The sequence below is a fragment of the Lithobates pipiens genome, unplaced genomic scaffold (assembly GCF_037356315.1).
Source record: "Lithobates pipiens isolate NorthernLeopardFrog02 unplaced genomic scaffold, aLitPip1_a1.2 Scaffold_13, whole genome shotgun sequence".
NCBI classification, from domain to species: domain Eukaryota; kingdom Metazoa; phylum Chordata; class Amphibia; order Anura; family Ranidae; genus Lithobates; species Lithobates pipiens.
In genome coordinates, this window is record NW_027507718.1 from 250,734,780 (window position 1) to 250,844,540 (window position 109,761).

Consider the following 109,761-nt stretch of genomic DNA (forward strand, 5'->3'; position numbering starts at 1 on the left):
CTCTATAGTCCGTGTAACGGCTCCCCTAATATAAAGGGGGTTAACGCCGTTTGCGATGTTCCCTCTCCGAGACACACATCCAATCGGTACCAATATCCACAGTTAAACTACCCTTTCCTATAGGAGCCGATCCCTCTGGCAAAAAGACGAGACGCACTCTGTCTCTGCTGTAGTAGGAATGACTTTATTAAAAACCAACATTGTATTTTTATACACACTTCAAGGCACATGCTTTAACATGAACAAGAGCCCAGCTCCACCCACACATCCCAAGACGTCTGCTATGCTTCAAACGATCCCACCCAATACACATCTTTTCACAAAGGGTTAGCAGCCAGTCTGTCTGGCACTTTACAATACACACAAGGACAGACTTAAATGAACAATAGAAATGCAAAACAACTTAATTCCTCACAACAATGACACTTAACCCCCACATACAGTATACATCCAATCTATATACAATGTATTATACAGCCTTGAATATGGCTATCACAGACCATATCGGGGGTTTCTTTTATTCACCCTGTGTCCAAAGTGACCCCACTGTCACAGTCCGGTAATGCCAGCCCTCCACAGCGGATAGGAAGCATCAAGGTGGATCTAGCCAACCGGGGCATCCCCCCTTTCCAAATAAAAGAGCCCACGCATTTGTCGATCTCCGCAAAGAAGGAATTGGGTATCCAGATAGGGCTGTGACGAAAAACATACAAAAACTTGGGGAGGAAGATCATCTTCAGCAAATTTATACGTCCCATCAGGTTCAGAGGGAGGGAGGCCCAAGCAGCACACCGGGTCCGAAGCTGAGCCAGAACCGGCTGCAGATTCAGCTCCCCAAAGCTCGCCAACTCCCTCCCAACCTGGATACCCAAATACCGGAACTGGTCGACCCAACGAAGAGGGATATTAGAACCGCTGTCCCTGGCCTGCAGGTCGAGCGGGAATATGTTAGATTTTGACCAGTTGATCCGTATGCCTGAAAACCTCCCAAAAGTGTCAAAAATCTCCAGGGCCGCCGATAAGGAGTCATCCGCATCCTGGAGATACAACAGGGCATCGTCTGCGTACAACGAAATTTTTTCCTCCAGCGCGCCCACCCGCAGTCCCCGCACCCTCTCCGAGGCCCTAATCATAGCCGCCAAGGGCTCAATTGCAAGTGCAAACAGGGCCGGGGAGAGGGGGCAGCCCTGCCTCGTGCCCCTCTGTAACGGGAAGGACCCCGACAGTTTATCATTGGTCCGTACACGAGCCCGAGGCTCCCGATAGAGTATCCGCAACCACCGATGGAATCTTGGCCCAAACCCAAAACGGCCCAGGATCTCCCATAGGAAGACCCACTCCACCGAGTCAAACGCCTTTTCGGCGTCAAGTGAGGCGATGACCCGTTTCCCACTGTTACTGTGTGCCGTGGACATATTAAGAAAAAGGCGGCGGAGGTTGATGTCGGTCCCCTTACCAGGCATAAACCCAGTTTGATCTGAATGGACCACCTCCTCCAGAACCGCGGACAACCTGTTGGCCAGAATTTTTGCCAACACCTTGACATCCACGTTCAAGAGTGAGATTGGACGGTAGGAGGAGCAGTCCTCAGGATCCTTGCCCGGTTTGGGGACCAACACCACCACCGCCTCATACATAGATGCCGGCAGAGCCTCCAAGCGGAAGCAACTAGCATACAGGGACACCAACCGTGGGGCCAATAAATCAAGATAGTGAGCATAAAATTCCTTAGGCAGGCCATCTGCCCCAGGGGTCTTCCCTACCCGCAACTGTGCTAGAGCAGCCTGGACCTCCTCCAGAGAAACATCCTTCTCCAGAGCCGCACAGGCCTGCACACCGAGGGTCGGCAGAGGAATGCCCTCCAGGTATGCGGCCAGCTCCTGGGAGCTATAGTCCACCCTGGTCGAGTACAGGTGTTGGTAGAATTGAGAAAATCTAAGATTAATAGCATCCGGGGATCGCAGCAGCGTCCCATCCAAATCCCGCACCCCAGTAATGTGAGTAACTGCGTATTGTCCTTTAGCCAGCCATGCCATCAAGCGACCGCTCTTATCCCCGTACTCAAAGATTTTATGGGCTGTGGTCAAGAGCGACTTCTGCATCCCCTCCACCCGATACATAGACAACTGGTGCAATGCAAATTGCCACTCACCATACGCCAGCTGGCCGGGGGAAGCCACATACTCCTCCTCCTTCTCCCTAGCCACTCTCTCCAACTCATCCAAAGTGCGGGAGGCCTGCCTACGAGCGGCCGATATCCGGGCGATATACTCCCCCTAGTCCAGGCCTTAAAGGCATCCCACTTAACCAAGGGGGACACGGCTGCCTCATTTTCCAACCAGAAGTGACATATGCCTTCCTGTACTGCCTCCTGGACCCCCTCATCCTCCACCCAATACCTGGACAGCCTCCATAACCGCTCCCCCGGCTGGCCATAGGACAGCCTAAGGAGCAACGGAGAATAATCCGAGATCCCCCTAGACAGGACATCTACCTCCAGCACCCGCCGGAGCATGGAGCTAGAGGCAAACATCATATCAATGCGAGAAAGTGTGCGGAAGGTATTGGAGTGACATGTATACTGCCTGGACTCAGGGTTGTAATAACGCCAAACGTCAGTCAAGGCAAAACTCTCAGCCCAGGCAGCCAGTCCAGGCATCCACCTAGACACCGCCCCCAATCTATCCCGATCTGAGGTGAGAGTCAAGTTGAAATCCCCCATCACCAGAACATCCTCCACCCCATAGGATGCCACCCACTGCATCAGCTCACGAAGTAAGGCGACATCCACCAGGGGGGGGGGAGATATAGTCCCACAACAACACAGGGGTTGTTGGCCAGTAGAGCATGTAAAATCACATATCTACCCGCGGGATCAGTCCTGACACCCAACAGCCGGAAAGGTAGCTGCTTGTGTATCAGGACACTGACCCCCCTGGAGTACGTGGAGTACGTGGAGTGGTAGTGTGACCCCACCCAGGCCCTCTTCAAACCCAAAATCCGGGAGGCCAGCAGATGGTTCTCCTGCAATACACAAATCTGCGGGGAGTACTTCTTGAGAAAATTAAAGACTAATGTCCTCTTTTTGGCAGAATTCAACCCCCGCACATTCCAGGAAATCAACGAGACCTGAGTCATGGTGCCAATGGGAGAATATAGGGCAAACAGGGTCGAGCAGGGGCAGCGTCAGGCAGCGCCAGCGCACCCCCCGAGGGGGAGACACCAACCCACCAACACCCCCCCTCCCCCACCCCGCAGTCCACCATGTGAAACATATGAGCTTGCAGCAAAGGAACATAAAAACTGTGCAAAAACAAATAAACATAAACTGTATTAACTAATGCCCACAGAGTGAGCAAACCTTGGTCGGCAACGGCCAACCTCCCCCCCTTCCCACCCCTCAGATCCCACCCGAGGTAAGTCTGCATCATTCCCATTAGAACTGGCCCGGAGGCAACCAATACACTGGAGGCGTGTTCAAACCCAAGAGGCAGCAATACTCGTCCCCTATGCTGAAACAGCAATTAGAGTCCTACTAACAGTGCTACCCGCATGTGTTTTCAAAGCAGCATGAGAACCAAGAGATGCTACCATAACAGGAAAGTCCGATGTGGAAAAATTCACCTGGACTAAGCCAGGGGCTCAGTCTTAAAGTACCTTGTGCCCAGTAGGTGGAGATGTAAGGACCAGTCCCGGTACGGAGAAGGGCAGCCCCAGCCAACACAAATACAGTCACAATCCTCCGCTCAGAGGGGATGGAGGGGGGGGAGGGAAAGAAGGAACACCCCCCACCATCACGGGCAGCAGAATCAGACCCCCGCAGTGCCCCGGACCCCGACCCGGTACCACCAACACAGGAGACCAAGGCCGGAGGCCGGGTCGAGTCCCCCCACCCCCCCCACCCAAGCGGCCAAACCAAATTACTGAGCGGACTGTCCACCGAAGCAACCACCCCACCAAAGTCAATCCCGCACATCCACACCAAAGCCAGGAGGTCCATCCACTACTCACAGGCGACAAGGCACGTTGGTGCCAGCAGTAGGTAGATCCTCATCCTCGAGGGGGGATAGTTTCAAGCCACGCCGCAGCGTCCCTGGGAGAAGTAAAGAATCTCGTAGTCTCCCCATCGATCACTCGGAGCTTGGCCGGGAAGAGTACGCTGTACTTGATACCCTTCGCCCGTAGAGCCACCTTCACCGCATCAAACGAACGTCGGAGCTTCTGCGTCTCCAGGGAGAAATCCGGGAATAACATCAGGCGGTTATTCTGGTAGGTCAGGTCTCCCGCAGCTCTAGCCGCCCGGAGCAACTCATCCCGGTCTCTAAAATTCAGGAGGCGCAGGATAAAAGTACGAGGGGGAGACCCCTGCGGACCGGGCTGCGGCGGCAGTCTATGAGCCCTCTCCACCGTAAAGTAGGGGGACAGGTGCGCTGCAGGGAGCAAGGAACGGAGCAGCTCCTCCGCAAAGACAACAGGATTCCGGCCCTCCGCACCCTCCGCCAGGCCCACGATGCGCACATTATTCCGACGACACCTGTTCTCAGAGTCCTCAGCTCTGTGCTCCAGCAATTTAACACGGGCCTGCAGGGAGCGGAGTGCGATCGTGTTTTGCCCCGCCGCGTCTTCCACCTGACCCACACGAATTTCGACCTCCGACACTCGAGTGCGTACTTTGTCTAACTCCTGCCGAAGGAGGCCCACGTCCATCTGCACCTCCTCGATCTTGTTGGTCAGGGCCGCCTGGCAAGATGTAACCGCCGACTGTCATGCAGCAATCGCCGCCATAACTTCAGGGATCTCCGGGGCCGATACCGCGGGCTCCTCCCTCGGGTCCGTCTGGGACGCCATGTTGCAGCGCGGCAGCCCTTCCCGAGGCCCAGAGGGGATCGGGCTGGTCTCCGGAGGGATTTCCGGGGGAAATTTAAGTTTCTTACCCCCTTTACCACGACCAGGGAGTCTGGAAGGCATTCACTAACCTCCACATGCAAAAAGTCAGCAGTCCACACGGTATTTAAGGCAGCAGGATGATAAGGGTAGCAGAGCTCTCAGGCACACGTCTGCTCACTCCGCCATCTTGGACACGCCCCACCCTTCCTCTTTCTTAGGTCCTTATAAAAGGGGTTGTTCATCTGCCACAGGCAAGGCAGCTCCTTGAGCATATCAATGATTAGCCCCAGAAAATGTGGTTCCTTGAAGGGATCCATATTCTCTGCAAGACACAACACAAGACAAACCCTAATGTCAGGCTAAACTCTTCTAATATTGTCCCAATGTAAGCCTCAATCTAGAAGCAGTATAGGCTGGTGATGTACCAAGTTAAAATTGTACCTTTGTTCGAACGATCGGTGCTTCGGTTCCTACTTCCTCTGCTCACAGATCGTACGTACGACGCACGCGTGTTGCGTTTTATATACAGTGTGCATGCGTGAAACTCCGCCTGCCCCTGACGTTCTTTCTATTCTATTCCCTGCCCCTTCTCTTTCGGTGCAGTGGGGGCAGCACATGGCGGAGACACAGCAGGTGCGCACTAATTATACCAGTAACGAGGAGGAGGAGGACGAGGAAAGCCTGGAGCCAGAATCATCCCGATCCCGGAGGAGAAGATTTAAGACCTCAAATATGTCTTTTGGAGAGATATTGGATATGGTGGACATATTGTAGAGGAACGACTATGATGGGAAGTATGGACCTTACCCAAACCCAAATGTGAGAAAGGCCAAGATCATGACTAAAGTTGTGAAGAGTCTTCAGAAGAATTTTGGGGTACGACAATCCAAGGATCAACTTAGGAAACACTGGTCAGACCTGAAACTGAGGGAGTACGATCAGTACAGAGGGATCAAGCAAATTCTTCAAAAAAAGTAGTTGTCGTGTGTTCATATTATTATTATTGCTTGCATACTGTTCCATGTGCTTTGATTTAATGTTGTACAGTTTAAAATGGCCACTTTCATGTTCATGGGTTCAATCGTTCGTAATAAACATTGTTCGTTTGCCCACTTCAAAGACGATGTTTTGGCAAGTTGCACTTAACTACATTTGTTCAGGCCTATTTCTAGTCAAAGGAAGTTTGTTGTCTAGAGGGGTTTGTAATAGAATGAAATACAAACTTGATTCAGTGTAAAGGAGAGGACACTCAGTAGCTGTTTACACGTCCGGACTGGATGTTCTCCAGTGGATACTATCTGTCAAACTTGCACAAAACAGGTAAGTACTCCAGCTTTAGAAAGTGTCAAAAAATGTGTTCAGCTTTGAACTCTGCCATAAAACACAATTGTATGACACTTCCAAGCAATGTTTCATATTCCTATTTCTGCCCTCAAATATCAGTGTGCTAAGTATTCCTTTTTTACATTCTCATAGAGGAGAGAAGACTCGGGACATCTGAGGACACCAGGGACCCCACACCTCCCAAAGAAGGGGAAATACCAACACCAGAAGCAGAGGAGGAGGAGGAAGTAGAGGTTGTTAAAATTGGCGATATTGGCACCACAAGAGGTGAGTGTCTGAGACCACAGCTTCAGGTAAGGTAATCAATGTATGCCTGCATATTTATAATACACATTTTTTTTTTTTTTAGGTGATGTGGAAATTGTGGTCGAAGAATCGCATTTTACCAGTGAAAGTGCCCAGATCATCATCGGGGAGATAATGGGGTGCAATCGCGATTTAGATAATATCAAGAAAAACATCAATGACGTTCAACAAAAAATGAAGAACATCATTGATGTTTTAAGGAGAATCTGTAACACCCAAAACTAGCTAGCATCCATTTTCATTTTTAAAAAACTGTTTTATATTTTTAGAAAAGCCAAATTTGGAAGATGCACACAGTGTGTCAGCATGTGCTTTCTCCCATCATGGGGAATCTATGTACGCATTTTGTGGGTGCAACCCCTTCCTTGCTACTAAAGTGGCTGAGGTGAAGGGGTTGCACCCCCAAAACACGTACATTGATCCCCCATGATGGGAGATAGAACATGTTGACATTAGTCATGGAAAGTGCCCAGTTTGATTCACAATTTGTGTGCATCTTCTAAATTTTGGCTTTTACAGGGGTGACACCCCATGTGATGAAGGCAATATCAACACAGTCTGTACATACTCATGTCTGATATTGTCTTCACTTTTGTAAGTTGAACTTTGTAAGTTCCTCAGTTCTGTATGTTATGCTTTGATACATGCCTGTTTCCACAAAAATTGCAAGTTATATTAATGTTACCAAAAATAATGTTATATACACCAAATATTTTGGTTTGTTTTAATACCCTTTTATAAACGCACATGTGAATGTGCTTTGAGTAAAAAGTTTAGTTATGAACAATGTGTGGCTTCCTTTTTCAATGCGCAAAAGCAGTATTTGTAGTAAAGTTGTTGTTTTCTGTGGCAATGGGTGTTATTTACTGAAGGCAAATCTACTTTGCACTCCAAGTGCAGTTTCAGTTGCACTTTTGCAGTGCACTTGTAGTGCATAGTGGATTTGCCTTTAGTAAATAACACCCACAGTGCTTTTTAATTTTCCCCAATCACGCCATTTTCATGACTCCACACATTTCTGTCATAGTGCCGAGAAAGAGCAATATTTTTGTCAGTAAAGCACTACATACATTAACAACAAAAACAAAGGGGGGGGGGGGGTGTAGCAGACCCACAACATAATGATATTATCTGAAGAAGAGACTGTCTCCTCATCTCGCACAGAAATTGGGTTTGCACTGTTGAAGAAAAAGGCCCAAAAACAAAACAACAAAAAAGCTAGGAGACACCTAAAACAAACCCAAGTAGTAAATGAAAACAAATATTATTGCAGTTTGAAAGAGAAATTTATTTAAAAAAATGCTTCTCAGACATTGTCTGGCATATCATTGGCCCCCCTACCTTCAAAGTACTCCATATATCTGTTTCTGACCTCACGGGCACTTGGGGGGGGGGGGGGGCAGGCCAGCTTCAAGGGCCGTCAGGTTGGCATGTTTAGGTAAGTCTGCATCAGGCCCAACTGAGGCCACATAGTTCGGTGAGTATTTCTTCAAAAAATTGTGCAGAATGCAACACGAAAGCACAATATGATTGAGTTTATATTCCGCCATGTGTATTAGAGTCAAAAATAGGCGCAATCAGATGGCCATTATCCCGAAAGTGTTCTCCACTACTTTTCTAGAAAACAAGTAGCCTCACAACATTTAATATTAGAGTAATACTCTTATCCTTTACCATCATCCGTAAATATATAGAATAAGGGTCTGGAGGTCTGGTCCCCAGCCAGAACTACCAGAAAGAGGGAGGAGTTAGCGGACTATCACAGTATGCGTTAAAAATAAGGTAGAAATGATTATGTATACAATTATATAAAAAATATACATCAATTTATTTATACAATAAAATCAATTAACAATACAAAACTTCATACAAGTGTTGAAGTATTTCGACTAGTTTCGCTATGGCCCCTTTCACATGGGGCGGATCAGTAATGATCCACCCCGTGATGATCCGCTCGCTCAGCGGGGATCACTCCGTTGTCCGCTGAGCCGGCGGCAGACAGGGCGGTCTCCACACACTGTGCAGGGACCGCCCTGTCAGCTCTCCGCTCTCCTCTATGGGGGATCGGATGAGCACGGACTGTCTATCCGTGTTCATCCGATCCGCTCTGCAGACGGATAGAAAAATAGGATTTTCCTCCATCTGCAGCATCAAACTGTTGCGGAGGCGGACAATAGCGGGTGTCTGCGGATGTTCATCCGCAGACACCCGCTGTCCCATAGGGATGCATGTATGTCCGTATTTCATCCGCAAATGGATGGATGAAATACGGACATAATGTCCGCATGTGTGAAAGGGGCCTATGTCTTAGCTTCTTCAGGAATTACATACATCTGAAAAAAATATAAACAAATAATAACGTGGAAAAACATACATTAATCGAATAACAGAAAAGAAAAATTAAATAAAAAGGGGAAAACATAACAATATTGGTGAACCACAAGTTCTTACCCCACTTTAACCACTTGACCACTGGGCACTTAAACCCCCTTAATAACCAGACCAATTTTCAGCTTTTGGTGCTCTCACATTTTAAATGACAATTATTTAGTCATACAACACTGTAACTATTTGAAATTTTTGTCCTTTTTTTCACACAAATAGAGCTTTCTTTTGGTTGTATTTAATCACCACTGGGTTTTTTATTTTTTGTGCTATAAAAGAAAAAAAAATTTTTCTTTGTTTCTGTTATAAAATTTAGCAAATTAGTAATTTTTCTTCATATATTTTGGCCAAAATTTACACCACTACATATCTTTGGTAAAAATAACCCAAATCGGTGTATGTTATTTGGTCTTTGTGCAAGTTATATAGTCCACAAGCTATGGTGCCAATCTCTGAAAATTGATCACACCTGAAGTACTGACAGCCTATCTAATTTCTTGAGACCCTAGCCAGGAAAGTACAAATACCCCCCAAATGACCCATTTTTGGAAAGTAGACATTCCAAGGTATTTCGTAAGAGGCATGGTGAGTTTTTTGAAGTTGTAATTTTTTCCCACAATTCTTTGAAAAGTTAGGATTTTCTTTTCTTTTTTTCACAAAATTTTTATATTAGCAGGTTTTTTCTCACACACAGCATATGCATTCCACAAATTACACCCCAAAACACATTGTACTACTGCTCCTGAGTATGGCGATACCACATGTGTGAGACTTTTACATAGCGTGGCCACATACAGAGGCCCAACATGCAGGGAGCGCCATCAGGCGTTCATGGAGCGTAAATTACACATATCATTTCTTGACTACCTCTTACATTTTTGAAGGCCCTGGAGAACCAGAACAATGGGAGCGCCCCAAAAATGACCCAATTTTGGAAAGAAAACAACCCAATGTATAATCTATGAGCAAGTCCTAGTTGCAATCTCGGAACACCCAAGAGGATAGCATGTGATCGGTCAAAATTGATCAATGCATTAAAATGTTTGTTCACCAATGCCAGAAGTCTGCCAAGCAAAATAGGTAAGTTGGAAGCTCTGGTGCATAAGGAGAGCTATGATGTAATCAGTATTGCTGAAACATGGCTTCATTCCTCACATGACTGGGCTATTAATATTCCTGGCTATTAGGGGTGCAACAAATCGTCACCAATCCGTGATCCAATGGGGTCACCCCACTTGGATCGGCACACGCCGCGATCCGCGGAGTACTCCGCGGTCACGGCCTTAGGAAAGGCCGCGGCTTCAGCCTAGCTCCGAAGCGGCGGCCATCTTTCTACACCCAGGCAGTTTACAATGTGATCGATCCGTCAAATGATGCCGGTTCCTCTCTCCCCTCTCTGTACTGATCTATACAGTGGAGGGGGAGAGATCGGATGGATGCAGCGCTGTGGGCTGCATCTGTAGTGCCCACAGCGCTGCTCTTTGACAGCCTACTCTGCAATACCCTGCCAATACCCAGCAATACCCTGCCAATACTCTGCCATACCCTGCCAATACTCTGCAATACCCTGCCAATACTCTGCTATACCCTGCCAATACCCTGACAATACTCTGCCATACCCTGCCAATGCTCTGCCAATACTCTTCCAATACCCTGACAATACTCTGCCATACCCTGTCATACCCTGCCAATACTCTGCCATACCGGCCAATACTCTACCATACCCTGCCAATACTCTGCCATACCCTGTCATACCCTGCTAATACTCTGCCATACCCTGCCAATACTCTGCCATACCCTGCCAATACTCTGCCATACCCAGCCATACCCTGCCATACCCAGCTATACTCTGCCATACCCAGTCATACTCTGCCATACCCAGCCATGCTCTGCCATGCCCAGCCATGCTCTGCCATACCCAGCTATGCTCTGCCATACCCAGCCATGCTCTGCCATACCCAGCCATGCTCAGCAATACCCAGCCATGCTCAGCCGTACCCAGCCATGCTCAGCCAATATTACAGTGGGGGAGATTGTGGATATTACATTGGGGACTATATGGCGGTGGAATTTTCACAGGTGCAAATTCAATTATTATTTGCTGATCCAAAAAATGATCCGATCCGTGACTCTGATCTGAGGAACGATCCGAGCCATGAGTTTTTTGATCCGTTGCACCCCTACTGGCTATGCACTCTTTTGGAAAGACAGATCAAAAAGGAAAGGTGGAGGGGTATGTCTGTATGTGAGAAGTGATCTCAAAGCGAGTGAGAAAGAGGACCTGGTGGATGGAGAGTGTGATGAGTCTGAAGCATTATGGGTGGAACTGCATACAGATGTGCGTAGTTCAAAGTTAATCATTGGAGTTTGTTATAGACCACCCAATGTTAATGAGGAGGTGGAGACTCAGCTCCTTGCACAGATAGCAAGGGCTGCAAGAGCTGGGACAGTGATAATAATGGGGGATTTTAACTACCCAGAAATTGACTGGCATAATGGCACTGCTGGGACAGTTAAAGGGCAAAACTTTTTAAAGCTATTACAGGACAATTTTATGCTCCAGTTTATTGAGGCCCCAACTAGGAATGATGCTCTGTTGGACCTGACCAAACCATAGACCACCAGAGCGTATTACTAATGTTCAGATAAAGGAACACCTGGGTAGCAGTGACCATAACATGATTTCATTTGATGTTAGCTGTAAGCAAAAATCACATACGGGAAAGATAAAAACACTTAATTTCAAGAGAGCAAATTTTCCAAGGAGGAGGGCTGCTCTCCAGGACCTAGACTGGGAGAGAATATTGGCATCAATGGGCACAGAACAGAAATGGGAATTCTTCAAAAAGACTGTTTGTCATCTCACTGCAAAAAATAAAACCTATGTGGCTCACGGCCAAAGTTAAAAAAGCTATAAACTATAAGAAAAGAGCTTTTAAACAATAAAAAAATTAAGGAATGCTAGTGTCATTTAAATGTTACAAAGAATATAACAGAATATGTAAAAAGGAAATCAAGGATGCAAACATTCAAAATGAAAGACAGATTGCAAAAGATAGTAGGACAAACCCCAAAAAATTCTTCAAATATATTCATAGTAAAAAGGTCAAGTCTGAGCATGTAGGCCCTTTACAAAATAATCTGTTGTTGGTGACTGGGGACAAAGAGAAGGCTAATTTATTAAATACTTTCTTCAGCTCTGTGTGTACAAAGTAGCATGGGGAAGCTCATGTCCATAATGGGGGTGGTAGTGACACAGCCCTAAATCCACAATGGCTCAAAAGTGATATGGTCCAGAAATATTTGGACAGAATAAAGGTGGATAAAGCACCTGGACCCGATGGCATCCACCCACAGATCCTAAAAGAATTGAGCTCTGTAATTTCAAAGCCATTGTATCTAATTTTTAGGGACTCATTAATGTCAGGAATAGTACCACTGGATTGGTGCAGGGCCAATGTGGTGCTTATATTTAAAAAGGGAACAAAGTCTTTACCAAGTAACTATAGACCTGTTAGTTTAACTTCTATAGTTGGGAAGATACTGGAGAGATTAATAAAAGACAACATAGACAAGTTCTTGCAGGAAAAAAATATTTGAAGCAACAGACAGCATGGATTCACGAAAGACAGGGGGTCAGACAAACCTGAGTTCTTTTTATGAAGAGGTAATAAAACCTTGGACAGAGGGGTGGCGGTGGATGTGGTATACTTGGATTTTGCAAAAGCGTTTGATACAGTTCCACACACACGGCTCATGTGTAAGGTAAAGTCTACAGGTTTGGAAATATAATTTTGTAAATGGATAGAAAACTGTCTAAAAGAATTAATTAAGAGAGTAGTGGTTAATGATTCTTACTCTGAATGGTCTAAGGTTATCAGTAGTGTACCCCAAGGTTCAGTGCTGGGACCCTTACTCTTTAACATCTTTATAAATGATATTGGGTCTGGGATCAAAAGTAACATTTCTGTCTTTGCAGATGACACCAAGCTATGCAGTGGAATAACGTCCTTACAGGATGTCTCCAATTTACAAGCTGACCTCAATGCTAATGCTAATTGGGCGACTATGTGGCAGATGAGGTTTAATGTTGAGAAGTGTAAAGTTATGCACTTGGGGGCTAAGAATATGCATGCATCATACACTTTAGGGGAGTACAACTGGGGGGATCCATAGTGGAGAAGGATCTGGGGGTTTTGGTAGATGATAAGCTCAATAATAACATGCAATGCCAAGCTGCGGTTTCTAAAGCAAGTAAAGTCCTTTGTTGTATTAAGAGAGGTATGGACTCCAGAGAGAGAGATATAATTTTGCCCCTGTTCAAATCATTAGTAAGATCTCATCTGGAATATGCAGTTCAGTTTTGGGCACCAGTTCTCAAAAAGGATATCGGGGAACTAGAGAAAGTGCAGAGAAGGGCAACCAAACTGATAAGAAGCATGGAGGAGCTCAGCTATGAGGAAAGATTAGAGGAACTGAATTTATTCACTCTTGATAAGAGGAGATTAAGGGGGGATATGATCAACATATACAAATATATAAGGGGTCCATATAGTGAACTTGGTGTTGAGTAATGCCGCGTACACACATAGCAGACTATCGAGTCTGGCGGACTGGGCGCCGGACTGTCCATTGGACTCTCCAAACAAGCTACCTGTCCACACACGGTACTTTTGCGGCGGACTAAGTACGGCGTACTAAGTCCGCCGTACTTTTGAAATGAACGGACTCGCCCACACACACACGGAGGAAAGTCCGCTCATTTTGAGCGCGGCTCCAGGTAGCCGGGACCAGCGAAGTAAGCGTCGCTGGCCCCGTCACCTGGTATGGACTTAAAGGGGAATCCCTACGCCAAAAAAACGGCGTGGGGGTCCCCCCTAGGTCCATATCAGACCCTTATCCGAGCACACTACCCGGCTGGCCAGGAAAGAGGGTGGGGACGAGCGAGCGGCCCCCCTCCTGTGCCCTCAACATGGGGGGTGCCTTGCGCGGCCCCCCACCCCAAAGCACCTTGTCCCAAGAGGATGCTGGGACTGTGACATCATAATGGGCGGGGACATCATCCGGCGATGTCCTGTCCGCGTGTCCTGTCATAGTGACCGGAGAGGGGGACAAGACCCCCGAAGAGGGGGACAAGACCCCTGAAGTCGGAAGAAGGGGGCGGAGGCGGCGAAGAAAAAGAGCTAGTAAAAGAGCTAGCAGAAGATAGCGGAGGAGTCCGGCGAGAAGACCCCCGAAGACGGAAGAAGACCCCCGGAGCTGTGCAATAAACTATTTTAACCCTTGTGTGTTGTGTTTTTTTTTACTTTTTTTCACAGATGAATGGGTAGGGGTACCCCATACTCATTCACATAGGGTGGGGGGCCGGGATCCAGGGGCCCCCTTATTAAAGGGGGCTCACGGATTCCGATAAGCCCCCCGCCCGCAGACCCCGACAACCAACGGCCAGGGTTGTCGGGAAGAGGCCCTTGTCCTCATCAACATGGGGACAAGGTGCTTTGGGGTGGGGGGAGGCTGCAGTGCGCCCCCCTGCCCCAAAGCACCCACCCCACCATGTTGAGGGCATGCTCAGGAGGGGGGCGCTCGCTTGTCCCCACCCCATTTCCTGGCCGGCCGGGTAGCGTGCTCGGATAAGTGTCTGATATGGACCTGGGGGGGACCCCCATGCCGATTTTTCGGCGTAGGGATTCCCCTTTAAGTCCATACCAGGTGACGGGGCCAGCGACGCCTCAAAATTAGCAGACTTTTCTCCGGGCAGGAAAAGTCCGTTCATTTCAAAAGTATGGCAGACTGGCACACACAGGGCCGTACTGTCCGCCGAAATGCGAGTCCGCTGGAGCCTACACACGGTGGATTGTTGGGCGAACTTTTCCACCGGATTGTTTGATCGTGTGTACGCGGCATTATTCACTTTACAGTCAGCAAAGAGGACAAGGGGGCACTCTTTACCTCTAGAGGAAAAGCAATTTCATCTCCAAATATGGAAAGGTTTCTTCATAGTAAGAGCTGTGAAAATGTGGAATAGACTCCCTAAAGAGGTAGTTCTGGCTAGCTCAGTAGATTGCTTTAAGAAAGGCCAGGATTATTTCCTAAGTGTACATAATATAACTGGGTACTAACATTTATAGGTAAAGTTGATCCGGGGAAAATCCGATTGCCTCTCGGGGATCAGGAAGGAATTTTTTCCCCTGCTTTAGCAAATTGGATCCTGCTCTGCTGGAGTTTTTTGCCTTCCTCTGGATCAACTGTGGGTATAGAATTGGGTATATGGGATTGTATGATATTATTATTATTATTTTATTTTTATTTTTTTGTGGTTGAACTAGATGGACTTGTGTCTTTTTTCAAACTGACTAACTATGTAACTATGTAACTATATCAAGTCTTTTGAACATGTCATTTTTTTCTACAAGTTTTTGGAAAATGTGTAAAGAAAATGAGAACCCTTTTTTTTTACACAACGTTGTCTATTTACACAATATTTCTAACACATAACAGGTACATACCAAAAATTACACCCCAAAATAGATTCTCCTACTCCTCCTGAGTATGGCGATACCACATGTGTGAGACTTTTCCACAGCGTGGCCACATAGAGAGGACCAATATACAGGGAGCACCATCAGGTGTTCTAGGGACATAAGTTTCAAATCTAATTTGACTACCTATTACACTTTTGTGAGGCACTGTAGTGGCATGGATGTAGCATCGATGAGCATGAATGAGGATGGATGAGCCATGGATGGGGATGGCTGAGCATGAATGAGTATGGCTGTGTACGGCTGAGTATGGCTGAGTATAGATGGGATGGCTGGGTATGGCTGAGTATGGCTGGGTATTACTGAGCACGATTGAGTATAGCTGGGTATGGCTGAGAAAAGCTGGGTATGGCTGGGTACGGCTGGGCACGGCTGGGTACGGCTGGGCACGGCTGGGTATAACTGAGTACGATTGAGTATGGCTGGGTATAGCTGGGTATAACTGAGTACGATTGAGTATGGCTGGGTATGACTGAGTACGATTGAGTATGGCAGGGTATGGCTGAGTACGGCTGGGTATGGCTGGGTCCAGCTGGGTATGGCTGTCTATGGCTGAGTATGGCTGACTATGGCTGAGTATGACTGGGTACAGCTAATTATGGATGGGAGTGGATGGGATGGCTGAGCATGGATGGATGAATGGATTAGTATTGCTGAGGATGGATGGATGGATGGATGAGTATGCTGAGTATGGATGAGGATGGATGGATGAGTATGCTGAGTATGGATGGGTGAGCATGGATGGGTATGCAGAGTATGGATGACGGGTATGCAGAATATGGATGATGGGTATGCAGAGTATGGGTGGATGGGTATGCAGAGTATGGATGATGGGTATGCAGAGTATGGATGGTGGGTATGCAGAGTATGGATGGGTAAGCAGAGTATAGATGGATGGGTATGCAGAGTATGGATGATGGGTATGCAGAGTATGGATATACGGGGACAGCAAAGCCAACCGACAGTGAAAAACGGGGTCCGTCATCCAGAGATTATTCCTGAAATCATCAGGATTATTCTCCCGGATCTCACAAAGCAAAGGCATGTACGAGAATTGGTCACACTGGTGCAACCAATTCTTGCTCCATGAACTCCTCCTTGCCCTGTTCATGGACTGGGCTTGTGTCAAAGCTAAAAGCCCAACACCAAGCCCCTGCACAGCACGAACTCTACGACGAGTATGTACACGAAACATGGCTTCAAAATGGTTGGCTGGTCAGAACAGACTAACAGAACGCACCGATAAACAGCAAGGCCTGAAAGAACGAACTGAAAACCAGAAACGAGCAGACAATAAGCACTGAAAATCAAAGCGTACTATATGAGTATAGGCCGCAATGACAAACAAATGCAAACTGACTACAAGCACTGATAAGCAGATACGCACCGACAAGCACAAAGCGAATCGTCTCTAACCAAATTTCTACTAACAAGCAATAAACCCGAGATCAGCAGAAGGAGCCCAAAGGGTGCCGCACGTGGTGCTGAACTTCCCTTTTATAGTCCCGTCGTACGCGGTTTACATCACCCCTTTTTTGACGATAAGAAATTCCGCCAATTTTTTCTGAGTGCCAAAGTGACCGGCTAGCTTGTGGTCGTGGCAGAGCTCCAAAATTGCCACCCTCACATCCTCCGGAACCAGAATTTTGTCCTTGTACCAGAACATGCCATCTTGCGACCTTACATCATTTACAACTAGTGGGGTCCAACGCACAGGGGCTTGTTTAATTCGGGACAGGAGGTTCCCCTGGAGTAACAAGAAATTTCCAGCAGGAAGCATGGTATCCGGGAGCAAAGTATCTTCAGAATTATGAAACATGTGGGAAAGAGCATCCGGTTTGATATTTTTGGAGCCAGGTCTGTACGTAATGTGAAAGTGAAATCTGGAGAAGAACAGGGCCCATCTTGCCTGCCATGGTTTCAATCTTTTTGCCGTTCTCAGATACTCCAGGTTCTTGTGGTCAGTATAAACCAGGATTGGATGTGCAGCACCCTCTAGCAAGTAACGCCACTCCTCCAAAGCTGCCTTTATAGCCAGTAGCTCCCGGTCTCCCACGTCGTAATTCTTCTCCGCTGCAGAGAGCTTGCGTGAGTAGAAGGCCACTGGGTAGAGGAGGGCCTTGGCACCTTGCCGCTGGGAAAGCACTGCTCCCACCACAATTTCCAAAGCATCCACCTCAAGGACAAAGGACAAGACAGGGTTCGGGTGCTTCAGAATGGTAGCGGAAGTAAATAGCTCTTTCGGTTTTTCGAAAGCGGCTTGGGCCTTTGAGGACCAACAGAAATGGTTCCCCTGCTTGGTGAAGCCACTAATGAATTTCTGGTAAAAATTGGCGAAGCCAATAAAACGCTGGACTCCTTTTTTATTGGTAGGAGTGGGCCAGTCCAGGATAGCGGACACCTTCTGGGGATCCATTTTGATACTGTCAACAGAGATAACCAGGCCAAGAAACGGTATACACTGGAGCTCAAATTCATACATTTCCAACTTGGCATAGAGTCTATGCTGCCTAAGGCATGTCAGCACATTTCGGACATGCCTGCGATGGTCTGTGACTGAAGAGGAAAATATTAGAATGTCATCCAGGTATACTATGACGTACAAGTCCAGAAGATCACAGAAGATATAATTTATGAAATGTTGGAATGTTGCGGGTGCATTGCATAGACCGAAGGGCATGACGAGATATTCAAAGTGCCCGAATCGCGTGCGGAAGGCAGTCTTCCATTCGTCCCCCTCACGAATGCGGATCAAGTTGTAGGCACCACGGATGTCTAACTTGGTGAACACGACAGCGGATCCCAATCTTTGGAAGAGTTCGGGCACTAGGGGCAACGGGTAGCGATTCTTGATGGTGATTTTATTTAGCTCCCGATAGTAGATACAGGGCCGTAGAGAGTGGTCCTTCTTTTTGACAAAAAAGATGCCGGCTCCAGCCTGAGAAGTAGACAGGCGAATAAAGCCTTTCTTGAGATTTTCATCAATATAACCCATTAGGTTTTCCAGCTCTTGCTCAGTTAATGGGAACATTCTCCCGATTGGAACTTCGGTTCCTGGTAGAAGCTCTATCGGGCAGTCGTAGGACCTATGCGGGGGTAAAGTTTCTGCCCCTTTCTTGTTAAATACGTCCATAAAATCCTGATAAGGTGCAGGAATCGCTTGTAGTAACTCAGGGTCGGTGTCCAGGCAAAGGAGCTGAGTAGATGTGGAAGGGACTTCATGCAAGCAGTGCTGCAGACAGTATCCGGAAAGGAACTCAATCCTCCCTGTGGCCCAGTCGATGTTAGGGTTGTGGGCCTGTAACTAGGGTATTCCCAAGATAATGGGAAAAAGAGGTGATGAAATGGTGTCCAAGCTTAAGAGTTCACGGTGGTTAGGACCCATGGTGGCCAGTAAGGGGATGGTTTCCTGAGTGACAGGACCAGAACTGAGGATGGAGCCATCAGCAAGGTGCACCGCCAGGCTTTGAGTTTTCGGTCGGGGGGTAATGCGGTGGTTGGCAGCAAATGTCAGATCAATAAAACAGCTACAGGCACTGGAGTCAATTATGGCTGGAACTGGGATATCCTTGTCGGGAAGCTGTAGGACGACAGAGAGGGCAAGGTGAGAAGTAGACTTAGGCAAGGTAGATGCATGCTTGGAAGGAATCGGAAAGGACTTACGTGTCTTGTTGGGACAAGATCTCACGTAGTGACCTGGTTCAACACAGTACATGCAAAGGTTACAGGCTCTTCGGCGTTGCCATTCTTCTGAAGTGAGGGACGGATGAGACCCAGCTGCATAGGTTCCGGGAAGTCAAGTCCCGGAGCCAGAGGAGCAAGAGCGGTCGGCCGAAAAGAGCTGGAAGCACTAGGGACCTTGAGGAGGACTCAAGTAGGCCGAAACTGGCTGGAGGACTTCTCAAAACGACGTTCCCTGAGGCGTCGACCAATTTGGATGGAGAGATTTATGAGCTCCTCCAGGGACTGAGGAATACCAACCCGTGCCAGCTCGTCCTTGAGCGAATCGGATAATCCCATGCGGAACTGGTAACTCAAGGCCACTTCATTAAATTCAGTGTCAGAGCTCCACCACATAGTCTTCTACCGCCCTGCGCCCCTGCTGCAAGGCGTGCAAGGCGGCCTCCGCAGTTGCTTTTAACTGGGGATCCTCATAGAGCTGGGTCATAGCAGCAAAGAAGGTATCCAAGTTATCAAGGGAGGTCGACTTGTGTTCCAAGAAGTGGTGTGCCCAGGTCTGAGGTTCTTCGGACAAAAGCGAAATTACAAAGCCCACTTTAGTCGCTTCCAAGGAGAAGGTGCGGGGTTGTAAAGTAAAGTTCACAAACGTTGCGGAAGGACTGGAACTTACTGCGGTCTCCAGAGAATCTCTCGGGGGTAGGTACCCTGGGCTCAGGAGGTAGCATTACTACAGAGGGTGCTGATGCTGGTCTGGCAGTGGAAACACCTGGTTGATGTGTGGGAGAAGACAGAACCTGGATTTGACCTTCCAGTCTGGTGTAGCCTTCTTGCAGGCTCTTCACGGCTTGTGTGGGACCTGCCAGGTGTCTGCACAATTCCTCCATGGGGGAGACTCCCTGCTCGGGCTCAGACATGGCTGTCCGATACTGTCAGACTTTACGTACCTGACAGGTGAGCCCGAGATAGCAGGGGTGGGTCTCCCTTAAGGGTCTGGTTCGCGGCCCCTGGTAGTATGAATAGGAGGCACAGGAGCACAGATGAGTATGAGAGCCTGGCGGGTTGGATGCAGGAGAAGAGGTCCAACGGCCTGGTGCAGATGGATAGGTAGTCTCCAGACAGCTGGATGCAGGCAGCAGATGCAGAACAGGAGCTGGTAAAGCAGGCCCGGTCACAGGCTCGGTTGGCAGCAGGCGGGTGGTGCAGTGCAAAGGGTAAGGCAAGTTCAAAGTCCGGGTCACAAGCAGGGTTGGCAACAGGCGGGCAGCGCAGTACAGAGGAGAAGGCAGATTCGTGGGTCACAGACAGGCCAAGGTCAAGGGCAGGCAGCAGGCAGGACGATCCAAGTGGCAAGCCGGGTAAACAGGAGGTCAGGAATTCCAAGCAAGCTCACGGGTACTAAGATACTGGGAGCTGCAGATCAGACAGCACCGAGCACACTGCGGGGGAACCTAAATAGGCCGTTTGGCGCCAAGCGTCATGCGCACACGCCGACGCACACCGGTGCACAAGCGCACACACTACAGTTTTGGGCAAAAACTACATTTCAATACATAGTGCATACTCATTAGGAGTACCGGCGCTACACACTCCCCTCGGTCATTGAGACTATGTCCTCGTCGTCTCGCTAAGAAGAAAAACGTCCTATCTTATCCTTCGCATCTCTATATTTGTCAATAAAATTGCTCAAAAAATCCTGCTCTTTAAGCGGATTCATTTTTTCTGAAAGACAATACACAAGACCAAAACACTAATGTCAGTCCAAACTCTTATTATTATCTTATCCCAATATAGGGCACACACACACACACAACACACACAACACATGCACACAACACACGCATACAACGCATACACACACACACACACACACACACACACAAAAAACACACAACACACACACACACAGATAATAAAAAACACCAATGTCAGTCTAAACTCTCATTATCTCATCCCAATATAGGCCTCAATCTTGAAGCAGTATAGGCCACTGTGATGGGCCAAGTTCAAATCTTACCTTCGTTTAGAACGCTCGCTACTCCCGTTTATACATACGACAGCGTACTAGCTTTATATACACTGCGCATGTGTCAAGCTCCGCCTGCGTCACCCGAGTCGCCCACCTCTGATGTTCTTTATGACGAATATTCCCTTCTCTCTTCGGTGTGCAATGGGAGTATATATTGAAAAATGGTGGAGACCTATTCTGCAACTAGCGCGGAGGAAAGCCCTGAGCCCCAAACATCCAGATCCAGGAGGAGATTGAAGACCACCAATATGGCCTTTGAGGAAATGGTGGAGATGGTGGACTTCTTGAGGAGGGAGGGCTATGATGGCAAAAATGGTCCGTACACCCGTCCCCCTTGCGGAAGGACCAAATAATGTCCTCAGTTGTGACCACTCTGGAGCAGCATTTTGGGGTACGGCGGTCTAAAGACCAATTGAAAAGGCGCTGGTCCGACCTTAAAATGAGGGAGCCGGATCAGTATCGAAGAATCAAGAAGGTGCTCAAAAAAAGTAAGTACTTGTCGTGTGTTCTTATTATGATGATTAACTTGCATGCTGCTCCATGTGCTTTTCTTTACTGTTGTACAGTTTGCAATGGCTACTTTCATGTTCGTGGGCACATCGTCTGCGGGTAATTGATCGTAAACATTGTTAGTAAATATTGTTCGTAAATATTGTTCTTTTGACAATAAATATGATGTATTTAGCTGGTACAGGGTTATACCTACATTTTGGTCGTGATAATTTGTCTTATTAAAAGAAGTTTAGGATATTGTTGTGTAGATGTCTTTGAAACTAGAATGAATTGCAAACTTGATTCAGTGTAATGTAAGGAGAGAACACACAGCAGCTTACACATCTGGACTCAGGAGCACTAGTGTAGGACACCAGAGAACATTTTTTAGGGTAACCCACGCAGGTGCTCCAGGGGATACTTGGGATGTTTCCATCTGTGAAAATTAGCCAAAAAAAGGTAAGTATTGCAGTTTGTTTAAAAGGGAATTTGAATCATGTCTTCAACTTGGATCTCTTCGCAGACAATTGTACACCACTTCTAAGCAATGTTTCATATTCCTATTTCTGGTCTCAAATATCTGTGTGCTAATTATACCTTTTGTTTTATTCTCATAGGGGAGAAAAGACTCAGACAAAAGGATCCCAGTGATCCCCGACCTCACCAGCCTGAATGCCTAGTTAGCCCCTGCCTCCCTGAACATGTGGAGGAAGGAGAGGTGGAGGAAGTGGGCAAGATGTGCACCCGACCAAATGAGTGTCTGACACCCCAGCTTCAGGTAATCTATGTATGCCTGCATATTTCTAAATACATATTTTTTCATCAATTTTAGGTGATGTTCTGGTTGTGGAAGGGGAAGCGGCAGACCCATTTACAAACGACAGCGCATAAAGACTAATTGGGCCTATCATGGCCTGGAATGGGGATATTGATGAAATGTGCAATCGCCTGGACATCATGCAGCCAGAAATTAAGAACATGATCGATGTTTTGGGGAGAATCTAATCCCTTTTTCCCTAAAACGCAATTGATTGTGTTCTTCATTTCCTTTTTAGATGACAACATTGAGTTTTTTTTTTATATTTTTAAAATTTTAAAGTAAAATTTTGAAGATGCACACGGTGTGTCAACATGTGCTATCTGCCAACAGGGTATCTCAATATACACGTTTTGTGGGTGCAACTCTTTCCTCATAATGCTAGTAGCTGAAAGGAAGGAATTGCACCCACAAAACACATCCACTGATCCCCCATGATGGGAGATAGCACATGCTGACTTTACCCAATTGGACTCCCAATTTGTGTGCATCTTAAAAATGTGTATATACTCTGGTTTCTCTTCAGATCGAATAAATCTTTCGCCTTTTACTAAAAAAAAAAAAAAAAAAAAAAAAAAAAAATGTGTCTTTTACAGGGGTGACATCACCTTCAAGTTTTATACGTTGAACTTTGTAAGTCCCAGAGTTGTGTATGTTAATTTTTAAAACATGCCTGTTTCCAAAAAAAAAAAAAATATATATATATATATATATATATATATATAATGCTGAAAAAAATATATATATTGTGAAAACAACAACAAAAAAATATTATATTGAGTAAAAAAAAAGAAAATCCCCCAAAAATTTGTCAAAAAGAAAAAATAACGTAAACATTTTAAAAGACAACAATGTGTGGCTTCTTCTTTCAATACTCAATACCAGTTTTGTAATTCATTTTGTGTTTACAGTGACAATGGGGCTTATTTGCTCAAGGAAAATCCACTTGGCACTACAAGTTCACTAGGAGAGCCTAGGAGACAGCCAAAAAGAAACTCCAACTCCTGGACATACCCAAACTTTTTTGAGTGGAAAGGAGCGGGTATCTCAAGGAGTTGGAGGAAGGCATTTTCCACATTGAGGGTAGCCAACCTGTGGCACGGGAAGTCAGTTCCCCACAACCAGAGCAATAAGCACGCATGACCCTTAGAATATATGTTCATTTGGGTCAACATTATCCGGTAAGCTTACATCTATCAAGGTGGTGGTATCGTCACGAGGGTGGTGGCTTTGTTGAATTACAATTGGGCTGCTCCTTTAAAATCTTCTTCTTATATTTTGGACTCCATAAAGGACTGTTTGTTTTTTTGTCTTTTTAGTGCTATTTTCACATATGATATATTCACTTATTGAAGTATAAGTATTAATAAGCACAAATATTTATCTGTATTGATAAGAACCCTTGCGGGGTAGATTAATGTAAATTGCACGAGTATTTCACGTACACATCCAACCAATTTAATTTATTTCATATAGCGCTACACGCATATTTTTTACAGGGTCCAAAGAACAGGTGAAAGAGTTCATCTTCCTTACAATGATTTGCACCTCTTCCAATGACACCACTGCAAAACAATTTAATGGTTGGAACACACTGCAAGTTGGAGGGACAATTTGAACTAGAGGACCAGACAAAGCAGAACGAATGTGATCAATCTTGGATCTAAAGAAATCCATAAATCTATCACACCGCTCTTCTGAATTTACAGTGCATGGCGGACAATTAGGCCTAAGCAGTTGATTTATAGTTGTAAAAAGCTGCTTTGAATTTCCTGGATTATTTTGTATAACATTAGAATAAAACTGTGACCTTGCCTCCCTAAGGGATCGTGCATAGAGATATTGATGCTTCCGATAAATTTGTTTGTGGACAGTGAGGCCAGAGGCTCGAAAACGCAACTCAAGGACCCGCCCCACTGCCTTCATCTTATGAAGCTCATCTGGAAACCACGGAGCTGAACGAGTGAAGGTAACAGTTCTTGTGTTGAGTGGGGCATGAAGGTCCAACAGACTGCTATGTTGGCTATTATAGTAAGCCACTGCATCATCAACAGAGTAAAAATGCATAGAAAGATGCTTAAATGCTGTTTCCAGAAGTTCAGGATTTATATTTTTAAAATTTCTGAAACAAATGTTCTGCTTAGGCTTATAAAGACTAGACGAAAGTGTCAGATCCATAGAAATAACCTTACGGTCTGACACACCTAAGTCATACACCTGCAGATTATTAAGAAGTGCAGAGTTTGTAATGACTAAATCCAAAGTATGCCCCTAACATGTGTGGGGACATCAACGAGTTGGTTTAAATTAAAACAAGAAGAAATTCAGCTGCGGGATGGCATGAAGGGGTATCAACATGAATATTCATATCACCTAAAATAATAAAATTTGCAGAAGATGTACAAAAGGTTGTCAAAAGATTTGACATCTCGGCAATAAAGGATGGATTTCATTTCGGTGGTTGATAGACTAGAATAAACAGCACAGGTGAAGGCGATTTACATTTAAAAGCAAGGCATTCAAATGACACTAATTCAGGTAATGATTGCAAAGATAACTCCAAATGGCTACGATAAATAACTAACAGGCCTCCACCACGCCCTGTGCTGTCGGCTATTTGAAGGTAACTATACCCTTCGGGACAACTCTCATTTAAGGAAGAAAAAATATTTGGCTGATGCCAGGTCTCAGTAATAAACATAAAGTCCAAACATTTATCTAGAATGTGATCATGAATCAAACATGATTTGTTTGAGTAGATTGTACATTTAAAAGTTCAATTTTATAACTTGGCGATGCAACAAATCTTCGCACCGGACATAACAAATTAAAGTCCATCCCACGTTTCTCCTTCAGCTTACAAATCGATGTTGCCACAGAAACATCCAAACTACATGATCGATGGACACCAACACTCTGATGGCACATGCATGGAGTGACAGTTTGCGTTGCTGATCAAAGAGTCGGAATGGTAAAGTTTGTCTGTGAGCAAACAAACTTTCGGCGAGAACTTCTATGGATGTAACGTGGGCGGCAAATAAGTCCCAACTGTTTAACCACCGCAATACATGGTGGAGCAAAAAACCTGGTGTAGCTCATTAGCTGTTTAACTGAATAGCTCAGATATAATGATGGTAGCAACGGCAACATAATAGAAGCACAGGTTTGCTTGTAAATATATCTGTAATTTACAATAAACCAATATCCACAGCACTTAGTGCAAAGGACTATCAGTCCCTATTCATATTCCCTGATTTATAAAAAAGATGGCAATAAAAAGTCAGCTTCAATAAATTAAAGTCTATAAGCGATGCAAGAGACACACAGTCAGGGCTATTATAGCCCATACATCCGGTGACTGCAACATAATACAGGGGCTCATTTTCAGTTCATATCAAAATGCAATAAGTTTGCTGTAACCCTCCCAAATTCATTATCTCCTCAAAAGGCAGTTTGTGAAAAAATACAAAATATAGTGCAAAGCACTCTAAGTCCCCACACTGTCCATGCCACCTGCTTACCAAACAAGACTGTATGGCCAAAGAGTGGGTAAGGAGGTAACTTCGCTCTGCTGCTCATCCATTCGTCCGCTCAGCTGTTCAATCACTCAGCCGTTCAGACACTTGTCTGCTCGATTTCTCTGCCACTCAATTCCCCAATTGCTCCTCATCCCTCATTGTCCTTCCCCGCATCCAAAAAACTCCTTCGGCTGCTCAGCTGCTCAATTGTATGGGCACTCAGCCATGCGGCTGCTCAGCTGCTTGATTGTATGGGCACTCGGCTGTCCGATCGGTTAGCAGTTCGGGTGTTCGGCTACTTGGTTGCTCAGCTGATCGGCTGCTCGGTTATTCGGCTGCTCAGCTATTCGGCTGCTCGGCTGTTCGGCTATTCGAGTGCTCGGCTACTCAGCCGAATCGGCTGCTCGGCTGCTCTGCTATTCCGCTGATCAGCTGCTCGGCTCAGCTACTCGGCTATTCGGAAAGCTAACAGATGCTTACAGGTGCCCAAGCCCACTAGAAAGGCTGAGAGCCAGGGAGAATGGAGAAGAGCGGAGAAGCGGAGAAGCGGCGAACAGACAACGCCAGCGTCCTCTCCCTCCTCCTCCCACTAATGCATCATTGACCAGTGGCAGTACATTACAAATAACATACCATTGGCAATTAACCACTTGAAAAGACAATCCATCACAGTACATATACTGCTATGGGGTGGCAGCTACGGGGTGGCAGCTACAGGCGCACGTCACCGCCTGTTTCAGGGGTTTGGGCACATGCTCCCACCCACCTACTCCCTGTGATTTGACACAGCAGTAGACTGTCAGCAGATCCCAGCCAATCATTCATGGCCAGGACCTGCTGATCGGTTGTGTCAATACAGGGCTCTTTACAGAGGAAATTATCACTTTTTTCTTTTCCCTACCATCTTCGCCCTGGGCACCGAATGACTTTGTCCTGGCACTGCTCAGAATGCAGGGTTCAGGAATGTGTTACCCTCAGAATGCAGGGATCAGGAGTGCATTGTGTTCAGAATACAGGGATCGGGGGTGTGTTCAGCTCAGGATGCAGGGATCAGGAGTGCATTAGGCTCGGTATACAGGGATCAGAAGTGCGTTACGCTCAGTATACAGGGATCAGGAGTGCGTTACACTCAGTATACAGGGATCAGGAGTGCGTTACGCTCAGGATGCAGGGATCAGGAGTGTGTTACGCTCAGTATACAGGGCTCAGGAGTGCATTACGCTCAGTATACAGGGATCAGGAGTGCGTTACGCTCAGAATACAGGGATCAGGAGTGTGTTACGCTCAGAATACAGGGATCAGGAGTGCGTTGCTCTCAGTATACAGGGATCAGGAGTGTGTTACACTCAGAATGCAGGGATTGGGGGGGTGATGTGAAGGGTGGGAGAAGACACTGCTATGGGGGTGGCGAAGACTGGCAGCTAGCAGTAGGAGGCGAGTCAGCAGCACAGACCTGTTTCTGGTCTACCTGTCAGACTGTGATCGACGGGTTGCAGACCCCCGGATTAGAGGGTTAGTTAAATGTATGTGTTAGGATCAGTTTAAGCTATAGGTTAAATATTCAGAAGGATAAGTAAGGCGAAAGCTTATCTAAATCGACAAAAATCAAATATATTGCAGCTAACCAACCCTGAGATGTGGTGACTGCGTAGTTTATTCAACTTTACCCTTTATTTTCACATTGTAATCCTGCCAATGACATACTTCCTGCCCTTGGGTAACAACGCTCACTCCCTGTACTATATCTATGACAGAGCAGTGTTGTAACCTTAAAGCGGAGTTCCACCCAAAAGGGGAAACTCTGCTTGGTTTTGACAGGTACCAGCTCCCACTTCTGGGTAAGATTGCTACAGTGACCTCTAAGTATGTCCAGCCCCTCCTCTTTCCCCTGCTGCCTTCTGGGACATACACAGGTCCCAAAAGATGGCGGGACTATTCAAAAAGTGTAGCGCAACTCGCGCGTGTGCAGTAGGAAACCGGTTTCCCTTAGTGAAGATGCCGGGCCTGCATCCAAACCTGATTAAAGAATTGGCTCGGGGTGCTGACATCACTGGATCCCTGGACAGGTAAGTGTCCTTATATTAAAAGTCACCAGCTACAGTACTTGTATCCTGCTGAATTTAAATGTGTTATGCCCAGACTGGAGATCCTCTTTTTTAAATTTAATTCTAAGATGTGGTAGCTGGATTTGTTTTCTTTTTTTTTTTTTGTATTTTTTCCTTTTTTTTTTTACCTGGTGATCTTGACAGTAAATCTGTTGTTTTTAAACTCCCCTTAACAGACCAAGCTGTCCAGTAAAAGTTGCAGTTAAAGGGTTCAGACAAACCTAATAACATTAACAGTGGTGCATACAATGATCAGCTTTTATTTATTAATGCAAAACCTTTATCCCAAAAGGAAAAAAAAAAAATCTGCCATTGCAACTGACACTACTCTGCCCCAAGATTGACAATGCTGCTGTACTTGTGTTTTTATTGCGCCTCCATTTTGACAATTTGTATCAAAATTGGGCTATGTTGCCAAAAGAAAAGCAGGTAAATAGTAAGCTCCTATATGTCACATCTAGTAACTCAGCAGAGATAACAATAGGCAAAACTAACAATTCCAGTTTGAAAGGTGAGGTGACATAAAGGATACAACTCAATATGTATGTCATATGAGAGGACAGAAAATGATTTTGCTATTCAGGAAGAATAAAATACACTAAACACAATAGACACATGACTGTATTTTTCCATGATTCAATACTAAAGAAAATGTCACTATAAAAGCAGTAACACTAGTCACTAAAGTCTAAAACTAGACTTTCCACCTGGCTGTGGTTGCTGTATATTACATATTCAAATACCACCTTGGGCATCACAGAATAAGAGCAAAGATAAGACAGAATTAAGGATAAGGCAGCTACTTGATTCGCCGGCATTAAATCTAATACAATATTTCTGTTCTGAGCAGATACTAATGTGTTGAATTACCATCTGTCTTCCGTTATCTCAAGATATTGGGATTTTTATGCATTGTTAATGTATTGTTAACCACTTGCCGACCGCCTCACGCCGATGTACGTCGGCAGAATGGCACAGGCAGGCATAATCACATACATGTACGTGATTTGCCTCCCGCGGGTCGGGGGCCCGATCGGGCCCCCGCCCGGTGCCTGCGGCGGTCGGTTTTCGTTCGGGAGCGATCCCGGACGAGGGGACGGCCATTCATTCATGGCCACCCCCTCGCGATCGCTCCCGACGAATGGAAATCCCCGGTGACATCACTTCCTCTCCTGTAATGTAAACACAGGAGAGGAAGTGATGTATTCTCTCCTCCGTGTCGGTATTTTTCGTTCCGACACGGAGGAGAGCGGATCAGTGAGTTGCACCAACACATCCCACACACAGTAGAACATGCCAGGCACACTCACACCCCCCCTTTACCCCCCGATCACCCCCCCAATTACCCCTGCCCCCCAGTCACAGTGACACCAATGTCATTTTTTTTTTTTTTTTTTTTTTTTTTGCATTGGTGTCATTTGTGACTGTAATAACTGTTAGGGCAGTTAGGGTTAGCCCCCTTTAGTTCTAATGTACCCCCCTAACCCCCCCAATAAAGGTTTAACCCCGTGATCACCCCCCGTCGCCAGTGTCACTAAGGCTGGGTTCACATTGCAGCGGTTTATGAGAACGAATGTGATTCGCACCGCACTGCAGTGCAAATCACATCCGATCTCTGTGCGATTCGAGTTCAGCCATTCGCCGCACCCGCCGCACCCGCCACACCCGCCGCACCCGCCGAAAATTCGCACGGGACCCTTTTTTTGGCCCGCAGCAGAATCGGATCGCATGGGTGTTCACACCATGCGATCCGAGTTTGCAGATCGCACTGCGATATGCGAACTGATCTGGGGGTGTCAGTAACATTTCACTGACACTCCCAGCAGTTCGCATAGGGCAGTGTGAACTGCCGCCGGGAGGCATGCGATGCGGGAACCCGCCGCGGATTCGCGGCGTTTCCGCATCGCTCCAGTGTGAACCCAGCCTAATAAGCGATCATTTTTCTGATCGCCGTATTAGTGTCACAGGTGACGCTAGTTAGGCAGGTAGGTATTTAGGTTCGCCGCAGCTTTTTATAGCGCTAGGGACCCCCATATACTACCGCATAAAGCCCCCTGATTGCCCCCTAGTTAACCCTTTCACCAGTGATCACCATATAACTGTTACAGGTGACGCTGGTTGGTTAGTTATTTTTTTATAGTTTCAGGGCACCCGCCATTTATTACCTAATAAAGGTTTAACCCCCTGATCACCCGGCAGGTGTCATTTGTGACTAATAACTGTTAGGGCAGTTAGGGTTAGCCCCCTTTAGTTCTAAGGTACCCCCCTAACCCCCCCAATAAAGGTTTAACCCCGTGATCACCCCCCGTCGCCAGTGTCACTAAGGCTGGGTTCACATTGCAGCGGTTTATGAGAACGGATGTGATTCGCACCGCACTGCAGTGCAAATCACATCCGATCTCTGTGCGATTCGAGTTCAGCTATACAGATAGTATGGCTGAATTCGTGTCGCACCCGCCGCACCCGCCGCAAACTCGCACGGGACCCTTTTTTTGGTCCGCAGCAGAATCGGATCGCATGGGTGTTCACACCATGCGATCCAAGTTTGCAGATCGCACTGCGATATGCGAACTGATCTGGGGGTGTCATTAACATTTCACTGACACTCCCAGCAGTTCGCATAGGGCAGTGTGAACTGCCGCCGGGAGGCATGCAATGCGGGAACCCGCCGCGCATTCGTGGCGTTCCCGCATCGCTCCAGTGTGAACCCAGCCTAATAAGCGATCGTTTTTCTGATCGCTGTATTAGTGTCACAGGTGACGCTAGTTAGGCAGGTAGGTATTTAGGTTCGCCGCAGCTTTTTATAGCGCCAGGGACCCCCATATACTACCGCATAAAGCCCCCTGATTGCCCCCTAGTTAACCCTTTCACCAGTGATCACCATATAACTGTTACAGGTGACGCTGGTTGGTTAGTTATTTTTTTATAGTTTCAGGGCACCCGCCATTTATTACCTAGTCTCACTAGTGTACCCCTAAATTTAGGGGTGTCTACTTTCTAAAATGGGGTCATTTGGGGGGGGGGGGTTTGTGCCATCTTGGCATTTTATGGCCTTCAAAACTGTAACGCCCTTAGAAAGCCTGAAGGCGGTGCTTGGTTTTTGGGGCCCCGTACGCGGCTAGGCTCCCAAAAAGTCCCACATATGTGGTATCCCCGTACTCAGGAGAAGCAGCAGAATTTATTTTGGGGTGTCATTTCACATATGCCCATGGCATGCGTGAGCAATATATCATTTAGTGACAACTTTGTGAAAAAAAAAAAAAGTTTGTAATTTTCCCGCAACTTGTGGCAAAATATAAAATATTCCATGGACTCAACATGCCTCTCAGCAAATAGCTTGGGGTGTCTACTTTCTAAAATGGGGTCATTTGTGGGGGTTTTGTGCCATCTTGGCATTTTATGGCCTTCAAAACTGTAATAGGTAGTGAGAAGTGAACTCAAAAAATTACGCCCTTAGAAAGCCTGAAGGCGGTGCTTGGTTTTCGGGGCCCCGTACGCGGCTAGGCTCCCAAAAAGTCCCACATATGTGGTATCCCCGTACTCAGGAGAAGCAGCAGAATTTATTTTGGGGTGTCATTTCACATATGCCCATGGCATGCATGAGCAATATATCATTTAGTGACAACTTTGTGAAAAAAAAAAAAAAAAAAAAAAAAGTTTGTAATTTTCCCGCAACTTGTGGCAAAATATAAAATATTCCATGGACTCAACATGCCTCTCAGCAAATAGCTTGGGGTGTCTACTTTCTAAAATGGGGTCATTTGTGGGGGTTTTGTGCCATCTTGGCATTTTATGGCCTTCAAAACTGTAATAGGTAGTGAGAAGTGAACTCAAAAAATTACGCCCTTAGAAAGCCTGAAGGCGGTGCTTGGTTTTCGGGGCCCCGTACGCGGCTAGGCTCCCAAAAAGTCCCACATATGTGGTATCCCCGTACTCAGGAGAAGCAGCAGAATTTATTTTGGGGTGTCATTTCACATATGCCGATAGCATGCATCAGCAATATATCATTTAGTGACAACTTTGTGAAAAAAAAAAAAAAAAAAAAAAAGTTTGTAATTTTCCCGCAACTTGTGGCAAAATATAAAATATTCCATGGACTCAACATGCCTCTCAGCAAATAGCTTGGGGTGTCTACTTTCTAAAATGGGGTCATTTGTGGGGGTTTTGTGCCATCTTGGCATTTTATGGCCTTCAAAACTGTAATAGGTAGTGAGGCGTGAAATCAAAAATTTACGCCCTTAGAAAGCCTGAAGGCGGTGCTTGGTTTTCGGGGCCCTGTACGCGGCTAGGCTCCCAAAAAGTCCCACATATGTGGTATCCCCGTACTCAGGAGAAGCAGCAGAATTTATTTTGGGGTGTCATTTCACATACGCCCATAGCATGTGTGAGCAATATATCATTTAGTGACAACTTTGTGTAAAAAAAAAAAAAAAATTTTTTTTTTGTCATTATTCAATCGCTTGAGGCAAAAAAATAAAATATTCAATGGGCTCAACATGCCTCTTATCAATTTCCTTAGGGGGTCTACTTTCCAAAATGGGGTCATTTGGGGGGGTTTTGTACTGCCCTGTCATTTTAGCACCTCAAGAAATGAGATAGGCAGTCGTAAACTAAAAGCTGCGTAAATTCCAGAAAACGTACCTTAGTTTGTAGATGTGACAACTTTTGCGCAAACCAATAAATATACAATTATTGACTTTTTTTTTACCAAAGACATGTGGCTGAATACATTTTGGCCTAAATGTATGACTAAAATTGAGTTTATTGGATTTTTCTAATAACAAAAAGTAGAAAATATCATTTTTTTTCAAAATTTGCGGTCTTTTTACGTTTATATCGCAAAAAATAAAAATCGCAGAGGCAATCAAATACCATCAAAAGAAAGCTCTATTTGTGGGAAGAAAAGGACGCAAATTTTGTTTGGGTACAACATTGCATGACCGCGCAATTACCAGTTAAAGCAGCGCAGTGCCAAATTGTAAAAAGACCTCTGGTCATTTACCAGCAAAATGGTCCGGTCTGAAAGTGGTTAAAGTGTTACTAAACCCTGGAACCTGCATTCACAATATTTGGTCTCCCACAGTACACAGAACATGGAAATGCAATTATTTTAGTGAATATAAACTGCTAAATACCTTTTCTCATCAGCAGTATATAGCAGTCTTGTTATGTCTATCAGTTCCTGGTGAAGCTTGTGGGAGGAGTTTTCATACTGCCCTGAGCTGTCGTATGGGGCTGCAGGGCTCCTGACCCTCTGTCTGGACATGTTTGGACAGTGCTGATTGGCCCTGTGCTGATCACATGCCCTCTCCCAAGAAAAAAAACCTCTATAGCAATGTACATCAAACTGAGCACGTGCAGCCTGACTCCAAAGGCTCTGTCTTTTCCAGACTTGTCCGGGGGTACAGTGCAGGGAGGGGAGGATATGTGCATACAAGATCAAACAGTCTTTTTACACAATACAGAGGATTACCCCTTAGGTTCCATAGTGAGTATAACAAGCATGCTTTACTGTATATACAGACTGATTTTACTGTTGTGGGTTTAGCAACACTTTAGGGCAGGGGTTGACAAATTTGCTTGGAATCTAGGAGCCAGCTAAAAAAGTTAGGAGCCAGGTCCGTGACGGCGATCTGGACCTGTCCCTGGCCTGACATGGAGACGGGTGAGGGGAAGATAGCACCCCCAGCCCCCCACCTGTCTCCAAGTCATTGCCCATAGCTCTTAGAGGGACATTTTATTTATTTTATTTTTTTCAAATGACAAATTTTTTTTAAATTGCATTTTTGTGTAAATATGAGATGTGAGGTCTCTGACCCCAGATCTCATATACAAGAGGACCCGTCATGCGTTTTTCTATTACAAGGGATTTTTACATTCCTTGTAATAGTAATAAAAGTGACACACTTTTTTTTTTTTTAAAGAACAGTGAAAAAAATTAAAATAAAACGTTAAAATAATAAGAAAAAAAAATTATTTTAAACGCGCCCTGTCCCGCCAAGCTTGCGTGCAGAAGCGAACGCATATATGAAAGCGTTGTTCAAACCACACATGTGAGGTATTGCTGTGATCGGTAGAGTGAGAGCAATAATTCTAGCCCTAGACCTTCTCTGTAACTTAAAATGTGCAACCTGTAGAATTTTTTAAATGTCGTCTATGGAGATTTTAAAGGGTAAAAGTTTGTCGCCTTTCCATGAGCGGGCGCAATTTTGAAGCATGACATGTTGGGTATCGATATACTCGGCGTAACATTATCTTTCACAATATAAAAAAAACTTGGGCTAACTTTACTGTTGTCTTTTTTTTTTTTTTATTAAATTCTTTTTCCCAAAAAAAGTGTGCTTGTAAGTCCGCTGTGCAAATACGGTGTGACAGACAGTATTGCAACGACCACCATTTTATTCTCTAGGGTGTTAGAATAAAAAATATATACATAATGTTTAGGCTGGCAGGCAGGGAAGCTCCATTAGCATTGCTGGTTTGTAATTCCAACGGCCACCACAAGAGGGCGCCAGATTCCAGAATGAACCATAGGACCGCAGAAGGCCTCAAAGTCGGTGGCTCAATTACCGGCCGCCGGCAGCGCGGCCCGACGCGATCACGCCAGGGGGTCCACGGAGACAGGATACCCCCAGCTGTGCTGCCCCAGGCACCAGGTCGCTAATTCTAGTCGCAAATGCGACCTGGCGCCCGGGTTTTGTCGAGCCCTGCTTTAGGGTATTGTTTGAGGTGCATCTAAATTCAAAAAATGTATAAATCACAGCTTATCAGTCATCAGTAAGGTTATTAATTCCAGTTTTGCATACATTAGATAACAAGAAACCTGCATTTCTGAAAGATCAACATGTATTTTCTGCCACCGAACGGATGTCCCCCACCATGTTTTCTGGGCCCTGTTATCTAACCTTCAGGCCTGAATGGAAGAAGTCGTCAGGTAGAGAAGAAGGAAACAGTAAACATCCATTTGCTGATCTCCCCTAGCTAGTAATTACCCATGAGTGACAATGATTTTGCAACTGAGTCCATTTAGAAAGGCAAGTTTATATCCACAAGATGACATGTTTACATGGATTCGTTTCTTGCGGTAACTCATCCAAAGTGTTCGCCCAGACAGTGGTTGAAAGCCATAGCAGCACATTTGTAAAAATGTGAAAAGCTTGGAATTTTAAAAGCATAGACCTAACAGTACAGCTTCAAATATAAGCGGTTTTCATAGTAGATTTCATAGTAGAAAACCAATGATATAAGCAATCCTTAAAGTGTTACTAAACCCAGGACCCTGTATTCACTATATCTGGCCTCCCACAGTACACAGAACATGGAAATGCAATTGTTTTAGTAAATATAAACTGCTAAATAGCTTTTCTTATCAGCTGTTAGAGCAGTCTTGTGACTTCTATCATTGTCTGGTTAAAGGTTTTAGAAGGAGTTTTCATTCTGTTCTGACTGTCCTATCAGGCTGCGGGACCCTTGACTCTCTGGGCTGATTGGCTCTGTACTGATCACATGCACTCTCCCAAGAAAAAAGAAAAAATTATCTAGAAATACCCACCAAACTGAGCATGTTCAGCTTCTCCCCAGACTCTCTAATTAGGTAAATTAGGAGACCGCATAAGGCCTCGCACTTACAGGGGCCTCTCGGCCGCCTAATTTGCCTGTGCTCGATCACTAATGCGGATTGATCAACTGGCTTCAGGTGCCATCTGTAAAAGGCATGCAGGCAGCCATAGGGCACACCTGGCTGGCCGCAAGTTCATGTGGGGCCCTAAAGCAGCTGAGCTGCTCTTTCAGCCCACGCTGCTCACCTGGCCTCTGCACATCTGGCCGACTGCCTATTGGGGTCAGGAATCGGGCAAGGTGGCGGAAACTAACCAGCTGCCCTATGACTGTCTGTGAAGGGTAAGGAGGTGCTCTGGGGGATGCATCCCATCCCAGCGCCTGCTGCAGCCTGACCAACCACCCAGAGAGAAAGTGAATGCCTGGCCATGCACCCTCCTGTGTGCCTGGATAGGAGGAGCGGCGGGGTCAGTTGTATATGGAGGAATTGATCTTTCCATATTTCTAATGCAGCCACTGAGTGCCCGCTTCTTCTGCGGGCATTCATTGGCTGGAGAAAGAATATGGAAAGATCAATTCCTCCATATGTAGCTGTTCCCGCCGCTCCTCCTATCCAACTTCTTTTACTGCCCCTGTGCTCTCTGGTTCCTCCCAGTTCTCCCTGCCCATCTGCCCCCCCCGCTCCCTGGCTCCTCCCAGTGCTCTTTGGTCCCCTGTGCTCCCTGGCTCTCTCATTCTCCCCTCACTGATGTCCAGTCCCTCCCCACTGCTCCCCAGCTTCTCGCAGTTCTCTGTGCTGCCTGGCACCCCCACAGTGCTCTCCCCCCCCCACAGTGCTCTTTGGTCCTTCCTGGCTCCCTCCTTTCTCTCCCCCCAGTGCTCTCTGACCCCCTGTGCTCCCTGGCTCCCCCCAATAGTGCTCTCCAGCCCCCCAGAGCTCTCTGCTCCCTAGCCCCTCCCAGTTCTACCTGACCCCCCAGTGCTCTCTGCCCCCGTGCTTTCCAGTTCCCCCCAGTGCTCTCTACCCCCTCATGCTCCCTGGTTCCCCCTGTGCTTTCTACTCCACCCGTGCTCTCCAGCTCCCCCCAACAGTGCTCACCAGCCCCCACAGTGCTCACCAGTCCCCACAGTGCTCTTCAGCTCCTCCCGTGCTCTTTGCCCCCTTTTGCTTTCCAGCCCCCACTTTTATCCTTGGCTCCCTCCATGCTCTCAACCCCACTGTGCTATCCAGCTCCCCCCAGTGCTTTCCAACTCCCCCCACCCCCCTGTGCTCCCTGGCTACCCCCATGCACCCATGCTTTCTACCACACTGTGCTATCCAGCTCCTCCATTGCTCCCCCCCACCCTCCCTGTGCTCTTCTGCCCCTCCCCCAGTACTCTCTGGCCCCCGTGCTCTCCACCACACCCCTGTGCTCTCTGCCTCCACCAGGCTCTCTGCTCCCGCCAGTGCGCCCCCTAGTGCTCTCCAGCTCCCCCAGTGCTCTTCGCCCCCCGCTCTCCACTCCCTCAGTGCTCCTGCCCCCCACACTCTCAGCCCCCCTGCTGCTCTCAGCCTCACTCCCATGCTCTTCGCCACCCCTGTTCTCTTTTCTGGCCCTCTCCCCCCCCAGCAGCTCTGCTATGTTCCCCCCTCCTTTCCCTCCACTTGCTGCGGGGGGTCTCTCAGGCTGGAGAGTGGGGAAGGGACCGTTATCATGGGTTTCTCAGTCTATTTCAGTCTATTAAAAATTTCAGACATCAGCAGCCCCTTACATCAGAGTGTCCCATCAGCAGCCCCTTACATCAGAGTATCCCATCAGCACCCCCTTACATCAGAGTATCCCATCAGCACCCCCTTACATCAGAGTGTCCCATCAGCAGCCCCTTACATCAGAGTGTCCCATCAGCACCCCCTTACATCAGAGTGTCCCATCAGCACCCCCTTACATCAGAGTGTCCCATCAGCACTCCCTAACATCAGAGTGTCCCATCACCAGCCCCCTTACATCAGAGTGTCCCATCACCAGCCCCCTTACATCAGAGTGGCCCACTGAGCCATCGGCCCACCGGGAAACTCCCTGTAGTCCCGATGGCCAGTACATGCCTGCACAGGGCTATGGACTCCCTGTATGACAGTGCTGAAACATGGAATGAGACACATGCTTCTTGATACCTGGAAGCACCTGAAATGAATTTGCTTGCCAGTGCCAAAACTAAAAATGACTATACACAGTTTGTTCTATGCTGCAACCAATTGTGCAAAGACTGCACCTTGCAAAGTGGGTAAATAACCAGATTAGGGGATCAGTATATCCATTACCAGATATGTGATTGGTTGTAAAGTGGTATTCCTCTTTCTATTCATCTGTATCAATAACAGGCATGGAGTTTGTATGACATATACTGAGAAGTGGATGTGCATATTATTAAGGGGCAATTACAAAGGGGGTCTAACCACTCATTTCAAGTTTTGACAAGCAGGAAACTTGTTGGGAAAATGTCAGGAAAAGGAAATGTTACAGACTTGTGAAATCAGACACGTTTGTGTATTACTGAATAGGTGAGCAATCAAGTGTCAGGTCGATTGTCATCGTACAACATTTCTTTTGAATGAAAGAAGACCAAAAATTAGCATTTTTACAAAAGGAAGATGTTGTGCCTGTCTTCCCTAGCAGTTCTTTTATATGTTGATAAACCTATTCCCATGACTAATTTCCTCTTTTAGAAACTGGTAATAGCAATGAAACTACCTAAGGGGGTCTACTGCTCCCATGCTGATTGTCTTAATTGATTGTCTACACAAAATTAGTCTAGCCATTTAGTGATACTGGGTTGATTTACTAAAATTGGAGTGCAAAAGTGCTTCTAACCTCAGCTTGTTTAATTAAGCTTTGACAATAAAACCTGGAAGCTGATTGGTTTCTATGCAGAGCTTCGCCAGATTTTGGACGCTCCAGTTTTAGTAAATCAACCCGATACTTAGTAACAACATTTTTTTGCAGGTCTGTGTTCTTTTCATGTATGGCAAGTAGGTAAGCTAGAAAAAATATAAATGCATTTAGTGTGTTTAAGTTTGGGTTCACACTACTGCGAACATAGACATTGCATGTGATTCGCACCCGCACTGCTGTGCAGATCGTATGCCATGTCTGTGCAAAGCAAGTTCAGCCATACAGTTGTATGGCTGAACTCGCATTGGATTTGCATAAAAAAGGGTGCAGGGATTTTTTTTTCCCACACTGGAATCGGATCGCATGGGTGTTCAACAGATCTGATTCCTGTCTGAATACACAGTTCGCACTGCAATTTGTGAACCGATTTGGGGGTGTCTTTAACAATGTATTGACAGCGGTTCACAGAGGGCAGTGTGAGCTGCCTGCGGGAGAGATGCGATACGGGAACAGCCGGCGCTGTAATTGTGCTGGTTCCTGCATCGCTATAGTGTGAACCCAGGCTAAGGGTTAGAACTCTGTTATTACTCTTCTTTATTTCATTAGACATACATACTGTTGATGTGTCAATTGACCCAGCTGCTGACTCACTATCTGCAGTGGATTGCATTATCAGCAGTGCCTGGCAATCAGGAGAGCATGCCCCGTTTTAAGCAAGAATTCACACTGAAATCCCCCTTCACTATGCCACAACCAAATCTATTGTAGCGCAGTTGTGGTATATGATGGCTGTCCTGTCCTGTCTCATAGCCAAAACAAAAAGTGAGAGGAAATCCCTCCAAAGTCATGGAATCCCGGGGTGTCACCAGTCTCACCAGAACTGTGCCCATTGGAAGATGTCCCTTCTATTACTGTTCTGGTGTCACCCCAACATTTGGGATTTTCTTTTACTTTCACTTTCAGGGATAATGATAAACAGGACAAAATGAGAGGGAGAAGGCCTCATTCAAATTGGAAATGATATACATGCGGTTATATGCATTTTTTAGGACATTTGTAATTGTGTGTGATCATTTTAAATGGTATTATTCCAACTCTGCACTTATCTGTGTTTAGGTGCATTTTGATTTTGTTTAAAGCGGAATTCCAGTCATATTTTTGTTTATTAAAAGTCAACAGCTACAAAAAGTGTAGCTGCTGACTTTTAATAAACAGCCACTCACCTATCCCACGGTGCACTCACCCGCAATGTGTTCTCCCCATGTCCTCCTTCAGCGGCGCTGGCATCACTACTATGGGCACCCGGCTTTGACATCTTGCGGCTTCAAAGCCGAGTACCCACTGCACATGCACGAGTGGTGCTGCACTCTGTGACTGGTCCCAAAGCCTTCTACGAACTGTCATGAAGACTTCAGGAGGGAGAGCTTCCACTTCCGATCGCCTAGGTGAGTGGAACGGAAGTGGGAGCAGGTACCTGTCAAAATCGGGTACCTGCTCCCCTCCTCATCCCCAAAAGTTCTGTTTCATAAACAGGAGCTAGCAAGGAGGCCTTAAAGCGAAAAGTTCCACTTTTGGGTAGAACTGTTTTAATTGCGTTTAGAGAAAATAGAATTTTGTGCATCCAGGGACAAATTACTTACTCTGAACACGATGAAGTACATGTAAACACAGGAGAAAGTTATCTGGGAAGCTTAAAGTTTGTTGGTGATAACCAGCTCAATTCTACTGCGTTTAAATAAAATAAATGCAGGAGGCCTGTCTGAATGTAGCCTAATGAAAATACTTTTGTACTAATGTACAATTACTATGAAATTGATGGATTAGCTTTACTTAAGGTTACAATTATTTAAAAACAAAAAATTAAATTGGCTACGGCCGGCAATACACAGAGCAAATTTCTTTCCTGCAACTACGGGATACAATAAGCTTTCTGTGTCCCTTTATAAGTAAATGTATACAGAGATGAATGCTTTTGATGTAATTTCTTATGTCATTTTGCTCATTCTTATACTAAATGAAGCAAATAAGGAAGTACTTTCATATTTTGACTCCAACGAATTACTGTGTATTAGATCCAAGTGTGAATTCCTTTATAGTCTGTTACCTGCCATTGGAATCTCACTTGTTGATTTGGGCTTGTTGAACTAGTTTTGCTGACATCACTTGCTTGCTTAGACCTTGTCAAACTCTGAGCACCCAGGACTGTTCTCAGATCTTTGTCGAAATCATTCAGAGACCAAGTCACCTACTAGTAAGCAAGTCTGACAAGGAACATTCTCAAAGGTAAGCCTAGCCCAACCAGTGACATTGCTTCTAGCCATTTTACTTAAAGGATTGAAGGTTTGAAATATCCTCACAATTGTTATAAAGTTATAGACGTTTGTGCATATCTACTTTCTCTCTGTATAAATGATTATATATATATATATATATATATATATATATATATATATATATATATATATACAGTATTTATAAACGTCCCTTTCTGAAAAATGATTTGCTCATCAACCAATGCAGTTATGTACTTAGGTTTATGTAGGCTTATTCTTCCATATACAAAATGCATATGACATGTTTAATCAGATTTTTGTCTAAATGGAAAATAGGAAATTGATAGTTTCATTCTTTTAATGGCCTAGGTTAAATGTTTTCTACATGTTTACAATGTTTTATTTATGATTTTCAATCATATTTGTATGTGAAAGTCTCTAACAAATGGTTTGTAATTTTTTAGGTAGTTGAAAAGATTAGTACTGAGCTGGTGAATAGAAGTCATGTTAAAGAGCAGACAATTTTACATAGCATGGGGATCTGTTTTGTTATTTGTTTTATAGACCTGAATCATAGTGAAAAAGAATTATTTAAAATAAATTCTTGCCCAACAAAATAACAAACATACAGGTGGTGGCTGATAATATTCAATTGACTTGGTATTGTACCAGTCCTTGCCTTCGATTGAAATGATCTACATTCCTGTAGATAACTAAAATTATCTACAAATGAAATGTGTTTCTGCAAATAAAAAAAAAAGTTTGCATTGGGAAGGAAGACGTTTATGTCTATGCATTTAGAGGAGGAAGGGGGAGCATTTTGGTCTTCAAACAACAGTGAGTGGGCAGCAAAAGCCATTTGATTTGGCATAGCAAGAGTTGGTTCAGCCAGGAAGTGCTGGCCATAGTTTTGGAGGTACCCATGCATAAGAAGTTTTGTTGATCTGAGTGTAAACAGCTTGATTTATTATTATATTTCAAGTTATCTCAGCAAGTACACCTCCTGCAAGAGGGTACATTGGAAGGAGTTTGTCATTACAGATAGCACCTGGCTAGATCTTTGTATAGGATTGCAAACCCCACACAATAAAGTCAAGAGGCAGGGAAATATACTTCAAGCAGAAATATGAATTTAAATATGATCAATATTATATATTATATATACAGTACATCACAAATTATGTGTGAGGGAAATGAGATAAAAAAAAATATATTTTTATTTTCTTTCTCTAACATTCACTTTACAAAATGAAAATTCACTTTGCTAGGTGAGCAGTCTCTACTCCTTTAGTAAATCAACCCCATTGCATACAATAGCTTCCTGTAAAAATAAACCCAGTGACATTCAGTAGCTGGTTAAAATCTAATTTTGGACCCCAAATTCTGAAGCGTGGCTTTAATTTTTTATTTAAACACAATTTTAACATCCAGGGGTTCTTATGGCAGTCCTTCGGTGCACGGAGGCAGCCTATATATAACTCAAATGCCCCATAGGGACACTATCAGTACAGTATTGATAAAATAAATTTCATGTACCAAAGCATTACTTAGTCGAAGTTCAGTATCATCAATTTGCTAATCTAAGCATATGTCAGTTAAGGAACAATATGTAAAATATATTTAAGTATCACTTAAAAGGCTAAAGGGTTGGCGGTATCATGACCTACTCCATGTATGCTGCGCAAGATCGAAAATCTCCCTCCTCTTCCTTATCCCCCTCCTCCTTCTCCCCCTCCCCGTCCTCCTGAGTTTCCCCCCTTGCATACATTTTTTTGTATTTTTTTGTTTCACAAACCTGTTTATTTAGAAAAAATAAATTTGATGCCTGGATCAACCAAATATACTGTATACATTTAATACATTATAATAGTTCTAATTAATCATTTAATTCTGGGAGTTGCTCACCAGAAAAGTAGTCCTAGCGACCCTAAAATCACGTAAAACAAATCAGAGAGAAGAAAGTTCTCCCAAGAGGGACGATTAGGACACTGAGATTAATTAATAAATCTATTTAAGTATAAAAAACACACATACTAAAAATTTCATGAGACAGAGTATACCACAAGTGCACCTCACAGATATATTAAAAAAGACAACGTTGTCGTGTTAAAATAGGGGGACGCAGCTGCGCATGCACCACATGCTCACAAACACACACTCTCATATGTACCAACTAATCATCTTTAATAGATACCGTATATACTCGAGTATAGGCCGACCCGAATATAAGCCGAGGCCCCCAATTTACCCCCAAAAAAACTGGCAAACTTATTGACTCGTGTATAAGCCGAGGGTAAGACATGCCTGTCCATCCCTGTGTGTGTGTCCGTCCATCCCTGTGTGTCCGTCCATCCCTGTGTGTCCGTCCATCCCTGTGTGTCCGTCCATCCATCCCTGTGTGTGTGTGTCTCCATCCATCCATCCATCCCTGTGTGTGTGTGTGTGTGTGTGTGTGTGTGTGTGTGTGTGTGTGTGTGTGTGTGTGTGTGTGTGTGTGTGTCCAGCCTACCTGTGTCCTGAGCCTTTGTCCCGAGCCTCCGTCCCGTGCCGAGCCTCCTTGCCTCCGTGCCTCGCCGCCGTGCCTCGCCGCCATGCCTTGCCTCCGGTCCCGTCCCGTCCCGTCCCGTGCCGTGCCGTCCTGTGCCTTGCCTCCGTCCCGTGCCCTCTTCGTTCGTCGGCGGCCATTGTAAAATTCAAAAGCTGCGCCGCCGCCTTCGCCTGTGATAGGCGGAACACTGAATTTCCCAGCAGCCTGTGTTCCGCCTATCACAGACGTCGTATCATCCTCGTCCGTAGTACGAGGATGATACGAAGTCCGTGATAGGCGGAACACAGGCTGCTGGGAAATTCAGTGTTCCGCCTATCACAGGCGAAGGGGGAGCCGGAGGCGCGGCTTTTGAATCAGAATGGCCGCTGTCTGTCTGCTCGACACGCTGATCGAGCGGGCAGACAGCGATGACTCGAGTATAAGCCGAGGGGGGCACTTTCAGCCTCAAAAAAGAGGCTGAAAATCTCGGCTTATACTCGAGTATATACGGTACTTCAAAATCGATGATCATATGGCAAAAAAATAGGTGTTTTGTGGCAATTCAGCCACTTAATGAACAAGCAGGCAGTCCAGTAATCTGAAACCAGGTAATTAGAAACACAGTCCAGAGCAACTCCATGAAGAGTATAAGTCCCTTTTGTAAAGATTAAAGGTTAGACTGGTTGACAAGTCTGAGACACGGAGTGTGGATTGTAACTATGGATATAGTCAGGAAACAATCAAACGCAGACTCATATATTTATGAGATCGATGCATATACATCTCCACAGCAAAGCAAAGCAGGTAAGTAGGATGGGGAGGAGAAGCAGGAGCAAGGCGTCACACTTGGTTTAAATATATGTCAAAGTCCCCATGTTTTTTTTTAGCAGCCATGTGAAACAAAAAAATTTGTAAAAATTCCTTGATTTTATTATCCAAGACACAAGTTAAACATCATTGGGTGCAAAATATGTTTAAAATAAGAGCTCTGGTATACAAAGTGTGGAACAGTTTCAGGTACGATATACACAATACCCCAATGCATTTCAACCTTGGAAAAAATTATTACGGTCTTCTTCAGGAGGGTTCTTTTCACATTTCTGCAAGTATATCGAAAAAGACAAATTTTAACATTTCATTATATTGATTTAAATGAGTTGCTTTCCCTTTAAGCCCTTGTACACATGGTCGGACATTCTGACAACCAAATCCGTTGGATTTTGTGCGACGGATTTTGTCCGAAACTGTTGCATACACACGGTCAGACAAAGTTGTCGGAAAATCCGATTGTACATAACGTGATGACGTTATTTAGTTACGACGGGACTACGTTCAGGTTAGTAGCCAATAGCTTTGGTCTAGGAATTTGATCTGAGCATGCGTGGCACCTTGTCCGTCGGAGTAGGCTACACATGATCGGAGTATGTCCGATCGGAGCATTTTGTCGGAAAATTTTACGGACAAGTTGGAAAACTTGGTCCGTTGGATACTCAGACGGAAACAGTCCGATGGGGACCACACACAGTCAGATTATCCGATAAAATGGTCCGTTAGGACACATTCCGTCTGAATCTCCGACCGTGTGTACAAGGGCTAAGACAATCTGTAATATTTCCCCTTTCCACCAACAAATCTTTTCCACTTAAACCAGAAACTTTCCTTAAAAGCAAAAAACTTTTTCCTGCAGATCTTTCCCAGGGCTCACCACAGACACTGCCCACACCCCATTAGAGTAGGGGGGTGAAATAGCCCGTCCCCTGGATCCATGGACTTGCAAAAGGTGACAGTATAATTGCCCCCCCCCCCCCCCCCACACACACACACACACACACACACACACACACACACACACACACACACACACACACACACACACACACACACACACACACACACACACACACACACACACACAGTAGAGGGGACACCTTTTGTGGGAAAGCGGCTGCACCTAAAAATAATAATTAGAAAGCTATTCATTTATTTAAAATGACTGTATATGCATTACATACTAGAACAGACTTAAGAAATTAGCAATGGTGATATTATTCAACAGTATCTAAACTGATAAATTAAATATTGACTTTTATATTTGTCATTTGAATTACCTCTTATTGTAACTTGCTGTGCACGGCCTCTATGATAGTACTAGAGTGTCAGTCAATCTATATTGCAATAAAAGTATTTAATAAAAATAAAATAATGAACCAAAGAAGAGGAATGAAAAAAACCTCTGCTGTAGTGTCCTCTCTTATGCCGCGTACACACGATCAAACAATCCGGTGGAAAAGTCCGGCAAACTCAAGTCCGCCAAACAATCCCCCCGTGTGTAGCCTCCGGCATACTTTTTTGACCCAACAGTACGGCAGACTTAGAATTTCGTGTTGCACATGAATCTGCCCGCCGTACTCGCATTTCAGCGGACAATCCGGCCTTGTGTAGGCCAGTCCGCCGTACTTTTGAAATGAGCGGACTTTTCCCGCCTGGAGAAAAGTCCGCTCATTTCGAGCGGGTCTCCAGGTAGGCGGGGCCCGCGAAGGAGACGTCGCTGGCCCCGCCGCCTGGTATGGACTTAAAGGGGAACCCCCAACGCCGAAAAAAATCGGCGTGGGGGTCACCCCCAAGTCCACAACAGACCCTTGTCCGAGCACGCTACCCGGCCGGCCAGGAAAGGGGGGCGAGCGAGCGCCCCCCTCCCTCCTGAGCCGTACCAGGCCGCGTGCCCTCAACATGGGGGGTGCCTTGGGGAGGGGGGGGCTGCGCGGCACCACCCCAAAGCACCTTGTCCCCATGTTGATGAGGACAAGGGCCTCTTCCCGACAACCCTGGCCGTTGGTTGTCGGGGTCTGCAGGCGGGGGGCTTATCGGAATCCGGGAGCCCCCTTTAATAAGGGGGCCCCCGGATACCGGCCCCCCACCCTATGTGAATGAGTATGGGGTACAATGTACCCCTACCCATTCACCTGTAAAATAAAAGTACAAAAAAAAACTTTATACTTTACTTTATTGCACAGCTCCGGGGGTCTTCCGTCTTCGGGGGTCTTCTTGCCGGACTTCTCCGCTATCTTCTTGTAGCTCTTTTGCTAGCGGAGGAGTCCGGCTTTCTTCCTTGCTGCCGGCCTCTTCTCCCGACTTCGGGGGTCTTGTCCCCCTCTTCGGTTCTTCTGCCGGGCCACCGCGCCTTCTTATAGCTCTTTTACAGGCGGTGGCCCGGTCTTCTGTCGCCGCTGCCGCCTTCTGTTCTTCTTCTTCTTCTTCTTTTCCTTCTTCTCCTGGAGATGTTGACTCGACGCTCTCTCCGGCCACAATGCCAGGGACGTGCTGCGCGGCCACTTATATAGGGACAAGGGGCGGTGTCACATGGCTTTATGTCACATGGGTTGGTGTCACATGGTGACCCTTACGATGTCACAGTCCCCATGTGACATCAACCCATGTGACCAACCCATGTGACATAAAGCCATGTGACACCGCCCCTTGTCCCTATATAAGTGGCCGCGCAGCGCGTCCCTGGCATTGTGGCCGGAGAGATCGTCGAGTCAACATCTCCAGGAGAAGAAGGAGAAGAAGAAGAAGAACGGAAGGCGGCAGCGGCGACAGAAGACCAGGCCACCGCCTGTAAAAGACCGGCAGAAGAACCGAAGAGGGGGACAAGACCCCCGAAGTCGGGAGAAGAGGCCGGCGGCGAGGAAGAAAGCCGGACTCCTCCGCTAGCAAAAGAGCTACAAGAAGATAGCGGAGGAGTCCGGCGAGAAGACCCCCGAAGATGAAAGACCCCCGAAGCTGTGCAATAAAGTATTTTATCTCGTGTGTTGTGTTTTTTTTTGTACTTTTATTTTACAGGTGAATGGGTAGGGGTACATTGTACCCCATACTCATTCACATAGGGTGGGGGGCCGGTATCCGGGGGCCCCCTTATTAAAGGGGGCTCCCGGATTCCGATAAGCCCCCCGCCCGCAGACCCCGACAACCAACGGCCAGGGTTGTCGGGAAGAGGCCCTTGTCCTCATCAACATGGGGACAAGGTGCTTTGGGGTGGGGGGGCCGCGCGCCCCCCCCCTTCCCCAAGGCACCCCCCATGTTGAGGGCACGCGGCCTGGTACGGCTCAGGAGGGGGCGCTCGCTCGCCCCCCTTTCCTGGCCGGCCGGGTAGCGTGCTCGGACAAGGGTCTGTTGTGGACTTGGGGGGACCCCACGCCGATTTTTTTCGGCGTTGGGGGTTCCCCTTTAAGTCCATACCAGGCGGCAGGGCCAGCGACGTCTCCTTCGCGGGCCCCGCCTACCTGGAGACGTGCTCGAAATGAGCGGACTTTCCTCCGCGTGTGTGGGCGAGTCCGTTCATTTCGAAAGTACGGCGGACTCAGTACGGCGGACTTAGTACGCCGTATTAGTCCGCTGAAAAAGTGCCGTGTGTGGGCAAGTAGCCCGTTCGACGGACAGTTTGGCGGACGTCCGCCAGACTAAGTACGTCGGACAGACGGCTACGTGTGTACGCGGCTTTACCTTACCTAAGGCCCCATTCACACCTGAGCGTTTTGTAGCTTGAAGCCTGAAGCTACAAAACGCTGGAGGGGAAAAAAAATCTATTATTCTCAATGGAGATGGTTCACATCTCCACTCCAAGTCGCCTGAAGCCAAATGCCTGAAGCTCAAACAAGTTCTGGACCCTTTTTTGTCGCTCGAATCGGGCAGATTTGGGTGTTTTTCTTCGTTTTACATTGGTGACCTTTTGCCCTGCACATAATCACGGCAAAACGCGGTAAAAACCTCTGCAAAAACTGCCTCAAATCGTGGTAAAATTGTGCAATTTTCTGCCTGGAAACGCTATGCTCAGGTGTGAATGGGGCCTTACTGCATGTTTGCAACAATCAGCACACGCCAAGGATCAGCTGATTCAACCCGGCGTGTGCTCTATTTTATATGCTTACTTGATTGTTGATTGTATGCAGGTACCGTAATAATTTTTTCCAAGGTTGAAATGCATTGGGATATTGTGTATATCATATGGTCATATGAATTAAATGTTATGGAAATCTATTTGAATACAGTATAATCAATTTATAAAAGGAATTGCAAATTATGTATGTATCTTCCTCTACCTGAAACTGTTCTAAACATATTTTGCACCCAAGGAATTTTTACAAATTATTTTGTTTCTCATTGCTGCTAAAAAAAAACACGGGAAATTTACCTGACCTTCCAATTTCGGTGTGCGGGGTCAGCTCAGACTCCCCATGTGCCCCCCCTTTTCGCAAGTAAATATGTGTCAAAGACACTCTCACCATTTTTCCATTTTCTGGCCACTTTCCTCTACCTCTACCCACCAATAGTCCGGAGTATGATTCCACTGCGCAGGTTGTTTGCGGTTGTAGCAGTGTTAAACATTGTGCATGGACTAATGCTTGTAAAAACACTCCAAACAGGTTCCCTGTGTATTGAAAGTCCTGCCGTACACACTCCGCTACGTTCCGCTACTCAGTCCTTGCTCTTGCAGTCAGCTGACACTCCCCCAGGGAACGTCACGCTCGTTGACGCGTTTCGCTAGCCAATAGGATGTTAGCTTCCTCAGAGCTGCGAGGAGTCTGGGACCAGCTGTTTAAATAGTAATACAAATACAAGGTGCAATATCAATATTTGGATGTCAACCATCCTTCCTCCCATACATAACTTTCAGCAGAAAGCCTAATTGAGTGCACAGGCATTTCTAATTTAGCCGAACCAAAGAGAAAGAGAACAAGTATATGAAAGAGAGTGACTTGGCTTAAACCGAAGAGCATAGGAACAGAAGACAAGGAAAGGGAAGAGAACCAATTCAGAAAATTAGAAAAGTGCATTAATACTTTGTGCAGCTGTCCTTTTTCCTTTTGCATATTATAATATTTAGTTTTTTTCAGAAAAGTCTGTAGGCTGCACTCCGTTTGTTTACTTAGAAGTCTTCTGACCAGTCACGTGACATGTACGGTCCTCATGCTTCTTCAGCATTGCAATAAGCATGCCTCAATGATGCAGAGAGTATTGATAACTTTATGATGTCAATGATGTTCTCTGCATCCTTATGCTCTGAGTGCAAGGTGCCATGGTGGGTCCATGATGCCCTGTATTCCTGGAAGTAGGCTGAATGACCCCTGGGTGTCCATCAACCCAGAGAAGGTGTATGTGGAGGACTGCACCAGAGAAAAAGTGACTACTGCAGAAACTTATTTTATGTATAGAGATGGTGGGCTATTTGTTTTTGCAAAAAAAAATTGCACTTGGGCTTTAAAAGTAGTCATCACTTGGTTGCATCTGGTCTCAAGTGTATAGCTATAACTCTTGTTCCTATGAAACAATGTTCATTCTCATGGAACAGCTGTAAATAATTTACTTTCTGGCCTTACAGTACCCCTTAGAACATTGGGTACATAAAATGCATTTTATTGCTTTGTCTTTCTGTTTCGTTGTAATTATTAACTCGGTGTGATGCTCTCATCCCATTCAGAATGACAGACCATTAATAATCAAATTAAGCAGCTATATTCACTTTTTAGGTTGGGTTCACACTGGAGACTGTAGCAGTTCACAGCAGGAGTCCGGTGCATCTCCATTTACATTTATTTCAGGTCCGATTTCAGATAGAATTTTTTTTAAATGGACCAAAAGACACACAGGACTCCTGTGCAATGTGTGAACTGTACAATCTTCTGCTATGCGAATTGGATGCGGGGAAACCAGCATCCAATTCACAATAGTGTAAACCCAGCTTGAGACTTTTTTTTTCTTGATATTTGTAAGTAATAGAAAAAAAAATGGAGTTTATTAATTAGCTTGATATTGTACTTTTTTCCAATGTTAGGAGCTGTTATTTTGTTGAAATCTTTTTTTTTTAGTTTAGTGCTTGACTAACGTAATAATATAGTTTTGTCCTTTTTAGGTAATGTTCAAATGTATGCTAAATTACATACAAGAAATTGAAAAGCTATAAAAGAAAAATATATTAAGTGTATAAAAGAAGAATTATGCTGTCCACAAGCAGGTGAGCATAAAGCTGTGAATATTTAAAGTGTATCTAAACCCCAAATGTATAAAAAAAATGTAGATAGAGTAGCGAAGGTTTAGAACAAACCATAAGAGCAAATAAGAAAAGTTCAAGGCAGTGGCGGCTGGTGGTATATTTCTTGGGGGGGGGCGATATGCCCATCCGCCACCACCCCCCTGGCCGTCAGTGTAGTCTCCTGCACCCCCCTTCTGGTTGGTTGGTTGGTCCCCCCACTTACTCCATCTAGGTCCTCTGGGCGGCAGGCGGCGTCTCCTCCTTCCTTGGCTTCAACATGCCATGGCTTCTCCTGCATCTCCTCCCTCCTCCGCCTGAGTGCCCAATAGGATTGCCTCTTCTTTCGGCCAATCTGGAAATGGGTCTCACGACCAGCTTTCTGATTAGTTGGGAGGAGAATTTAGTGTGACAATAGCGAATATTTATTTACTATTGTCACGCAACTGGGTGGGCTCGGCGGGGGAATTCTCTGCACCCTGAGCCCACCCCTTTTTGAAGCCTATTAGAGCCTCTGGCTGTAAGCCTGTGCTTTAAAAAAACATCTCCCATTGGAATCCATGCGCCCAGCACCCCACATGTAGATTAGGAGACCAGAACCATGGATAGGGGGGACGGCCACTGGTTCAAGGGTATTTAAACAGAAGAATGCAAATGTAATATACTGTAGCTTAACAGTCATTTTTTCTATTCATTTGCACCTGGTAAACCTGCCAGTACACACATCATGTCCTAGGGAGACAACACTCTCTTACTCTGCTGTATTTATGGAGAAGCAGCATTGTTACTTTAGGATAGGGCTACAAATGCTTAGTAACATAGAAGGAAAGGAGTTCAGTGGCCCCAAGAGATAAATGGGAACAACGTATCTGACAGTAATGCACCACAGGAAATTATCAGCTGAAACAAACTCTGGAAGGATCAACAGGTATATTTTACATATCAAAAGGAACGTAAAGAGGTTAATCGTGAAGGTTTACATACCCTATTTTTGTTAGGGTTTACATACACTTTAAAGTGGAAGTCCAGTCAAATCCTAACTATACTTAGCTATAGCAGGTTTTGGCTGGACTTTTACTTTAAAGAGGAAGTAAAGGTAAAAAAAAAAACACACCCTGTAAGGCAAAGGCATAATGAGCTAGTATGCATAGCATACTAGCTCATTATGAATAACTTTCCTGAGAACAAAGCTCCCGAAGCGGTCCACCGTCTTCCTCTTCGCCGCTGCCATGTATCCCGGAGTGATTTCCGGGTCTCTCTGCTCCGGTGCTGTGAGTCGCATGCGCTCGGGAGCCGACACGAGAGGCATATCGCCGCAATCTGCGGCCTGCCCAGTGCCCCTGCGCATGCGCCGTAGACAGCGGTGGCTGTCTTTGGGTAAATATCTCCTAAACCGTATAGGTTTAGGAGATATTTCTTGGACCTACAGGTAAGCCTTAATCTAGGCTTACCTGTAGGTCAAAGTTGGTTGTAAGGGTTTACAACCACTTTAAGTATATGTTTTCTATTACAGGAAATATTCAGCGAAAACAAAGAACTAAGGACAGAACTAAGGTTATAGCAAGAATACACTGAGGCTGATTTACTAAAGGTCTTCTAGACACTATTTAACCACTTGCTTACTGGGCACTTAAACCCCCCTCAGTCCCAGACCAATTTTCAGCTTTCAGCGCTGATGCACTTTGAGTGACAATTGCGCGGTCATACAACACTGTACACAAATGAAATTTTTATCATTTTTTTCCCACAAATAGAGCTTTCTTTTGGTGGTATTTAGTTACAGCTCGGAGTTTTATTTTTTGCTAAACAAACAAAAAAAGATGCAAAAAAAAAAAAAAAAAAAATCATGTTTTAATAGTTTGTTATAAAATTTTGCAAACGGGTCATTTTTCTCCTTCATTGAAGTGCGCTGATTAGGCGGCACTGATAGGCTGCATTGGTGGGCACTGATGGGCTGCATTGGTGGGCACTGATGGGCTGCATTGGTGGGCACTGATGGGCTGCACTGGTGGGCACTGATAGGCATAGTTAAGGCGGCACTAATAGGCACAGATAAGGCGGCACCGATGGGCACAGATAAGGCGGCACTGATGGGCAAAGATGGGCACAGATAAGATGGCACGGATGGGTGGCACGGATAAGTGGCACGGATGGGTGGCACGGATGGGCACTGATAGGTACCACAGATAGATGGGACTGATGGGCACTGATAGGTGGCACTGATAGGTGGCTCTGATAGGTGGCACTGCTGGGCACTGATGGGCGGCACTGCTGGGCACTGATGGGCGGCACTGCTGGGCACTGATGGGCGGCACTGGGGTGCAGCACCTTTGAGGCAGATTGGGTGGCACTGTGGGTGGCACTGTGGGGTGGCACTGTGGGTGGCACTGTGGGTGGCACTGTGGGTGGCACTGTGGGCACTATGGGCACTGACAGGGGGCACTGACGGGGGGCGCTTACTTTTTCTTTTATTTTACTTCAGGATGGCACTGCGGGAGGCAGGTGGGCACAGGCAGGTGGCAGGTGGTCCCTTGTATTGATGGCCGTGATCGGGACTGATGTCCCGATCACGGCCGCCGGTGATCGGCTTTTTTTTTCTCTCCTCGCGCTGTCAGCGCGAGGAGGAATAATAGCCGATTACCGGCTCCGTTCTATCACATGATCAGCTGTCATTGGCTGACAGCTGATCACGTGATAAGGGGTCGGGATCGACCCCTTACACGGATCGGTGATCAGGCGAGTCTCACGGACTCGCCGATCACAGAGCGCGCCGCGCGCGCCCCTCAGGGGGCGCGCAGGCCGCTCGTAACCAGGACGACGTCAATAGACGTAGTCCTGAAAATGTAGGTCCGCGCTAATGCCGTCATTTGGCAATAGCGCGGATCTGAAGTGGTTAAAGAGGAAGTAAACCCCTTCAAACCACTTTGACCTACAGGTAAGCCTAGATTAAGGCTTACCTGTAGGTCCAAGCAATATCTCCTAAACCTATATGGTTTAGGAGATATTTGCCCGAAAATGGGCACCGCTGTCTACGGCGCATGCGCCGTAGACAGCGGCGCGCAGGCGCACTAAATGCGGCAAGTCCAAGAATGGATTTGCCTAATTTGTCGACTCCCGTGCGCATGCGCGGGAGTGACGTCATCGCAGCTTCGCCGAATGGCTGCGGCGGAGCTGCGAGACGCGACTCCCGTGCGCATGCGCGGGAGTGACGTCATCGCGGCTTCGCCGCTGTCATTGGTCGGAGCTGCGAGACGCCACCAGCAAGATGGATGCGGCGGACTACAGGGATCAGCGGCGACTTCGCTGGCTCCTGTGTCAGGTAAGTGACACATAATGAGCTACTATGCGATGCATAGTAGTCCATTATGCTTTGCCTTTGCAGGGAAAAAAAGAGGAAGTAAACCCATCAGGGTTTACTTCCTCTTTAATTAGTAACATGAATGTTCACTTTTCGAAATGTATTATATCTTGGAGAAAACAATGTTTTCTTTAATAAGTTTTTATCTCGCACGGTATTTGCACAGCAAATTTTTCTAACACGTTTTTTGCTTTAAAAAAAAAAACAAAGCAGTAAAGTTAGCCCAATTTTTTTGCATAATGTGAAATATGAAGATACGCCAAGTAAATAGATACCCAACATGTCACGCTTCAAAATTGCACGCGCTCGTGGAATGGCGCCAAACCTTGGTATTTAAAAATCCCCATAGGCGACGCTTTCAAATTTTTGGTTGATATTCTGTCTCTATCATTTAAAATACACCTGTCACATTTCCTTGTAAGTGGGCAAACTTACAAAATCTGCAGGGGATCAAATTATTATTTTATGTACATCTACTTCTGACAAATTCAAACTTTTTTGCTGTAATCAGCAAACTCATGATTGGATACAAAAGTCCTTCTCTACAATAAACTGACAGGGAACAATACCCAGGCTGTGTCTGCTTTCTAAAAAAATAAAAAGAGATTCTGAGGGGAATCACAATACTGCATTGCAGTAATGCACTATACAAAAATGTGTTTGTTAAGGTACAATTCATTTAAATAATATCCCAATGCCCCTGCACTGCAGCCTTCTACATGACGCAAGAACACACTATGGTGCATTGTGTGCTGCATTTCGAAGAAAGGTTAAGTATGGTTTTGGTCATGAATGGATGGGCTGCTTTAATGCAACACACAATAATACACAATGTAGCACACTTTAACACACTGTGCAAGTGTAAACCCAACTTAGCACTTTTCTCAACTTTTGTTTTGCACCAGAATTGCATTTAGTTGATTTAAACTGAAGGTTTGGTTGGGATTTCACGACTTTTCTGCAGCTTTTTTAGTAACACCTTTGCTCAAAGGAAAATAATAAAACAGCAGTTGTATTTCTATCAGTATAAACTACTAATCTCCATAAAATATAATTTTGCTAGTTGTGTTTTACCTTTCTATAACATATTTACTAATTCAGTGTTTTTAACATTGTTTTCATTTAGATCCCCTAAATCTGGTCTTCCAATGAAAGTATCTAAGCATCGCAACATCATAATAGCAGTTTCCATAATCATAGTTCTTTTGATAATTATTGCAGCTGTGGTTTCAGCTATTGTAATTACTGTTATTCGTGGTAAGTTCATGGCGTTAACTTTTATTTTAAAAATGTTTGTAAGCAGGGAAATGAATTAAGGGCATGTATGAGGATGTTGCTGGCAGTCACTGCCGTCTTGCTGAGCACTATTGCTGCTCGAGTGCATGTCAGCATTGAAAGTGACCACTCACTTCCTGTTTAGCTGTCAAACAAACTGGTCACATGACCACTGCTTACCTTGATGCTAAGGAAACCTTGCAGAGAACTGTCCTCTGCACTGGGCTTCTGCTTGCCATCTTGGGGGAGCCTGTGTCTGACTGAACACAAAGCTCTTCTGCTATTTGGGCAGCCATCTTTACCCAGAGAGGCTATACGTAGCCTCTGCTGGGTTGTTTTTGTGCACTCTGCAGTGTGGGAAGTTGAAATAGGGACACACACTTGGTGAGACAAATGCTGGTGAGGGAAAAGCTAAGTTCAGCATAGGAAAAGGTACCTGTGGATGGAGGTCCTCTTAGGCCGCGTACACACGCGCGGACTGTTCGCCCAACTTTGTCCGTCAAACAGTTTCGGCAAACAGTCCGCTCAAAATTAGCATGGACGGACATGGCCACACACGACGAACGAACAGTTTGCTGAAACCGTGCGCGATGACGTGAACGGCACGTACGACGGGACGAAAAATACGACGTCCTATACACTGCATTATAACTTTCGGCGTGAAAATCCTTTCTGAGCATGCGCGCAACTTTGTTTGACGAACAAGCCTACACACGAGCGGACTGTTCGCTGAAACAAGGTTTCAGCGGACAGTTTTACGGAATTTCCGAAAAACCTTGTCCGTCAAACTGTCCGCTGAAACTGTCCGCTGAAAGCCCACACACGAGCGGACTGTCCGCCCAAACACTGTTCAGCGGACAAAGTTGGGCGAACAGTCCGCGCGTGTGTACGCGGCCTTAGGGTTGGTCTTGTAATGCCTGAAAACAAACTGGTATGGGGAAGGACCTAAAACATTGCTCCTTGCACCCTGTGTTGCAAGTGAAATGTAAGCCAGGGAGGGCCTGTTTAAGGAAGCCAATCCTTGTTAGGGTTCACACACATTTTCATCTTCAAATACATTATACTTAAATTGGTTAAATATTATACTTAAAATGCATAAAACTCCAAAGGGACAGTAAAAATTATATCAAGCACAACATACCAAGTTAATAAAACAAGGAAACTGACAAACTTACTGTATGTTGATGATGGTTCTAAAGGCCTATGGCATAAAATATTAATAGGCAAACTTTGCTTTTTTTTTTATAGGTGCAAGCAGCAACTCAGGAACCAGCCTTGTGTATTATAGCGGTTCTTTTAGGATTTTAAATTTAAATTATACAGAAGATTATAAGAGAAGCAGTAGCCTTGAATTTCAGTCAATGGCTGTTCAAATTGAAGGATTTGTAAGTAGATTTTAATAGCTTTAGTGAAATGTGAAACTTTCCTTTCATATATGGGAAAAATAGGAGAACATATTTTCTGGGACATAGGGAGTGTTGAAGCACCACTGAAACAATTGCATGGACACTGTTAAACACTTGCTAAGCCATAGTTTATCTGTCAAAGTATCCTGTGCAAGTTTCTAGAGGTCACAAGATATGCATATCAGAATGCATATTATAATGTTAGCTAAGAATTCAAACACCTACTGTATATGTAGGACGGCCCCCTAGTGTATGGGTTGTGAAGTCAGTTTCCTGTTCAGCAGCTTTGCAAGGACAATGTGCCGAAGTACCGGCACATCCTATTGGTTTCCAGTACAGTCCCTCATCAGTTCTCTTTGCAGCCATTAAGTGTGGCTAGCAGCACTACACACTTTCTACAGATATCTCTTTACTTTGGTGATGCAATTAAAATTCGCTGACAACTACAACTGGGGCCAATGCAACACAGGTGCCCAGGTGTTTTAATCAGTATTCTGGGGAACCTACCCTGTCACCCCTTCCAAATAATCTGTGTAATTGATCACCGCCACTCATGTAACGACACCCCAAGTATGAAAGGAGTTAAAGCCATTTAGGCCATTCCATTTTCGAACACAAAGGCAGCTACCGAACACTCCAATCAGCCGAACAAGAAACTCATATGAATAATTCTTCCCCCCCAAGTACAAGACGAGGCTCTGTATGGAGGGTCAAACCGGAATCAGACTCTTGTATAAGAACCAGAATACAGTCTTATATACGGTAGAAAAGGAGGTCCCCCCTCCTGCTCATATTACTCTAACAATACAACTGTAACCAGAAACAGAATTAACATGAGCTAATTAACTAATCCCTTAATGCAGCCAATGTAACTCCGTGCCCTCCTGAGCATTGTATGATTAATCAGGATTTCACAACTCATATCTCCAAATCAGCTACTCACAGGATTCCCTGATCCTGCGTGTTGGTGAATCATTGTGAGGCATTCCTGCTGTGCCCAAAAGCCTGCAGCCCTCAAGCAATTGCATCCATGCTGTCTGCACTTACTTACATTCAGTATTACAGATGTAGCACCCTAGTGTTTAGGCAGCATTGCTCCTAAATATACTTGTCAGGTATAGCTACCTTGGCCCATTGTTAGGGATCAATTGATTTATTAAGTCTGTAATTGCTGCACTTCTATCTTTTGTCACTAGGTGTCCGGGCACTTGGTGGCATTAGATAAGACAAGGGCAATTCAAGGTCAGATTATGAGCTTCCTGAAGATTCCAACACGGCAAAACATATGTCAGAGTATAGGATCTGCCATTCCAGGTCTTGATCCTACATCCCATTTGGCTTTGCAATTAGGAAAGTCGTGGACTACATGCCATCCTTCATGGACTAGCCGACTTGCACACTCTGATTACACCTGGTGCCTGGATTGGCACTGTAACATGTGAGTGTAATCGCCATTTGTTGTCATTTTTTACCTTACTAAAATTACTACACTATGAGACCTTCCTCAATGTCTCTTGTGAAGTCATTTTCCCCATCCTAGTTTGACCTTCCTGTAAAAAGGGGTCATAATTTTCTGGTGAGTGCCCATCTATTGAGCACTCGTGGTGAAGGAGTAGAAGTTTATTTTTTGAGCATCACATTTTGGTGTTGGGATTCACCACATATGGACTTTCTAGCTTGCTATACTATGTATATTTATATTTGCAATAAATTTTATACATTTTACTGAACATCACTAGCACCTCAACTTTAGTATATTGTTTGCAGATTATGAGTATATGGGGTATCTCAGCCAATGGCCAGGGGTTTTATTAAATCCCTTGGCCTGCTGGGAGAGCCTATATATTTCGGTGGAGTCAGTTGATCAGTGTTCTGTGCCACCTGGACGGCTGTCTGGGTAGACGTGTGTTGTACTGCCAGAGTTTGGGCCTATCCCAGGCACATCTGGCTGCTAGGCTGTCTGAGGGCCTATCCAGAAGCAAGAGAGCAGCGCAGGGTTGGGATTGTGGCTTCCAGTCCAACCAGAAGTGGCGGTTCTGCCAGGCAGAGAACCTGTCATGGTCGGAGGTAGAGGGGAAGCTGTCACCACTAAGGGACCATGCACCTTATTACCAGGGACCACAGTGAGTAGCTGAAGCAAGTACCGGAGAAAAATTCTCACCAGGCGGGAACAGTGAAGAATCAGGAAACTTCAGCAAGTGTCAAGCCAGGGACCCAGCCAGTGGAGGTGAAACTTGTGGAGCAGCATTGTGTATCAAGCCAGGGACTAAGTAGGCCAGTGGGGTGACGCTTGATAAGTATCTGGAGTGCAAAGCTAGGGACCCAGCAGAGAAGCGGGGGATGATGATGGCGCTTGAGGAAGATATTACAGTGAAGATTGTTAGAAGAGCTCAAGGGATTCAGTGGCAGTGAATCAATTCAGTGGCAGTGAATCATCTAATCTAGAGCAAGAGAGACTGGGAGCTCAGTGGGTTGAAGAACTGCAAGAAGTGATTGTAGTGGAAGTGATGGAATTGTTACACATTGTGTTGGAAACTGTTAAAGACTGTTGCCATAGATGACAGCATTCCTACACATGCAGATGTGGCATCTTGCTGGATGCCTTTCCCTGCATGGCTGTCCTCTTGATTTATTTAACTCTTTCACTTTGTAGAGTTTCTTCATAAACAGCAAGAATGTGGTACAAGTTTCAGAGCATAATTCTGTTCAACTACTACAGTATAAACACAGTTATGGAGGCACAGCTTGCATTTTGTAACTCCCATCCCAGGATAGTGACAGAGAGGGGGGTTGCCATATGCCAATATGTCCCAAAGTCATGGTATCTCCCAGACCAAGGTCTACCTCGTGCACTCCTCAGTAGAGGCCTGCCCTGTCTTTAATCTCGCCTTCTCCTTCACTCTTTCTTTTGCTAACCCCACCCACTGCCTATGAGTGAAACTAAATTAAAAACTCTCCCAGCTGTAACCCTTTCTTACATACTGAGAGTCAGATAACGAGCACCCCTTCCCCTTAGCTTTGGAAGCTCATAGGCTAAAGTCATCCATGGATGTTAAAGATTAGTCACACATTGAGACCCATCCCAACCATGTCAGGAAAAAAGAAGAGCAACCCAGGGCACACACTAGAAAACCCTATGCTGGTGGTGGGGGTGATGCCTGGTACTAGTTACCCTGCAATAACAAGCTGATATGGCTTCCTGCCCAGTTGTTCATATGCAAACAGAATGGAAGGCATGACAAATTGCCACTGCCTGAAGGTAACACAATCATGGGATTTTTGTTCCCATTGTTTCTCACTAGTATAGGAGCCATATAATTCATGTCTCTATGCACCTTAAACCAACCAAAAAAACAGTACAGTCAATTGCTTGGACACGTTACCAGGCTCTGCAGCTCTGCATAAATTAGTGCCAAGGATCAGTAAGAACTAATTAGGCAGTAAATTAATGCTGACAGGTTTTTACTATTTAATGGCAATCACTATATTTGCAGTTGTGTATGACTGGCAAACTGATCTAGAGGTCCCCCGGCATTTTATCATCTATTTGCGTTCCTTTTGCTTTAAATTATGTAATCAGCACTGTGAAATCCTAATATATTGTCGATATCACACTAATCAAAGTCTGGGACTGTAATAAACCATCTGTCTGTTTTGTGACTTTATATCCCAAATTCCCGATTATGCAGTTACTTTTTAATTTTCCCATGATGGCTTATACATTTAAAAATATAAGGAGATAATTAAGACTGTAAACATGCTTAAAATAAAGTATTGAACAGAATCTCAAGTTATATTGTGTCAATTTTGCTTTGTATAATACCATTGTGTTGTACTACTAGTGTTGATTGCTTTTGTATTTTTTGCAGATTCATTTAATATTTAATAATTCAGAGCTAAGAAGTGAGTACAAGGAGGTGCAAGTTGTTAGTCTAAGGTATGTGGCTGATTATTTCAAAGGTCAATTGAATCTTATCAAACCCATGAATAATGTCCAAACACCTCTCTCCTGTAATATATATCTGGCCATAAACACATATGCTATGTACACATGATAGGATTTTCCGACAATAAAACCATGGATTTTTTTCTGAAGGATGTTGGCTTAAACTTGTCTTGCATACACAAGTTGTAGGAAATTCTGAACGTCAAGAACGCGGTGACGTACAACACGTAGGACGAGCCAAGAAAATGAAGTTCAATAGCCAGTGCTGCTTTTCTGCTTGATTCCGAGCATGATTGTGTGTTGGAATTGTGTACACACGCTTAGAATTTCAAGTCTTCTTGTTGGAAAATTTGAGAACCTGCTCTCAAACATTTGTTGGCGGAAATTCCTCCAACAAATGTTCTATAGAGCATACACACGGTCAGACTTTCCAACAACAAGCTCACATCCAACATTTGTTGTCGGAAAATCCTATCGTGTGTACGGCCCAATAGCATTTTATTGTTTAGCCTGTGGACTGAACCAAAAAATTCCTTCATCTGTGCTATAGGCAGGCAATGTTTAGCCAACGATTTTCCACCTGACTCCTTAGATTTGTTCAATCAAACTAATTTACATTGGAGGTTGTTGATAGGGCTACCCACAAGGTGGTAGCCTGGGCTTGTCCTCACAGGAATGGCAGTGAAGCTTGATTACTGTGGTTGTTCCTCCAAAGGGAATAAAACATGTATTTGGACATGCTGTATGTTGTGCAAATTAAATCACAAGTCAATAAAATTGGATAAATTAATAAGTGTTCATTAAAAAAATATATAGTCTGCGTAGTCACCATTTTTTTATTGAATGAACGCCTATTGATTAATCTAATTTTATTGAATATTATGGACTTGTGATTTGATTTGCACAACTTATAAGGTTTATATGTTTTTAACATAAGCAGGGCAGTTCCAGCACTTTATTACCTTTTTTCACTGGAATATTGCAACATTTTTGCAGTTTATTTATTGAACTTTGCACTTTAGAGTGTTCTAAGCAAATGGCATTTTTCATATACTCTATATCACACAAATTTATTAGCACTGCTTTTTTTTCTTTGTTAATTTTTATGTTAGAATGGAGTGTACATGTAAGGCTACATGCACATGAGCGCATTTTTCCATATGCAACTTCCGGATATCCCAGAAGCAGTCTCTTTAAGCCACACTGGCAAATTTGGCCATGTGCATGAAGCCTAATGCCGCGTACACATGAACAGACTATCCGGCAGACTTAGTCTGGCAGACAAACCGCCGGTAAGTCCGCCAGACTTTCAGAACGAGCGGATCTGCCCACAGACAACCGGATTTTTCCGGAGGACTAGGTCCACCGGACTATGGCGGGAGTCCGCCGTACTTTTGAAATGAACAGACTTGCCCACACACGGAGGAAAGTCCGTTTATTTTGAACGTGGCTCCAGTTAGCCGGGACTAGCGAAGGAAGTCAATGTCGCCGCCTTCGGCGGCGATATTGACGCGTCGCTGGCCCCGTCACCTGGTATGGACTTAAATGGCGGTGGCGTGGGTGTCCCCTCAAGGTCCATATAAGACCCTTACCTGAGCATGCAACCCGGCAAGTCAGGAAAGGAGGTGGGGATGAGCGAGCGCCCCCCCCCCCTCCTGAGCCGTACCAGGCCGCGTGCCCTCAACATGGAGGGTGCTTTGGGGAAGGGGGCCCTGTGGCCCCCCACCCCAAAGCACCTTGTCCCCATGTTGATGAGGACAAGGGCCTCTTCCCGACAACCCTGGCCATTGGTTGTCTAGGTCTGAGGGCAGGGGGCTTATTGGAATCTGGGAGCCCCCTTTAATAAGGGAGACCCCAGATACCAGCCCCCCACCCTATGTGAATGAGTATGGGGTACAATGTACCCCTACCCATTCACCTGGTGAAAAAAATTTAAATAAAACACAACACAAGGTTTTAAAATAATTTATTGCACAGCTCCAGGGGTCTTCTTCTGTCTTGGGGGGTCTTCTCGCCGGACTCCTCCTCTATCTTCTGCTCTTTTGCTAGCTCTTTTATTAGCGGAGGAGCCCGGCTTTCTTCTTTGTCGCCGCCGCCATCCGGGGGTCTTCTTTAGACATCAGGGTCTTGTCCCCCTCTTCGGGGGTCTTGTCCCCCTCTTCGGTTCACCCTCCAAGTTGAGGGCATGCGGCCTGGTACGGCTCAGGAGGGGGGGTGCGCTCGCTTGTCCCCATCCCCTTTCCTGACCGGCCGGGTTGCATGCTCAAATAAGGGTCTTATATGGACATTGGGGGGACACCCACACCGTTTTTTCGGTGTAGGGCTTCCCATTTAGGTCAATACCAGGTGACGGGCCAGCGACGTGTCAATCTCGCCGCCTAAGGTGGCGACGTTGATTTCTTTCGCTAGACCCGGCTATCTGGAGCCGCGTTCAAAATGAACTGACTTTTCTCTGTGTGGGAAAGTCCGTTCATTTCAAAAGTCCGGCGGACTAGCACACAGACGGCCGGATTAGTCCGGCGGACAATTTTTGAGTCAAAACTACTTTCTAAGTCCGCCAGACTTTTGGGGAAAAAAAAGTCAGCTGGAGCCCACACACGGGCATATTGTCCGGCGGACTCTGGTTTGTCGGATAGTCTGAGCGCGTGTACGCGGCATAAGTGTACTTGATGAGTATTTACTAAACACATTCTTGTTTTTTTTCTCAGCCCAGGAAGCGTTATACCAGGATTTGTGGTTACTTTAAATGCTGATAGTTTAACGAGCAAAAATTTATCAGTTCAGAAGATATTATCAGAAAACATGAGAAATACCAGCACATTCAACATTGACAAGAATTCACTCCAAATAACAGGCAAGTAGGACAATTCCTGCTTCATTAGGAGGAGATAAGTTTCTTTCCTTTTTTCTTTTTAACAAATGTTGGTGCGTGCAACAGATTTATGTATCTGTCAGAAACATGTACATGCATTTGTTGAAAAGATGCTTCAGTTTTCTAGAAAGTAGGAAAACCCCCTCCAAGCTGCCATGCCAGTACTGCAGTGGTTAGGTGGCCAGCAAAGCAAGCTTACCACACTGAAAGCCTCTCTCCCCAATCACATAAACAGCACAGGAGGATCATACAATTCTCCTGGGACTTCCCAATAAATAACATGACCTGCTCTGCTACTTTGCAGTGAGCAGCTCAATTCATTGCAACAGCAGGCCGAGTCTGGGGGGCAAACACACAATCTCAGTGCCACTAACCTGCTGGAGTTCTTGCATTTGTGTGGGTCTGGGGTGCAGTGCTGCAATCGTGTTCTAGGTTCACACTTGTGTGGGTGGTTGCGGGTGTGGGAATGGCAGCCAAAATGTGCTGCTCTTTTACAGATATGCGGGGCTGCCATTTATTCTTAATGGCACTCCTGCACATGCAGTTTGTTTGCGAGTGCGGGGAATTGCACAATGCATAACCCCCATACAATTTCCTTGCGACTGCAGTTTTGAAAAAGGTGCAGGGACCTTTTTTCCTGCATTTCAAATGAATGGGCCTATGCTAATGAAGGCTGAACCACACACATAGGTTGAACCAAGCTTTAGGATGGCGGGGCTCGCCTCAGACTCTACTTTATTTCTTCCACTACGGTGTGTGTGTGGGGGGGTATTGGTATTGGTTCTTCTCTGCTTGGCAAATTCAGCTTGTGTGTGTGAGAAAGCCCCCCCCCCCCACCACACACATGGTGGCCATAGTAACCACACAGTGGTCCCACTCCGAGCAGTCTGGTCTGGCTGGCTCAGGGAAGCAGTCTCTTCATGCCAACATAGACTTGGTCTTGATTACTTCTAGCTTCCTTATGCCTGAAATGGTGATCCTTTTTTTTTTTTGTAGCTATAGTGACACATTGTGAAAGTGGTGCACACAAGAACTAGCTGAATCTGTAGCACGTTACTGGGCTTTCATTAATTAGGCACAACTTTCTAATGCAAACATACCAGCAGAAAAGTGTAGAATAGATGATCTGGACAGCTGCTCTCAAAAAATCTTCACCTTTATTCAATACATGTGAAAGCTTCCAACAGCTATACAGACACTGTGGGGACTGAAAAGGTCAGCCTGTTTCACGCTATCTCATCAGGAAGTCATGATAAAGTGCTGAGAGAATGAAACGTGCTGACCTTTTCAGTCCCCACAGTGTCTGTATAGCTGTTGGAAGTTGTTTTCACATGTATTTAGGGCCAGTTCACACCACATGTAGTCCAGTGCATTTTTTTTCTGCACCAAAAACGCATGTAAAGTAGGTTATATGGTTTTCAGTGACATAGTTCCCACCAGTGCTTGCAGCTCCAGTGCATTCCAGTTCCAGAATAAAAAGTAGAACATGCTGCATTTTTTCCTGCGTTGGACTGTACTAGAATGCTATAAAATGCATCATAAATGCACTGGAATGCACATGTCCTTATTTAAGGTTAAAAAAAAAGAGGGGGGGGGGGAATGCACTGGACTGCATCAACAACGCAAAAAAACGCACTGGAACACATCAAAAACTCACCATAGAAAAAAGCGTTTCTATGGTATGACATGGCCCTTAATAAAATTAACATTTTTGAAGTGTAGAGTTCCAGATCATCTATTCTACATGGCTATAGTGGAGCTAACTGAGCCTGCACCTGAATGTGAGGGGTGTGGATGTAAATGGTGGCACATTTACCTTGGAGCAGCATTAAACTGTTTACCAGCAGAAAAGAGTTGCAAATACAAGAGTTTTTTTTCTTTTTGTCTATGTCCCCGATTGAGAGATTTTCTACAATTCTGGTAGAGATTCTGGTAGAAGTTCTTAACCTATGCTGTGTCCAAAAAGATAACAAAAATAAAAGTTAGGCCGCGTACACACGGGCGGACTGTTCGCTCAACTTTGTCCGCTGAACAGTGTTTCGGCGGACAGTCCGCTCATGTGTAGGCTTGTTCGTCAAACTAAGTTCCGCGCATGCTCAGAAAGGATTTACACGCCGAAGTTTGCATTGCAGTGTATAGGACGTCGTTTTCTAGTCCCGTCGTACGTGCCGTTCACGTCATCGCGCACGGTTTCAGCGGACTGTTCGTTCGTCGTGTGTGGCCAAGTCCGTCCATGCTAATTTTGAGCGGACTGTCCGCTGAAACTGTTTGACGAACAAAGTTGAGCGAACAGTCCCCGCGTGTGTACGCGGCCTTAGTCTTTAAACCTCAAGCGCAGTTAAAAAAATGAAGCACAAGGTGCATTACTTATCATCAGTATGCTGTTTTCCCTTTGCTGTTGTCTCCTGGTTTTGGTGAAATATTCCTCTTCCGATCCCTCTCCCCTGCTGCTGTAATTTTCTGGTGCAGCGGGAGTTAATAGAATTGAGGGAGCTGTAACAGGCACTAATCAAAAAATGCCCAACTATGCCCACCCTTTCGACCCACCTCATCCATTCATAGAAGAGGGTACTACAGGACGGGCGTTTCACTGAAAGGTCTGCCTCTCAATTTAAAGTTGTGTTTTATATATAGAAGCTAGTATAGCTTCTATGTATGGAGGAGCTGGGTGGAAAGTGATTTATTTGATTTATTGCAAAATCCAAAAAGTATAATTTTATACTTTTTTTTTAACTAAAAAGGCTTTAATGGGTGATGGTTACACATTTCCTAATAAAGTAGTAATCATTAATTGTTTTTTTCTTTTAGAAATGACATATGATGCGGCACAGAACCTTCTTCACAGTAGTAAGTACAATCTTTTTTTACGTTTTAGGTAACACTTGTACAGCAAATGTTCAGCTCTAGCTCTAGTAAACAAATCTGATGACATGCAAAGCCACCTTTGGGTTATCCTTGGGTTCTGGCTCCTTGGATCCTACTAGGCATGGGCTGCACATGGGACCTTTACTTCCGTCAAAGTCACAATAAAGCCCTGCCATTCCCAGTCTCATGTCCGGTGGTGGGACAAGGCCATTTGGTGGCCAGGGTGAAGATGGCAAACTGCGCCCCACTCCCTCCCATTTTTAAGAAAGAAACAATGTCATTTCAAAACAAGAATACACTTAAAACAATACAAATTCAATTACCGTAGGTTTAATGCGATTGAAATAGAGTTCACTCACACATCACCCCGCACAGTATTGTCTCCTTCACATATCACCCCGCACAGAATTGCCCCCTTCACATATCACCCCGCACAGAATTGCCCCCTTCACGTATCACCCCATACACAGTATTTCACCCTTTACATGACCCCACCCCCACACAGTATTGTCCCTTAAAATATCACCCCACACAGTATTGCCCCCTTCACATATCACCCCACAAAGCATTGCCCCTTTACATATCAGACCAAACAATATTGCCCCTTCACATAGCACCCTACACACAGTTTTGTCCCTTTTATATATCACCCCACACAGAATTTCCCCCTTTATATATCACCCCACACAGTATTTGCCCCTTTACATATCACCCCACACACAGGATTGCCCCTTTACATATCACTACACGCAGTATTGCCCCTTTACATATCACTACACACACAGTATTGCCCCTTTACATATCACCCCACACAGTATTTATTGCCCCTTTACCTATCACCCCACACAGTATTTATTGCCTCATTACATATCACCCCACACAGTATTTGCCCCTTTACAAATCACCCCACAAAGCATTGCCCCTTTACATATCAGACCAAACAATATTGCCCCTTCACATAGCACCCTACACACAGTTTTGTCCCTTTTATATATCACCCCACACAGAATTTCCCCCTTTATATATCACCCCACACAGTATTTGCCCCTTTACATATCACCCCACACACAGGATTGCCCCTTTACATATCACTACACGCAGTATTGCCCCTTTACATATCACTACACACACAGTATTGCCCCTTTACATATCACCCCACACAGTATTTATTGCCCCTTTACCTATCACCACACACAGTATTTATTGCCTCATTACATATCACCCCACACAGTATTTGCCCCTTTACAAATCACCCCACACGCAGTATTGCCCCTTTACATATCACCCCACACGCAGTATTGCCCCTTTACATATCACCCCACATGCAGTATTGCCCCTTTACATATCCCCCCACACAGTATTGCCCCCTTTACCACGACCCCTCCACACAGCCCTGCCCCCATTCCCCCACTTCCCATCCTTCACAGTTCCATATATTTTCCTCCTCCTCCCTTCCACCTTTCACAGAGCGGAGAGCAGGAGATGGGAGTCGCGGAACAATCCTAAACTGAAGGTACAGCATCACTGGGCGGGGCATGGGAGCTGCCGGGCTGACTTTTCATATTAGCAAACTGGTGATTGGCTGCTAGGACCGCCTCCTAGCAGCCAATCACCTCCAGATTAATGTGACAGGCAGCTACCACTCTCCACGCAGTGCTGGTCCTGTCCCCAGTGCAGAATTGTCCCGCCTCCCTCCGTCCACTCCTCTCTACTCTGCTGATAGCGGAGGCAACTGGGGACAAAAGTGATGATTAAATAGCGCGGGGGGGGGGGGGCCAGAAAGAGCAGCAGCTTGGGCCGTACATGGAAAACAGGGCCCGCCATTTAGTGACTCTTATGCCTGCTAACAACCCGCCCCCTCTCACACTCCACCCAGGGCACTCGCCCTCTCGCCCACCCCTTGTACCTGCTCTGCTCATGTCCTTCACATTTGGGCAAAGAACAGGTTCATGGTATGGTAACACCCAAGTATAGGTCCACTTCATATCTCTGTCTTATTATTAGTGTTACTCATACATCATAAGACTGGCTAAATTGTAAGTGGATGTTAACAATGCTTTGCATCTTGTACTGACCACATGCCTAAGCAAGGGGTCTTGTGTAGCCCTGAAACGTAATTCACTGCTGTGATATGGACTCTTTCTGCATTTTTTGGTGCTATTTTGAGCCTCTAAGATGTGCTGTATGTATGCTTTGACTTGTATTGACAGCTGGTAGTTGCTAGAGTACCCACTTACTCCAAGCCATTTACATAAGAAAACAGCAACACATGTGTTCATTAAGTGGGAAACCTTTCAGGATTGCCTTGGAGTGAACAAAAGCTAGACTAATAGGTATGAGCAATTCTGCCTGAGTTCATTGTAACCTGCGTGAGGCTGTACAAACTAAACTTTGCATTGAACCCCTCAAAGTCTAGGCAAGCTATTGTCAAAAAGGGGTATGGGGACCTAGGCACTGGCATAGGGGAAAAATAACAAAGCAATTCATTTTTTTATGCAAAATCAAGGACCACATAAGAAAAACACCAATTTAAATTACCCCTTTTGAAATGCCTTTAAGCTCTATGTGGTTTTAGCATCATATATTTTGGATGTGTAGTTTATTTTTTTTACTTTTAGATTATTGCTTGGCAGCAGCACCCCTGTCTGCTTTATTTCAACCTGAATAAAAAATGTCTGAGTTGAATGGTGGCAGTCATAACAGATTTAAAAGCTATAGGTAAGTTTACTCTTAAAAAAAATAAAGCTACCGGCGGGACAATACATGAGCACTAGAATAGGCAGCATATAGAAAGAGACTAGAAAGGGTTTATCTTGCAACAAAAATTAGACTGTGAGCAATAACTATTATACAGTGGCTGGGCAGTGCAGCTACAAAGACAGCAAAACATTGGAGGTGTGAACCACACTTCATCTAAGCTCTTTAAATGTCAGTTGTTTTTCCTAAGAATTGACTTATCCACACGATGCCTCAAAGAAATGTAGTCTAACAGCATTTTTGCACTGAGCAAATACAAAAATAAAACTCAATGCTCAGTGATTTAGATGAAACTTCCAGATAACTAAGCAGCTAGCACAACAAGATTCACTCTAATAAATACAAAAATGTGCTGCATTCCAAGAATAAAACTAAATCTAAATATTTTTTTTTTTTTTTTTTACCATCAGCGAATCACCTAAAATCTGTGAAAAGTCATATGACAAATCCAAAACATGCAGAATACATAGAAAAAAAAACCTCCATCAAAACAAAATGTGTGTGTTAAAATATATAAAGTATATACGGTACAATTAAACTTCAAAGACGTTGGGACGTTGCATAAAAACTACATAAAACCAGAATGCAATGATTTGCAAATCTCATAATTATTATTATTACTATCATTATACAGTTTTTTTTTTAGCACCATCAGTTTGCACATTGCTTTACAATTTAAAGGGAGACAGTACAGTTGCAATACAATTAAATACAAATGGGTTAAGAGGGCCCTGCTCATAAGAGCTTACAATCTATGATTGAAGTGATGAAAGTGATGGAAGTGATAAAAGGTCAGTTAGTTGGACATGTGATATATTAGGCTTCCTTGAAGAGATGAGTTTTCAGGGATTGCCTAAAGGCAGCTAGAGTAGGAGATAGCCATACAGGTTACATAGTAGGCAAGGTTGAAAAAACACAAGTCCATCAAGTCCACCCTAAAAGTTGAGGTAGAGAGTTCCAAAGAATGGGAGAGGCTCTAGAGAAATCCAGGACACAAGCATGGAAGGAGAAGACAAGGGAGCTTGAGAGCAGGAGGTCTTCAGAGGAGTGAAGAGGACGGTCTGGGTGATATTTGGAAACAAGATTGGTGATGTAGCTTGGGGCAGAGTTCTAAATGGCATTGTATGTTGTTGTTAGTATTTTTAATTCAATTTGCTGGGCATTCGAAAGCCAGTGGAGGGATTGGCAGAGAGGGGTGGTAGACACTGAGCGGTTGGTAAGGTAGATGAATATGGAAGCAGCATTCATGATCGGCTGAAGAGGGGAATAGCCTATGGAGAAGGGAGTTGCATTAGTCAAGGCGAGAGATAACAAAATAATGAATGTGTAGCTTGGTGCTTTCATTAGTTAAAAAGTGGCATATTTTAGAGATGGTGAAGTCTACAAGTTTTGACAGCGATTGTATTCATAAACATGTATTCTATTCGCAATAGAAAATAGAAAACATTAAATGTTTAAACTGAGAAAATGTACCATTTTAAGAATAAAAAATAAGGTAATTTTAAAATTGATGGCAGCAATATGTCTCGAAAAGTTGGGATAGGGCCAAGTTTACCACGGTGTACAATCCCTTTTACTTTTTTTGTATAATCAGTATTTTATTTTGTAAAAGAGAACAAATAACAAGACATGTCCAACAGTCTTTTGAAAAATAAAATCTCTGACCTTGCAGGGTCTTGCAAACATAACTGGTACAAGTAAACTGGTTGAACAGAAATACATATATAACAACAGAAGTGATAGTAGCGGGTTTCGTGTAAGATAACCCATTTTTTTATGGGTAGTAGGATAGGTTGAGAGCCAAAGGGGGGCAATGTCAAGGATAGCTGTGGAGATGTGAAATGTAAGTAGAGTATTTGGCCTGTTATGGGACAGCCCAATCCCCCATAATGAACCGGGGGGGGATGTCCACAAAAATGCATTAGGTATACGGTCCCGTGGCCCGTGTCCAGGGCAGAGGGGGGACCAATAGCCTCCCCTCTCCTTTTGACAACACTCTGTAATGTCTGTGGACTATTTGCAGGGTCACTAGGTGACAATTAAGAAAAGAAAGCCTGTTTTGGGGTTTAGATGCACTTTAATGAGACAAAGCAAAGGACAAATCCAATCTGATTTGTTACTACAGCCCACTGTACATTGCACATAATTATATAAGCATTTCTTTTTACCAGGGCCTGATTCCTGTTTATCCAAACTAAACCATGAACTAGGGTGGCAGGGCTGCTAAGGGTGGTATGTAGCCTTAAAGTTTCTATTAGTAAGGGTCTTCTCAAACTATTGCACCGCAGTAAAGTGTATTGGTGCAATGTGGTACCACTCATTCTAGATGGCACCTCCTAAAAGCATTAACATGCTGTGCCCTGTGCTGCCAAACCTTTGTTGCATTTTGGTGCATTAGGCAGCCCTTTAAAGTGAACATCAACATCTTGCCCTACCCTTCCAAAGTTCTTAGTGTACTGATGCACAATTGGTTAGCTATCTCTTTCAGCCTTTCTGCCCCCAGTAGTGTGCCTTGTGTGGCTATAATATTTGACCTTTTTTGTGTGAAATAAGGCCAATCAGTGGATAAAAATAACAGAGTGACACAAGACAATTGTCCAAAGAGGGGAAAGTGGAAAGTTGGACTAGCTTGCAGATGTATTATTAACACTATGATATGTTTATAACACTAGTTGTACGTAACCTAAATCTAAGACGGTTTTATACAAACTGTCACGTACCTGGTTGGAGGCCGAAATGCCGAGAGGGCTCCCCTTGCGGCTGAGTGCAGTACACCCCTGAAGTTGGGTACAGAGGGTGTAGTGCCCAGAGAAGCACAGGTTGCCAGATGGATTCCGGAAATAAGAGCTGGTGGGCACCAGAAGGACACCAGGTAATGCAGGAAGCACAGCAGAGTTAAAGTCTATGAGAATCCTCGGTAATACTTGGCAAGGTGTGCGTAAGGAGCAGTAGTGGAAGCCAGGCCAGGGGTCAAACACAGTAGATCCAGCAGGAGGATGAGGCAGGTTGCAGAAACGGGGACGAATGAAAGGTCTGGTATCAGGAAGCAGGCAGGAACAGATAACTGTAGCGAAGTCCGTGATACTAGCCGGGATCAGGTATAGGAGAAGACAGCAAGTCGGTAAAGCAAGCCAGGGGGTCAAAACCAGAAGAGCAGATCAGACAGGTCAGGAACAAGCCGGGTCACAACAGGAATCCAAATAGAACTTTCACAGAGGTTCAGGAACACAGGAAGACTGACAAACCAGCAACTGCAGACACCAGCAGACTTCCTTATATAGGCCCATGTGACCTGCTGGTAGAGATACTGGGTCCTAAAGTCCTTCTCCTGCCAGAGATTCTGGGTCCTAGAGCCCTTCTCCTGCTGATGGCTCCCTGACAACTGACACTATAGCCCGTTCTCCTACGGCCATTTCCCTGACAGTGCCCCCCCCCCCAAGGGGCAGCCTCCGGATGCCCCAACGGGCCAATGCTTCGGGATGTCTTCTATGAAAGTCTCGCACAAGTCTAGGAGCATGCACATTGTTTTCAGGCTCCCAGGAATTGTCTTCGGGAGGGTACCCCTTCCATTTGATTAGGTACTGAACCTGCCTACCCCTCCTCCGGCAATCCATAATGGCTTCGACCTCAAATTCTGTTTCCCCTTCTACCAAGACTGGAGGTGGAGGTGGCTCTTCTCTTCCAGGGAAGGGACTGGGTACAGCTGGTTTAAGCAGGGATATGTGGAACACTGGATGGATCTTGTAAGTATTGGGTAGTGCCAGCTCAAAAGCCACCGGGTTTATCTCTCTTTTGATTTCAAAGGGACCGATGAATTTGGGTCCGAGCTTCCGGGAGGGACATGAGAGCTTGAGGTTTACTGAAGAAAGCCATACCTTGTCCCCAATCTTAAAGACAGGATTCCTTCTTCTTCTTTTATCATGGAACTTTTTATAGTCCTCTTGGGCTTTTCGCATGGCCTCCTGTAGCAACTTATAGTTGGATTGAATGAACCTTAATCGATCCTGGACAGCGGGAGCAGAAGTTTCAGGTATAGTATTTGGAAGGAAGGAGGGATGGAATCCATAGTTTGCCCAGAAAGGGGACTGATTGATTGCTGCATGCAAAGAATTATTGTATGCAAACTCAGCACAGGGAAGAAGGGAGATCCAGTCATCCTGCGAGCAAGTACAGAAACACCGAAGGTACTGTTCTAAGGTCTGGTTAGTCCTCTCTGTTTGACCATTGCTCTGAGGGTGGTAAGCTGAGGAAAGACACACTTCTATTGATAGAGATTTGCAGAGATCCCTCCAGAACCTGGAGGTGAACTGTACCCCTCTATCGGAGACAATACTATCGGGTAATCCATGTAATCTGACAATCTCTTTAATGAACATGTTTGCTGTGTCTGAGGCGGAGGGTGTGCCACTCATCGGAAGGAAGTGTGCCATTTTGGAAAGGCGGTCTACCACCACCATGATGGTGGTGCATCCCCCAGAGGGGGGCAGGTCTACTATAAAGTCCATGGATATTTCTTTCCAAGGTTGTTCAGGAATGGGTAATGGCCTCAAAAGTCCCCATGGCTTGGCATTGCAACCCTTGCTGCGCTGGCATATGGTGCAAGAGTTCACATACTTTCTGCAGTCTTGTCTTAGGCTGGCCCACCAAAATGAGCGTTGAACAAGTTCAGTGGTTCTTCGTATCCCAAAATGCCCAGCAAGTTTATGGTCATGTGACATCTTTAGAACCTGGAGTCTGACTGGCTGGGGAACAAAAACTTTATCCTGGTGCCACAAAAATCCATCTTCATTTCTCAGTGAGGACACTTCTGATCCAGAGCACTGGGTTGAGGCTTGCTTGATTAAGGTCTTTAAGTCAGGTTGGATAAGCAAAAAATTCTGGGTAGATAGGATCGTACTTGGCTCTGTCATTTCAGGGGTGTCCGGGAACATTCGGGAGAGTGCATCTGCCTTCCCATTCTTGGAACCTGGCCTATATGTAATATGGAAATTGAACCTGGAGAAGAACAGAGCCCAGCGGGCTTGCCGAGGTCTTAAACGCTTGGCTGTCCTGAGGTACTCCAGGTTCTTATGGTCTGTAAAAATCATAATGGGATGAGCGACGCCCTCCAATAAGTACCTCCATTCTTCTAGGGCAGATTTAATGGCCAGAAGTTCTCTATCTCCCACGTCATAATTTCTCTCTGGTGGACTCATCTTTCGAGAGAAAAAGGCTACGGGGTGAAGAAGAGCCTTAGGTCCCTGCCGTTGGGACAGGATTGCCCCTGTAGCTACTTCAGAGGCGTCCACTTCCAATACGTAAGGCAGGGTCGGATCTGGGTGCCGTAGGATTGGGGCGGAAGTGAACAGATTCTTTAATTTGTCAAAGGCTGTCTGGGCTTCTGGAGACCACTGGAACCGGACCTTCTGGTGGGTCAGCTGAGTGATGGGTGCTATGGTGGTGGAGAAATCCTTCACAAACCTCCTGTAGAAGTTAGAGAACCCCACGAAGCGCTGAACACCTTTCTTGTCTGAAGGAGCTGGCCAGTCTAGTATTGCTTTCACTTTCTTTGGGTCCATTGAAATTCCTTCTGTGGTGATAATGAGACCCAGGAATTGAATAGATGTTTTTTCAAAATCACATTTGTCTGCCTTAACATATAGTCCATGTTTTCTCAAGGTTGAGAGCACCTTTTTTACGTGGATTCGATGAAGCTCCAAAGAGGCAGAAAAAATTAGGATATCATCGAGGTATACGATTACAAAGTAATCCAGGAATTCCCGAAAAATGTCGTTCACTAGATGCTGGAACGTGGCTGGGGCGTTGCATAACCCGAACGGCATCACAAGATATTCAAAGTGGCCGAACCGTGTCCGAAATGCTGTTTTCCACTCATCACCCTGGCGTATGCGGACAAGGTTATAAGCACCCCTCAAATCCAATTTAGTGAAAATCCGGGCGGTTCGGAACCTTTGAAAGAGTTCAGGAATGAGAGGGAGTGGGTATCTGTTCTTTACAGTGATTTTATTGATTTCTCTGTAATCTACACACGGCCGCAATGTACCATCCTTCTTCTCCACAAAGAATATACCTGCCCCAGCAGGAGAAGAAGAGGGTCGGATAAACCCCTTTTCTAGGTTCTCGTGAATATATACTCGTAGAGTCTCCAGCTCGTTTTCAGATAGGGGAAAGATTCGTCCAAATGGGATCTCGGCCCCCGGGAGGAGTTCAATTGGACAGTCATAAGGCTGGTGAGGTGGGAGGACATCGGCCTTTTTCTTGTCGAAAATGTCTATAAACTCATGATAAGCTGGAGGAACATACTGGAGATTACTGAGAGCAGGTTGCACCGCCAGACAGCTAACAGGCTTACTTGAGCTGGGAGTAAAGCAATGCTGCAGGCAATATCCTGAAGAAAGAGAAATTTCCTTCTTGGTCCAATTGATCTGTGGGTTATGTGCCTGCAGCCATGGAATTCCCAAGATGATGGGAAACATGGGGGAACATAGGACATCAAATCGGACAAATTCTTGATGGCCGGTATCTGTGGTAGTGAAGATGGGCATGGTTTCCTGGGTGACAACTCCAGAACTGGGCAGGGAACCATCAGCCAACAGAACCTCAAGTCTTTGCTTTTTTTTATAGAGAGGCACACCAAGTTTCTTAGCCAGAGATAAGGCCATAAAACAGCTACATGCCACAGAATCAATGATTGCTTGTAGCCTAATCTCCCTTTCTGCCACTTGTAAGGAGATGGGAAGAACAAGGTAAGAATGGCAGGATCCAGAGACTTGGAGATATGTGGAAGTTGGTGGGTAGACCTTACTGGGTCTTATGGGGCAGCTGCGCAAAAAATGTCTGGCCCCTCCGCAGTACAGGCAGAGATTGGCCTGCTGGCGGTGTTGTCTCTCCTCAAGAGTAAGGGAGGAACGGGCCAGGCCAACTTGCTTTGGTTCCCTTTCAGAAGTTGCAGGGCCAACAGCTGTGGGTGCTACAGCAGGAGAAAACTTGGGTAGCATCTGTGTAGGCTGAAAGGATTGAGCACGTTCAGACCGCCGCTCCCGCAGGCGCCTGTCAAGCTGAATGGCTAGGCGAATAAGTCCATCAAGAGAGTCAGGAATAGCAACTCGAGCCAGTTCATCCTTAATGATCTCAGACAGTCCTTGGCGGTACTGGAACCTGAGTGCTGCCTCATTCCAGTTAGTGTCAGTGGACCATCTGCAGAAATCCACGGTATAATCTTCCACTGGACGTTTTCCTTGCCGTAGAGCAACTAAGGCAGATTCAGCGGAGGCCGCACGCTGGGGGTCATCGTACAACAGAGTCATGGCCTCAAAGAAAGTGTCCATAGTATTCAAAGCAGAATTTTTTTGTTCCAGCAGGTTATGAGCCCAGGCTTGGGGTCCCTCAGATAATAAAGAAATGACAAATCCTACTTTCACAAACTCCGAAGCAAAAGTTCTAGGTTGGAGGGCCAGGTACAGTACGCAGGCATTCTTGAAGGCCCTGAACTTTTTCCGGTCACCGGAGAATCGTTCGGGTGTAGGTATCCGTGGTTCAGGAGGAGGCAAGGAAACTGGAACCGTATTAGAGGAGGAAGAACTAGAGTCCACCAAGGCTGGAGCAACAGGCAAATGCTGCAGCCGATCCTTCAACTGGAAGTAGCCGTCCTGGAGCTTCTGTACAGCTTGTGTAAGGGTGGTGACTTGCTGACACATCATTTTGAGCGGGGAAGCACCTCCGTCGGCCTCGGTCATGGCTGGTTTGTACTGTCACGTACCTGGTTGGAGGCCGAAATGCCGAGAGGGCTCCCCTTGCGGCTGAGTGCAGTACACCCCTGAAGTTGGGTACAGAGGGTGTAGTGCCCAGAGAAGCACAGGTTGCCAGATGGATTCCGGAAATAAGAGCTGGTGGGCACCAGAAGGACACCAGGTAATGCAGGAAGCACAGCAGAGTTAAAGTCTATGAGAATCCTCGGTAATACTTGGCAAGGTGTGCGTAAGGAGCAGTAGTGGAAGCCAGGCCAGGGGTCAAACACAGTAGATCCAGCAGGAGGATGAGGCAGGTTGCAGAAACGGGGACGAATCAAAAGTCTGGTATCAGGAAGCAGGCAGGAACAGATAACTGTAGCGAAGTCCGTGATACTAGCCGGGATCAGGTATGGGAGAAGACAGCAAGTCGGTAAAGCAAGCCAGGGGGTCAAAACCAGAAGAGCAGATCAGACAGGTCAGGAACAAGCCGGGTCACAACAGGAATCCAAATAGAACTTTCACAGAGGTTCAGGAACACAGGAAGACTGACAAACCAGCAACTGCAGACACCAGCAGACTTCCTTATATAGGCCCATGTGACCTGCTGGTAGAGATACTGGGTCCTAAAGTCCTTTTCCTGCCAGAGATTCTGGGTCCTAGAGCCCTTCTCCTGCTGATGGCTCCCTGACAACTGACACTATAGCCCGTTCTCCTACGGCCATTTCCCTGACACAAACGTTTTATTTAGTATCAACCAGGGGCGGACTGACAACTTATGGGGCCCCCGGGCAATAAGAGATTATGGGGCCCCCAGGCTTACAGATGGCCGCCACGTGGCAGCCATTTTTTTTTTTTTTTAGAGGAGGGGCACCAAGCTCGGCGACATGCAGGGTGGCAGGAGACCTAGAGCTGGTGACCCAGTAAAGGCACCACGAGCCTCTCATGGGCAGTGCCACCTTAACATCATGGTCCCCTGGGCAAAATACTGCACTGGGACCCCTACCAGGGAGATGATGATCTGTGGCATGCATAGTGAACCATGGCGAACAATGGGCATGGTCAATGGGAGAGTCTTAACCACTTCAGCCCCGGAAGTATTTACCCCCTCCCTGACCAGAGCACTTTTTGCAATTCGGCACTGTGTCGCTTTAGCTGACAATTGCGCAGTCGTGCGAGGTATTTCCCCTAACAAAAGTGATGTCCTTTAGTTCCCACAAATAGAGCTTTCTTTTGTGGGATTTTTAGTTTTTGCGCTATAAACGAAAAAAGGCAGACACTTTTTTTTAAAAAGCAATATTTTTTACTTTATACTATAAAAAAAAAGTAAGATAGATAGAGAGATGGATAGATATAAACACATTTTTTTCCAGAGTTTAGGCCAATATGTATTCTTCTACATATTTTTGTTAAAAAATAAAAATCACGATAAACGTATATTGATTGGTTTGCGCAAAAGTTATAGCGTCTACAAAATAGGGGATAGATTTATGGTATTTTTATTATAATTTTTTTTCTTTTACTAGTAATGGCGGTGGGACTGCGACATTATGGCAGACAGATTGGACACTTTTGACATGCCCTACGGCAGAGCCCCCAGAGTGCCACCTTCCATGAATATCCCCCCCCCCACACACACACACACACACACACACACACACACACACACACACACACACACACACACACACACACACACACACACACACACACACACACCTTGGTGCTTGGTGAGGTAGGCAGCTGGTGGGCAAGGCCTTTAAAAAAAAAATAAAGCCACATGTTGCAGGCTCTGAACTGCACATGTGCTGTCATAGAGTCAGCGGAATAGTGAACTGCAGTGGTTGGCCTCAGATCGGGCAGTGGGGCATATGAATAAAAGCTGTGCACCATGTTATCACTGCACAGGTGTGCACCCAGACCTGCCTTGCTGCCTGATCCGAGGTTGAGCTCAACAGTGCACCAATCAGATGGCTCCGAATGGCAACAAGGGCATTTTTCACGGGCACAGGATTGTTGGATCAAATTCTGTTGAGCGGCAGTGAGCACACATGGATCATACAGTATACACACACGCATGCACAGTGCACACAGATGCACAGTATATACACAAACACATGCATGCACAGTATACCTACACGCATGCACAGTAACACACAGACACAGTATACTTACAGACACACACACACACTAGTGCACAGTATACACACACACGCACACAGTATAGACACAGACACATGCCTGCACAGTATATACACACACAAGTGCACAGTATATATATATATACACACACACACTATATATATATATATATATATATATATATACATATATATATATATATATATATATACACACACACAGTATATATAGATACACACACACACTATAGACACAGACACATGCCTGCACAGTATATATACACACAGTATATACACACACTATAAAAAGTCTGATGGAACACACTGCTGCCTCCATCTCCTGGCATGCTGGGACTTGTAGTACCCCAGCAGCTCACAGACACAGGAATGCATGTGAGGGGACTGTGCCTGTGTACTGGTAAGCAGGTAATGAGTAGGGAGGTGTAGCACAGATGGGGGGGGGGGAGACATTCAGCACATCCTCCAGAAGCAGTTCACTTCTCCTCAGACAAACGATCTAACTGCTTCAGAGACAGGAAGAGCTCTGCTTGAGCAAACACAGCCTCCCCCCTCCCCCTTGCTGACAATGGTAAACCACTCATAATCAGTTGCTTACCTTCTATCAGGCTGCAGGCTGTGCCCTCCCCCTCATTCTTCTTCTCTCCTCCAGCTGTCGGCATCTCCTGCTCATATCTCGAATAAGCCGCGCTGAAGAATGGGGCGGGTACACTGTTTTCCCATTGGCTGAGGAGGCAGTGGAGAGGCGGGGCAACTACAATCTCGGGATTTTTACATTAAAAGTATGTCGGTAAGGGACATTTCAGGGACAGAAGTAAAAAAAACATAGATTTTTTACATACTGTCCCTGGTTTTTATTATGGCTGACAACCCTGATGGGGCCCCCTAGTGGCCGGGCCCTCGGTCCGTGACCGAGTGACCGAATGGTCAGTCCGCCCCTAGTATCAACAAACATACACATTTTATCTGGAACCACTGCTAAAGTCAGCACTGTGTCAGCACTGTGTCAGTACTGCGTTGTAAGGATGTCATACTTAATGCCATTTTGATAAGCAGGGCTTGGATGTTTCTTTTGAGCATGGTTTCGAGCTACAAAATATCACTAAGCTGATTAAAAAATAATCTTTTCCTTTATTTATGTTCTTTTACATTTATTATTTGAGGTATAGGGAGGAATGTACTGAGGCCTTGAACAAGGGGGGCAGGAGGGGTGACTGCCCCGGGTGCTGGTATCATGTGAGGTGGAGAGGGCTCCACATGGAGAGTTCCTGCTGCTACAAGCTGACAGGAGTAGTGACAGCAGCATTAATACTCCTGTCAGCTCAATGCGGCAAATCACAGGCCAAATTTGGAGGACAGAAGACAGCTGGGAGGAGGGGCTTTTTCACTTCCAGCTCCTCCTCCTGTATCTGAACTGTCAGATTATGACTGTGAAGAGTAGAGTCCCAATCTGACTGCGGGTGTCCCAGAGTCGCTCTCCCATTACCTTGCAGCAGCCAAGCAGCTCTCTCCACTGGGAGAAAGTGTTAAAAGTCCATCGGCCTTAGGCTTTCCCCACCCCGGTATGCCAAGATGAGGAAGAGCCTGGGGGGAAGGACATAACACTGCTGCGCTGTATCTGAGATATTTTTAAGGGAGAGGTGGACTTGTATTGTGTATATGGTAGGGGTGCAAAGTAAGAAACTGGAGATGAGAGTGTGGTACGCGGGGAGAAGGATAGGAGGATTAGTGTTAAATGGGAGGTTTGGGGGTGAATATGTGTTAGTGGGGGGGTTGAAGGGGGGGATTTGCACAAGGGAGGTGATGGGGCGCTAGGAAGGGTAATTTGGGGGGGATTTGTGCTGGGAGGGTTAATTTGGGGGGATTTGTGTTGGAAGGGGAGATTGGAAGGGACGAGGAGGATTTGTGCTAGTATGGAAACAATGTTTTGAAGGGGTATTTGTGTTGGGAAGGGGGATTTGGGGGGGTCTGTACTATAAAGGGAAATTTGTGGAGGGGATTTGTGTTGCAGGAAGGATTTATGCTCATGGGAAAATTGAAGGAAGGGCTTTGTGCTAGGAAGGGCAATTTTTTTTGGGGGGGGGGGAGTGTGTTAGGCGGGAGATTTGGTGGGGGGGGGGTTTGCTAGTAGAGGTGATTGGGGGATTTGTGCTGAGGGGATTTGTGGGGAATTTACACCAAGAAGGAGGATTTGTGCTTATTGGGATATTTGAGAGGGGATTGTGCTAGGAGGGGGCATGGGGGGGATTTGTGCTCGGAGAAGTATTGTGCTCGGAGGGAAATTTTGAGGGGTAGAGGATTTGTACCAGGATGGGTGATGGGGGTATTTGTGCTAGTAGAAGAGATTTGGGGAGAGAAAGGATTTGGGGAGGTGGTCAAAGATTTTGGATGGCAAAGGGAATTTTTGGTTAGAGGACCAACGTGCAGAGTAGTGCTTGATCTTTTTGACACATAATGCTCATATACCTTGGGGAGGAGGGCGCAGTTTGGCATCTTCGCCCTGGGAGCTAGATAACTTTGTTCTGGCACTGATTATACTCATGTGGTAGGTGCTTTTCCAATGAGTTTCACCAGTCCCAACTGCATTTTAGGGCAACCCCCATCTTTTTTTGACAGATTGGATCATTTTGAATAGAAATCAGTTGTCCATGCAGGGGCTTCCCAGACAGTACTTAATTAACACATATAATACCCAACATACTTTTAATGGATTGAAATTGGCTGTGGCCCTTTATTATTGTCAATAAATTATTTGATCTTTAATCCAATATCATAACACACATTACAATCTTGTCTTATCACCAAATATTTTCACACCAAACTAAAATGTATTATATAATGTGCACACATCTTAAATCCATATATAATTCAGCCATTACAGCTCGAGCTATAACCATTTTAACCAAAAAAAGCTGTCCCCTTTCATTTAGCATAAAGGGACAGATGCCAAGGACCGCGACAAGGGAGGGAGGGTGGGAAGTTTCTTCTTCTCCTACTGAGCGCTGACTGAAACTGTTGCCCAGATTTTTAAAATTGAAATAACTTCTATTAGCTTGGGACCTGGCAGTTGTAACCATGTGACCTCCTGAACCAATTCTAATACAGCAATTAAAAAACTGCCTGTTGCTATATGCTATATTTTATAACTGTCACGCTCCCATTGATATGAGAAGCAAAATTAATAGCTCGCACATTTCTCATTCTTTCTTCAAAGTAAACTGAGAGCCTTTACAAGAAAGGGAGAATGTGAAAGTGTTTTGGTATTTAAATATGCTTTAATGAAGCAGAAAGCAAAAGGCAAAGGACAAATGAGGCAAAAAGCAAAGGACAGATCCAATCAAATGTGTTACTACAGCCTGTTGAACATTGCATATGATTATATAAGCAGGGCTAGAGTCCCACAGGAACGCATTGGGAACGTCGTTCCTGTACTTTTTCTACAGTAGGAACAACGTTCCCTTTGCACTGTGGCTGCAGGGGGCCGACCCTGCCCTCCCTCCTCCTCTTGTGTAAAACATGATGTCCCTGTCAGTGGTGGAGCATAGCGTGTAGTACTGCAGCAAGGGTTAATAGATCATTGGGCAATCGCCAAGCTCATGCTGTTCAATGCTAGATTGCTGGGCTTGGGCTGACTGACATGGTTCTACACCGCCAGGCAGCATGGGGCACAGGTGAGGCTGCTATGATGGGCACAGATGAGGCTGCATTGATGGGCACAGGTGGCTGCATTGATGGGCACAGGTGAGGCTGAATTGTTGGGCACAGTAAGGCTGCATTGATGTGCACAGTAAGGCTGCATTGATGGGCATAGAAAGGCTGCAATGATGGGCACAGTGAGGCTGCAATGATGGGCACAGTGAAGCTGCATTGATGGGCACAGTAAGGCTGTATTGATGGGCACAGTAAGGCTGCAATGATGGGCATAGGTGAGGCTGCATTGATGGGCACAGGTAGGCTGAATTGATGGGCACAGTGAGGCTGTAATGATGGGCACAGTGAGGCTGCAATGATGGGATGTGTTTTTTTGTTGGTATAGCATGCAGGTTAAATTATTTTGTTGTTAGATCTGTTCTATATATATATATATATTTTTTGATGCATGTGAATTTTGGAGGTGTCCGCGTAAACTGTCACTTTACAATAAATGTTGCAATTTATTTGTTAAAAAAGGAGTGCATATATTACACACACTTTTTTTATTTTTGAGGTTAGGTGGGGAATCCCACACTTTTTTCTCAGGACTTGACCCCTGTATATAAGTATCGCTCTTGATACCAAGGCCTGATTTCTATAAAGCCAATATAAGCCATGATCTAGGATAGCAGCGCTGTTAGACATCTTAGATTTGTCATCAGTAAGGGTAGATTTACACAATTTTGCTTCAGTAATGTTGGTGTGATAGGATGACATTTATTCTAAATGGCACTGCCATGTTCTCTTCAATGGACTGATGAGTATAGCCCTATTCTGGCAAAAATGCAGCATGCACCTTTTTGGTGAGTTAGGCAGCCCATTTAAATTAATACCTTAATGCAACTTGTGGCATAACATGCATTCATGTGTAGCTCAATAGCGTGAGTAGGCCAAAAGGCAGGGTTTCTCAACCAGGGTTCCATGGAAGCCTAGAGTTCCTCCAGATGTTGCTAGGGGTTCCTTGAGTAATGAGCCACTTGTGCCTCTCAGATAAGTTCCCACTCACACCATTGATCTTTTTAGCTATCTGTAAGGGGATAATTCTTCCCCATCACCAGGGCTGGACTTACCATTGGGCTTGACTGGGCTCAAGCCCATGGGCCCCACCCAATAGGGGGCCCCGCCGAGATACATAGCCAAGTGTACTCGGATCAGCTCTGCTCACAGTCCCGCCCTATGATGGACATAACACAGGGACTGGGCGTGACTGTGAGCCAAGTCGAGTACACGCGGCTACTCTCAGCTCTGCTTTGGACTGCAAGAGGACCCTTAGCCACAGAGAGGACCCGAGAGCCACCGAGATACACAGGACTCTGTATCTTGGCGGCACCATTTTTAAACTTCAAGACTGCAATGACAAGGCTGCAAATGACACTGGGGCAAGGCTGCAAATGACAAGGCTACACTGACAAGGCTGCAGATGGATGGGCAAGGCTGCAGATGGACACTGATAACGCTACATTGATGGGCATTTAAACGTAATTTTTTTCCTTAACCCTTTCATGACTAAGCCTATTTTTGGAATTTGGTGTTTACAAGTTAAAATCCATATTTTCTACTAGAAAATTACTTGGAACCCCCAAACATTATATATATATATATTTTTTAACAGAGACTCTAGAGAATAAAAGGCGATTGTTGCAATATTTTATGTCACACGGTATTTGCGCAGCGGTGTTTTAAATGCAACTTTTTGGGAAAAGGTACACTTTCATGAATTAAAAAAAAACAAAACGGTAAAATGATCCCATTTTTTTTGCATAATGTGAAAGATAATGTTACGCCGAGTAAATAGATACCAAACATGTCACACTTTATAATTGCATGCACTTGTGGATTGACGACAAAGTACGGTACCTAAAAATCTCAATAGGCGACGCTTTAAACATTTTTTACGGTTACCAGGTTAGCGTTACAGAGGAGGTCTAGTGCTAGAATTATTGCTCTCGCTCTGACGATCGCGGCGATACCTCACATGTGTGATTTGAACACCGTTTACATACGCGGGCGCGACTTCCGTATGCGTTTTCTTTGCTTTGCGAGCTTGCGGGGACGGCGGGCGCTTTAAAAAATTTTTTTTTATTTTTTTATTTATTTTATTTATTTTAAAATTACTAAATTGTTTAAAAAAAAAAAAAAATTTTGATCACTTTTATTGCTGTCACAAGGAATGTAAACATCCCTTGTGACAGTAATAGGTGGTGAGAGGTACTCTTTATGGAGGGATCGGGGGTCTAAAAGACCCCCCACCCCTCCTTTACACTTCAGTGTATTCAGATCGCTGAAAACGGCGATTCTGAATACCGGATATTTTTTTAAAACCGGCGCCATTGGCAGCCGAGTAAACGGGAAGTGACGTCATGACGTCGCTTCCGTGTTTACTATGAGGAGACTGGAACGAAGCCGATTACGGCTTCGTTCCAGTTCCTCCCCAGCGGCCGGAGGCATCGCAGCAAGAATCGGTGCTCCCGATCGAGCGGGAGCACCGGTAACAGCGGCGGGAGGTGGCGGGAGGGGGGGACGTCCCCTCCCGCTCCTCCGGCATAACACCTGAGCGGCTTTTAGCCGCATCGGTTGTTATGGCTGGAAAGCCAATCGCCCGCTGAACAAAACGGTACCGGGATGATGCCTGCAGGTGCGGGCATCATCCCGGTATACCCCCCGGAAGCCGAGTACGCAGATCTGCGTACGCTCGGCGGGAAAGGGTTAAACTTCCCTCCTAAAAGTTTTTTTCCTTTAAAATTCCCTCCTAAACTTGGGGTCCGTGTTATACGCCAATATATACGGTAATGTATAGAAGGTAGGGCCCGAAAGTGACTCAAGCCCAGGGGCCCCAACCACCCTAAGTCCTGCCCTGCCCATCACCATAGGTGTACGAAGCATTCTTCCCACTAACCATCACACTAATGTATCATGAGATGTAGATATAGTAATTAGTAGTAGGGGTTCCCTGAGACCAGAAAGTTGCATGCTAACACAGAGCATAATGCATTTTAAAATGTTTGTATTTGCACACTTCTTAAATTCTGATATTTTAGCTGTCATTTTGAGTGCTGGGCCCTTCAATTTATTGTCAGACTGACAAACTATAAAAATTAGATGCAGGAAATACCATTGTCTTTTCTTTTTTTTTATATAGGCATGGCACAGGATTGATTACTTTTTTCATTTACTTTCTTTTACAGTTCTTTTTACAGTTCCAAGCTATACACAATTTAGTACTTCAACACAGAGCACTGGTCTTTCTGAATTAGGTAGGTTGAATATATGAATTAAAGGGAAACTAAATGGTTTTATAAACCAATTTAAACTTTTGTTTTATATACAGTATATATATATATATATATATATATATATATATATATATATATATATATATATATATATATATATATATATATATATATACAGTACTGTATAAGTAAAAGTTTTAAGCAGGTGTGAAAAAATGCTGTAAATTGAGAATGCTTTCAGAAATAGTGTTTATAGTTCACAAAATGGAAAATAAATGAACAGAAGATAAATCCAAATCAAATCAATATTTAGTGTGACCACCCTTTGCCTTCAAAACAGCATAATTTCTTTTAGGTACACTTGCACATAGTTTTTGAAGGAAATCGGCAGGTAGCTTGTTACAAACATTTTGGAGAACTAACCATAGATCTTCTGTGAATGTAGGCTGCCTCAAATCTTTCTGTCTCTGCAGGTCAGGACTCTGTGCAGGCTAGTCAAGTTCCTCCACCCCGAACCCGCTCATCCATGTCTTCATGGATGTTGCTTTGTGCACTAGTGTGCAGTCATGTTGCAACAGGAAGGAGTCACCACCAAACCGTCCCACAAAGTTGGGAGCATGATATTGTCCAAAATTTCTTGGTATTCTGATTCCTTAAGTGTTCCCTTCAGTGGAACTAAGGTGCCAAGCCCAACCCCTGAGAAATAACCCCACACCATAAGCCCCCCCCCCCCCCTGTACACAAAGCAGGGTTCATAAAGACATGGATAACGAGTTTGGAGTGGAGGAACTTGACTGGCCTGCACAGAGTCCTGACCTGAACCCGATTGAACACCTTTGGGATAAATTAGAGCGGAAACTGTGAGCCAGGCCTTCACAGCCAACATCAGTGCCTGACCTCACAATTGCGCTTCAGAAAGAATGGTCGAACATTCCTATAGACACACTCCTAAACCTTGTGGACAGCCTTCACAGAAGAGTTAAAGCTGTTATAGCTGCAAAGGGTGGGCCAACTCAATATTGAACCCTACAGACTAAGACTAGGATGCCATTAAAGTTCGTGTGCGCGTAAAGGCAGCTGTCCCAATACTTTTGGCAATATAGTGTATATATATATATAGCCACATTTCAGGCTTCAAACATAAAGATATAAAATTTTTATTTTTTGTGAAGAATCACCAACAAGTGGGACACAATTGTGAAGTGGAACGAAATCTATTGGATTTTTGAAACTTTTTTAACTAATAAAAAAATGAAAAGTGGGGCGTGCAAAATTATTCGCCCCCTTGCGTTAATACTTTGTAGAGCCACCTTTTGCTGCGATTACAGCTGCAAGTCGCTTGGGGTATGTCTCTATCAGTTTTGCACATCGAGAGACTGAAATTCTTGCCCATTCTTCCTTGCAAAACAGCTCGAGCTCAGTGAGGTTGGATGGAGAGCGTTTGTGAACAGCAGTTTTCAGCTCTTTCCACAGATTCTCGATTGGATGCAGGTCTGGACTTTGACTTGGCCATTCTAACACCTGGATACGTTTATTTGTGAACCATTCCTTTGTAGATTTTGCTGTATGTTTGGGATCATTGTCTTGTTGGAAGATAAATCTCCGTCCCAGTTTCAGGTCTTTTGCAGACCCCAACAGGTTTTCATCCAGAATGGTCCTGTATTTGGCTGCATCCATCTTCCCCTCAATTTTAACCATCTTCCCTGTCCCTGCTGAAGAAAAGCAGGCCCAAACCATGATGCTGCCACCACCATGTTTGACAGTGGGGATGGTGTGTTGAGGGTGATGAGCTGTGTTGCTTTTACGCCAAACATATCGTTTTGCATTGTGGGCAAAAAGTTTGATTTTGGTTTCATCTGACCAGAGCACCTTCTTCCACATGTTTGGTGTGTCTCCCAGGTGGCTTGTGGCAAACTTTAGACGAGACTTTTTATGGATATCTTTGAGAAATGGCTTTCTTCTTGCCACTCTTCCATAAAGGCCAGATTTGTGCAGTGTACGACTGATTGTTGTCCTATGGACAGACTCTCCCACCTCAGCTGTAGTTCTCTGCAGTTCATCCAGAGTGATCATGGGCCTCTTGGCTGCATCTCTGATCAGTCTTCTCCTTGTCTGAGCTGAAAGTTTAGAGGGACGGCCAGGTCTTGGTAGATTTGCAGTGGTCTGATACTCCTTCCATTTCAAAATGATCGCTTGCACAGTGCTCCTTGGGATGTTTAAAGCTTGAGAAATCTTTTTGTATCCAAATCCGGCTTTAAACTTCTCCACAACAGTATTACGGACCTGCCTGGTGTGTTCCTTGGTCTTCATGATGCTCTTTGCGCTTTCAAGAGAACCCTGAGACTATCACAGAGCAGGTGCATTTATACAGAGACTTGATTACAGACAGGTGGATTCTATTTATCACCATCAGTCATTTAGGACAACATTGGATCATTCAGAGATCCTCGCTGAACTTCTGGAGTGAGTTTGCTGCACTGAAAGTAAAGGGGCCGAATAATTTTACACGCACCACTTTTCAGTTTTTTATTTGCTAAAAAAGTTTAAATTATCCAATAGATTTCGTTCCACTTCACAATTGTGTCCCACTTGTTGGTGATTCGTCACAAAAAATTAAAATTTTATATCTTTATGTTTGAAGCCTGAAATGTGGCAAAAGGTTGAAAAGTTCAAGGGGGCCGAATACTTTCGCAAGGCACTATATATATATATATATATATATATATATATATATATTTATTTATTTATTTTTTCACACTGGGTTACCTATATAGACAGTACATGAGACATTTTTCTGATTTTTACTTTATTGTCTAACAAGGATTGAGTCACTTTTGACTGGTGGCACCTTCTCATTGCAATTGTGCACAGACTTGTTTTTCTGGGTGCTGTGCTGCCAAAAATGCACCATGCCCCTTTTTAGGTGCTTTTTAAAATTTATAATTGAATAGGCTGCTTCAACTCAATGCATGTTAACATGTAGCATATTGTATTTTATTCACTATTGTTATTGGCATGCCCCTTAAAATCTGATCTTTCAGCTGTCATTTTGTTTAAAAAAAATAAGTGGTGGGCCCTTTATTTCTATTATCACTATTAAAATACTGTTGCAGACATGGCACAGAATAGATTTTTTTTTTTCATTTAATTTTTTTTTACAGTTCCAAGCTATACAATTTTTAGTATGTCAACAAAGAGCACTGGTCAAATTGTATTAGGTATGTTAACTACATAACAAAACAAAGGGAAACTAAATGGTTTTCAGACAATTTTTAAACCATTTTAAACTATATACCGTATATATTCTTCCTTACAAAGGGGTCACAGAGCACCCTGGGTTACCTAATGCCGCGTACACACGGGCGGACTGTATGGCGTACTTAGTCCGTCGAAACACATTTCAGCGGACAGTCCGCTCGTGTGTGGGCTTCAGCGGACTTTTTCAGCGTGCAGTCTGGCGTACTAAGAATTTCGGATTTTTCTAAATTCTGTCCGTCGTACTTTGGTTTCAGCGGACAATCCGCTCGTCAGTATGCTAGTTCGACGGACTAAGAATGGCGCATGCCCAGAAAGGATTTACACGGCGGAAGGGTGCTTTGCTGTGTATTGGACTTCCTATTTCTAGTCCTGTCGTACGTGCTGTACACGTCATCGAGCAAGCTTTCGACGGACTGTTTGTGCATCCGTGTGTGGTCAAGTCCGTTCAGTCGAAAGTACGACGGACTGTCCGTCGGATTGTATGACGAACTAAGTACGCCATACAGTCCGCTCGTGTGTACGCGGCATAAGAAACAACTTCATCTAAATTTGGCACAGGTGGGCCATCAATTTTCTGCTGGCTCCTTCAATTTTTCAATCAAGAAATGTTGGGAGGTGGCCAACGGGGCCACCCACTTCATCAGGACCTGCCTGAAATTCGCTCCGTATATGGCCAGCTTAACCTGTCTGATAAGTGATGAGTCACTTGTGCTTTGTCATTTTTTTCTTCACAGCAAACAATGAGCAAAAAGGAGCATAAAGCTCCACCTGTTGGCTCAAAAACAGAAATATTCTATATTTCATATTTACCTGACAATTTTTTTTTAAATAATTATATTTTTCTATATTATCCTGACCTTAATATATATATATATATGTAAATATATAAAAAAATAATATAAAGAATAGAAGAAGAAGAAAGAATATAAAGAAATGAAATATATTAGAATAATTGCTTTAATATTAAAGTGGTTGTATAGTCAAATTTTTGACCTTAACCTACAGGAAAGCCTATAATAAGGCTTACCTGTAGGTAAAAAAATATCTCCTAAACCGTACAGTGACTGTAGCGGCGCATGCGCACAGGGGATTCTCGGCTGAAAGTCCGGCAGACACCGGACCCTGGTGGAAAGAAATCTCCTGTGCGCATGCGTGTGAGTAGCCGAGGCCACGATACCTGGAAGAAACGCTGAGGGGAACATGTCAGCTCCCTCGGCGTGGATCGGGCGAGATGTCGGGGCCTCGTTCTAAGGTAAGTATTTCATAATGAACTAGTATGCGGTGCATACTAGCTCATTATGCCTTTTCTTTTGCAGGTCAGGAAAAAAACAAAAAACTTCAGCGGGTATACAACCGCTTTAACAATCGTGGCTTATGTCACGTACACACGGCCGGAATTTCCAATGGAAACAGTCCGATGGGAGCCTTTCATCGGATTTTCCAGGCCGTGTGTATGCCCATTGGTCTTTTTCTGTCAGCATTTCCAACAGACTTTAGATTGAGAGCCTGTTCTTAATTTTTCAGACAGAACAGTTTTCTATCGGATTTTCCGATCGTGTGTATGCAATTCCGTCACGCAAAATTCCGATGCATGCTCGGAAACAATTTGACGCATGCTCGGAAGCATTAAATGTCCCTTTTATAGTGCCATTGAATGCGTTGTATGTCGCGGTGTTATAGACAGTTTGAGCGAAATTCTGTCGGAATTCCGATGGGAAAACCAAATTTTTTTTTTCCGACGAGAATTCCGATCGTGTGTATGTGGCATAAGGGCCTATATATGTATGAGTGTGTTGTGCTGCAAATGATCCTTCATTGAGTCAAAGACCTGGATTATATTTACTATTGCCTTTTTTTTTTTAAAGGAAGCATGTAATAAGAGAAATTTGGATCTGCTATTTCTGAACTTCTAAAAATGCTAGTTGCATGGCCACCACAAGCTTCTGTACTTTCTAAATCATATATCTGAAATATGCATCTGGCACGTAAATTCACACGATCGGATTTCTCGTCAGAAAAAGATATGGAAGCTTTTCTGACACATTTTCGGATAGGAACTTTTCCCGACCGAAAAATTGAGAGCATGCTCTCAATATTTTGATGGCTGGAATTCCACCAGTAAAAGACCAATGGAGCATACACACGGTCACATTTTCCGACGAAAAACTCTCATCGGTCTTTTGCGGGCCGAAATTCCGATCAGGCCCCTCAATATGTAACATATATATAACTCTATCTCGATATTCCTCAATCCTTTACTGAGTCTTCCCTTCTCCCAGTGTCTCCCTTGAGTCAATCCACCTATACCAGACCCTCCTGAATTTCTTGGGAGCTCCCCTGGCCTTGTACATCATATGATAGAGAAGAACCTCAGCATTCACAAGTTTTAGCCACATCCCCAACGTCAGCCGTTCCGTATGAATCCACCTCCTAGCTATGAGTTTCCAAACCCCAAAATACAGTATTCTAAGGAACAGCTTGGTGTGCTCATTCACCTCCTCTTGGTCAAAAAGTCCCAGTAGACATCGCAAAGGGGAACTGGGAAGGTCAAAGTTATGAGCTATACATTCGGTCACCATAGACCCCAGTGGTCTCATTCCCACACCATATGAACAAAGGTGCTATCTGCCCCCAAACATTTATGGCAAGTAGCAGAGTCCCTTCTGTTCATACAAACAGTCTGACCGGTGTATAATACATCTGATGGAGGTATCGAAGCTGTATCATCTTATCCTTTGAGGAGATAACAGAGCCCAGATAAGTATGCAAAGCCTCCTGCCATAATGCCTCTGTTAACTCCAGTACAAACTCTTCCCACCGAGACTTGGCCCTATTGATCAGTTTGGAGTCACCTGGGCTCACCTCCCGATAATATCTGGAAATTATTTTTTCCGGGTCAAGATCCAAAAGGACCTCTTACAAAGAAGTATTCTGCACCTGGACCTCCCCAATAACAAACTGTGCCACTGCTGCATGATGCAGCTGAGCATATCTAAAATGCCAAGTTCTGGGTATCCAAAACTGCTCCTTCAACTGCGCAAAAGTGCACAGCTTACCTTCCTGATATATGTGGTGGAGATAATTAATCCCAAATTTAGCTCATGCAAAACCTTTCCCATTTAAAAAAACTCCTTTAGGACTCCATTATACCAAAGAGGACTATTAGGCGACATCCATAGGGGCCCACCCCTCGTCTGCTGGGCACAGAGATGAAATATCCAACTGGGTAGAGCTATCACAGAACACACCCTTCTACCCGGTACCCCCTTCCTATAGACCATGTTTAGAAGAGCTTTCTGTGAAGTAGCCGCCGCAAATTCCAGCAATGTAGTCTCATTAGGGACCTGAGGAAAAATCTCCAATGTAGGAAAGATAGCTGTGCTGCAAAGAAATAAGCTTGCAGGTTCAGTAGGGCCAATCCCCCCATTGTAACTTCAGTATGGTCATGGACAGTATGACAGTAAGGTAATTTCAGTATGGCCATGGACACCCTGTGAGATCGAGAGCCCCACAAAAAATCCTACCACAATAGAATACTTTGTTCCTGAAGATCTGTTTTGACACATAGATAGGCGAGTTCGAGAGAATGTACAAAAACTTAGGGAGAAAGATCATTTGAAATACATTTATTCTACCCATCAATGTAAGTGGAATGCCCGGTACACATGGTCCGACTTTATGGCGGAAAATGTGCGATCGGATAATGTTGTCGGAAAATCCGATCGTGTGTGGGCTCCATCTGACTTTTTCTGTCGGAATTTCTGACGCACAATGTTTGAGAGCCGGATCTCAAATTTTTTAGGGGAGAACTAATAAAGTGGGGCTCAAGACGGAAAAAAGAAAGAGATGAGGAAAGCAAAAAACTTTCAAACAAAATAGCTACACTTGAAAATCAGCACAAACTTTCTCTCACAGCTAAGTTAGGGGATGAACTCATACATTGTAGAACCTCCCTCAAGCAGATATTAGATCTCAAAACCAAGAGATCACTATTCTTTAAAATACACATCTTTTATGAGCGGGGGGGGGCAAAAGTGGAAAATTACTTGCCTAAGCCCTAAAAGATGCAACCATCGCAAGCCACATACATGCCATACGTAATCCAGATGGATCCTTAGAACACAACCCTGAAAAAAATAGCAAACATATTTCATAAGTATTACTCCACATTATACAATTTACCTCCCCAACACAAACCTCCCCATATAACTCAAAAGAAAAAGCAACCCTGGACTTTCTCACAAATAGCAAAATTCCAACCCTCAATACAGAGGAAACAAGTTGCCTTGACGAACCAATCACAATTACAGAAATACAAACAGCGATTAAAGACCTAATGCCACGGAAGAGTCCAGGCCCAGATGGATTCACTTCCCAATACTACAAGACCTACATACATCTCCTCTCCAAACACCTTTTAGTCGCGTTTAACACCTAGCACAGAACAAACTTGAATCCGACTCCTTTCTAATAAAACACATAGCTGTAGTCCCTAAACCAGACAAAGATTACACCGATTGTGCCAACTACAGACCTTTTTTTTTTTACCTTTTTTGGTGTGGTGAACGTTCCTCATAGGCTTGATACATTGGTGGTGCTGGCGGGCCCCCTGTGCGAGTGGAAGATTACAATGCGGATGGGTTCCCATACTGTGATGCCCTGTCATTGCTAACAAACACTGTCTGCTTCCTTTCTGATGCAGCTTAATAGCTGGGGAATGTGCAAAGGTGGTGATTTGGAGCAATGTGTGGTGATATATTTGCACTGTTGGATGAATACCATACATGGACAACTGTTGGAGTTATTATTTACCACTAAGAAGAGTCACCTGTTTGTGGGACTTCCCATGCACATTTTAAAGTCACCTTTTTGTTGGAAATTTTTGTTGTATTATTTGCACTCTGGTTTTTGATTATAAGATTGTTATATTTATTCTTGATCAATTAGAGGCTGCACTTTTGGTTTCACATAATTTGTTAATAGTTCATAAAGCAGCAAGTTAGTGACCAAATGAGACAGACAACTGTATTCAGTGAAGATGTGTGTAAAGTGAAGATGTATTTAATGTGTATCTAAAGCAATTTTTTTTTTTCAATTGTGGATCGAGTAGGGAATGGTTAAAAACCTATGTTTTTTCTTGACATCTGTGTCCCATTGGGGAGGGATTTCCCTTTTCTTCATATCCTAAAGATACAACAAAAAGAGAGAGGTAATTTCTTTAAAGAGAGGGGAAAAAGCCTCTTAAACATTGTCAATATTGGAAGATTTACCCTCACCTCCTGTTCAGACAACTATATTATCTGAATTTCTAATCACTTTTTGTGTCAGTGACCATGGTCAATAAGACAACTAAAGGGGGTGAATTTCCCAAGTAGGCATAAAGGCTGCAAAATAGTCTGATAGATGTTTTATCCCACCTCTACTCTTTTCAAAGATTTCACACTTTTGGCTACAGAACATCTGGACTTGGGAACCCCACTGTTTGACAGCTTCTAGGTACTTTGCTCTCTTATATCCTAGACAAGGTTGATAAACTAGAAGAGAGATCCATTGTTAAATACAGTTACATCTTACATTGTTGGGGGTCAGTATAAAAGATGCCGGTCATATTATAATCAGGTGATAATTGTGCAATAAACAATTAGTGATAGTCTGTATTTGTCAGGAGTAGAACAATAATGGATCCATCAGAAGGATTAATCGCCGAAGTGCTGGTGACTAAGGATGAGCTAAAATTTTGGCTGAACTGATAACTGGCCATTGGCCTAATCAGCTGTGGCTGTGGAATTCCCTATCCTCATCTAATAAGGGGGTGGAATTCTGGTGATATAATTAACTTAATAAGGCCACATGGCCATACTTGGTCAATGACATTATCCAAATATGGCTATGTGGCCTTATAAGGTCATCAATGTCACCAGTAGCTCTGACCTTTTGTTGTCTGCAGCTGCAGGGGAATTGCATGGCCACAGCTGATTGGGTGGCCTGCTATCATGTGACAGCTTCTTCCAAGTTCAGTCTGAGCTTTATTCAGCCAAAACCTTAGCTCACAGCTACTAGTGGCAGACTGCATCATGGATATCATTTTTTATTTTGCCCATAGTTACCCCTAAGGCTTATACTTGTGTCAAGAATTTAATGGCAGTGTAAGCTAGTAATCACTGTAAAAACATATTGCTTACAATGTATTTTTCCACTTTATGAACAGATTGCGGAGTTGGTGGCCCTTTAATAGCAAGTAAAATAGTTGGAGGAACAGATGCAGCTTTGGGTACATGGCCCTGGCAGGCTAGTCTACACTTAAATGGGAATCATGTATGTGGAGCGTCTCTCATTAGCAACACCTGGCTAACAACTGCTGCTCACTGTTTTAAATCGTAAGTTATGAAATCCTGTGCTACTATTTTGCTACTAATTGCATCTGAACTGGCCAAATAACATGATGATATTTAAAACAAAAAAATTCTGTACAGATTATACCATTTTTCTTATGTTTTTTAAAGCTGGCTACAGGTATCACACACTGATTGTACTCCCTTTTAGGGCAATGGCCAAGGGGCTTTTGGCTTGTGTTAATTGCATGAGCCTGACATTGGATTAAGAGCCCTTTCTGAGTAAATAGCAAACACAAAATCCCTTTGCGCTTGAAAGTGGGCCCAGAAATGTCAGTTGTATATATTCCTATCCTGGCTTGCCTGGATGTGCTACGCCTTGCTGTCCTCATAAGACTGGGGGAGTCTAAGAGCACTGAAATCACAAAAGAAAACAGAGGGCGCACTAGCCTATTGTATTATCCTCAACAGTAATCTTTAATATGTAAAGAGATAAGTATTCTACTCACAAACTGAGAGATGTGTCACAGTTTTTCATAAAAACAGCAGCTTTAGGTCCACGATAAAACATACCACATTACATATCAACAGATTACAGATGACCGCCTTTTGGTTCCAGCGCTTTTTGCAAAGTCCTGCCCCCACGTGACTCCTGCCTCTAGGAGAGCCTTACAACTGGCTGCATGGCCAAGTCCACCATCCTTCTGGCCTTGCAGCTAGTTGTAAGACAGGAGTCACGTGCGGGCAGGACTTTGCAAAAACATGAAGTCTTATGAAGATACATTTATCAGTTTGTGATTGTAATACTTATCTATTTTTTACAAATGAAAGATTACTGTTGAGGATAATGCACTAGGCCGGTGCACCCTCTGTTTTGTGATAGCAGATTGAGAGCTACTGAGATCATTTAGAATTCATTGAAAGGTGCAGAATTTATTGAAACATGCAGTTGAAATTCTTCTGTCCTGTATTTGGTCTGTTTCAAGCTGGTTTTGCATTCATATAGACCAGGCTTTAATCCTGCTCTGATTAGATGTACCATACTGAGATGAGAAATATTTCAATAAACAGAAATCAAATAAAAAAGACAAATACAATCAGAGCAAACCTTGTTGAGTAACATATGAAATGAAAAAAGTAACGCAAGCCGAACACCTGAGAAATTCAAAAGCCCTAAGTAATCATGTAAAGATAAGTGGTGCAGCGCATAAAATTACAGAATGTCCATAAATGATGATAATGACAGATAAGGCGATAAGACCCCCAAGCCAGACAGGACACCAGATTCCGTTGTGCAAATGAGCCCTTCACCGACACTTATATTGCTTCGCTCACTCAATAAATTGACCCGTGCAATCACAGGTAGGTTAAAAAAGCAGTTTTCCCGCTCACAGTGGGAGATGAAGCTGATGAAGTACTGTGCACGCAACGCGTACGGGAGGAGGAGTTACACTCCGCGGACGTCACCTGCTGCCATCGGGATAGAGTGTGTACTGCCGAGAGCCGCTCTGTGTTTTATAAGGCTTTTATCAAGATGAAGTTCTATGTATTTGCATTTCTAATAAAGCGTTTTGCTTATGACAGAGAACACTTCGTTTCTGTTTTTTAATGTTTTATGAGCCCAGGATGGTGGATAACCTCTGAAAGACCATGTGACAGGGCAATATCCACTGGCTTTATCTCCCCCCTGTGAGTGGGAAAACTGCTTTTTTGACCTACCTGTAATTACAGGGGTCAATTTATTGAGGTGAGCAAAGCAATATAAGTGTCGGTGGAGAGCTCATTTGCACAATGGAATCTGGTGTTTCCTGTCTGGCTTGGGAGTCTTATCACAAAGGAGTTACCTTATCTGTCATTATCATCATTTATGGATATTCTGTCATTTTATGCACTGCACCATTTATCTTTACTATAAACAGAAATCCTCTTCCACTAGTTTGACTGCAACAAACTGTTATCTGGTTGCTTTCTATGGATTATGGATCTTTGCACTTACTCGCTGAATAAAGTATTTGTAATATTTATAACATCAGCATAATGATAGCATATCTAAGAATAAGTTTAAAACATATAATGTAAAATATATGTTTCTACAGGAACAAAGATGTGAATGCATGGACTGTCATTTTGGGAACAAATCGTTTAACCTCTGGATCTGGATTAAGCATCAAATCTATAGTTATCCATGAGAATTACATCAGTGGAATAGTATTTAATGATATTGCTTTGATAGAATTGTCATCTCCAGTGTACTTTACTCAGTACATCCAACCTGTGTGTCTGGCAGATAATCTGACTGCCGTTCCTGACAATTCTTCCTGTTATGTCACCGGATGGGGAACACTGACAGATGGAGGTTGGTACCACTAACATATCTTATTATTATCTATCCCTTATTTCCTACCAATATTAGGGTATTTGCTGGGATAACATTAATGTGTTTTTTTTTTCTTTTTAAAGGAGGAAGCTTGCCCTCTATTCTTCAACAGGCGCAGCTGACGATAATAAGTACAAGTTTATGCAGCAGTTCTCAGATGTATGGAACCATAATAAAATCATCAATGATATGTGCTGGATATATTGAAGGGAAAGTTGATTCTTGTCAGGTAAGTTTCATGAATTATGTTCATCTCAAGATATTAGTAAAAGGAATAAAGATGTGATAATCATCATCATTGCCCCTGTCAATTTTCTTACACTACTCGGGTTCATGAGTCAACAGTAAAGGAGGTCATTCCTGACTTTTCTTAACAGGAAACTTACGTTTTCTGCATTTTATGGTCATATAGGAGCCCTACTATTTTCCCCTTATTGTTAAAACATTTATTTAAAAAAGCTTTACTAAGAAACACGTTTTTTGGGGCCTCAAATACTAGAAAATTGTCAGAAAACAATATAGCGCCACTTGGGCCACAAAATGAAAATGATTAAAATGTATTTATACCCTGGCAATTAAATTCTTTTTTTCTTGCAACTTTTTGGTTGGTTACCAAATCCAAGTATTTTTCTATATCTATTTGCTATGTGTAAAAATATCTGTTGATCTTGCCAGAAATTTAAAAGCTATCCTGTGTCTAATGATAACTTTCTTTGTTGTTTCAAGCAGATTAGTTAGCCCTTCCAATCTATATCTTGTGACTTTGGTATTTTATTAGGATTTTATGTGATAGACCAACACAAAGTGGCACATAATTGCAAAGTTAAAGAAAAATGGTTTTCAACATTTTTTACATATATCTCTATAAAGTGCAACGTGCATTTGTATTCAGCCCCTTTTAATCTGATGCCTCTAACTAAAATCTGGTGGAACCAATTGCCTTAAGAAGTCACCTAATAGAGTCCACCAGTGTGTAATTTAATCTCAGTATAAATACAGCTGTTCTGTGAAGCCCTCAGAGGTGTAATAGAAAACCTTAGTGAATAAAGAATAAACAGCATCATGAAGGCCAAGGAAAACACCAGACAGGTCAGGGATAACACTGTGGAGAAGTTTAAAGCAGGGTTCGAGTATAAAAAAAATATTTAAAAACAGAAAAAGAACCGCGCTCTTATACTACTCAAACTTCCCACGTGATCCCAATGTTCAAACCAATGAACCGTATTGGATAAAAGTAAACAATATATGAAAATGAAGTGCACAAAGTGTAATTAAATAATCATAATGAGCAAAATCATCATTCACCAAACCATGCTAATGTGAATTACATTTTAAGTTTGCATATTAATAGTCCCAAAAATAAAGATGCATAAAAAGGTGAAAAGGAAAGTCCTCCTTAATTACTAAATATGTCCTTATGTGATGGTCCTCAAAAAAAACTTGTGAAATCAGTTATAAGCAGAAAAAACACCACGTGTCAATAATAGTGTCCAAAATATTCTGAGTTCTTGCTTCGTAGATCGTGGAACAAAGCGTAGTGCACCACCACCAAACATCAAAATTGGCTCCTTACCAGATGTCAAACAAATATTCGCACATCAAAAGGATTAGATCCTGCTATACATGCTCCTCAGTCCTGCAGAACTCCACCCTCTTCCAAGATCATGGTATAGAGAGGCTCCCCATATGAACAGATTACCAAATTCACCATAAAAGGAAGAAAAAAGCGCTCCAATAGTGTAAAATTGCTTTTTTTATTATAAAACTCAAACTAAAAAGGCACACTTACAATACAGTAGTGAGATTTAGGCATGAACGAGTGGAAAGCGTCGGCCGTACGCTGATATCCACGGGTCTCTCCTTCTCCAACTGGTACAGTTTCTCTAGGCAGTAAACAGCGTGTCACACCGCCCACCGGGGTGACACGCTGTTTACTGCCTAGAGAAACTGTACCAGTTGGAGAAGGAGAGACCCGTGGATATCAGCGTACGGCCGACGCTTTCCACTCGTTCATGCCTAAATCTCACTACTGTATTGTAAGTGTGCCTTTTTAGTTTGAGTTTTATAATAAAAAAAGCAATTTTACACTATTGGAGCGCTTTTTTCTCCCTTTTATGGTGAATTTGGTAATCTGTTCATATGGGGAGCCTCTCTATACCATGATCTTGGAAGAGGGTGGAGTTCTGCAGGACTGAGGAGCATGTATAGCAGGATCTAATCCTTTTGATGTGCGAATATTTGTTTGACATCTGGTAAGGAGCCAATTTTGATGTTTGGTGGTGGTGCACTACGCTTTGTTCCACGATCTACGAAGCAAGAACTCAGAATATTTTGGACACTATTATTGACACGTGGTGTTTTTTCTGCTTATAACTGATTTCACAAGTTTTTTTTGAGGACCATCACATAAGGACATATTTAGTAATTAAGGAGGACTTTCCTTTTCACCTTTTTATGCATCTTTATTTTTGGGACTTTTAATATGCAAACTTAAAATGTAATTCACATTAGCATGGTTTGGTGAATGATGATTTTGCTCATTATGATTATTTAATTACACTTTGTGCACTTCATTTTCATATATTGTTTACTTTTATCCAATACGGTTCATTGGTTTGAACATTGGGATCACGTGGGAAGTTTGAGTAGTATAAGAGCGCGGTTCTTTTTCTGTTTTTAAAAATTCTTTTATATATAATTTTTTGGGTTATATAATAGAACTGCAGCATTCTCACAGGATTTAAAAAAAAATGTTCCTGCATTTATAGTTTGTAGCGCGATTTTTTCCTTGTTTTTCCATTTGCCATTTACCAATTATAAAAAAAATATTGCAAGCTTTGAACATCTCACAGAGCACTGTTCATTCCATCGAAAATGGAAAGAGTATGGCACAACTGCAAACCTACCAAGACATGGCCGCCCACCTAATCTGACAGGCCGGGCAAGGAGAGCATTCATCAGAGAAACAGCCAAGAGGCCCATGGTAACTTTGGAGGAGCTGCAGAGATCCACAGCTCAGATGGGAGAATCTGTCCACAGGACAACTATTAGTCATGTACTCCACAAATCTGCCCTTTATAGAAGAGTGGCAAGAAGAAAGCCATTTTTGGAAGAAGGCCATAGGAGGTTCCTTTTGCAGTTTGCGAGAAGCCATGTGGGAGACACAGCAAAACATGTGGAAGAAGGTTCTCTGGTCATACGAGACCAAAATTTAACTTTTTGGCCTAAACGCAAAATACTATGTGTAGCAGAAAATGAACACTGCACGTCACCCTGAACGCACCATTCCCACCATGAAACATGGTGGTGGCAGCATTATGTTGTGGGGATGCTTTTCTTCAGCAGGGACAGAGAAGCTAGACAGATTTGATGGGAAGATGGATGGAGCCAAATACAGGGCAATCTTAGAATAAAACCTGTTAGAGTCTGCAAATACAGTCAGAGCTACAATAGAATAGTTTAGATAAAAACATATTCATGTTAGAATAGCCCAGTCAATGTCCAGACCTAAATCCAATTGAGAATCTGTAGCAAGACTTGAAAAGTGCTGTTCACAGACACTCTCCATCAAATCTGACAGAGCTTGAGCTGTTTTGAGCTTAAGAAGGGGCAAAATGTCCCTCTCTAGATGTGATAGTGAGTGATAAAGTCTTTTTGTAGTACATACCCAAAAAGACTTGCAGCTGTAATTGCAGGGAAAGCTGGTTCTACAAAGTATTGACTCAAGGGAGCTGAGTACAAATGCATGCCACACTTTTCAGATATTTATTTGTATAAAATTTTGCAAAACCATTTATCATTTTCCTTTAATTATGGGCCACTTTGTGTTGGTCTATCTTATAAACTCGCAATAAAATACATTGACATTTTTGGTTGTAACATGACCAGGGACGTAGCTAAGGGGGGGGGGGGGCATGGGGAAAACCCCCCCCCCCCCCATAGAGCATCAGTGCAGAAGTAGTAGCATTATGTGTGCTTCAACTACATTGCCTCACTCAGCAAGCACTGACTCACACACTGTTATTGTGTGCTGCCTGAGCCAGCTGTAACACTGTAGGGCCACGGGGTGCACCAGCATGGGCTGTTGGGCTTGGCATGGGCTGAGGGAGGCTCTGTCAGCAGGGAGGGGTGGGGTCGGGAGCTCCACTGATGCCCTGACCCTGAACTACCCCGCACCATGTAGCCTGTATGTGCTCGGAGGCTCATGGAGCAGAGATGGAGCAGAGATGGAGCGCTGAGAGTGCCTCTCCTGTACATCTGAGAGCCCCACCCACTGAGGACAGGAAGTGAGCCCGCTGGCCAGGTTTTCTTTCTGCCAATAGTTACAGACTCACTGTTATGCAATGTCATTTCCTGAAGTCGCAGTCTCTGGTCATTCCCTGTAGTCGCAGCCGCAGTCTCTGGTCATTCCCTGTATATTCGCAGCTGCAGTCTCTGGTAATTTCCTGTAGTCACAGCCGCAGACTCTGGTCATTCCCTGTAGTTGGAGCCACAGTCTCTGGTCATTTGTTATATTCGCAACAGCAGTGTCTGGTCATTTCCTGTAATTGCAGCCGCAGTCTCTGGTCATTTCCTGTAGTCGCAGCTGCAGTCTCTGGTCATTTCCTGTAGTCGCAGCCGCAGTCACTGGTCATTCCCTGTAGTCGCAGCCGCACTTTCTGGTCATTTCCTGTAGTCACAGCCGCAGTCTCTGGTCATTCCCTGTAGTCGCAGCTGCAGTCTCTGGTCATTTCCTGTAGTCACGGTGGCAGTCTCTGGTCATTTCCTGTAGTCGCATCCACAGTCTCTGGTGATTTCCTGAAATCCATCTACAGTCTCTGATTATCTGTGCATTTGACTTGTGACTGCAGCTACTGTGACAATGGGCAAGTTTAATGGCGGTACCGTGAAGCTAAGCATTGATGTCATGGCAATGTGTAGTCAACAATGCAGCTGCTATGTTCATTCAGATGTAGGTGGTCAGGGGATGGTTCTGTTTAATCATCCCCTTTGAGTCCTCGCTCACTGTGACTGCGGCTTTGAAATTGTGCAACTTCATCTGAAATCGCATAATTTCAAAGCCGCATGTGAGCACGACTTCAGGTGTGACTTGGACATCTGTGCGGCTTCATGCACAGATGTCTATGCAAGTCGCACCTAAAATCACCATAAGTGTACTACTTTTTCAAGTCAGTGCGGCATTTAAACATGGCCATTGCTAGCAATAGGGTGTGACTTTTCATGTGGTAATGATAAGCAGCAATCTATCACTACCAATCAGTGAGCAGCAATGATGTGCAGTAACCTCTACCAGCCAATCAGTGAGCAGAAATGATGTGCAGTAACCTCTAGAAAATAATCAGGGAGCCATAACATGTGATGTAACCTCTAGTAGCCAGTCAGTGAGCAGTAATGATACACTGTAACCTCTGGCAACCAGTCACAATTGTGGCCTGATCTGCCACAGTAAACTGATTTTTAAAATGTTTGCCCAAGGTCCATTTAATTTTGAAGAGGGTCCTGGCTCTCGCTGCTCCACTTCCTCCTCCGCACCTCAGTGCCTCCAGGCTCCTTTATATGAGATCATCTCTTCTTGACTTGTCCAGCCGCAGCCACCAGGACAGGAGGAAGTATTGAGCAGAGTTGCTGTTGTGTTAGCCTGTTAGGCACACGTAGCGATTTGGGATTGTGGGGAGAATATTTCTGTGACTCTGCCCTCCACCGTGTTCTGATTCCAAATCACACTGCAATGCTGGCAAAACGCAGCACCCCCCCTGTACGGCCCTGTACATGACAAAATGTGGAAAATACTTTTCAAGGCAAAGAGTGCAAAAATACCAAGTATGCAATACAATAATTCAAAAAGTGCTGTGCAAAAAGGCAAAATAAAAAGTTATAAATATCTGTGCAAAAATGAATAAATCAATACATATGACTCTCTTGAACAACTAATAAAGTCTATATAAAAGTTTATGCAAATAATTAATAAATGACCCATGTATCCAACATCAATTTTAAATGCGCACTTCCTAAATGCTTCCAGGTGAGGAGAGCACGTAACAATGCACTTTATTGATATTATATTTTTACAGGATTTAAGGGTATTGAATAGGATATCTTAAAAGCGCTATCCCTTTAAACTAACATCTTTTATTTATATATGTACTGAGTATATATCATATATCATTTGGATAGCTGCTGTTCCCCTGCTTTAGCCAAGTTCTATAGGCTGTGGTGTAGTTCAAGAAATCCTCTTTATATTACCTCTCCATTTGCCACAGTCCCAGTGCTAAATGCAATAAAGGGAATGGATAGTGTTTTTTTATTAACATAATTGACTCTTAAACTAGAGGTTGGCCTACTCCCTTACTTCTCCAGAGCATATAGGCATTTAAAGAGGAAGTAAACCCTAATGGGGTTACTTCCTCTTTCATTCCCTGCAAAGGTAAAGCATAATGGACTACTATGCATTGCATAGTAGTCCATTATGTGTCACTTACCTGACACAGGAGCCAGCGAAGTCACCGCTGTCCCCTGTAGTGCGGCGCATCCATCTTCTCGGTGGGTCTCGCCGCTCCGCCGCTGTCATTCGGCGAAGCCGCGATGACGTCACTCCCGCGCATGCGCACGGGAGCCGCCACTCGCAGCATATCACCGTTGACCGCGGCGCGCTCAGTGAGCCTGCGGGCCGCTGACAGCGGTGCCTCTCTTTCGTTAAATATCTCCTAAACGTGTAGGTTTAGGAGATATTTCTTGGACCTACAGGTAAGCCTTAATCTAGGCTTACATGTAGGTCAAAGTTGGTTGTAAGGGTTTACAACCACTTTAAAGAAAAGTTGGTCCCAATGAGCAATAGGGGGGCTTGGGGGTTGGAGCCCAATTCTCCAGTTACAGCACAAGTAGATATTTTTGTATGAGTATTATATATCTCTAGACTGGGCTTTCTCAACCTTTTTAAACCCTTGAAATAATTTTCTAGTTTCATGAAACCCCTTCTATCAATACATTATAACTACAGCTTACCATAAATTTGAATAATGGTCAGTGGGAAAAATGCTTTTTACATTCATGGTCAGTTGGAAGAATTTCCCCCTTACATTCATTGGAGTCGGTGGTGACTTATCTGAAAGGTGCAAATTGCTCAAGGAACCCTTGGAAACCTCTGGAAAAACCCCAGGGTTTCACAGAACTCCGGTTGAAAAAGGTTGCTCTAGACCTACTGATCACTTTGGTAACTTCTTCTTATGCATTTCATCATATGCTCAGTTTGAATTTTGCAGTTTTCACACTGGTTTATTCTACAAAACAAATTTACATTATTTATCCCCACTTAAAACGCTTCAGTTGAATGCAAATGATACTTGTCACGTGTTTGTAGATAATGGATTTTATTTGTGTTGTCTTGGACTTGTGTAATGCGCCTTTAGCATTTTCCACTTTGAAACTGAAGCATAAAAATCACTAATGCATTTTACTCTTTTATTCCCTAAACGCAGGGAGACTCTGGAGGCCCCCTTGTGGCACTACAATCTAATAACAGGTGGTCCCTCATTGGAATTGTAAGCTTTGGAGAAGGCTGCGCCATAGCAAACAAACCAGGCGTTTACACCAGGGTCACATATTTCCGCAACTGGATTGCACAGAAATCTGGGATATAAATCTTGCCAATTCTAGCCGAATGAAATTATGTAACTGATTCACAGAGAACTTATTTCCTTATGTGCATGCCAAACAGAACATGTGTCATCAAGGTCACAGGAGTGACCATGGAGTTAACCTTGAGTACTTAGGACACGATGTTTGGATACTGAACTGTTTAAACAAGAAATAATCAATGAAGTCAATGCGCATTTCAGTTTGGCATGTGTTTTACGGTACCTGGCACCGGTGACTGTAATTTTATTCACTGGTAGCCTAAAAAGTTTACATTATTTAAATCCTCTTGCTTTACATATGTAAATAACTTGAAACTTTGCTATAAAAGGACATTTTAATTGTGTGATGTCAATCGGACCACATCATTTCTTACAAATAATACATTTCATGTTGTACATGAAAAATATTTATTTATTATTATACCTTGTGGTATAAGAAAAGGAATCAACTAAAAACAGTATCAGGCCAATACCTGAAAATAAAAGAAAATATATATAATCTAAGTGCATAACTGTACAAAACACATTGAGTTTGTTAGTAAATGTTTATAGCTATGTAAGAAATCTCAATGGACATACAGTATTCAGTGTGGGGGAGGGCAGAAGACCCTGTCATGTTTTTCTGCACTATGATTTCATTGCACTAAAATACCGATATCAATTGGTTATATATGTATGGATATGTGCAATCAGGGAGCTTGTAAAATTTCTGTTACCAAAATAAATTATTTGACTGCAAATCAGGTAGCTTATACTGTGGATATTCATTCTGAGTTTGTAAAATGTGTATGTTTACAAAAATACATTATTTGATTGCAAATTGTTATGCTGCTGTATTTGCGTTGTAACACTTTTTTTCGGAAAAATGCTGAAAAGTCTATTCCCTAGTCCACTTAGCCTCATTCTGTACTCTACACTCTACATTCCCTATTCCACACCATCCAATTCTATACTCTGTACTGTACATTCCCTATTCCACATCACCTTATTCTGTTCTCTGTACTGTACATTCCCTATTCCACATCACCTCATTCTGTACTCTGTACTGTACATTCCCTATTCCACACCATCCAATTCTGTACTCAGTACTGTACATTCCCTATTCCACATTACCTCACTCTGTACTCTGTACTGTACGTTCCCTATTCCACATCATCTCATTCTGTACTCCGTACTGTACATTAGACATGTGCATTCGTTTTCGTCCGAATGCATTTTCGTCCGAATTTCAGCTATTTTCGTTTTCGTTTTGACAAACGATAACGAAAGCACAAAATCCGAAAAACGAAAGATCCGACATAAATAAATGCTTTATTTTCGTTTTCGTTGTTACAACAGTTCGATATAGAATAGGAGATTCGACATGACTCTGACAACGTGTTTATAGAACCTATGGTCGAATGTGCCTAACCTTACCTCTATTAGTCCAAGATTATATAGAGAAAATATTCGACAGAGAAAAGATTTGACGGAGAGAAAAGATTCTGCAAGTTACTGTGCTAAAAAGTGTTTGGGGACCTGGGTCCTGCCCCAGGGGACATGTATCAATGCAAAAAAAAGTTTTAAAAACGGCCGTTTTTTCGGGAGCAGTGATTTTAATAATGATTAAAGTGAAACAATAAAAGTGTAATATTCCTTTAAATTTCGTAGGGGGGGGTTGTCTATAGTATGCCTGTGAAGGGGCGAATGTTTCTGGGCCTTAGAACTGTCGCTGCACAAAGTGTCATTTATGCAGGAAAAAAAGTCCTTTAAAATCACTCGCAGCTATTATGAATTGTCGGCTCCCGTAATACAGAGAACACTCATTGAAAGTCATTGATAAAAAAATAAATAAATAAATAAAAAAAAAAAGCGTGGGGGTCCCCCAAATTGAATTACCAGGCCCTTCAGGTCTGGTATGGATATTAAGGGGAACCCTGCCTCAAATTTAAGAAAAAATTTGACGTGGGGTTCCCCCTAAATATCCATAACCAGACCCTTCAGGTCTGGTATGGATATTAAGGGGAACCCCGCGTCAAATTTAAAAAAAAATTGACGTGGGGTTCCCCCTAAAAATCCATACCAGACCCTTTATCCGAGCACGCAACCTGGCAGGCCGCAGGAAAAGAGGGGGGGACGAGAGAGCGGCCCCCCCCTCCCTCCTGAACCGTACCAGGCCACATGCCCTCAACATTGGGAGGATGCTTTGGGGGTCCGTGACCCCTCAAAGCACCTTGTCCCCATGTTGATGAGGAGAAGGGCCTCATCTCCACAACCCTGGCCGGTGGTTGTGGAGGTCTGCGGGCGGGGGGCTTATCAGAATCTGGAAGCCCCCTTTGACAAGGGGACCCCCAGATCCCGGCCCCCCCCCTGTTTGAAATGGTAAGGGGGTACAAAAGTACCCCTACCATTTCACAAAGAAAGTGTAAAAAAATGGTTAAATAAAACAAAGACACTTTTGAAAAATTCCTTTATTAAAAATAAAAAAATAAAAAAAAGATTCCAGCGGCGGTAATCCACTCTTGCTATCCAGCGACGGACGGTCATCTCTCCCGCGATGTCATGTCATCCAGCGCAGCGAATCCTTCGTTCTTCTGTCTCCGCAGAGGAGACAATGCAGGGATTCCGGCTGGCTGACGTTTCTTAAATACGGAGGGCGGGGCCACCCGTCACCTGACCCCGCCCCCCTCTGACGCAAGGGGAAACCCGGGGTTCCCCGTGACGTATGGGTGACCCCGCCCCCCTCTGACGCAAGGGGAAACCCGGGGTTCCCTGTGACGTATAGGTGACCCGCACCCCTCTGATGTAACACAGGCAGGTTTCCGTTACATCAGAGGGGGGCGGGGTCACCCATACGTCACGGGGAACCCCGGGTTTCCCCTTGCGTCAGAGGGGGGCGGGGTCAGGTGACGGGTGGCCCCGCCCTCCGTATTTAAGAAACGTCAGCCAGCCGGAATCCCTGCATTGTCTCCTCTGCGGAGACAGAAGAACGAAGGATTCGCTGCGCTGGATGACATGACATCGCGGGAGAGATGACCGTCCGTCGCTGGATAGCAAGAGTGGATTACCGCCGCTGGAATCTTTTTTTTATTTTTTTATTTTTAATAAAGGAATTTTTCAAAAGTGTCTTTGTTTTATTTAACCATTTTTTTACACTTTCTTTGTGAAATGGTAGGGGTACTTTTGTACCCCCTTACCATTTCAAACAGGGGGGGGGCCGGGATCTGGGGGTCCCCTTGTTAAAGGGGGCTTCCAGATTCTGATAAGCCCCCCGCCCGCAGACCTCCACAACCACCGGCCAGGGTTGTGGAGATGAGGCCCTTCTCCTCATCAACATGGGGACAAGGTGCTTTGAGGGGTCACGGACCCCCAAAGCATCCTCCCAATGTTGAGGGCATGTGGCCTGGTACGGTTCAGGAGGGAGGGGGGGCCGCTCTCTCGTCCCCCCCTCTTTTCCTGCGGCCTGCCAGGTTGCGTGCTCGGATAAAGGGTCTGGTATGGATTTTTAGGGGGAACCCCACGTCAATTTTTTTTTTAAATTTGACGCGGGGTTCCCCTTAATATCCATACCAGACCTGAAGGGTCTGGTTATGGATATTTAGGGGGAACCCCACGTCAAATTTTTTCTTAAATTTGAGGCAGGGTTCCCCTTAATATCCATACCAGACCTGAAGGGCCTGGTAATTCAATTTGGGGGACCCCCACGCTTTTTTTTTAAATTTATTTATTTATTTTTTTATCAATGACTTTCAATGAGTGTTCTCTGTATTACGGGAGCCGACAATTCATTATAGCTGCGAGTGATTTTAAAGGACTTTTTTTCCTGCATAAATGACACTTTGTGCAGCGACAGTTCTAAGCCCCAGAAACATGCGCCCCTTCACAGGCATACTATAGACAACCCCCCCCTACGAAATTTAAAGGAATATTACACTTTTATTGTTTCACTTTAATCATTATTAAAATCACTGCTCCCGAAAAAACTGCCGTTTTTAAAACTTTTTTTTGCATTGATCCATGTCCCCTGGGGCAGGACCCGGGTCCCCAAACACTTTTTAGGACAGTAACTTGCAAATTAGCCTTTAAAATTAGCACTTTAGATTTTGAACGTTGGAGTCCCATAGACTTTAATAGGGTTCTAAAGTATGCTATATAGTTAGCTCCGTCGAATCTTCTTTATACATTCGACAGACACCATAAGCCTTCCAAGACAGATTCGACCGTAATTCATGTGGATTTTCGGACGAATGCAATTTTTGAACGAAAAACGAAATAAATAAAAACGAATTTCGGGAGTAACTAAATAAATTAAGCTTTCGGACGAAAACGAAATTCCGAAACGAAATATTTTACTCTGCACATGTCTACTGTACATTCCCTATTCCACATCACTCCATTCAGGTCCCTGTACTGTACATTTCCTATTCAATATTACCTCATTCTGTACTCTGTACTGTACATTCCCTATTCCATATCACCTCATTCTGTACTCTGTACTGTACGTTCCCTATTCCACATCATCTCATTCTGTACTCT

General features: G+C 44.5%; 1 protein-coding gene across 3 annotated transcripts; it reads left to right on the top strand.

Annotated features, from left to right (window-relative positions):
• Positions 1-40,667: 40,667 nt before the first annotated feature.
• Positions 40,668-105,998, top strand: LOC143974793 (chymotrypsin-like elastase family member 2A). 3 transcript variants are annotated; one of them, XM_077476530.1, is made up of 12 exons: positions 40,668-40,810; positions 50,238-50,339; positions 54,839-54,969; positions 56,236-56,372; positions 60,263-60,330; positions 63,048-63,193; positions 66,020-66,058; positions 85,598-85,666; positions 95,112-95,280; positions 97,332-97,591; positions 97,696-97,841; positions 105,088-105,998. In XM_077476530.1, exons 2-12 carry the CDS (start codon positions 50,323-50,325, stop codon positions 105,247-105,249), a joined length of 1,344 nt encoding a protein of 447 aa, XP_077332656.1. In that variant the 5' UTR covers positions 40,668-40,810; positions 50,238-50,322; the 3' UTR covers positions 105,250-105,998. The 3 variants fall into 3 exon arrangements, with proteins under 3 accessions (XP_077332656.1, XP_077332657.1, XP_077332658.1); XM_077476531.1 differs by having other exon boundaries at positions 85,610-85,666; XM_077476532.1 differs by lacking the exon at positions 85,598-85,666.
• Positions 105,999-109,761: the final 3,763 nt, after the last annotated feature.

Coding starts and splice junctions, on each gene's coding strand:
- LOC143974793 (XM_077476530.1), top strand. Junction 66,059..85,597: donor ACAGAACCTTCTTCACAGTA/GTAAGTACAATC, acceptor TTTCTTTTACAG/TTCTTTTTACAGTTCCAAGC. Junction 97,592..97,695: donor GGGAACACTGACAGATGGAG/GTTGGTACCACT, acceptor TTCTTTTTAAAG/GAGGAAGCTTGCCCTCTATT.